Source organism: Delphinus delphis, chromosome 7, assembly GCF_949987515.2.
Source record: "Delphinus delphis chromosome 7, mDelDel1.2, whole genome shotgun sequence".
NCBI lineage: Eukaryota > Metazoa > Chordata > Mammalia > Artiodactyla > Delphinidae > Delphinus > Delphinus delphis.
The window spans coordinates 103,697,053-103,832,673 of NC_082689.1; the positions used below are offsets into that span (position 1 = coordinate 103,697,053).

A 135,621-nucleotide genomic window follows, 5' to 3' on the forward strand; every position below is an offset into this window, starting at 1 on the left:
GGGAGGTTTTAGCTCATGTTAGCGTGCAAGCAGAGGCTTTCAAGATGTTTGTGAAGTTGGGTCACTGCTGGTCCAAGAATGATGGGACACATGAGGAAAAGAGCTAAATTCAACCCTCAGCTTAGAGCCAAGTCCAGCCAGCCTACAGCTCCGGGTAGAGCTACAGCCAAGCTCAGCTAAGTCAGCCGAGCCTCCGCTGATTGCAGAACCATGGCCAGGAGAATAGATGCTTATTGTTGTAAGCCACTAAAATTTGTGTTTCTGTTGTTGGCTCGGATGAAACACAAGTTTATTTTTCTCAGAAAAGAAATCTAGGGATGGGCAGTCCAGGGTTAATAGGATGGTTTCATGATGCCATCAGGGCCCCAGGCACCTCTGTTTTGTCCTCAGCCCTTGGTTTATAATTCTAAGATCACTTGGTGGTCCTAAAAGGCTGCTAGAGGTACAGCCGACAAGCCTGCATCCCAGACAGAAGGAGGAAGAGAAAAAGATATGCCTCATTCCTGTTTAGGAAGACTTTACAGAAGTCCCACGTGACGCTTGAGCTTACATTTCATTGGCCAGAACTTACTCCTGTCTATATCTGCCTGCTAGGGAGATGGGGAAATGTGGTCTTTTAACTGGGCCTCAATGTCTTCATCTACAAAATGGGCACGAGAACACCCACGTTGATGCTTGTTGGGGTACTAGAGATCAGGAATGTTATACTCTAGTGATGACAGTGGCTTCATATTGAGAAAGCTAAGTCATTGTCCTATATTGTAACACTTAAGTCCTTCGACAACCCCATTTGAATTCCATTTCTTTTTCTATAAGAAAGCTGAAAAATTAAACAGTAAATAAGCAAGTTAGGATTTGAACTCAGCTGGTTTGATTCCAGTGCCCTGTTTCCCACCCATATTTCAATACTGCCTGCAAAAACTGGGAACCGATGATTGGCAGATAAAAAACAACTTGACGGTACACACCTATTAGAACGACTAAAGTTAAAAAGCAAAAACGAGACAAAACCAGGTGCTGGCAAAGATGCCGAGAAACTGGGACTCTTAAACGTTACTGGTGGGAATGCAAAGTGGTACAGCCACCATGGAAATCAGTTGGTCAGTTTCTTAAGTCAGATATACATTTGCCGTATGACCCAGTAGTCAGAATCCTGGGCTCCAGACCCTGCCCCCCAGGCTGCATCTGACCTGCCCACTCAGACCTGGTCCAGGAGATGGGCCGACCACCTCACCAGAGCCCCAGCTGTCCTCTGCGATTGGTGAGAAGGGAGTGCCCATCCGTGTGTCTGTCCTTGGCTGTCTGGACACTAGGACAGGCTTGTTCTGTGCCCTAAAAGCAGCATTCCTTAGCTCAAGGGAGGGGGCAGCTCCTTTAAATATTTTATTTAGCGGCAACAGGGGACCAACACAAGCAAAGCAAATTCCTCATTCCTCCACCCCAATGTCAGGCCCGGCCGGCAGAATGAAGGAACGAAAACAGAGGGAGCTCCAGGTCCGAAACTAAATACAGCAGTCATCTGAAACGTCACCAGCAAAAACAGTTTGGAGCTGCTATACCTGTAAACAAATGCTTTAAAGAGCAACAGAGCAAGCCCCAGGTGTGTCAGGGGGGAGGGTGGTGGCATAGGTTTGGGGACCGCAGGACTGATGGCTTCCCAGCACATCCCTCAGAGCTGGTCTGTGCGCGCGGCTCAGAGTGGGCCACGGGCACACGTGAGGTGTTCGGCCAAGATTCACCTATTAACAGGTATTTATTGAGAGCCCACTATGTCCCAGGTACTCGTCTAGGGGTGTGGATACGTTAGTGAACAAAACACACAGGGGTTACATTGTAACGGGGAGAATGAGTCCATGAAAAATCAGTCAAATAAATGTCAGATGGAGACAGATGCTCGGAGGGCAAGGGGAGGAACGGCTGGGAAGTGGTGTCTTAGACAGGTGGTCCGGGAAGGCTTTCCCTAGAGGATGACAGTAAAGCAGGGCCGTGGATACAGCGGTGAAGCCTAGCACATGACCCTCTGGGCAAGCACAGAGTTTGGGGTGTGCTTGGTGTGTTTGAGGGTCAGGAGACCGGACAGTGAAGCTGGAGCAGAGAAGTGGGAGAGGTGAGGTCAGAGGTGTTAATGGGCCTTATAGGTCATTCGTAGGTCATGGATTTGATGCCAAGAGAGCTGGGAAGACACTGAAGGGTTTTGAGCATAGGAGTGACCCTCTGGCAGCTGCACTAGACACTAACCAGGGTGTCTCAACCTCTGCTCTATGACATCTCGGGTAAGGGGAATTCCCTGGCGGTCCAGTGGTTAGGACTTGGCGCTTTCACTGTGGTGGCCTGAGTTTCATCCCGGAGAACTAAGATCCCACAAGCTGCATGGCATGGCCAAAAAAAACCCTAAATGACATCTCGGGCTTGATGAGTCTTTGTGCTAGGGTTCTAAATGGTGGGGGATACGGTGCAGTGCATTGTACAATATTTCAAAGCATCCCAGGCATCTACCCACTGGATGCCAGTAGCACCCCTTCCTCCTGACCAAAAATGTCTTCAGACCTTACCCTGTGTCCCCGGATGGGCAAAGTGCCTGGCTAAGAAGCACTGCCACAGAGGGCCACAGGGGAAGCAGGATTAGATGTGATGCTCCCAGCAGGAGATGGTCAGCTTGCACTAGGATGGGAGGGGGTTGGCGAGGGTGCAGGGGGAGGTCGGTTGGAGGTAAGAAGTGATAGACGTCTAGGGGTTTGATGCCAGACAGGAGGACCCAGGTCATCACTTTAACCAATCTCAATTGTATCTAAACACAGTTTAAGGGACGAGAATTGGGGGTATTCTGCAATTTTGCCAAAAAGGAGTTGTGTGCTTATATGTGCATAAAAAATTTTAAAAGGAAACACAAGAAACTGTTAACAAAGTTTGCATGTGGAGGGAGGACCTGAGGCCCGGGATGAGAAGGGAACTGAGTATGGCCTTCAGTTCTATTTAAATGTTTTACTTTCTATACACACACACACATATATATTTATGATAGGTAACACAAAAATCAAGAGGTATATACTGGGACTTCCCTGGCGGTCCAGCAGTTAAGACTCCGCGCTTCCACTGCAGGGGGTGCAGGTTCGATCCCCGGTTAGGGAGCTAAGATCCTGTATGCCGTGGGGTACGGCCAAAAAAAAAAAAAGTTATGTACTGTATGATTCTGTTTATATAAAATTTTCCAAATGGCAAGATTACGGTGAAGGAGAGCAGATTAGTCGTTGCCAGGGTTGCAGAGGGCGAGGCGGGGACACAGCTGGTGTGTGACTCTGGAGTGATGGACTGGTTCTGGAGCTTGACGGTTACATGAACCTGTATTTGTGGTTAAAATGTATAGATACACACAGTCACATGTGCGCATGCACACATGATATGTAAAAATGATGCAAACTGAATAGATCGGTAAAGTTGTACCTATGTCGATTTCCTGGTTTTGAGAACATGTTATGTAAGACGATGCCATTAGGGGAAGCTGGGTGAAGGGTACACAGATGTCTCTGCACTATTTTTGCAACTTCCTGTGAGTCTATGAGTATTTCAAAATGAAAAGTAGTTTTTAAAGGGCAGTGGGAAGTGTCTCTGAAGACAGAGGTCTTGTCTCATCGACCTGAGTGTGAGCTCCAGAGGACACAACCTCACAGTAAGGTCCGACTCCCCAAGCCTCGCCTAGCCCCGGCTACCCCACAGAAGCCGCTCAGTCCTTAGGAAGAGGGTGGCTGAGTCCGGGGCAGAGCAACACGCAGATGCCCTCAGCAAACGTAGGAATGGGACACAATGCTGGGGAGAGAGAAATAGGTGAGATGAAAAATACAGGTCCAAATACCTCTGAAACATGCGTATAATGCTGCGCGTGTTTCTGCTCCAACAGCCAAGGGCGTTTTTGGTGATAGGCACTCAGTTCTGGCCTGAAAAGCACTGGTGAATGAATGGGGTTGGGGTACAAAGCAGTGATAAAAGAAAATGACCAGCACGTCCTGCGGGGGCTAAGGGTCATGGGAGCAGCTGAAACTGCCAGACAGTGAACCAGAGGGGCCAGTGGAAGGCGGGGCCTCCTGTGTGGCCATCCATCGCTGGGCCCGGGACGCGCCCTCCACGCTTCCCCAAGCTCAGGAAGGAAAGTGCAATAGGCTTGTGGTGAGTCAGAGAGAGGAGGGGGCTGGGAGTCGGGGTGACCTTGGCTGGCCCCTCAGGGCTGGGCTAAGTGTACCCTCTCCCAAGGGGGCCAGCAAGGCAGGAAAGGAGGCACACTACACTGAGGGGAGGAGAGTGGAGTTGCAGGACCCTGCCACACTTTGGGGTGCAGAGGGGCCCCCAGCTCCTTTGCAAGGGAAAGAGCAGAGGGTATGGTCAGCCATGCAGTCGGGACGAGACTGAATGGGCAGTCGTCTACTCCAGACCACGGCCAAGACCTTAAGACGCCTCCTGACCCTGAAGGGAGGCTGGATTTTCAGTGAGCTCGAGGCAAGGAGGGAAGTGTGCCGGGCCGTGCAGAGAGGGCTGCGGTAACCACTGCCCCTGACAGCCTCACCCAAGGCTGCTCCCCTCCTGAGCCCATTACCCCCGAGACCAGCTCCATCTGGGCTCGGCCATCCTCCCTGTGTGCCCCTCAGGGTCGCCATGCAAGGCGGAGCATGGCCGCTGGGGAGCAGGGGCCCAGCGGCTCTGTGAGCTCCGTCTCCTCCCTGGCCTGTGGAAATACCGCTAGTATCCACCGCATTTACTGCACACGGACCCTGTGCCAGGCTGCTTCCGGGTCAGGGCACCAGGCTGTCATTGATTCTCACACCGTCCTTGTGAAGCAGGCACCGTTGTTTGCCCGAGGTACCCACGAGGATGCTACATGATCTTCCTGCGGCCCTAGGACATGGCCAGGATTCCAGCCAGGCCTGTCTGATTCCAGCATCCAGGCTTTAACTAGTCCTGCCCTCCTGCCCCCCGGGATTGCTCTGAGGGGGACTGTGATAAGACCAGCATTCCAAAAAATCAGAAGCTCATGCCTGCACCTCCAGACCATGGTCACACGGCACCTGTGCTGGGAATGGTTCCCGGGCTTTCACGCTCAAGCAGAAGGAAGCCCTTTCCATCCTTCCAGGTCAGGTTCAATCTCACCTCCTCCAGGAAGCCTTCCCCGACACTTTTAGTTCAGGGGACCTCACCCTTCTCTCAATGCCTCCAGAACGTCTGCTGGTCCGGTCCCTTCAGCTAATGCCTTATCCTCCCCCCACCCCCATCACCAAGGCGGGACAGGGTGGGGGTAAGGGCTATCCCCAGAGCCAGCCTACCTGCCTTCAAATAGGATAATGGCTGAGATGGCTAAGTACAGTGCCTGGCAGAGGGAGGGCTCAATAAACACCAGGCATTAGGCATCATAAGATAGATAGATAGATGGATAGATAGATGAAAGATAGATGATAGATAGAAGATTGATAGATGATAGATAGATAGATGAAAGACTGATGATAGATATAGATAGATAATAGATGATAGATAGATAGATAATAGATAGATGATAGATAATAGATAGATAGATGATAGATAATAGATGAGAGATAGATGATAGAAGGTGATTGATGGATAGATAATAGATGATAGATAATAGATAGAAGATATATAGATAGATATTAGATAGACAGATGAAAGATAGATAATAGATGATAGATTGATAGATTAATAGATAGATAAATGATAGACAGATAGATGATAGATAGATACAGATAGATAGATAGATGATAGATAGGTAGATATATGATAGATAGGTAATAGATAGACAGATGACAGATAATAGATAGATGATTGATAGCTAGATAGATAGATAGAGAGATAGATGATAGATAGAAGATAGATAGATGATAGATGAAAGACTGATAGATGATAGACAGATGATAGATAGATATAGATAGATAATAGATAGATGATAGATAACAGATAGACAGATTAAAGATAGATAATAGATAGATAATAGATCGATGATAGATAAATAGATATAGATATTTATACTGTATATTAACAAGAAAGCAGGCATTACCTTAGAAAATAACTTTATGTGGGATTATGTGTAATTTCTTCAAACTTCTCTGTATTTTCTATGTTATTAAACCAAAAAATATTACTTTGATGTTCTGGGGGAAATAATGAAGTAAAGAAGCGTTAAAAAATTAAAGCAGGGTCTTCCCTGGTGGCGCAGTGGTTGAGAGTCCGCCTGCCGATGCAGGGGACGTGGGTTCGTGTCCCGGTGTGGAAAGATCCCACATGCCACGGAGCGGCTGGGCCCGTGAGCCGTGGCCGCCAAGCCTGCGTGTCCGGAGCCTGTGCTCCGCAACGGGAGAGGCCACAACAGTGAGAGGCCCGCGTACCGCCCCAAAAAAAAAAAAAATTAAAGCAATGTAATCTTTGAAGCAAACAAGTGCTTCCATAAGAAATGCAGGTGATTTCATTGAGCACCTGCCATGTGCCCCTGGGAGGTGCCAGGGACCCAGAAATGAATAGGACTCAGCCTTTACCCAGGGAGCCCGGATGTGGGGCAGTGCCTTGCCTGAGGGATCTCAGAGTAACTATTCCCAGAGGTACCAGCAAGGTGTTCTCACAGCTCCAGTGGGTGTAAATGTTCATACAATGCAGCCCTTGCCCTGAACAAACACACAACTGAATCGTATCTTAACACGGCTATGCCAATCCTCAGACTAGCTCAGAAGCCCCACCGGGAAACAGACACTCATCAGCCCCTCTGTCTGCAGCTCCCCGGCCTCACAGCAGCCCTCGGCTCTCGCTACTTAAACCTTTATTAGGCACCTACAGTTAGCCAGATATGCCGTTAAGCCATTTATGCTCCCGCCTCCGACCTTCTAAAACAGCATTTTCTCCCTTTTACAGATGGCAACACAGGCTCATAGAGGTAGTGACGGCAGAGCTGGGACTACATGGCACGGGGCTGTCGCCTGGGCAGTCCAGCAGCCCCTTCAGCCAGAAAGATGTAGGCCGAGCCCCCTGACCAGGTGACCCCACCCCCGGCCCTCATGCTCCCCTAATAAAAGCCAAGTGGAACAGAGAGGCAGCCCCATCCTTTGTCCTCTCTCCTCTCCATAAACATGTTTTCTTTCCCTCTGGGAATGGAGCGCAGCTACCCGCTCGCTTTGCCGTTTCTTAATCTTTTTTTTACAAGGATTCTCAAGTTAATTAACAGCCCCAACTTGGCTATGCCAGGAAAGCAGCAGAAGGATTTTTTTTTAAAGACCAAAGAGACAAGGAACAAAGTGTAAGTGGTTTTAGAGTCCAAGGCAAGGTTCCAGAAAGCCTCTTTGGAACAAGGAAACCTGGACCACTTCTGTTCTCTTGGTCCACGAAAACAGGAGGCGGAAGGAGAGACCCAGGAGAAAACTGTGACGTGGCCACACCCTCTCCTATTGCTCAAGAACCAGACGTGGCTCCCAGTTACCTGGTTATGAAAGATAAGTCAGCCTGGCGTTTGTTTCTTCTACCCACTGCCCCCCCGTTCTACTGTCCATCTACCTGAGAGAGTCCCTTGGCGGGTGCAGAGACACACCAGGTGGCCTGTGTGTTATCACCACATGCCAGAAATCCCCAGCAAGGTCAGTGATAAAGCAGTCCTCCCTGCTTGGACAGACCAACCCACCGCCCTGCCCCCTTGCTCTTCGCCATTGCCTGAAGCCGTCCTTTATTTAAACACACGCCCCTGAAAAGCACTGCCTTGGGTCCTTCCCCGACCACTCAGTATTCTTTAGAGCTATTTCCCAAACTGTGGTCCATGGACCATCTGCAACAGAATCCATTAGGGGGGACCAAATGCAAATTCCTGGGCCCTAGCCTAGACCTGCTAAGTCAGGCTCTCTGAGGGCAAGCTAATGAATTAATGGATCGGGGCAATGATCGCCAAGAGTTGCCAACATGACAAAAAGAAAGCTACCCAGGTATCGTGTGCCTCCGAATAACCAGGAAGTAGGCTTGGCCAACATCCGAACCAAGCCTATTCTAGTCAAGCCGCTAGCTCTACCAATTTAAAGCAAGTAAAGGAGACAGAGGAAGATGTTAAACAATACCACAGGGATGAAATGGAAGGAGCGGGTTGTCGGAAATTATAGTACAAACTCTTCTGTTTCTTCAAAAAAATATTACAAGACAATAAAAGGTGAAGGAAAACACTTGTAAATCAAGAGACAATCCCGCTGTCATGGGGTTGGGTAGGTTGTCTTGGGGAGAGACACACTCTGTGAACCCAGCTTCATTACAGCCACATCCACAGAGCTGCTTTTTTTTTTGAAGCATCATTTTGCTTAATTCCTCAAGATTCACAGGATGGGCTCTCAGCTAGGAAAGTCTCAGGCAGAAGTCAATTAGATGATGAAATTCAAGTTTGAAAAAGAAAGCCCTTCTTCATCGTGTCCCCAGCCAGACCACTCTACAGAGCCCCATAAGTGGATTCTAGGGTCCCCGCTTTCAGATGGGGAAAGTGGGGCTCAGAGAGGGGCAGGGGCTTGTCGGGGCAACACACCAGGGAAAGAGCCACAAGAATGGTCCTGAGCCCACTTCTCCCGGACGTCAGATGCTTGAGTTTCATCACTGCTGACCAGCTGGGTAACCTCAGCAGGGATCCACAGCCCCCCATGTCGCCCTCCCGTGGCAAATGACAAGGTGGCATCGGCCCCTTCCCCACGTCCCTCAACTCCTAAAGCAAAAACAATCAGCACACACAGCCATCCTGGTGCAGAGGACACGTCTGTGCAGGGGTCTGATGGGTGCTGTGCTGCCGTGTAAGCCTGAGTGACCTCTCTGAGCTTCTGTTTCCTCAACCACTAGAAGGGGCAATGACACCAATTTTGTAGGACTGTTCTGGTGATTGGACACAATATTATACGTGAAATAGCTAGCACAGCGCATGACAGACAGTAAATTGTGACCTTAAGATTAACCATTATTATTATTTATGTATTTATTCTTATTATTGCAGGAGGCGTATGGGCAAGGTCAAAGACAGAAACTGAAAACTCTTACGAACATTTTCCCTCCAAATCCACTTTTAGCACCTCCCCCTCCCCAGAGTCCTTCCCCAGCTGGCTGGGTCCCCCCATCATTTTTTCCAAAGATAAGGTTTGAGAGCTAATTCTGAGACTCTCATTTGTGAATAAAGTAGCTGGTTTTCTCAAAGAAATATCGCCCTTGTGGACAGAAGGGAGGGGCAGGGAGCAGAGAAAGAAAATGTGAGAAAGAGAGGAAGTGACAAAGAAAAGGCTGCAGAGAGATAGAAAAGGTCTTTTCCCTCCAGAAAAAGACCTCCCAGAGGGAGGGGTGGGACGAGCCAGCGGACTGGTCCGTGGCCGGGACCAGTTTTGTCCAGCCAGGCCCCGAGGCATCGGAGCCGTTGATCTATGGCCAGGTGAGTTGAGGGCAAATGAGCCTTGAACACACTATTCTGGGTAGGAACAAACACCCTTTCCAGGCAGCCTGTTCTCTGACGGCGGCACGGGGAGGGGCGGGGCTCCAGGGGGGTCTCTGCCGACCCGGAATGGTCCCTGCGAGGAGGGCTGCGTCCCCAGCCAGGTCTAGAGCCCAGGGGTGACACTGTCATCAAAGCTGCAGAGGCTCAGGCCCAGGGTGAGGCCAGAAATGTGGCCTGGGCAATGGACCAGGCGGAGGGCGAGGCCACAACATTCCCAGCCCCAGTGCCCGACAGTGCGCCCCAGGGCCTTTAGCCCATTGCACTGACCCGAACGGGACCTTTTGCCTTCTTTCGCTTGAACGGTTGGGCCAGGGTCGTGTCTGTACAGAATCACCAAAACAAGCGAACAAACAAACAAAAAACCCTCACATTTTAGTCGAAAAGAAACATGGGCGCTTCTCTCCTGAGCAGCAACTGAAGACACTTTGACTAATAGCCTCATAACCCCCGTTCTCTGCTCTATGGCTTTCAAGGCGTCCCCCAAGGTTTCTGCGAATTTGTTGAAGGATTACCCCGAGCTCAGGCTCAGCCCACCACAAACCAGATGGGAGACCGCTCCCTCCCTCCCTCCTTCTCTCTTTCTCTCTCTCGCGCTCTCTCTCGCTCTCTCTCTCTCTCTCTCTCTCTCTCTCTTTCCCTCCCTCCCTTTCGGCTCCTTGTACTAAAGATTCTGTAAGTACAGAGGAGGGGTGAACACACAGAGCATCAGGCTTCATCCTGTTCTTAAGAGCCTCCCAGGGCTTCCCTGGTGGCGCAGTGGTTAGGAGTCCACCTGCCAATGCAGGGGAGACGGGTTCGAGCCCTGGTCCGGGAAGATCCCACATGCTGCAGAGCAACTAAGCCTGAGCGCCACAACTACTGAGCCTCTGCGCTAGAGCCCGTGAGCCACAACTACTGAGCCCACGTGCCACAACTACTGAAGCCTGCATGCCTAGAGCCCGTACTCTGCAGTAAGAGAGGCCACCGCAATGAGAAACCCGTGCACAGCAAGGAAGAGCAGCCCCCGCTCACCGCAAATAGGGAAAGCCTGCGTGCAGCAAGGAACACCCAACATAGCCAAAAATAAATAAATAAATAAATATAGTTAAAAAAAAAAAAAAGAGCCTCCCAGCCCCTTCTCCACATGGAGTAAGCCCCTGCCCCTTCATCCCAGGCCACCCGGCCCCTCTCATCCCAGCCTCTTTCCGCCCAGACTCTCCCATCTCCTGGAAATCCTAGTTTTTCTTTGTGTCTCAAGAGGAGTGTCAGCTCCCCTGAGTTTCTCTCTCAGCCCCCTTCCAGCCCCTGCTCTGGTCTCAGCCCAGCAAGAGATTTTCCTTAAACCCCACCCATCCCTCTTGGAAAGAAGCTGGGGTTTAAATTAGCAAAAATCCTCCTTTCACACAGAATCCCGAATAGGGCTGGTCTGCAGACCTGACTCCAAATTAGGGCCAGTAATACCTCCCTAAGAACCTGCGAAGGCCCCAGCATGCCCCCCACCTGGATCCCTCACCCGTTCTCCTGCCTGGTCCCCCCAGAATCTCCCCCCTTCATCCCAAATGTCTCAGGTGGTAACGTGCAGTGACCCCAAGCCTGGACCTGAAAGTCCTAGAGGGGCTCACAGAATCTTACAGGATCTTTATTTCATTTCTAAAAATCAAGAAGTTGGAACCACATATAGCACAGGGAACTCTACTCAACATTCTGTAAGAACCTATATGGGAAAAGAATCTGAAAAAGAATGGATATATGTATAACTGAACCACTTTGCTGTACACCTGAAATTAACACAACACTGTAAATCAACTATAATATAAAATAAAAATTAAATTAAAAAAAAAGAAGTTAGAACCACACGTTTTACATAATTCTTTTCTCCAGAGTTTTATTTTCTCTGTATTTTCTTTTATGTTTTGGGAGTCTGCATGGGGTTGGAAATGCAGATCTTGTAGGTTTTGTAGGTCTGAAAAAATCTATTTTTTCTTATTTCTAATCTATTTCACCTTAATTTAAAAAGACTTTTTCCACTTCTAAATTATTGTTGTTGTTGCTACTGTTTCTTCACAAAATTTTAAATATTTTGCTCTACCCTTTGCATGTTTTTCTGAAGAGAAATTTATTGCAACGTCTGATTCATTTTCATATGTAGCATAACTTCTTTCCCCGGCTGCTTTTTACATTTTCTCTTTATTAGTGGTTGTGATCAATTTGATTATAACCTGCCGTGGTGTGGTTTTATCCGTGTTTCTTGTGCTGGGGTTCATTGATATTCTTGGTTTTGTGAGTTTATAATCATACTCCAACTTGAAAAATCTCTGGCCATTGTTTCTTCAAATATAGCTTTCATTCTCTTTCTCTCCTTTGAAAATTGCAATTACACTAATGTTAGACTCCAGCTGGTCCCCAACTGACCATGGTTCAACTTACGGTCTTTTGACTTGAAAATAGTACAAAAGTGATATGCATTCAGTAGACACCATACTTGGAATTTTGAGTTTTGATCTTTTCCCAGGCTGGCAGTATGCAGTACGGTACTCTCTCATAACGCTGGGCAGTGGCAGTGAGCTGTCCGATGGGAGCTTCTCCAAGACCAGCAGGTGGGTCTGACCCAGGCTCCTTTCAAATTACTTGCTTCTGCCCAGGGTCCTGGAGCGTGAGATTTTGTGCGCGCCCTTTAGGAGTGGAGACTGTGTTTCCCGTAGCCCTCTGAGCGCTGGCCTTCAGAGCCAAACATTCTCGGGTCTCATCTTCCCAGTACAGGACCCCAAAGCTGGGGAACCTAGTGTGGAACTCAGACCCCTTGCTCCTTGGGGAGAACCTCTGGAATTGGAATTATTCTCCCGGTCGCCCGCCCCGGGGATATGGGTCTTGACTATGCTGTGTTTCTGCCCCTCCTACCCATCTTATCACGGTTTCTTCTTTATAGATTTTAGTTGTAGAAGATCTTTTCTGCTAGTCTTCAGGACTTTCTCATCAATATTGCTCTGTAAATAGTTGTAATTGTCGTGTGCCCGTGCAAGGAGGTGATCTCAGGATCTTTCTGCTCCGCCATCTTGGCCACACCCCTCTTGTTGATGGTCTTAATGGGCGTTTCCCCTACGTAACAAGATTGGAAACTCCAAGGCTCCAGACCTGAGAGGGGTTGTGCCCTGGGGTTTGCAGCCCAGTGTTCTTTAGTCATGTCTGCAGTGGGAGTGCTGGGAACTGAGACGGGGATTAGCCACTCCTAGCTTTACCCTCCACGGTGGGGTCAGAAGTAAGAGGCGGGTGAGAAAGAGGGAGAGCTGCCATCTCTCTCCTGAGGGTCAGGAAGACTCTGCCCAGCTGCTGCCTAGCGCCCCATCACCCCTGGATTGTTCAGCTGCTCCCCTAGCCCTGCCCATTCATGCATCGGGAAAACCACACACTTGAGCCCTTTCCACTTCCCGGTGGTTCGGGTGCCTTGGCTAAGGCCCTATTCTCCCCTTGCTTGGTTCCACCAGACTGTCACTGAACACCTGGGGAGCTGTCAGGGTGCATCACACTTGATACTTGGACACTTCCTGTGGAAATTCCCGACCCTTGGTCCAGGAGGTCAAGGGCCAAGGATGGACTGAACCCAGGCCCTGAAAACCATTCATAGAATGAAAATTCATAGATTGAAAACCCCTGCTGCCACACCCTTCCCAGACCTGGAGCCTCTGGGGCCATGGGACACACAGCAAGGCCACAGGGCGTGGTGGTGGGGATAGGGGTTTGGGGTCTGACACCATCCTCACTGTGTTGAGATGGATGGATCCCTTAACCTCTCTGAATCCCAATTCTCTTACCTGCAAAATGGATAAAATAAGATACCTACTTTAGAACACTATGGAGTTTCCTTAAAAAACTAAAACTAGAGCTACCATCTGATCCTGCAAGCCTACTCCTGAGCGTGCATCTGGAGAAAAACATGATTCAAAAAGTTACATGCACCCCAGTGTTCATAACAGCAGTAATCGCAATAGCCAGGACATGGAAGCTACCTAAATGTCCATTGACAGAAGAATGGATAAAGAAGATGTGGTACATATATACAATGGAATACTACTCAGCCATAAAAAAGAATGAAATTATGCCATTGCAGCAACATGGATGGACCTAGAGATGATCATACTAAGTGAAGTAAGTCAGAAAGAGAAAGACAAATACCATATGATATCACTTATGTGTAGAAGCTAAAATATGATACAAATGAACTTATTTACAAAACAGAAATAGAGTCACAGATACAGAAAACAGATTTATGGTTAACAAAGGGGAAAAGGGGGTGGGATAGATTAGGAGTTTGGGATTAACATATACACACCATTATATAAAAAATAGATACACAACAAGGACCTACTGCATAGCACAGGGAACTCTACTCAACACTGTCTAATGACCCATATGGGAATAGAATCTGAGAAAGAGCGGATATAGGTATGTGTATAACTGATTCACTTTGCTGTACACCTGAAACTAACACAACATTGTAAATCTACTCCAATAAAAATGCTTTTAAAAACAGAAAAAAATAAAATAAAAATGCAAAAGTTCCTGGGAAGGCTTACAGATGGAGCCTCTCAGCTTGAGTGCGAAAGCCTTCGTCATTATTTGTTTCGTCACCATAAGTGCAGTGAAAGTGGAGAGAAACAAGAGGACCCTCAGGGTGGGGTCAGGGAGGGAAAGACCCGGAGTGAGAGGGGGTGGGGTGCAGAAGCCCAGCTGGGCCCACCTCACAGGTGGCACGCAGGTGTGGGTTGAGGACCTGGGGTAGTGTCTCCCTGGGGGTGGTCCGGAAGGGTTTCACGGGGGAGGAGACCCCACCTCAGAGTCTGGAAGCAGATGGGGTGAAGCTCCGTGTAAACCGTGAGCTGCTCTCTCAGTTCCCTGCAGTCCTGTGACGGGGCAGCCGCAGGGTGGCCGCAGAGCACACACCTGCTCCCAGGAGGACAGAGACGGCTGGAGAGACGCTGATTAGATGGACCCCAGCGAACTCCCTCAGAGGATGGCTGGGCCCATGCCCTTCACACCAGCTTCCAGGGCCCTTCGGACCAGGGCACCTGTTCCCCCCTCAGAGCCTTCACATGGGCTCTTGTGTCCTCTGCTCACTAGATCCTTCTAGATCTTTCCTGGACTTCTCAGCTCAAATGGCACCCCCTCAGGGAGAACTTTCTGGCTCCTCCACAACTGAAACAAGCTCTCTCTCCACTCAGAGTGCCCTTTCCTCTCCTTCATGGCTCTGATATAATTTGCAGTTAGAGATTCATTTGCTTGTGGGGACGATTGTACTTATGGGAAATTCATCAAGGCCCAGTGAAGGGGAGGTCTCAGGGAGAGGGCCTGATGCCCTGCTTTGGGGCCAGAACTTGAAAAAGCACAAGCCCAAGGAAGGGGCTCTGAGCGAGCCCCAGGACAGCGGCTGGACCTGCCGGACAGTGGGCTGCACTCAGGGACCCTGCAGTATAAGTTGTCCATGAAGCTACACAAGCCTTTCAGTGCCCAGAGGCAACCGTAGAAAAAGAAAGGGAACCCTGAACTAACGGCGATCCACCAAGGATGTACTCTCCCAATGAAATGAAGTTTCAAAATAGAAATGAATAGGAATTAAAGGAATTAAAGGAATTAAAGAAAACTAACGAATTGAGAGAATGAAATTCACGCCTGTCTCCTCTCCCGACTTGGCAGTGGTCTGGATCCTGCACTTGGCCACGAGTCCCATCATGGTGGATGATGGAACCTTCGTAACCACTGTATTTTCAGAGCAAACACTGCACCTGCCACATAGTCTGCCCCCAGTACATATTTTGTGGGGTGCCTGCGTGGGATGGGTGCGAGGCACAGGGCACCTCTTCCCCCACAAGCCCACCACCCCAGAGTAAGTCTCCTTGTTCTTGGGACCAATGTCCTGCCCCTCAGAACATGGGCCATCGTGTGTGAAGCCCCCTGCAGACCGCTTTTCTGGGGACCTGCCTCGGGGGCTTGGCCCAGACATGGTGCCTGGGGCTTCTGAGAGGCAGGTGACAGACCGGGCTGAGCTGGGAACGAAGGGACCGAGTTACCACTGAGAAGTTGGGCCTGCCAGGACAGGGGCTCAGGCCAAGTCAGGGAATGTGTCACCAGAGATCAGGGGCATGGGGGGGAGCACAGAGCGCGCTCCAGGGCTCCTAAGACCCGAGCTCCAAGGCCACATGTCAGGCTGTGCTTCCCATGGAGGCCAGGGCTCTGGCCAAGGGCAGAGAAGTACCAGAAGAGGCTAGGTCGGCCCCTGGGCTGTAGGAAATGAACAAAGTGGCCATAAAGCAGCCAGTGGTGCAGAAGCCTAGGTGATAGCGTGGAGTGGGAGCGGTTCACCAGCCCTGAGCCCTGAAGCACGTTTCTGAGCCTCCGGTTGCTGCCACCCTTCTCTCCTGTGCCTTGTGATGCTGAGGCTGTGATGCTGAAACCACATTTCTGCATCGCCAGCGGGCGCTATTTTAGGCTCAGCCCATAAGGGGCGCTGGAGGGAGGATGCAGGGCCGGCGGAGGAGGACAGGACTTGCTCCTTGCCTGTCTGCTTTCCATCACTCCAGCCACACTGCTTCACCCCAGGGCAGGAGTTCCTTCCCATAGCAGCAGCGGGATCCAGTCTGCAGTTTCCCAGGCTTCGTAGAACCTAGCCCCTTGGTGCTGCATCTCAGAGACTCAGCCCCAGACCAGCAGCATCTCCCACACTCCAGAGATCTGAGCGTCAGCTCCACAGGCCCTCTCCTCCAATTACAATTTAATTAATTAGGTAAAATTATTAAGTTTCAATAATTCTAATCTCTTCCATCCCTTCGCCAGCCCCAGGGTACTAGCTGCTTCCAGCAGTTACTACCTTGGCAATAACTTAGTTTCCTTCTTACTTTTTCAGTTACCTAATTAACAACTTTATACCTGGTTAACCCTTTTTTTTTGGTTGCATTGGATTCTTAACCACTGCAGCACCAGGGAAGTCCCCCTGGTTAACACTTTTTAAATGAATTTCTCGTTGTATAAATATGGTTTCTATCTCCTGACGGGGTCCTGACTGATCCTTTAGGGTACTGAAACATGCTTCTTATTGTTTGTTTGTTTGGTTGTTTGTTTTTGATTTTGAGGATGAAGTTAGACAGCTTTTACACGGTGACCGGCATGTAAAAAGTCATCAATTCACGTTAGTCCTGTCCTTCCTTCTGGAACATTCTTAGAGTCATATGGTGCCAAATTGTTTTCAAAAATCTTAATTTTTTCCTTACTGAAATGTCTAAAAGTACAGGTTTGGAAACAAATAGATTTGTGCTTTGCTGCTTTCTCTGTTACTTTGGACAACTTTCTTCATGTCTTGAAGCCTCATCTATCAAGTGGAAGTGACAGGAATAGCACTTATATAGTTGCCGTAAAGATTATATCAGTAATGTTTGTTGACTGTGCCTGGCACAGAGCAGCAGTCGGAAAATTATACCAGTTATGGTCGTTCCCTCAACAATTACTTTTGTAGCCTACTTTCAAACTGCCTCTCCTTCCTAAACACACTTTCCAGATGAGTGTCTGTTAAAACTCTGGTGCACAGAGCAGAATGCAATACTGCACCCAAGGGGCTGACCAGAGTGGAGGGGGCAGGTCATCACTTCTTATGGTCGAAATGTTCTGCTCTCTTTAATGGGAACTGAAATCACAGCCTGTGACCACTTTATTTGGAAGCGATGTCCCCACTTCTTTTGCATCTCCCGTATGGTAATACTTTTGTATCAGTCTTGGTTCTTATTTGGGATCAACAGAAAAGATTAAGAGCTGAACCGTGCAAACCAAAAAAAAAGTCAACACACACCGGAATTCTTAGAAGACGGTGGTGGTATTTTTAAATCTTCCCAAATTGTCTCACAGAGCAACGAAGATAGCAAAACTGAAGACCCACGGACAACATCTGCAACAAAACTAGGTGGTAAGATCTCCCCAGTATTCTCCTGATACGAGGAGGTGGGAACAACCCACTGGTAGCTAAGCTACAAGGACTGCATGGTGCATAGGGCGACATCTGGGCTCCTAAGACAGAAGAAGCCCCAAGTCACTAGGATGAACTAACTGGAAAGTGCTGTGGGCCATTCTGAGAACTAGGTTTTGAAGGATCCAACCAGGAGGCAAGTGCAATGGGTCCATATGACAGAGCTGATAGCACTGGAGCACTATGGGCCCTTGAACTCATGAAATGTAACAAATCAGGGACTTCCCTGGCAGTCCGGTGGTTAAGACTTCGCCTTCCAATGCAGGGGACGTGGGTTCAATCCCTGGCCGGGGAGCTAAGATCCCACATGCCTCGGGGCCAAAAAACCAAAAGTCATAAACCAGAAGCAATATTGTAACAAATTCAATCAAGACTTTAAAAATGGTCCACATCAAAAAAAAAATCTTTAAAACAAACAAACAAATCAAAGCTCTTTTCCAAAGCAGAGATCCAAACTGAGAAGAAACAGATAGAAGCAGAATCCAAATTGAGCAGGATAAGGAGAGTAGAAGCAAAGGAAAGAAAGGTCCAGATAAAAGCAGAGGGGGGGGTTTCCCTGGTGGCACAGTGGTTAAGAATCTGCCTGCCAATGCAAGGGATAGGGGTTCGAGACCTGGTCCAGGAAGATCCCACATGCAGCAGAGCAACTAAGCCCGTGCGCCACAGCTACTGAGCCTGCACTCTAGAGCCCGTGAGCCACAACTACTGAGCCTGTGTGCCACAACTACTGAAGCCCGCACACCTAGAGTCCGTGCTCCGCAACAAGAGAAGCCACCACAATGAGAAGCCTGCGCACCACAAACAAGAGTAAACCCCGCTTGCTGCAACTAGAGAAAGCCCGCGCACAGCAATGAAGACCCAACACAGCCAAAAATAAATAAATAAAATTTTTTTTATTTTAAAAATTAAAAAAAAAAATGCAGAAGAGGGGAAGAGAGTAGTCAGATCTCCAAGAGTGTGAGGCCATGCTTTTAATCATTTTGTGAAAACAACATAAGAGGAAGCTATAGGGAGAAGAGTCCAGAGGCCCATCTTGGGATCTGACAAGATGGCCGGGCTACCCCATGGGATTTTCAAGGAAACCCAGCATTTGCTGGTTGGACCAGTTCCCAGCATCAAAGCAGAACCAGATGAGAGCAACACGCATTATTTTCATGTGGTCCTTGCTGGACCCCAGGGTTCCCCCTTTGAGGTGGGGACTTTTTTTTAATTAATTTATTTATTTATGGCTGTGTTGGGTCTTCATTTCTGTGCGAGGGCTTTCTCCAGTTGAGGCGAGCGGGGGCCACTCTTCATCGCGGTGCGCAGGCCTCTCACTGTCGCGGCCTCTCTTGTTGCGGAGCACAGGCTCCAGATGTGCAGGCTCAGTAGTTGTGGCTCACGGGCCCAGTTGCTCCACGGCATGTGGGATCCTCCCAGACCAGGGCTCGAACCCGTGTCCCCTGCATTGGCAGGCGGATTCTCAACCACTGTGCCACCAGGGAAGCCCGAGGTGGGGACTTTTAAACTTGAACTCTTCCTTCCAGATGAATACCCAGTGGCAGCCCCTGAAGTATGTTTCATGACCAGAATTTGTCATCCTAATGTAGACAAGTTGGGAAGAATATGTTTAGATATTTTGAGTGGTCCCCAGCGCTGCAGATCCGCACAGTTCTGCTATCGATCAAGCCTTTGTTAAGTGCTTCCAATCCAGCTGATCCATTAGCAAATGATGTGTCGGAGCCGTGGAAGAGCAACAAAGCCCAAGCCATAGAAACAGCTAGAGCGTGGACTAGGCTATATGCCAGGAATAATGTTTAAGTCCATCTGATCATCAGGTGTGCCTCACTTCTCCTGTTCTGCCAAGACTTCTTCCTTTTTGTTTCCATTTAATGGACATAGTCTTAGAAACACGGCACAATAAAAGCCATTAGCATTTATTACATTAGCAGATCTAGGTCTGGTCCTGATCCACTGCTGTAAAACACGAGCAGAGGCTAGACGTATCACCTGGATTGCTGCGAAACATCTAGAAACAGTGGCGCCTCTCTGCTTTTATTCGTTTCCCCCAACAAGGGTTAAGTATAAAGCACTGTGAATGAAGAGAGTTGTCAGGGTTAGCTGCAAGGATGTGGGTGTTTTTTTTTATTATTTTTTTGGGGGTGGAGGTAGTTTTATGTTTATTTTATGGGCTCCTTTCCCTCCTTTTATGATGATCTAATTGTACTGGTTAAAAGCAGCTAACCAGTTCTTTAGAATATGCTAGTTATTCAGATGCTGTAGATGGACAAGCTTCATTGTTTGAACCAACACGGGAACATTAAACAAACATCACAGCCCTCACTAATAACATTGTGACTTTGCTGTCAAGTGTAGAATCCTCCCTTCAAGTAAAAGCTTATGACCATTTTGTATGGCTTGTCTGGAAACTTCTGTAAATCTTATGTTTCAGTAAAATATTTTTTGTTCTAAAATAAACAACCAGGGAACTCTACAGGGATGAAGCCAAAAAAGGTATTCTGACACACATTTACATGCTAAAAGCAAGAAAAATGCATTGCAGATAAAAAGTGAGCAACAGAAAAAAAAAATCAAATCCCATAAGAAGATAATTCTGAGGAAACAGGAGAATGGGGAGTATTATATGTATATATAATAATATAGAAGAACCAGAGAATAAATATCCCCCCCAGACAATAAAACACACCAGAAAGACATGTATACAAGAGATAGAAGTTATAATCCAATATTAAAAAGCAAGCTAAAATGTATTATGAAAATGATAAAAATTATTAAAGAAAAGTATAAATTAAAATTAGAAAATCTTACAAATGAGGTGACTAGAGAATAGGAAGCTTTGAAAAGAGAAGTGACAGAACTTGGGACATAACTAGAAAAAAGAAAAAAATCTTTTAAAAATGAAGACTAAAGTAGAAGGAACACAAGAAAGAACAAACACAATAATGCCTTAAGATAAAGACAAGATGGAAAGGAAGACATATTTTTTAAACTATTTTAAAAGAGATAATAAGGACTGAAAGAAAAATGATAGATGTAAAAGATAAAGCAAAGAAGATACAACATACGTATAATAATGGACTTTTCAAGAAAGTCCATGAAAGCAAAGCAAAAGAACAAAGACTAAAATATATAATTTGAGAGAACATTCCTGAAATAAAAGAATTTGTGACTACATAGTGCAAGAGCGTATCACAATCCTAGAGAAAGTAACCTATATGGCCAATTTCAAGATATAGTCCGGTAAAATTATTGGACTTTATGAAAAAATTATTTTAGGCATCCTGGCAAAAAGACCAAGTTACTTAAAAGGGAAATATAACCACATCATCATCAGACTTTTTGATAGCAATTCTTCATGCCAGAAGACAATGGAATAACATATCCAACACATTCAAACAATATGTCACAGATTTTACATCAACCTAATAAACCTCTATGTAAAAAGACCATAGAAAAATGTTATGAACATGATAACATGGGGAATACTGTCCTACAAGCCCTTTCTGAGGGGCCATCTAAGGAATAAGCTTTCCCAAAACACTGGAAGGGCATGATGGACTAATAGGGACCAAATTTACCCTTCCACCTTGAACACCCAAAATACAAAACAAAATGTGTGAAACTGGTTTTCAGACATTTAAACCATCAACCAGCCCTGTGACCAGGGACAAGTACTAACCTCTCTAAGTTCCCAGTTTCCTCTTCTATGAAAGGAAAGACTTGGCTGTCCTAACTTCATATGGTTGTTGTGAGACAAAAATCAGATTATACATGTCGTGTGCTTACCATAGGCCCTGGCAGGGTTCTGGGTACCTAGTAGATATTAGTTTTATCCTTACTCTGCAGACTGAGGAGATAGGAGGGTCACAGATACTAAGTAAGTCGCCAAGGACATACAGCTAGAAAGTGGCAACACCCATGCTCCTGACATGGTCTCTCTCTGTCTGGTCCACAAGGAGACCGCACACAATTTTACCACATGCCCTAGTGAGGTTCAGATAGGCTTTGTCTTTTGCATTCCTTGCTCACCAATATTTAAAGCCTGGCCTGAGAAAGACAAGCTGGCACAGGAAATTAAGAAAAAGTGTCAGAGAATTTCCCGTCTTGACTATTCATCTTTTCATCTAGGCTGCCCTGGACGTCAGAGAGGAGAATGACCAGAACCAAGTAGGGTCATAAATAAGGAGCAAATTAGTAGAACAAATAAACTGATAAATGAATGAACAGACAATTAGCCCAGACACTGCAACATTATCCAGGGTCCAGATCCAAAGTGATGTTGGCTCTGGCCCGGCATAGTGACAACTTCCATTGCCATGGCGATCCTGGGGAATTTTTCTCTGCTCCTCAAAGAAGTTTGACCCCTCCATGATACGTGGGGACATTTCCAATGTCAGAAATTATAACCAACTGTAAAACCTGTATTAAATCCAGGCAACAACCATCTCTGTTGTATAAACATGTCAGGAAGGAAAGCGAATGCCCAGAGATGCTGGCTGTAAAATCCAAGGCCAAACCCAGCTCTACCCTGTTCTGCCGCCTGTCCCAGCTCCTGGGAGGTGCCTCTGGCTTTTTCATGCACTAAGACTTTATGGGAATGACTCAGATTCCCGCCCCTTCCCTAGAACCATCAGTACTGAAAGACTCACGTAGTCACCCTTGAACCCAACTGCGCCAAACTGATAATAATTATTTACCTACGTGCTGCTGGGGAAATCAAAAACCAGCAAGTTCTTTCATCTGCCACGTGCAGATGTTTTCTTTTTGCCCCAAACCAAGGGCTGGAAATCCAAAGAGAGGGGAAAACCATCTTCTTTCTTAAGTAACTCAGCTCCAGAAGGGTGTCCAGCCCTCCAGGCACACCCTTCCCCACTTTGGTTTTCTTATTATTCATGAGTTCAAGGGAGCAGCCCTTTCACTTCAAGATTTTTTCCTTTGTATCCGCAACGTGGCTAACTGTGGCACAAGGCCCCTGGCTTCCGGCCTGTCTCGGCTTTCGACATGCCTTCCTCACTAAGCTTCCTTTCTAGTGTTTTATTTGACTCCCCCTTTCACTTCGAGGCCACTGTAAGGTTACTAATTGGCCTAATTTCAATATTGTTGTGTGTCAGGGAACAGGTAGGACCAAGAAGACGGAGAGATTGGGGAACAGCCAGTGGGTGGAGCAGTCAGAACACACACGTTTATAGATTACGTTTGCCATCTTCTATGGGCATGGTTCACGGTGCCCCAACCAATTACACTAGTAACATCAAAGACCACTGATCACAGATCACCATAACAAATATAATAGTGATGAAAAAGTTTGAAATATTGCAAAGATTACCGAAATGTGACACGGAGGCATGAACTGAGCAAATACTGTTGGAAAAACGGCAGCACCAATAGTCTCGTTTGACACGGGGTTGCCACAAACATTCAATTTATTTTTTAAAAAGCACACGAGGGCTTCCCTGGTGGCACAGTGCTTGAGGGTCCGCCTGCCGATGCAGGGGACGCGGGTTTGTGCCGCAGTCCGGGAGGATCCCACATGCCGTGGAGCGGCTGGGCCCGTGAGCCATGGCCACTGAGCCTGCGCGTCCGGAGCCTGTGCTCCACAACGGGAGAGGCCACAACAGTGAAAGGCCTGCGTACCGCCCAAAAAAAAGCACACGGAAACAAAGCGCAGTAAAACAAGGTACGCCTGTACTGTGCACTGGATGCTGTGAGGGATAAAAAGGTGAAAAATACAAAGTCTTATTCTTCAAGGAACTCATGCTTTTTTCTGGGAGAGGAAATATAAACCTTTGGAAATTTCAACCAAGAAACAAGATTAAAAAAAATTTTTTTTTCTTCCAGGTTAATTGCAATATCATTGACATACAGCACTGTACACGTTTAAGGTGTACAGCATAACGATTTGACTTACATATGTCATGAAATGATTATCAAGGTCAGTTCCGTGAACATCCACCATCTCATACACATATAAAATTAAAGAAATAGAAAAAAATATTTTTCCTTGTGATGAGAACTCTTAGGATTTACCCTCTTAACAACTTTCATACATAACACACAGCAGTGTTCATTAAATTAACCATGGTGTACATGCCCCCGGGGAGGCATTCGGTGGGCGATACATCAGGGTGGAGGGCAGCATTCCTGGCCCCGGGGTGGGGGGGGGTGTAATCCGTTTAAGGGAAAGAGTGTTTGCTCGCCTGAAACAGTTGGTATCATGCAAGGCAAATATGTGTGTTGAGTGAACAACAGAGACCTGACCCAACTCTGGCTGCCAGGGAGCTCAGAATTGGCAGGAAGGTGAGAGAACAAAGCTCAGGAAGTGGGCAGGCGCCAAAGGAGGCCAGGAGCAAAAAGCAGAGCCAAGTCACAGCCCCAGGTGCTCTGGGCAAGGTCCACCCCACCACGGCTGGCCTGCAGGACTACTGCTCACAGACGCAGCCATGGGGAACAGAGTCCAACTCTCCCTTTGAATGATGTCACTGCTTAAGATTCTGAGCCCTGGCTGGGAGTGTCCTTTTGGCCAAGCCTGGTCAATATGCCCAGGAACTAGGTGAGGGTACACCTGCCCCCTTTCACAGCGGGCGGCTTATTTCCTGCCAGTATCACATTAAAGGGGTTTTCCTCTCAAATAGGGCGAGGGGCAAGTCTGCTGGACAGTCCACTTCCCACCCCAATAACAGTATCCCCTGCAGTGCTTAAGAGCTAAAGAGAATGGCCTAGAGGCCATGGGATCTAGTTATCTAGAGGAGGGGCCCAGGCCAGCGCTGGAAGGACTCAAGAGGGCTTCATGGAAGAGGTGTGTCTTGACGTTGGCCTCCCAGAGAGGATGTGGCCCCTGTTCTGTCCGTGATGCTTGGCCTGACCTAGAGAGTCACCTTGCAGGGTCTCTGTGTCATGGTCACAAGTCCCCCAGTCCCCGGCACTGGGCTGAGAGCCAGGCCTGCCCAGCCTCCAGCTTCACTGGCTCCATTTCACAGATGAGGAAACTGAAGCTTAGAAAGTCGCGTGCGTTGGATAGAGGAGGCTGACGTGGGAACCCAGGCCTGTGCGACCAGGACCCCCCCACCCTTTGCCCGAAGCCTGATGCCTCCCAGCACACTGAGAATAGCAGGGACACTGCACTTCACTCCGGCTCCACATTTTTCTCAGGAGTTCCTGCATCCTTCACGCCAACCCTATGAGACCGCGAGGGCCACGTGATTACCCTGTTGAGTAGCTGAGGAGCCCAAGGCCAAGGTCAGCCAGCTTTCACACCTGGTGAAGGCTCTCCACCCTGATCCAGCCCGAGAGCTACCTTCCTCCCCGTGACCCTGTCGCTGGAGGCTGTGGGGAGAGCGGCTTGGGGAACAGATCCCACGAAGCTGTGCCTGTCCGCGTGGTGTGAGCCACACCTAGCCCGCCCCCGGAACTCGTGGTTGAAAGTGCGGAGGGGCCCCGTCTAGGGGAACAATGCGTATTGATGATCCTGGCAGCGGCAGCTGGCAGGCGCCCGAGGCAGTTTGGTCTGGGGTTTGGGGTAGGTTTTACTTGGATGCCGAAGCCCAGTTACTCATCATTCTCGCTCTAGGCCCCTGGGCTACCCGAGATCCAGTGGGAACAGCTCCACAGCCCAGGACGTGGGCTGTCCGCGCCCCAGCCCCCGGCCCCTCTCCTCCCGGGACTGACTCATGTCACGGCACTGGCTGGGCCTGGGCTGGCCTGACACCCCTCCAAAGGCTGGGACGGGGGCCTGGACACTGGGCTCCGACCTCCTACAGCCCTGGAGCAGGGTGGGGGGCATCCTTCTTTATATGGGGTGCACACACCTGAGAACTTTCCAGAGAGGGCTGTCTTCATGCTCCACTCCTGGCCACCTATCTGTCGCTCCAAAAATTCTCTCTATGTATAACACACACACACACACACACACACACACACACACACACACAGACGCTACACTTACACCCAGAGCCAGGCAACCTTCTTTCTGCCTGCCACCGGCCGGGGACCGTGGTCACCTCAGTGGTCTGAGTGTCACGTGATCTCACGCCAGTCCCCAGCCACCAAGGCATGGCCTTTCACGTCCCCTCCCAATGTCCCCAGTTGTATGATAAGGAGACCGGACACATCAGCCACTTTGTCTGCACAGCTATCTGGACCTCACCTGCCTCTTGATCCAGCCACCTGGGCACCTCTGCGGGGACCAGCTCTGAGTGCTCGTCCACTGAGCACACCTTGCCGGGCAGACACGCACTGACAACAGGAAAGGGTGGGATACAGGGACCTGAGGGTAAATCTCCCTCCTCCCTCCCCCAGGCAGAGTGTGTGCGGCTCTCGGAGCCAGGACCCAGCGGTCTGCCATCAATCCCATGCGAGCATCCGTTCTCCATCCCAGCCCGTTCACTCTCCTGTCCATCGCTCCATCTCCCAGGGGGTCACACTCCCCCAAAAAGGTCTCACACAGAGGCCAGGAGCCTCAGTCTCTGCTTGGGTGAACCCAGGTCAAGATAGTGGGGGCCTCTATTCTGTCACACAGGAAGGGTGTTCTTTAAAATAAAACAATGTCAAGGCCGGGGTTTTACTCATGCTGCACCTGCTGTGCGTCCTCGCCTCCTTGATTCACTGGGTAACTGATTCTCGCTGACCCTTCTTTCCTTCCTTCCTCTGCGTAATGAGGCTGAACCCTTGCAGAACTGCTCCCAGGATGAAATGAAACAATGCATCCAATGCACTGTGAGCAATGCCCGGTGTCCAGTAGGTGCTCAAGAGGGACCTTTCCAGCTGTCCCTCGGGAGGTGCTGCCTCGCTGGCTGCCCTGATGGCAGAGGGACCCACGTCCACCCAGGTCCCACACGCCTCCCTCCTCCGCCAGCCCCCAGATCTGGCGTTCTCAGGCTGCATGGTGCGTGCCCAGAACCGGGGCCGAGACTCCGGCAGGCGCTCAAGATCAACAAGCATCAGGTTTCCTGGTTGAGGACACGCACGTACACCATGTTCCCTCTCTCCAGAAGGACGTGGCAGCCCCAGAGCCAGCCTTGTGCTCCTCTGTCACCCTGACCCTCTCCCACGCCCTTGCCCTCGGTTTCCCCCCAGCTGCCTGGGCCCGTTCACCTGAGCAAACCCAGAGCAGCTCCGAGGTGTTTCTCGGTGCAGCAGCCCCATCCCAGAGGGACGAGCGCCAGAGATAACTGTCTGCTCGCCCTGAGCCAGCCTCTAATCCTGGGCTCACAAGGCTCCGGGGACTTGGCTCTGCTGGGATCTCTGACAGCATCACCATTCATCTCTGGAGGTCAAGGCCGGGTGGGGACGGTGGGAGGCTGGCAGGGAAGGAACTCCAGGATGGCGGGAGGCGAGTGCCCCTGGCCAGGTTGTCAGATACGAGCACTGCTCCCCCAGCCATCTGGACAAAGCTGCAGGTTGCCCAGTAAGTGGAAGGCCAGGGCCCTGGGAAGGCCTTGGCCTTGGGAAGTTGGTGTCATCACCAAACAGCCTGGGAGAAAACTCACAAGAGGCCGTCAGCCCTTTACTGGCAGGTGCGGTGGGAGCCGAGGCGGGGAAGCAGCGGGTCCCGGGGGTCCCAGAGGGTCAAGTCCTATAAACTCTGACTCCAATTTCCACATCCCACAAGATGGGCAAATGCGTGAAGTAAAACTGACCCTCTGGCCTGGCTCTAAGATTAATCTGGATCTAAACCTTACCCTTATCCAGGAGGCCAAGTCTGGTCCTGACCCAGACCTGGACTTGAACCCTAATGGGATCCAGTCTGCAGGCAGATCTCGATCTTTACCCACATGGAGGGCTCAAGAAACCCTTGTGTGATGAGTAACCAAATCGAACTCAGAAACCCTCTAGAGAAAGACTCTGGAAAAAGTAAAGCAGATTCAAAGAGCGGCTCCTCTGTAGGAAACCCACCTGTAGCCCCAGACCACAGCCGAAGACAGTGGCAGGGACTCAGGTGTCTGGGAGAGACACGTCCCTTCAGTGCTTCCGGAAATGGGCTGAGGGTCCCCAGGGAACCTGGGGTCAGTTAGGGTGTCGGGAGCAGTGGATGAGAGCAACTGGGCTTCTGTCCTCTGGGGGGCTCCTCCTCTCCCTGGAGGTCTCACTGCCCACCCTGACCAGCCATTGATCATCCGCACCCCTGTGGGAACCCCTGCCAGGGCCGGGACCCATTCTGGGCACTCAGGGACGAAACACATGCAGATCTTGCCCTCAGGAACCCAGCTGCAGTGGGGGAGGGAAAATTTATCCCCTTGTTCACTCAACAGGCATTGCACATCTTTTGTAGTTCTCAAGCTCACGGGCAAGAGTCCCACAGCGCGAGACTTTGGAAATCTGATTTAGGTAGGGGACACCCCACTCACAGCTCCATCTCTCGGGATGGGCTCATATGTGTAAACCTTCAGGCCTATGCATTTGTCTATGATGAGCAGTCCTGGGACATGATGGAAACCACTCTTGGCCTGTGACAGTGCCTTCTCCCCCAGAGCAGACCTTCGTCAGAAAACCAACAACCATTCGTGAGTTGGAGCATGAATGTGGCACAGAGAGAGCTGGATAAGCCGATGCGTCCAGAATTCTGAAAGGGCATTGACTAAGAAGCCTCCTTCTCATGGGCATTGCTGGGGTGGGCACTGCCAGTGTTTGCTTCCGTGACACTCCCCTTCTGAATGGCTGTGACAGTAACATTCCTTCTTTAGATGTTGTACAAGATAAGAATACATTTGGCTTCAAATTCTCTGAGAGGCTTTTCCTTTATGCTTATTGCCTCATGGTGACAAAATGGCTGCTGCCCCTCCAAGCCTCACAGCAACATTCCAGCATCCCCTCCACAAACCCTGACAGAGGGAAGCAGGAAGGCTAGAGGGAAAGGCACCAGCTTTGGAGCTGGCCAGCCCTGAAGCCAAGTCCCAACCCTCTGCTCTGGCAGCTTCACCCCTCTCGGAGCCTCCATTTCTTCAAACCCGCAGGCTTTGAGGGAGGTTAGCACGTCATGGGGTTAAGTGGAAGGCTTCCTGGAGGAGGGGATGACTGAGCTGAGTGGTGAGGGAAGTGGCGGGTAGGAGTCAGCCTGCATGGGTGGGTGGAGGAGCTCAGGGAAGCACAGCAGCTCCTGGGGCTGCCGTGGAAGGAAGGGAGAGGTCAAATGTGAGGGTGGATGGTGGGCAGGGCTGGATCACAGAGGGCTGGAGGGTCAGGCGAGGGAAGGCTGGCCTCTTCCCGCCCCTAGGAAGGATCTGTGCTGTCCCTGAATTCTCGAGGTGATGGCTCATGTTTGCACAGCACCCACGAGTTGGGGCTGCTCGGAACTGTTTACTTGCATTAACTCATTTACCTGGTACAGCCCTGCTCTGAGGTGAGGACTCTTCTCACCTCTATATTACCGATGAGAGAATTGAGCAGGAAGGGCAAGGCAGTTGTCCAAGGCCACACAGCGAGTCAGCGGCACCCAGGCTGTCTGGTTCCAGAGCACAGGCTCCTAGCCTCTACCCCGCTCAACACAGAAACACCTTTGGGTGGCTGCGGCCTGGGATGGGAGCAGCCCGGCGCTGCGACCTCTGATCACCTTGATTCTGCTTGAACTTCAAAGAGGCACCTCTCCACTGCCAGCCAGGTGAGGATGCCGCTGACCCAGCCCTTCAAACCAAAGTCGTAAAAGGCAGCTTGTCTCCCAGGGGCAATGCACTGGCGCCAAGCCCCGAGGGGTGGGCTATGGGCCAGGGACTTGGTTTGGCTCCAGAACATCATAGAGCGATTTGCAACACCTTCAAATCTCCCGGAGCAGCCAAGAGGCAGGTGAGGCGCAGGCCTGCGGGCGGAGGGCCAGGTGTCGGTCTACCTGGGGATGGGGTTGGGGGGAAGGGCCCTGGCAGCCCACCCCTCCCATCAGCACGCCCACATTCTCCCCCATGCAGCGCAGTGCCTGGGGCCCCCATGGCCGGGTACCAGCCTCTGCAGTTCTGCCTACGACCTCCGTCAGCACCCCAACTTGGTCCCCTGGCTGGAGCTCCCCGCTTTCCCCTCCTCAGTAATTCCATGTGCAGGCGTCTCTGTAGGATGGTAGCACACACGTAGGCGGGGAGTGTGGCCGTGACCTGCCCGCCAGGAGTGCCCATTACCTTCAGCACAGTGGGCTCAGACTGGGTTACCCGCCTAGAAGCAGATGCAGGGGGTCGTAACTGTGGATGGTTTAAAGGCCTCAGATAAGACAACTGATACTTCCCCAGGGTCTGCTACAGGCCAGGCGCTATAGTATGGGTTTACCTCCCTCAGACACCTACCGAGTACCTACTAAGTGCCAGGCACCCTGGCAGGAGCGTCCAGGTGAGCCAGACCCAGGCACCGACCATCCCACCTAACTCCCACCACGAACTACAAGGGATAGACTGCCATTCAGGCTTTAGAGGGGTGACACTGAGGCTTAGAGACGCCAAGCAAGTTGCTCAAGCTCACACAGCAGCCATGGTAGGATTTGAACCCCATTCTGAACACCTCCAAGTTCTCGTGCTCAGCCCCAGGGCACAGGGCAGGGAGGACAGTGCCAGGCAGCTGCAGCAGGAAGGCTGTGTGTAGATACGGTAGGAGTGGGCCCTCTGCGCAGAACGGTGACTCACCCACTGGGAGACGTCAACGCAGGTTACACAACAGGCCCGGCCTGTGCCAGACCCTTATTCTCACTCACTTTCTTCTGTTCCTTCCCTGCCCTTCCACTCCCTGTTCCTTGGGCTCCTTGAGTACATTCTGTTCTTGCTGAACTGAGCAGGGTGACCGGGTTAGCCCCGAGGACCGAGGACCCTCAACCACCGGGATGATCGCCGTGGCCTCCCGAGGGACCCGGGAGACAGGGGCTAAGGTGAGCACCAGAGCCCAAGCTGCCCAGGCCGCACGTCTGCACGGCTCCCCCTGCTTTTCAGGTGAAGTTCAACACTCAGCTTAGCTCCAGGCCTGTTCGATTGCTGGGGCTGCCTGCTCTGCAGTCTGGCCTCCCCCTCCCCTCCCGGGCCCTCAGCACAGAAGTGCTTCTCAGACACACGAGCCATCTCCGCATCCCTGGGCCGCCCACCCTGCTGCCTGCAATTTCCTAATGTGGATCATTGTACTGTGGTTATGTCAAAGAACGTCCTTGCATTTAGGAAGCACTCACTGAACTATTTAGAGGTAAAGCTCATCATATCTGCAACTTACTTTGAGACACTTTAGAAAAAATAAATTTCGAGAGATATAGATAAATGATGCAGAAGAGGATAGATGGTGGATAGACAGGTGAGACAGGGTGGCGGGGACACTTGGAAAGGCCCAGGCTTGCCAGCCTTTCACTCGGGATGTGCTCTACACTGGGCACCTACCTGTCTGCGCTCTGCTCCAGGTACGGGTGACCCAGCAATGAATGAAGCAAAGCCCGCCTCCCAGGGACCGGCTGTCCTGCTGCAGGATACTGGCAGCCCCGCACAGCACGGGGGTCTACAGCACGCCCTAGTGGTGGAGAGAAAATGAATCTGATTAGCGGACTCTGGGGAGAAGTGGAAGGCGCTGGTCCAGCTCCTAGAGGCTGAGCAGATGGCGGAATCAAGGCCTCCAGCTGGGACGCTGGGCCAGACCCTATTCTCAAGTTGCCACCAGGGAGGTGGTGCTGGGGGACCCTCCCCTGCCTCCTTTGAAAGGTACCCATGCCCTTGTCTGGAGGTGTTAGGGAACCATTGACTGAAACTGCCCGCCTTGGCCAGGCATGGTGATGGCCATGTGCATGAGTTGTCTCACAACAAAAGGTCCCCATAAGGAACATGGCTCTGCTGCCAAAAACTAACTGGAAGAATTCGGGAGGGGCCCAAAGGAGGGAGGAGACGCCAGCCCATAATATGTCCTGCCAGCCTCCCAGACTTCTCCTCGCTGGAACCCGTCTTGCCTGAGCGATGCACGCGCCACCAGGAAGGATCCTGAGTCAGACCAAACACGGGCCAAGCAAGGTGATTGGCCAGAGACAACCCGGAAACTAACCCCATCACCATAAAACCAGAGGCTGCGAGCCACGTGGCAGAGCAGCTCTCCTGGGTTCCCTTACCCTGCTGCTCTCTGCCCGGGTGGGCGCCACTTCCCAATAAAGTCTCTTTCTTCGTCAGCATGTGTGTCTCTTCAGACGATTCATTTCTGAGTGTTAGACAAGAGCCCACTCTCGGGCCCGGGAAGGGGTTCCCCTTCCTGCAACAGAGGGAAGTCACGTGGGCCTTCCACCCCCTGTCCGAATGGCCTTGGGTAAAGGCAAAGGGGGATCTCAGCTGCGGCCCCTCTTACCATCCCCTGCCCTACCAGCACTGTCTTCCTCCACACACAGCACAAGACCTCTGGTCTTCCCCAAGGTCATAGCCAAGGTCAGCCACAGGTGAGGTGCTTTCCTCAATGGACTTGAGGACTCCCACCCTGCCACCCTTGGAATAGTCACTTCAGAGCATCATCATGCGGGGATTAGGGTCCAAAGCGGGGAAGAAAAGTGAGTCGGGGAGACCTGTGCTCCTCTGCTGAGCCTCAGAACTCAGTCACCTTTTCGGCAAGTGTCCAGCGTCTGTTGAGTGGATGCCCTTACAGGCCTGTGTGTCCACCACCTCAGGCATGTAAGTTGACGCTTGCACGGGGCAGCTTCCCTGAGAGCTGACGTCTGCCCATTCGACTCTGATTCTCTCGGGGAACCAGACTGTAATGCGGCCTTTCCTTGGCCGGGGGTCTGGCCTTGCCCCGCCCTGGACCCCATGCTGGGTCTTGGACCCCGGTGGTCGGCCTCATAGGGCCTCACCCCAGGCTTGGCCTCTAGTTTCACCAGCAGTGCACTTGAGGGCTGGCTGGTGCCTGGCCCGGTGAGGGTTGAGGATGCCCACTGTCTAGGACAAGCCTACACAGGCAAGGTGGGACACGGGATGGAGAGGACGCAGGTGCTCAGCAGGGAGCCCGGCAGCAGGAGGTTGGGGAGTGAAGCTCTGACACGCTCCTGACCACTGACCTTCGTTCTCCTCTGTTTTCTCAACTGGAAAATGGTGTAATAACACCCATCTGGCAAAGCCATTGTGAGGATTTTCCGAGAGAATGCAGCACAGAGTCTAGCTCATAGTAGACCCTCAAGAAACAGCGTTCCCTGATTTTTCCTTATAAAAGTTTCACGTGGGCTTCCCTGGTGGCGCAGTGGTTGAGAGTCCGCCTGCCGATGCAGGGGACACGGGTTCGTGCCCCGGTCCGGGAAGATCCCACATGCCGTGGAGCAGCTGGGCCCGTGAGCCATGGCCGCTGAGCCTGTGCGTCCAGAGCCTGTGCTCCGCAACGGGAGAGGCCACAACAGTGAGAGGCCCGCGTACCGCAAAAAAAAAAAAAAAAAAGAGTTTCACGTGATGGCGGGGGCAGTGGGGTGGATACTAATGAGCCCCCACATTCCCCTTCAGGGATGAAGGGATTTCTCTCCAGGCTGCAGGGTGGGGTGCCCACAACCAGCCCCCCACCGTCTCTGCAAGGATCCCCGCCCTCAAGCCACACCCCTCTCGCCTTCAAACCACGCCCCTCCCGGGTGACTAGCATCCGTGGACCAACTATCAGGGCGGGTAAAAGTGTGGCTCTCTCACCACGTTGGGGGGCCACTCTGAAATGTGGTCCAGCCTCGAGCTCCCCGTGGGGCCCACGGAGCGTCCCCCCAGACTGCCTGGCAGCCCAGCTTCTCCAAGCCCTTGCCTGCTTCATCCCCTCCCCTCCTTTGCAGTGCAGACCTCAAGAGCATTCCCTATTAAGGAGCACCTTCCCTAAAGAGCATTCTCTGCACGCTAATCGCTGTCCCAGGGAACCCAGGCCCCCAAAGTCCAAGTTCTGAATTTATATAAGAAAAAAAATTAGATGGGCTTCGTTGCTCTACCAAAGAATCCTTTACTCTCCCAAAGAACGAACTCATCACAGGCTTTCCCTAAAAGATGAGCCCCTCTGGTGCGTTTAAACTAGCACCTGAGTTTGGGGGCGCTCAGAGGGCTCCCTGCAGCAGGTGAGGGGTCCGAGGGACGGTGGGCTGGACGTCAGTGGAGAGGTCTGTGCCTGCAGGCAGGGAAGGCCATCCTGGGCATGGAAGCCACGTGGTCGGGCCCTCTCCACATAAGCACCCGTGCCTTTTCCGTGTCATTGCATTGAAACCAGGCACCTGCTCTTGGGAGGAAGTACGGTTGTCTTTATTCTCCCAGCTCAGAGAAGTGGTCAGGGCAGATCTGCCTGAGCCCTGTCGTGTGCCAGCTGGCCAGGAGTGGGCTGAAATGCCTCATGGTGGGCAGCTGAGCTCTGGCTCCTGGGGGCTGGGCCAGTACATGGCCAGGGGATGCAGAGGACCGCGTCTGCTCCCACCCATTGTGAGGCCTCCTCTTTCTCCAGGGCTGTCAGCCAGAGCCATTTCGATAGGCAAGAACTATGGACAACCGCTCTGGCCTTTGCCTGGCATGTCTGTGGGGTTGGGGGAAGATGGGCTGGCCTCCCAGGAGGGCTCCCCGCGGACAGAGCACAAAGCAAGCACGAAGAACGTGGACCCGAAACCAAGCGCGGCCAACACCATTTTGTGGAAGAGACTGGAAGCAAAGCAGGTGCGTCCAGAGGAGAGGACAGCAGACGATCCTTCCGGTCCGAGGGAACTGCCCGCTCCAGCTAGGAACCCTCTGGGAGCGGGTCCTTCTTTTGCAGAATGACATGTTTCACGAACTGAGCATTTCTTTTTCTTTCTTTTTCAAACCTATTTTATTGTGAAACTTAACGTGGATACAAAAAAGGGCACAAAACAGACGCACAGCTCAGTGATTTATCACAAAGCCAACATTCATTAAGTCAGCGCTGGGGCAGGAAATGGACCACCGCAGTTCCCCAGCACCCCCGCAAACCTCGAATCCTCCCCCACTGCCCTGCCCCTCCCCCCCAAGTTAACCACTAGCCTGACATTCACAGCCATCACTTCCTCGCCTTTCTGTTGAACTTGACCTCCTAAGCATCCCTAAATGCTCGCAGCTGTGCCTTCTTTACTGAGCTAGGAAGTTGGGCAACACGACTTCTTCCTGGCTTTTCACTCACTGTCACGTTCTGATATGGTGACGTGCCGCTTACTGAGAGGTCTTTACTGAGCATCTCTGAAGCCAGGCTGGCTGGTCCCAACTGCAGGGCACCTCGTGGGCTCCGAGCCTCCCTACACCTGGGCATCCTGTCCAAACCTGAGGATGTCCCGAAAGTGCCGCCCAGCTGAAGAGCTCCAGAACTCAGTATGAATCCAGGCTACACCACTAATTTTTTTTTTTTTTTTTTTTTTTGGCCGCACTGCGAGGCATGTGGGATCTTACTTCTCTGACCAGGGATCGAACCCGCGTCCCCTGGGTTGGAAGCGTGGATTCTTAACCACTGGACCGCCAGGGAAGTCCCTTCACCACTTTCTGATTGTGTCGTTTTGAACAAGGTACTTGTTTTCTCTGAGACCCCATTTTCTCCTCTGTAAAATGGTGATAATAGTATCTCCTTGCAGGATGGTTTTAAGAATTACGGATGTTTGGGTAAATGCAGGCCCATGGTACACATCTTGTCCTCTAAGCGATAATGTCCCTGTCCTGATATGATGTATATACCATATAAAGCAACCACTTGTGAGACAGACCTTTTTTCTACTTTATATTTGAAAGCATGATGGTATCTACGCAATGCTGCCACAGTCCTGGCTGAAAGGACACCCTCTACAAAAGAGCTCTCTGGGAACTTCCCTGGTGGTGCAGTGGTTAAGAATCTGCCTGCCAAAGCAGGGGACACTGGTCCAGGAAGATCCCACATGCCGCGGAGCAACTAAGTCCGTGCGCCACAACTACTGAGCCTGCGCTCTAGAGTCCGCGAGCCACAACTACTGAGCCCGCATGCCACAGCTACTTAAGCCCATGCGCCTAGAACCCGTGCTCTGTAACACATGAAGCCAGCTCAATGAGAAGCCCGTGCACCACAATGAAGAGTAGCCCCCGCTCGCCGCAACTAGAGAAAGCCCACGCACAGCAACAAAGACCCAATGCAGCCTAAATAAATGAATAAATAATAAAATAATTTTTTTTTAAAAAGTGCTCTCTGCCCTCAACGCATTCCCGGCTTAAAGGGAGTAGGAGGAAAGGCCTGCTGCCCTGGGGGAGCCCGGGACCCAAGCAGCTTGTCCCAAGTCCTGTCCCAGCAGGAGCCTCCCAGGGCCTTCAGATTCCTCTGGCTTCCACCACCTCAGAGCATGGGGTGTCCATGAAAATGTTCCAAAACCCTTTGTACTCTGCCAGTTTGGGCATTTCAAACCCACCCCAGCAGGAGAAGAGAAGGCACTTGTCAATAAGCAAAGCCACCAGTGTTAGAAAGGCAGATGGAGGTGACCTCTCTGGCACAGGACTGGCACACCAGGAGCTGTGGGCTGCAGGTGTGGGGCAGGACCCTAAAGTCAGGCTTCCCCCAGTCACATTCCCTCCCCAACTGGGCACCCAGCCAAGCCCAAGGCACCCCCTGACGTGGATGCCAGGCCTCGCTGGGGACGGCTGTGTCCCTGCTCCCTGGCCTAACCCCAACTCCTGAGTCTGTCCTGGCCACGATACCCCTTTGAAGTTAAAGTGTCAAGAATCCTGGCCAGATGGAGATCAATTTTAAAATACAGAAGACAGTAGCGAAAATAAAGAAGTGAATGAATGAAACTTAACACCCTCATTCACCCGTGGATGTTCCGTAATCTGTTTGCAATTTTACCCATGGAGGCAGATGTCCCACTGAGTTAGAGAAATGGAATTACAGTCAGGTCCCCAGATGTCACTCTGGTCCCTCTTGGTCCTTTGTCCCTGCTGGACCTCAAAGGGGACAGGATAGAGAGGTTGGGCTTGGGTCGCTTTCCTTAAACTGGGCCCCACCCCAAGAGGCAGCATCTTATACCCACATTGCTGGTCACCATGCAGGTATCAGGCCACCAGTCTTGAGCGTAGGTGGTGTCCTCCATGGGAAGGATGATGTGAAGAGGTGGGAGGGAGCTCTGTGCAGCCAGAACCCCCGTTCAGGGTGTCAGCCCACACCTTCTGGCCAAGCCTTTACCACATGCAAGTCAGCGCTTTTAAGCCTGAGGTTTTTCCTCGGAGAACAAGGGCAGTAGTCCTGTCTCACAGGGAACTATATCCAATCTCCTGGGATAAACCATAATGGAAAAGAATATAAAAGAAGAAAGTATATCCAAAATATAGCAGAGGGAGGAACACTCCCAAACTCATTCTAAGAGGCCACCATCACCCTGATACCAAAACCAGACAAAGGTGTCACAAAGAAAGAAAACTACAGGCCAGTATCACATAGATGCAGAAATCCTCAACAAAATAGTAGCAAACAGAATCCAACAGCACAGTAAAAGGATCATACACCATGATCAAGTGGGGTTTATTCCAGGAATGCAAGGATTCTTCAATATATGCAAATCAATCAACGTGATACACCATACTAACAAATTGAGGGAGAAAAACCATATGATCATCTCAATAGATGCAGGGAAAGCTTTCGACAAAATTCAACACCGATTTATGATAAAAACCCTCCAGAAAGTAGGCATAGAGGGAACTTTCCTCAACATAATAAAGGCCATATATGACAAACCCACAGCCAACATCATCCTCAATGGTGAAAAACTGAAACCATTTCCACTAAGATCAGGAACAAGACAAGGTTGCCCACTCTCACCACTACTATTCAACATAGTTTTGGAAGTTTAGCCACAGCAATCAGAGAAGAAAAAGAAATAAAAGGAATCCAAATCGGAAAAGAAGAAGTAAAGCTGTCACTGTTTGCAGATGACATAATACTATACATAGAGAATCCTAAAGATGCCACCAGAAAACTAGTAGAGCTAATCAATGAATTTGGTAAAGTAGCAGGATACAAAATTAACGCACAGAAATCTCTGGCATTCCTATACACTAAGGATGAAAAATCTGAAAGTGAAATCAAGAAAACACTCCCATTTACCATTGCAACAAAAAGAATAAAATATCTAGGAATAAACCTACCTAAGGAGACAAAAGACCTGTATGCAGAAAATTATAAGACACTGATGAAAGAAATTAAAGATGATACAAATAGATGGAAAGATATACCATGTTCTTGGATTGGAAGAATCAATATTGTGAAAATGACTCTACTACCCAAAGCAATCTACAGATTCAATGCAATCCCTATCAAACTACCACTGGTATTTTTCACAGAACTAGAACAAAAAATTTCACAATTTGTCTGGAAACAACAAAGACCCTGAATAGCCAAAGCAATCTTAAGAACAAAAAATGGAGCTGGAGGAATCAGGCTCCCTGACTTCTGACTATACTACAAAGCTACAGTAATCAAGACAGTATGGTACTGGCACAAAAACAGAAATATAGATCAATGGAACAGACTAGAAAGCCCAGAGATAAACCCACGCACATATGGTCACCTTGTCTTTGATAAAGGAGGCAAGAATATACAGTGGAGAAAAAACAGCCTCTTCAATAAGTGGTGCTGGGAAAACTGGACAGGTACATGTGAAAGTATGAGATTAGAACACTACCTAACACCATACACAAAAATAAGCTCAAAATGGATTAAAGACCTAAATATAAGGCAAGAAACTATCAAATTCTTAGAGGAAAACATAGGCAGAACACTCTATGACATAAATCACAGCAAGATCCTTTTTGACCCACCTCCTAGAGAAATGGAAATAAAAACAAAAATAAACAAATGGGACCTAATGAAACTTCAAAGCTTTTGCACAGCAAAGGAAACCGTAAACAAGACCAAAAGACAACCCTCAGAATGGGAGAAAATATTTGCAAATGAAGCAACTGACAAAGCATTAATCTCCAAAATTTATAAGCAGCTCATGCAGCTCAATAACAAAAAACCAAACCACCCAATCCACAAATGGGCAGAAGACCTAAATAGACATTTCTCCAAAGAACATATACAGATTGTCAACAAACACATGAAAGAATACTTAACATCATTAATGATTAGAGAAATGCAAATCAAAACTACAATGAGATATCATCTCACACCAGTCAGAATGGCCATCATCAAGAAATCTAGAAACAATAAATGCTGGAGAGGGTGTGGAGAAAAGGGAACACTCTTGCACTGCTGGTGGGAATGTAAATTGATACAGCCACTATGGAGAACAGTATGGAGTTTCCTTAAAAAACTACAAATAGAACTACCATACGACCCAGCAATCCCACTACTGGGCATATACCCTGAGAAAACCATAATTCAAAAAGAGTCATGTACCAAAATGTTCATTGCAGCTCTGTTTACAATAGCCAGGAGATGGAATCAACCTAAGTGTCCATCATTGGATGAATGGATAAAGAAGATGTGGCACATATATACAATGGAATATTACTCAGCCATAAAAAGAAACGAAATTGAGCTATTTGTAATGAGGTGGATAGACCTAGAGTTTGTCATACAGAGTGAAGTAAGTCAGAAAGAGAAAAACAAATACTGTATGCTAACACATATATATGGAATCTAAGAAAAAAAAAAAGGTCATGAAGAACCTATGGGTAAGACGGGAATAAAGACACAGACCTACTAGAGAATGGACTTGAGGACACGGGGAGGGGGAAGGGTAAGCTGGGACAAAGTGAGAGAGTGGCATGGACATATATACACTACCAAACGTAAAATAGATAGCTAGTGGGAAGCAGCTGCATAGCACAGGGAGATCAGCTCGGTGCTTTGTGACCACCTAGAGGGGTGGGATAGGGAGGGTGGGAGGGAGGGAGACGCAAGAGGGAAGAGATATGGGAACATATGTATATGTATAACTGATTCACTTTGTTATAAAGCAGAAACTAACACACCATTATAAAGCAATTATACTCCAATAAAGATGTTTAAAAAAAAGAAAAAACGATTTTGAGGAGAGCATTAATGAAAGTTTAAAGTGCCTCAAACTCACTGTTCATAGGGTTTTGGATTTTGAGGAGGCTGCATCCGACATCATCTATGGTCCTTGGAGATGTAACTATGTTGACTCTTGTGTCTGTGGACTTTCACTAACAGTGGCTTATCATCTCGTGTATTTATTGGTTAGGTCATTGCTGAGCTAGCTCCCAGTGTCCTCTACACTGCTACAGAATCTTTCTAAACCACTTATCTCTTCATGTCATTCCACTGCCTAACTTTCTGCAGTTATTCCCGTTGCCTGTAGGATGATTTCTTGGTGTGGCACACAAAATCGTTCATGATCTGACCCCAGATGATTCATTTAGATGTACTCTCTATCACTTCCACTTGTAGTGTATTCAACAGTAATTGAACCCTAAGTCCAACCAGCTTTCTTATACTTTTGTTCCTTGGCACAAACTGTTCTTTTTGTCTGAAAGCCTTCCCTACCACCTGTCTATCTGGGGAACTCCTCACAATACTTCACAGAGATGCTCTATACCGCCTCTTAAAACATTCCACAATTTACTACACAGATTTCAGCCCCTCATCCAAAATCTCATTGAAATTGTAATATCCTTTTATTATAGCAATTAACATAGTATATTGCATTTATGTGTCTGTACGTTTATTTCTCCGTTAGATTATAAGCAATTTGAGCTCAGGGTTTGGCATAGGTGGTTACTTAGAAAGTGTTTGTTGGAACTTCCCTGGTGGGCCAGTGGGTAAGACTCCGTGCTCCCAGTGCAGGGGGCCCAGGTTTGATCCCTGGTCGGGAAACTAGATCCCACATGCATACCGCAACTAAGAGTCCGCATGCTGCAACTAAGACCCGGCACAACCTAAATAAATTAATTAATAAATATTTTTTTAAAATAGTGTTTGTTGAACGAATGAATGAACGGTGCTTTAACCCCTCAGTCTTTGAGCTCTGGGATTATATTTTTCCAGCTTTATTGAAGTATAATTGACAAATAAAAATTGTGTATATTTTTTTTAAAAAAAGAAGAAAGTATATATGTGTATAACTGAGTCACTTTGCTGTACAGCAGAAATTAACACAACATTGTAAATCAACTGTACTCCAATAAAAAAAAAAAATGTGGCATTTAACTGGGTCTACTGTGCACTTGGCCTGAAGCGTGGTGTACACATCCCGTAAGTGGTGGTAACGGGAGTCTGGAACAAAGACCCTCCCAACCCCAATACTCCTGTGACCCCTCCCTCGGAGGCAGGGACTCAGCTGCCCCTGGCCGAGGCCCCTCCAAGCCAGACAGCCAGCCTCCACTTGTCTCGGGCGCTACCCTCTGGGCAGGTGCCTTGGCCACCAGGGCCTCCCCTTGACGTTCGGCTGCCCGCATCCACCATCCTCACCCGCTCCAGCTTCTCCCTGCATCCCTGCCTCCTGAAGGCTTCTCGGTGCTCTCTGGGTCCAGCCCAGCCCAGCACCCTCAGTGGCCACGCTGTCCCAGGAGCCACCCACTCCCGGGCACGTTCCTGACATCTCTGATGTGGGAAGGGCCTGAGTTGGAGGACAGAGCCGGAGGACCTGGGCACCTGGGCTCCTTCTCAGCCTGGATGGGCTCCCCAGACGCCAGGGGACCTGGGCATGCTGTTTCCTTTCTGTGGGCCTCAGTTTCCCCCGAAGCAGCAACAGAAGAGTTTATGTAACCAAGGGTGGGATCCAGCTGCTCGCCGCTCAAAAGCCAATAAAGAGGCCAGGTTGGTGGAAAGGAGAGTGTGCTTTTTTCTGGATGCCGGCAACTGGGGCGAGGCAGGTGGGTGGACGCCTGTCCAAAGGCCGACTCCCCCCCACACCCTGACAATCAGGGGACAAGAGCTTGGAGGGGGCTACATGCAGGAACAGCACAGTCGGCTCTGACCGTCACCTTGAAATTGGTCATCGTTGGTCTGACCACCATCATCTTGATTGTTTTCAGAATAGTCAGTCTTCAGTTCCAGGGTCGGTTTGTTCTCATTTCTTTGAGGCCAGTTCTTGGAATTGTGGCAGCTTAGGTCATGGCGACAGGCTGGTCATCACGTAGTTAACTTCTTCCACCTGTTGGCGGTTCCAGTATCTATAAGACAGCTCAATGGATATGGCTCAGAATATTATCTACAGCCCTTGATAAAGGTCCTTGAGTCTGTTTAATGACTAAACGATTATTATTTGGTCTCCTTTGACTCTTTTCCTTTGTTTCTGCATTTCCTCGCTTCTCTGATTAAACTTATTCTTTGGCTAAAGTTTTTCCACAGACAAAAGGCGGGCGGAGGACATGGGAACAAGGACCAAAGGGTCCTGCTCTGTTTCATTTAAACAAGCTCAGAGTTGTTCGCAGCCTGGCCCTCCGCACCCTGGGCATCCTCAGAGCCCCTCTCATAAATCCGTGCCCTCACCCCGTCCCAGTCTGGCCCCTCAGAGCAGAGTTTGGGGTGCACAGACACACGTTGCGGAAGGAAGGTTTCGGGGGGACGGCTTTGAAGACCCCTGGACTGGGCGATGTCGAGGGTTCCCGGCCGCGCTGACCGTCGAGGACCGGGTGACACGGGTCTGGCTGGCGTTGCTGCAGCCGGGTCACGCGGAAGAAGTGGACACGTCTCCTCTGTCACCTCTGTGCCAGAGACGGTCAGGACCAGCCCGGGAGCCTCAGCCCGCCTCACAGTGGGTCCTGTGTGCCTCCGCCCAGCCCAGCCCTGCACCCCCAGGCCCAGCCTCTGTTTTGTACACAAACACGCAGGACGGGGCGTTGGAAACCTGCGGGCTGGTTTTGTCTTTCCAAAAACAATGCCCTTTTTTTTCTTAAAGGCACCTTTGCACACTCAGGTTGGGAAGGTAAGTAGAGGCCCTCAGAGAGGGCTGGAGGAGATGGGAGACCACAGCCCTGCATCCCTCCGCTACCTGCACGGGCCGGAGGGTCCCCCTGCATCACCCTGTCCAGCAAGGTGCCGCCTGCCACACAGCACAGCGGGCTCAGAGTGACTGTTGGCTAAGAAAAAAATAATGAATGAATCTTGACGCAGAGCCCCTAGACATCACCCTACCTTTGGCTTTTTTTTTTTTTTTTAACTTTTTTGAGATTGTGTCTCTGTCAGGGCAGAGTCAAGGAGTGATTTAGGGCACAGGCTTGAGCCAAAACACTGGGGTTCAGATTCTCTCTTGGACAAGGTAATGAGCCTCTCCCGCTCCAGTTCTCTCCTTCCTGAAACGGGGCTGTGGATGGCGTCTGAGCAGGGCCGTTGGGAGCGCATTGGTGTCTAGACCCTGAACAGAGCCGGGCACAGGGGTGACACCCGATGTGTCAGCAAGTCCTTTCTTCATCGTGGGTTTATTTATTATTAAACGCCATGGAGGCAGTGAATGCTGGACTTACAGCTGGCGTGCATTTCTCAGCCGCCCAAGAATGGGGCCTGTGGGGTCGTGCAACCGTGTTCTGCCCAAGGTCATATGAGGGGAAGTTGCTGGGGGCTGCTTTCAGGCTGCTCTCTAAAGTCTCTCCTCCCAGCCTGCAGGGTCTCAGCCCATCCTCTCTCTGGAGCGAAGGGTCAAACAGAGGGCTCTGGGGCCCTAGAAAACAGCGGGACCCCCAGAGGGAGGGAACCTCGGTGCCTGAATGACCACACGGAACACAGCCCAGCAGCCCAGATCAGCCTGGGACACAGAGAAGAAATAAATCTTTATTGTGTTGGCTGAGGTCTAGGGAGTGTTTTATGGCGTCTAGCATTACTTATCTAATACGGCCATAATGTGAGACTGTAGTAATCAGTTCTTCTCAGGGCATCGCCAACTTAATCTTTTTTTCTAATAATTGTTATCTTGGTGGGACTGTGTTATATTCTTGGTAGCCTTCTTTTCAACGTTATCTTGTGGCTGCTTCACAGACAGTTGAGTTGGTCTACCACCCATTCTTCTCTTAAGTCGCTAACAACCTAAAAATAAATGACACCCAAAGCACTAAGTAGAACACGTGGTTCCATCCACCCCTTTATGTGGCCCAAGGGCAGAGTTGGGACATGGCTGAGATGGGGACCATGGTACATGACCTCACCAAGGGTGTGAAGAGTTGAGAGGTACCCGGAGAAAGCTCTAATTTGAAAGGATACATGCGCCCCTATGTTCATAGCAGCGCTATTCACAATAGCCAAGACATGGAAGCAACCTAAATGTCCATGGACAGAGGGGTGGATAAAGAAGATGTGGTACATATATACAGTGGAATACTACTCAGCCATGAAAAAGAATTATTTCATGCCATCTGCAGCAACATGGATGGACCTAGAGATTATCACACTAAGTGAAGTAAGTCAGAAAGAGAAAGACAAATACCATATGATATCACTTATATGTGGCATCTAAAAAGTGCTACCAATAAACTTATTTACAAAATAGAAACAGATTCACAGACACAGAAAACAAACTTACGGTTACCAAAGGGGAAACGGGGAGAGGGATAAATTGGGAGTTTGGGATTAGCAGATACACACTACTATATATAAAACAGATAACCAACAAGGCCCTACTGTACAGCACAGGGAACTATAGTCAAGATCCTGTAATAAACCATAATGGAAAAGAATCTGAAAAAGAGTATATATGTATAACTGAATCACTTTGCTGTACAGCAAAAATTAACACAACCTTGTAAATCAACTATACTTTAACTTCGAAAAAGAAAAAGAATTGGGAGGAAGGGCATCCCACAACCTACCTAGACGTCCTGGATCCTCCTTCCTGGCTCAGAGCAGCACCTCAACAAGCAGGTGCTTCCTCCCTACCTCTGGCTCCATCACCCCCTCCCCAGAGCCACCTGGCACAGCCCTGGAGTCCCTGGCAGTCCTTGGAGCCAACAGATGCAGGTCAGAAGCCTAGCTCTGCTCTGGACCAGCTGTGTGTCCTTGAGTAGACGACCCAGCCTCTCTGAGCCTCAGCCTCCTTGTGGGCAAGACGGAGACGTTAACACCCACCTCAAAAGGTGCGGTGAGCACTGAGCGAGCTCACAAAATGTCAGGGAGGGAAAATCTCTCCCTCTCCCCTCTGATGTTCAGTGACTGGGGGGCCAGAGAATTAAATGAACAGAAGGCAGATTAGCAAGAGAAAAGACAGAACTTTAACCTCGTGTACACAGCAGTTCACAGAACAATGTGACTCAAGGAGACAGATAGAATTTGGGACTTTTATACCATCTTCATAGGGGAAGGGGTGGGGGAGAAGGGCGCTAAGGGGAAAACAAGTCATTTGCTTTCCAGAATGACAAGTGGGACCTTAGGAGAACAGAGGGAGGGATGATCATTTTGTGACAATGTTTGTTAGGTGATGTCTTATCCAAGGGAAGACGTCTTGACTTTTTCTCTCTGGTGATAGGAGTCAACCTTCCCTGGTTATAAAACCCCCGGGGAAGGGATTTGGCAGATGAATTCTTTCAGAAAGCTCTGCTTTTAGGCAGATAAGGAGAGTTTTTAAGAAAAACAAAACAAAAAAAACGCTCCCTGGTGGTGTACTCTAGCTCATTCAAAAGTCTGTAAGACCCTCGGCCCATGGTGGGTACCTGACTCAGGGCTCTTTCCATGCCGACCCACCCAGTGTTCCTCTGCCCCGTGCTTGGTCCTTTTCCCAACTCCCTACTCTCCCATCCAAACTGTCCTGTTCCCCAACCCCTACGACCATAGCCCCATTCCCTGTGCTGTGAGCGAATACACTCACGTGAAGTCCTGCCAAGGCACGCCAGCTGGTCCCCTGCCCCATCCAGGCACTCGTTCCCTGGGGCCTCAAGCTCCCACTCTTTCACTCGCCCACCACCATATTGCTCTCATTTAGTCATTCAACAAACGTTCCCGGAGAGGCTTCTCCCTGCCAGTCCCTGGGCTGGACCCCAGAGTGGCAGTGATCAGGCAGACCACCCTCTGTCCTCTAGGAGCTCTTCCCAGTGAGGGAGGCATTCAGACACACAGACAGTTCAGCCTATGCCCAGGAGCCCATGGGAGCTCAGAGGAAGAGTGGGGCTGGCAAGCTCAGTATCTTGTTGGTACCAGGAGATCTGGGTCCACAGAGGGATGGGAAGGAGGGAGGGAGGGAAGGAGGGAGGAAGGATGTCCCTCCATCCACCTTTCTCCCCTCTGGACGTGTTCGGGGTCCAGCCCCTCCCCCCTGCCCCCACCCCCCCCAACCCCCGTTCCATGTCAGCCTCTCAGATGATCAGATATTCCAATAGCCACTCCTGCCCGAAAAACTCTCTCCAGATAACCCCTTTCCCTTGTAATTGAGTTTAAATATTGATCCGCCCAATCAAGGCAGGTTAATATGCAACCCAGCTGAGCTCCCAGCCGCCAGGCTCCCTTCCCCAGAGAGCCCTGGGCAGCCATGGGGCACGGTCTTCTCTGGAAAGCATGTTCATCTGGGGGCTTGGGCTGGGGCCTGTCCAGGCCTGGCTCTGCCCCTGAGGGGCTGGTTCCCCGTGACGGAGCCAAGAACCCTCTCCGAGCTAAGCCTTGGTGCCTCTGCCTACAGCACAGAAACTCCAGCACCTGCCCTTCCCAGCTCACGGACCAGGTGAGGGCAGAACACATGGACGGTTTGGGCCCTGTCCACTGCTCTGGCCAGGGCAGGATGCAGAGGGAGAAGCACTTCTGCTGGTTCCTGCACTCAGCTGGGAGAACAGCTCTCCTTTAGGGGCTCTGCTTTGCTGGCATGGAGCGGATTCTCTCAGGCTCCTGGGGGTTTGGTCCCTGTGAGTCAGCCCCTGAGGGCCCATCCTCTCCGACACCCTCCTGGTGGACTCTCCAGCCCACAGGGCAGAGGCCCAGAGAGTGTGCCCCCGTCCCCAACTGGTGACTTTCTCTGGTCTTCCATGGGGACAACCACAGTCAGTGACGTGGGAGCTGCTGCAGCCCAGGACTCAGGAGAAGGGCTCAGTGTGGCTGCCACGCCTGGTCCAGAGTAAACAGGGGAGTGGAGAGCCAGCAGCCTCCACACTTGTAGCCAGGAGGCCTCCTGCCTCCCCGGGGGTGGGGGGTTGGGGGCAGAAACCGGTTTCACAACCCAAATCAGCTTCCCCCAGACTGAGGATGGATGATCCCAGGGCTGTGACCGCACTCCTCAGGTTCTGGTGACCTTTGTGTCCGCTGACCTAACATTCTCCAGTCACGCCCACCCCTCCGCCGCCACCCCCCTCTTAGCTCCCACCCAGGTCTGCATCCTGGGTGACTTGGATGCTTCTTCAAGAGGGTGCAGTCCTCCAGGGCAGTGGTTTTCAAAGGGTGGTCCCCCCCCCAGCAAACAGCACCCACCGGGAACCAGGGAGAAATGCAAATCCTCAGACGTCCCCCGCCACCTCTGCCTCGCTGAATGGGAGACAGCGAGTGGGACCCAGCCCTGTGCCTTACGAGCCCTCCCCCTTCCCAGGGAATCTCAAGCTTAGGACGCTGGTTCTCAGCAGGGGCTACAAAGTTACCACTCCCTGTCAGGGCCATTCCAAACTCTTTACATAACTTAAACCCATTTAATCCCTAGAAAAATCCTAGGAAACAGGCATCATTAGTCCCCTTTTATGGATGAGGAAAGCAAGGCACAGAAAAGTTGTCACATCGCCCAGGTGACAAAGCTAAAAGCTGACTTGGAACCACGGCAGTTACCCACTGCTTCAGGGGTTCTCAAAGTGTGGTCCCCGGACCAGCAGCGTTGCCTGGGAACCTTCTAGTTATTTATTTATCTTTTGGCCTCACTGTGCGGCATGCGGGATCTCAGTTCCCTGAACGGGGATCGAACCCACGCTTCCTGCAGTGGAAGCATAGAGTCTTAACCACTGGATGGCCAGGGAAGTTCCACCTGGGAAATTTTTAGAAATACAAAATCTTAGGCTCTAGCTCAGATCTACAGAGTCAGAAACCCTGGGCGTGAGGAGTCCGTTGAACAAGATCTCCAGGTGACTCTGATGCAATTGGAGGACCATAGTACCCTATCCAATTTGAGGACCACGGCACCCCATCCTGCTGCCTGAAAATGGGGCATCCCGTGCAAGTCATCCCCGAAGCCTCACGCTCACATCGTGGCTAAGGGAACGTTTGCTGGAAATGGAGCATCTTGCGGTGTGGCCCCGCTCCTGCCCAGCTGGGACGTGCCTGGTGGGGCTCGCCTGCCTGGGCGTGGCTGGCTCTCTTGCAGATCGATGGGCGGGGGCAGCTACTTGCTGAGCCCGGGCGGCTCTAGGTTCCAGCCACTGGAGTGCCTGCACCACCGGTCTTGTTGTGCCCTGCTGCTCATGTCTGAGTTCCCTGCTGGGACAGAGGCCACACAGTCATCTGGACAGCCAGCAGCCAAAGCCAGAAAGAAAGATAGGGTGACGCGGGGTGACCCCCAGGCTCCAGCCTCTAACGGCTCTGAGGCCTTGCCGAGCTCCCGAGTTCTTCGTGGCGGTGCGCGGGCTTCTCATTGCGGGGGCTTCTCTTGTTGCGGAGCACGGGCTCTAGGCGCGCGGGCTTCGGTAGTTGTGGTGTGTGGGCTCAGTAGTTGTGGCGCACTGGCTTAGTTGCTCCACGGCATGTGGGATCTTCCCAGACCAGGGAACCCGTGTCCCCTGCATTGGCAGGCAGACTCCTAACCATTGCGCCAGCAGGAAAGTCCCCAACTCTGAGTTTTTGAACCCAATCCCATCCATCCCTTCTTAGTCTAAGGACCTCCATGGTTGTGTCCCACTGTGCTTAGAAAACAAACCAGAACCCCCCTCCCCGCCCACTGAGACCCTGTGTGAGCCTTGTCGAAATGCAAGGCACAGCCCACCCCTGGGCTGGGAAGTCAACTTGGCAGGTCAGGACCCGCATTTCTAACGAAAAGGTGAAATGCAATCGTTCGAGTACTGTTTTGTGAGACTCCTGTTCATAGGTAGGTGAGCGTGTACTGGGTAAGATCGTAAACCCAGAGAAGCACAGCTTTATCTGACCTGATCCCTGATCTCCATCTGTTTACCGCAAGCCCCCCATGGCGTCACTCTCCTTTGGATCTTGGAAAACATCAAGCTGTCCCCCGCCCCGGGACCCTCACCCCAGCTGCTCCCTCCTGTCCCTGGGAGCCCGGTCCTGCCAGGCCTTGTGCCAGGCTGTGCAAGGTCACATGTTGGCCTTGGGCTAGGCAGTGACAAGGGTGGTGGCCACTGCAGATGTGCCCCCAGCAGGGCTCAAAACAGCCCACCCACTGATCAAGCTTCAAAGACCCCAGGCCTCCTATGAGGATGGTACTAGCCAAAAAAGAAAAGAAAGAAAGAAGGAAAAAGAGAGAAAGTGAGTGTTGGTAAGGATGTGGAGAAATTCGAGCCCTTGTGCACCACCGGTGGGAATGGACCCTAAGATCCAGCAACTCCACCTCCGGGTGGGTGTGTATCCAGAAGTGAAGGCAGAGACCCCGACAGATATTTGCACACCCATGGTCACGGCTGCGTTATGCACAATAGCCCAGAGGTGGAAGCAACCCAAGTGTCCACGGATAGAGGGATGCACACACAGCATGTAGGGTGTACAGACAGAGGAATACTATGCAGCCTTAAAAAAGGAAATTCTTGGCAATTCCCTTGCGGTCCAGGAGTTAGGACTCGGCGCTTTCACCGCTGAGGGCGCGGGTTCAATCCCTGGTTGGGGATCCCACAAGCCTCGTGGCACGGCGGGTAAAAAAAGGAAGGAAATTCTGACACAGGGTACAACGTGGATGAACCTTGAGGACATGATGCTGATTGAAATCAGCCAGTCACGAGAGGACACAGACTGCAAGATCCCACTTACATGAGGTCCCCAGAGGAGTCACCTTCGTAGAGACAGAAAGCAGAAGGGTAGGTGCCAGGGCTGGGGGGAGGGGGAGGGGGCGGAGCTGCTGTTTAATGGGACAGGGTTTCAGTTGGGGAAGACGGAAAGTTTCTGGAGATGGACGGTAGTGATGGTTGCACAACAGTGTGAATGTACTTGTCGCTGGATCCTACACTTGAAAATGCTGAAGATGGTAAATTTCCTGTTATGTGCATTTTATCAATACAAATGAAAAAAAAATTAAAAGGCCAGAGGCCTGAGTCACAGAGGTTTCTTACAAATGAGTTTTATTTGCTTTCTGACCCAAGCACAGAACCCCAAACAGATCTCTCGTCTGCACAATGGTACAGTAACAAGTGCAAAATATGCTTTATTTCGGGTACAAAACGTGGCAGTGTGACAACTTCTGCTTCAATGCCCACTCCCCCCACCCACGCCATGACCCATCCCGCTGCCGTCACACCCACCTGACCCATCCCAGGGCCACACCACCCCAATCAAGACACCCGCCACCTTTAGAGAAGAGTCACCCAATCTGGAGAAAGGTGAGGAAGTGGCATTTTAAGAAAGAAATCACTTTCAATACAGGAACATTGGCGAACACAGTAAGCAAGATTTTGCCCAGCAAGGGGAGGGCTGGCGGGAGGCACACAAAACAATGCCCTTCTCTGCTGTCCCCACCCAGGGCGTGGAGCCCAGGGATCACGTCGGCACAAAAGTGAGTGCTAAGGACGAAAGGGCTCCCTCCACCTGCGTGTCTGGGGCGAGAGCGTGCGTGTCTGGATGTGGGATCCAGACCCCGCTCAGCCCACCAGTAGTCGAAGGACCCTGGGCCCCTGTCTGATTTCTCAGTCTTGATTTCCTCACCTGGAAACCAGGCTTCGGGGGCCTCAGAGCCGTGGGGAGGCTCCAATGAGACAACGGCAAAGCACAGAGCACAATGTGTGACCCAGGTGAGGCCAGCCAGCATCAGTGGCTGGTATTAACAGAGGATCGGCCGCAGGCTCCGGCCATCTGCACAGGGAGCGAAGGAGCCGGGGGGCCCAGAAAGGATGGCCAAGCCACAGGGAGGTGGTCACATCCCGGCTGGACCTCAGCATGAGGGATTCACCACGTGAGGCTGCCTGGGGGCTGGCTCCTCCGGGGGCAGAGCTGGGAATCAGGCCCGGCGAGCACCAGCAAGCTGAGGCTGCCACAGGTGGGGCCCTCAACAGAGGAAGAGCAGCAGACACGTGCGGAGGGATCTGCGGGACCCCAAGGAGCTGCGAGGTCCTCAAGGCACCATGGAGGGGAAGGTCAGGCTGCACCTCCCAGGACAGGAAAGTCCCAGTGACGTAAGTCAGCAGGCCGCCACCCACCGTGGCTCGGGGCCAGTAGAGGTCCCTCCCCGCACCTGGCCCTCGGGACACCAACCCCCAGCACCCTGCCCTGGGGATCCACGGGTCCAGCAGGTCTCCAGGAACTGGACAGCAGGAGGGAAGGGGCAAGAGCAAAGGGCTCTGGTTCCTGAGCGGCTGGGGCAGAGCCGGCGGGGGGGAGGGGGCCGCATGCCCAACAGGCAGCAGGGGTTCAAAGACTGCTCAGCTGAATGGCTCTCCTGCTTCAAAGCTCCGAACAAAATACTTTTTTTTTTTACTATTTTTAAAAGTCCTTATTTTCTAGGATGTTCTTCAACATAATCCAGGGGGAAGAGTAACAGAGGTCTAACTCAGCAGTGGGCAGTTTTTCTGCAAAGGGCTGGATGGGACCTATTTTGGGCTTTAAAGGCTAAGAGGAGGTAAATCGGTATTATATCAGTATAAGAGAAAACAAGTTTCCATAACGTTTTTGATGATGAAATTCAAAATATAATCTTTGAGTACATTTTTTGGTAATACAGGTATACTAATGGGAATGGAACAGGGGAGGGGTACAGGATGCCTTTCACTTCATTGGGTTCAGTGTTCACTGTCATCAAAGAGACCGTGAAACCCAGCAGGGAGCTGCATTCAGCTCCTGACGAGGGGGTGTAGGGTGACCACTGCAGAGGCTGGGTGACGGGTACCAGGGTTAACTATATTCTTCTGCCTTTGAGAAAGGATTGCGAACCTTCCATGATAAAAGGCTTCCCTGGTCCCTGCTAGCTCCCTGGAGACCACCCTCAGGGCTCCCCAGGATGAAGGGCACAGGACAGGCTGACACACTCCCTCTTCGGAGGGCGCTGGTTTGGCGGCCGGGAGGGCAGAGCGGCTGAGCCGCAGACTAAGCAGTGCCCGCCGTTCCCCACCTCACCCCACCAGCTGCCCCGCATAGAACAGCAAAGCCACCTCTCAGAGCTACTTCTTGGGGACACTGCCGCTAGAAGGGCCCCTACATGACAAGGGGGGGGCACCCCTCAGAACTCAGCTGTTCCCCAAGGGAGCAGAAGGACGGAGAAAGCCCAGGAGAAGCCTTTGCAGGGAGCTCTGGAGAGCTGGGCGGAGGCTGCAAGCGGCTCTCAGGATGCCGCTGGGAAGGAGGCCGGGGGACAGGAGGGCGCGGCTGCCCAGTGCCTCACTGCCCTGTCCCCACAGGACAGAGGGGAGAGGGCTGGGAGGTGACCAGACAGAGTGTACAAACATTTCCTATTGGCCAGCCTGACTGATGATGTCACGCACAGGATACACAGCCCTGGCGGACAGAGGGTACCTGAGGCAGCTTCAAGGAAGACCAACTCCACGGACTCCTTTGGGGTCCTGGTCAGATGACAGCTGCCAGCACTGCTCCCCTCCCCAGATGAGCGGGACTTAGGGCAGGCGTTTCCCCTCGATGAGGGCAACTGTGCCCTAACCATCTTCGTCAACGGAGTCTAAACCAGGAGGATCACATAAGATCTAAAGAGAGCAGCTGTAATCACCGCATCTAGGTAAGCGGAGGATGCTCAGGGCTGTGCTCATGGCAGATACAGGGGCAGGGAAAGGGGTCCACGTGCACCCATAAACACACACATGCACACATGCACGCATGCACGCACACATGCACGCACGCACGCACGCACGCACACATGCATCTATAATGTAGGCACAGAGCCAGCCAATGGAATCCAGCCTCAGGCTGCAGGGAACAGCTGGCGGCCACTCTTAAGAGCGCTGATGGAGTCAAGTCAACCCGGTTGTGAGCTAGGCTGGATTCTTAAAGACACAGCTAAGATGCCTTGCCTCACGCCGAAACGTGTGCAAACCTTGAGGCGCGTGCATCAGCCCAAGCGGGAGCATCTGAGGTGCCAAGTACCACCAGGAAATACACACACGCACGCCACCTGCCCACAGTAAGACTCTGATGGTGGGAAAGACGGAAAGCCTTGCTGCCCCTCAGACTCACGGAGGACTGAGTCAGCCACGACCCCAGAGGCCTCCCAGAGAGGAGGCAATACCAGAGAGGCAGAAGCCAAGTGAGGGTCTGGGGACCCAGGACCCCTGGCTCTTGGTCACCTGCTTTTCCATCTTCTCTGAGAGCCTGGGGGCTGCCTTCTTTTGCCCCATGACAGCAGCAAAAGAGGCTTTTTTTCCATTCTCCTCGTCAACTCGTTAATGATTTTCAGACCTTAACTTACTCAGCCCGCCCCTGACGCCACTCTGGACTTGGAAACTGGTGACACACTGTTCAGGCAGCTCCACTGTGCTCCCAGGAAAGGCCCCTCTAGGCTCACAGCTCTTCCCAAGAGTTCCTCGGGCAGAAGGTCACCAGGGCAACATCTGACCTTCGCTTAGGACCCCAAACCAAGATTTCGACCTCCCTCCCCCATCCTGCTCTCTCCAAAGGCCCATCGGCCCTTCCCCCATTCAAAAGCCCGTGTCTTTATTATAAAGGTGCAACTTGGTAACCAGGAGAAGGTTCATCACAGCCTTGCAAACAGACACCTGCCCAGCAAAGAAATGTGATGGCCTGAGAATAAAGCACTCAGCTTCAGGTGACCCGAGACAGCGGCCCAAGCACACGGTTCATCTTTTGTCCCTCTGCGGATCCCTTTTAAAACGTGTTGCTGCCGAGGAGCTACAGCCTAGAATACGTGGGGGCAGAGGGAACAGTTCTGGGAGGGGCCGCCTGTCCAGCAGGCCCAGGCTCTGGACTTGGAGCTCACAAGAAAGACAGTGGACAGGGGTGGGAAGTGCTACAACTTTTCTGTACTTTAATAAAATGTACAAAACAGAAACAAAACCCGAAAACCTACAGCTAGCTCAGCTGACCCGTGTGGAAGGGACGAGCTGCTGATTTGGGCGGTGAAAACATTTTGGTACCAAATGACTACGTGTGTTCTTTTTTTGTATTTATTATTTTCTGCTTCTCTGTAAGTGCATTCCAGAGAACAGAAGACTCTACCTACAGCAAACTTAAGGTACCAGATCTTGATTAGACCCTCATCTGGAATGAAGAAAGAAAAAGAGTAGCCGACCACATTTTTAGAATTAAGATTTCAGCCTGCCATCACTTGGGTCTGGGTAGTGGCATCTCTTGGGTCTAGTGAACGGCAGACACCTTGAAAGGCCGGCAGTCACAAGATCAACAGTCTAGTCCTGGATCTGGGGGACCCTGAGCAAGTTATTCCACTTCTGTGTGACTCTGTCTCCTCAAAAAAGGAAATGACTGGTCTTGATGCCCTAGAACTGACGTGTAGAGCTACACACCCAGAAAGGTTGCAGAACATCAGAGAGTGACGTGACCCAGTACTGTTGAGACAGGGAAAGGGGGGAGACAGCAAGAAGAGAATAGAAAGCCAGGTGTAAAAATGGGGGAGCCAAACGTGGGCTGAGTTTAAAAACAAAAAAAAGGTGAGCTTCCTAATGACAGCCCCATGTCGCAGAAAAAAAGATCCAGTAAGAATCAGGTGCCGTTAGCAATGGTATGAAGGCAATTCTATGGGGATTCCAATAGTCTTTTGAACAACTGGTGCTGGGACAGCTGGGTATCTACATGCAAAAGAATGAAGTTGGACCCCTGCCTCACACCATATATAAAAATTAACTCAAAATTAATCAAAGACTATTGGAGAGCTAAAACTATCAAAATTCTTAGAAGAAAACATAAGCATAAATCTTCTTGACCCTGGGTTAGGTGATAGTTTCTTATATAGGACACTGAAAGTATAAGCAACAAGAGAAAAAATAGGTGTCTTAGACGTCATCAAAATTAAAAACTTTTGCCCTTAAGAGGTAAAAGTTAAGAAAGTTCACTTTCTTATAATGAAAGTGAAGGCAACCCACGGAAGTGGAGAACATTCTGACACCTCATATATCTGATGAAGGACCTGCATCTAGAATATACAAAGAACTCATACAGCGCAATAATAAAAAGACAAATAAGCCAACTGAAAATAGGCGAAGGAGGTGAATAGACATTTCTCCAAAGAAGACGTATGAATGGCCAGTAAGCACATGATGAAACGCTCAACATCATTAGCCATCAGGGAAATGCAAATCGAAGCCACGATGAGACACCACGTCACACCCACTGGGATGCTATAATCAAAATGACAGAGAGTAGCAAGTGTTGATCAGTATGTAGAGAAACTGGAAGCCTCATACACTGCTGATGGGAATGTAAAATGACGCAGCTGCTTTGGAAAAACAGTCTGGCAGTTCCTCAAAAAGTTATTCAACACAGACTTACGCTACGACCCAGCAATTCTACTCACATGTATATTCCTAAAAGAAAACCTAAGTGTACACCAAACCGTGTACAAATATGTTCATAGCAGCATGATTCATAATAGCTCCAAGGTAGAAACAACTCAAATAGCCATCAAATGATGGATGGATAAACAAATGTGGTATAGCCAGAGAATGAAATATTATTAAGCTATAAAAAGGACGGCAGTACTGATGTATGTTCAATACGGATGACCCTAGAAAACACTACGTTAAGTGAAAAAACAGCTAGTCACAAAAGACCACATATTGTATGATTCCACATACGTGAAATGTCCAGAAAGGTCAACCCATATAGAAAGAAGATTTGTGGTTGCCTAGGAGTAGAGGAATTGTAAGGAAAATAGGAGAGGACTTGCCAAGGGTACAGGGTTTCTTTCAGGGATGATGAAAATGTTCTCAAATTGATGTGGTGGTTCTGTGAACTGACTAAAGAATCATAGAATTGTACACTATCAACGGGTAAATTGTACAGTATGTGAATCATACCTCAGTAAAGCTGTTATGTGCTCCTCTCCCCCAACCCCCAAAAAGGAGAGGGAACCAGAAGCTTGTCCTTACACCGTAGGACACCACACCCGTTGTCCCCACGCGGTTACTGCTAGAGCCCCTTTCCCTCTCAGAAGTGTCCTGGTTTAGATGACAGATTTATGTCATTACCCTATCACTATGTGATATCAGGCAGGTGGCTTCGCCCCTCTGGGCTTTGGTTTCTCCATCTATAAAGCGAGGTCTACCCGTTCTGATCATCTCTATATGCCCCCAAAGCTCCACTTTAAAAGCTGTCAAGTCCTACTCAGTTGGTCACAGCGCTCACCGTGCTTTGTAAGTTGAACTTACATGAGCAAAGAGTTGAAGCCTGGGGCCAGTACAGATCAGTGGGTCCCAGGAAACAGAGATAAAGACTAATTGCTGAGTCTACTGGTTACTGATATTCATATTTCCCCCAAGTTAGGCCACTAAGAAAGGTGATCCAACCATTCCAGTGCAGGTGAAATGCCCCAAACACACCCTCTACAAATGAAAAAAGAGAAACATTTAAAGGGGAGCCCTCCCAGAGGATACCATGTCTCTAGGAAGCCTGGCAAGTTTGGAGGTCTTCTCTAAATGGGATTTGCTGAGTCCATTCAAGAGGGCCTGGTGTCGGGATAGTCAAGGTCATGTGATCCTACAATGGAATGTTCATTTCCTAGTCCTCCTTTACCCATGGTTGCTTAGGAAATAAAATTATACCGAAGGAGCTCAAGAGGAATCATTTGGTTCTCTTCCCTTTTATATTCATGAGAATGTGCCTAAAATTAGTCTTTCTAGCCTCCCCCTGTCCCTCCCAAGGGCCTTAGAACTAGGTCTGTGTGGCCCCGTGGCGTGTCTAGCCCGGCAGTGAAGAGATGCGAGCCCACCTCTGGGCTCCGAGCAGCAGCAGACCCTTAGAATCAAGGTAAACGTGAAAGAAGCAGGAGGCACAGAATAAACCCAACTCCCATCGATCCACCCAGTAACAGGACAGACGGATGCTCAGCAGGGTCACGGAGACGGGAAACCGACACGAAGACAGGAGAACCGTCGCAAACCCCCATTTCGTCAGCAGCCCCATCACTGAGCCAGTTACCAGAGAAGAGGGTGAAGGCAGGGACCAGTACAGGTGGCACCCAGGTACCCGGTGAGCTAGCCTCCAACTAGGGGAGCATCAGAGGAGATGCCCCACCGTCGGCCTCTTCAGAATGGCAGGGCTGGGAAGAAAAACAAGGAACCGCGCCCAAGCTGGGGGTAGGGTGAGGGGCAGGCTTTCTGCCCGCCAGAGACATGGCCTCCGAGGGTCTCGGCTAGGGGTTGGTCTGTGGCTTTCACAGGCTGGGCCAGGTCCCTCCTCGCCGCAGCTTCCCGGGGTGCGATTTCTACATCCAAGGGGGTCCGTGGGGCTGAGGGTAGGAGGTGGCTGCCTGCTCGTCTCTGTTCAGAGGCCACATTTCAGGATGACGTGGTAGCCGTCATTGCTCTCGGCTGCAAGAGATAAACGTGGCGTTTTACAGGAAGAGAGGCAGGCCGCTGTGGCACCTGGGGGCCATGGGATTAGGGTACCAGCAGACACCCTGCCGTGGACACTGGCAGAGGCCACCCAAATGAGACTGGGCAGAAAAAAGCAAGCTGAAATCTCAACGTACACCTTCACGGCTGCCTTGTTGAGTTTCTTTTTGACAGCGGGCTTTTCCACCACAGCCTGAGGCCCTAGGCCTGAAGGGCCTATGTGCGAGGAGGCTTTGGGCGTGGCGGCCCCCAGGCCTCTGAAGGCAGTCGGCAGCTAGATCCAGAGAACAGGGGGGAGGGTCCAGGGCCACGGTCCAGGGTCTATGGCCCGGTCAGGGGGCTTTCATTCCCACCTAACCCCACACACTCACCTGCCCCAGCCCTACAGGGGGTCACAGCTGGTCTCCCACCTTTCCTGGCATGTGAGTTCCTTCTCAGACCCCTTCCTCAGGTGGGTCTGCCGTGTCCCCCTGGTACCACCCAGCCCCGGGTCCCCGATCCACACGGCCTGCAGACTCAGCTGCTGTATTCCATGCCCACTCCTCCCAGAGACCCACACTTTAGAAACATTCAAACGGGTCTTACTGTAAGTCCCCTACACACGAACGAGTTCCATTCCGAGAGCACGTTCGTAAGTCCAATTTGTTCGTACGTCCAAGAAAGTTAGCCTAGGTGCCCAACTAACACAATCAGCTATATAGTACTGTTTCTACACTTGCTTCCGGACATCCTGGGCTCAAAATAAAGATACTGTACTACTGTGTTCTATACGACACTGTACAGTAAAGTACACAAAAGCACAACCACTTGTAGAGGATGCGTGCACGTGACAATGTACGCCAGACACGTGAACTAACTTACGTGACTGGACACGTGAACACACGTTCGCATCTTTGGAAGTTTGCAACTTGAAGGTTCGTATGTAGAGGACTTACGGTACTTCTCGTTGGCACCGGGTTCGTGAAGCACATACTGCCTGGCCAGGATTTCCCTTTCAAAGTGACCTTGGCGCCAGCCGCACCACTTCTCACGTTTCCGAGGCTAGGCTTCCCGGGAAGTGTGTGTTTCTTTTTCCCAGAGGATGTTCCCAGGTAACACTCTCTCGAGGGCCCACCCCATGCAGGCCCCACTCACCAGCCTGCCCTCCCCGATACTCCGTTAACCCGGGGGGAGTGCAGCCAACATCCTTTAATTAAACAAGAAAAGGCGGGGAGGCGGGGGCTTTACCTTTTAAGGTACTGAGGATGAAACAGGATTCATCTTGGAAATTCTGCACCATCTGAAAGGCAAAAGAGAGACCATGTCCCTTCAACAACGAGTTCAGAGACTGAAAAGCCTCAGTGACACGGAGCCCAGCTGCTCGCAGCATCAGAAATGACAGGCGCCGCGTTTACGCAAGTGCAGGAACACGCTTACGCTTAGCCCTCATGGAGAGAACGTGACACAGAGTAGATGGACAAAGCAATTACAGTTTCGAGTAACAAAAACTGAATGTAAAGGACGGAAAGAAGCCTGGAAGGGAATGAAGATGTAAACGTTTAATACAAGACTAAACTGTTCCTGATTTGCTTTCGTTTTGCTTTTTTCCTAGTGACTGGGTTTTCCAATCCCTATAAGGACACGTTACGGGAGCGGGTGTGTGTAAAACAGCACCAGATAAAAAAACTAAAGTGCTCTACACGGGGAACTATATTCAGTATCTTGTAACAACCTATGAGGGAAACGAATCTAAAAAAAGAATACATATATGTATATACACATATACTGAATCACTTTGCTGTACACCTGAAACTAACACGACATTGTAACTAAACCATCTTTCAGTTAAGAAAACAATGCTTTAACTAAACCCTGTGATTAGTAGGCTCTGCATATCAGAGTCCTTTGAGGACCAACTATAAACAGAAGTCCACTCCCTGCGTCTACAAATGCGGGGCAGGAAGCTTATGATTACTCACCAGCCCCCTCTCTGGAGCTCTCGTTTTGATTAACAGCCCGGTGACCTTAGATAAGGCAACTTCCTGTCTCCAGGCGCTGTCTGTAAAATGAGGCTGTTTCGATGATAAAAATATATATATAACCAGGATGCAGAGCAATGGGAATGGGCATCCTCTTCTGGGGCGGGGGGGTCATTCATCCAAATGACTGCTTTCTACAACTGTTCACAGGACGCAGCACAGACGACCACACACATCTCTCCTGCAGGCAGGTGCCCTAGGTAAGCTCCTGCATGTACACACACAAAACACACCTAAGGATGCTGAGAGCAGCGCTGTCTCTACGAGTGAAAACTAGAAACAGCCCTCACGTCACCCAGCAGTAGAAGCAGCGGGAACAAACTAGGACCTGATCACACCCGGCTGCTCGACAGGGCCGGTGACCTCCAGTGCCCCTCAACATGCATGAATCACAAACCGTAAGTCCCTGAGGAAGGCACTCCTATCCCCCTTCTATAAAGTTTAAAAATAGGTGAAATTAAAGAATGCATTGAAGAAGAACCAGGGAATGATCACTATAAAATTCAAACCAGCACTGGAGGGGAACGTGAAATTAGCCCACAAAGGGGGTTCTAACAAACACCGCACTAACCTGAGTGCAGGCATGGAGGACTTTAGTTATTCTTTAAACTCTACAAATGAGCTTCCTCTATTCTAAATATGTACGCTGCATTTCACAGGACACCTTTAAACAATATGAAAAATGTACACATCTACCTAAACATACCCACAACACACATACTGGCCAATGGGACAGCAAAACCCCTTTCCAGATGAAAAGCACAACCCACATTTTACTGCCCCCTCCCCCCCCACGACTGCCCCAGATCCTGCAAATCCGCCCACCTGTCGACCCCTGCCCCTCCCCCAGGCCCTAATGATGCATGAAGTACATTGACGCTATGCTGCCGGCCTGCTCCCTCGGGGACTCTTGGCAACCCCACTGCTGGGGCATGCCAAACCTGAAGCAGGGCCCACACGGGCTTAATCAGTAACCGCCTTGTTTAATGAAGTGCCCTTGCACCCCAGGGGCCGGCTGCACGGCTGGCCAGGCCACCTCCAGTGCTCCGGGCAGTTAAGAACCAAAGGTTTCCAACTGATTCGGGGTTAAGAGGCAAGGAGACTTCAGGGGAATAAGAATCACCTACTTAGCGGAGGTGGCGTTTGAGTTCTGTTCTCTGCTTCACTGGCTTAACTGCCTGCTCTGGGGGGGGCACAGGGCAAGCTGGGGGAAGGAACCCCTCCAGGGACCTGTGAAATTGCAAGGGTTCTGAGCATTCTTGGCTTTTGTTTTCACGGCAGAAATGCATTTGTGAGATGCAAACTGACGAGTTTTCCATGTCGTCACTACTGCCTGATGCTCAGGGCGTTTCACGCGTCCCGGCTATTCTACAGGACCTGCTCAGGCCAGCAACTCTGGGCTACATGTGCTTTATCTGTGAAACGGGGGCCAAAAAGCAGCCACCGTACACTCGATTGTAACGATGTGGAAGGAATTCTGAACTGGTGACAACAATAGCAAGTTGCAGATCAATGGCCCTTTGTTCAAATGGATCCTGGCTGTGTGTTTTTAAAAACCCACACCTACGCACACTCAGGCATGCAATGGGCACACGCACAAAAAGTTAGCTGGCAGAATTACATCCAACCTAAGGTAACTCCGCTAGGAAAAGAGAGTGGGGAAGATAAGGGCCTTTCACACTTGCCTTCTGCTTATATTGCCTGACTTCTACGAATTGTGAATTACTTTTTAATTAAAAAGGACAGAAGGGACTTCCCTGGTGGTCCAGTGGTAAGGAATCCACCTTCCAGTGCAGGGGACGCAGGTTCGATCCCTGGTCAGGGAACTCAGATCCCACACGCCTCAGGGCAACTCACCCCGCACGCCACAGCTGGAGAGAGCAAACCCGCATGCCACAACTAGAGAAGCCCACGCGCCGCAAGGAAAGATCCCGCACGCGTCAGCGATCCCGAGTGCCACAACTAACACACGGCGCGGCCAAAAAATAAAATAAATAAATAAATATTTTTTTAAAAAGGAAGGAAAACACCACCTTGCCCACCCCCAGGATGAAACTCCTATGAAACGGAGGACTCCCACGTAGGGGGGGCTTGGGCAATTATGATGACAAGTGACAACAGGATTGCTCCTGATGATGATGATTTATGAAATATACAGACCATTAAAAGCCTTACATGTTATACGCTGTCAAATTTAAGGATCTCTCCATCACTTGTTTCCCAAAACAAGTGCCTGGCTAACTTAGCATCTGCCGGTACCTGACACTGTTTTCTATTTTATCCTTACTACAGCCTGCTTGATGGATAGAATTATCCCCATTTTGCAGACATGGAAACTGAGGCTCAAAGTCATTAAGTAGATTTGCCCAAGGTCACCCGGCTACGAGGAGCCAGTCCAGGTGGGGACATGGGTCCAATTCCAAAGCCCACAACTTCCCTGCTTTCCCAGCCCCCCTTCCTGTACCGTCCCCTCCATCATCTTTCTGCTGAGGCTTGCAGAGTTCCCAGGGTGGGTGGAGGGTCTGCTGGGGGCTGGGCTGGGGGCTCAGGGTTCCACCTCTGCTCCTATCAGGACAGTTCTGTGTAAACGCCTCATTTCAGGGGTGGTTGGAGAGTCTGTGGGCTCGACGCTCAGGCTCTGCTGCCGGGCCACCAGCCTTCCCACCACAGCCCAACCTCTTATGAGCTGTGCACCCTGGGCCCATTACGCAGCCTCTCTGTGCCTGTTTCCTATCTGTGAAATGGGCTCATGACAGCACCTGCCTCACAGGGAGGCTGCCAGGATTAAATGAGTCACTTAGAACAGTCGCTGGGACACAGTAAGCGCTGATGGAACGCTAGTGCTCATTACTGTTATTATTACTGTTATTAAGAGAAGGGGTCCAGGATAAGACAAGCGTAAAAGCTTTTGTTCTACAACAGGCAGGAACGCCTGAAACATGTCATCAAGCCCGTTTGATAACTCCCTCAGGAGCCAGCAGTGGGATCTGATCACTCGAGGGCACGGTCGCCTGGGGGCCGTGTTCTGTATCTGTGTCCTCTGTCAGGGGCCGCTTATGCCCTGCAGAGGCCTGTGTGGCCAGAGACAGACCCTGGAAGGCTGTGACACCTTCACCATTCAGCAGAGGACGCCTCTGTTCCCCGAGAGCCCCGGCCTCTCCATCATCAACCCAGCCCATGTCACCTCTCCTGGGCCTGCCCCCTCCCAGCCCCCGCCCCTGCCCTGGGTGAGCACCTGCGTCTGAGCCCTCACAGCCCTGACTGTAAGCGCCCCAAGGCAGGGATGCGAGCAGGGCACCTGGCCGAGGGCGGGGTTCCAGATGGGGAGGCGACAGCTATTCAGAGCCTGTGGTCGTGGCCTCAGACCCCCTCTCTCCCAGCTCCCCGGGCAGCCCCTGCAGCTGAGAGCAGGCCATAGGCAGATGAACCCGGTTTGCCATCTTCAGCCTAAAGTCACCCCCAAGCCCCGCAGGGCGCATTTCGGATGTGGGTCCGCGGCTCCCGCCCGTAGCCCTGGGCCCAGCGCCTCGGGCCGGCGGGGCTGCAGTGCTCACCTCGTTGCTGACCACCACGTGGATGCCGGTGGGGCCCTGCCGGTACACCCGATGGATGTGCTGCGGGGAGATGCTGTACAGGTTGGCGATCTTCTCGATCAGCTCCAAGGTGGTCAGCTCCTCCAGGAAGATGGCGTGGTACACTGCAGGGCGGTGGACAGGGCCTTCTATAGGACAAGTGGCTGCCTTCAAAGGAGCCCACCTACCCTCCCCGACCCCCCAAACCAGTAACGTGCTTGTAAGAATGTCCACCCCCAGACGGACTCGCGGTTTCTGGCTGTACTGGGGACGCATCTGGAAGCCGCAAGGCTCCCTCTCGGCCCAGCGCCAGCTGACAAGATTCCAGGCTCCGTTCTGTATTCCAGTTTCATTCTCTCTTGGGGGACTTGTGTAAAATGGAGAAACCCTGCATCCACCCTGGACCAAGGACGCCCATCTAGGGGTGGAGGCTGGAGGGGGAACAGCTGGACGAAATCTGCATTTAAAAAAATTTGGGGGGGGGGTGGCCGCGCCCCACAGCTTACGGGATCTTAGTTCCCTGACCGGGGATTGAACCCGGGGCCATGGCAGTGAAAGCCCCCGAGTGTCCTAACCCCTGGACTGCCGGGGAATTGCCGAAATCTGCATTTCTTAGAAGCTTCTGGTGATTCTGAGGTGTGGCCTGCTATGGAGGAGAAAATCCTGTGTCTGCATTCCTTCCCTTCCACTGGTTAAAGGGGTTACTGGACGGCTCCTTGTGGCCAAGAGTGAGACGTAAGATAATTGCTACCTGACGGCAGAAGAGAAAGGGTCTGTCCTTACCCTTCTCCATGGCACAAACAATAGTCAGCTGGAGCGCTGTGACCCCAAAGGGCGGGGTGGGGGGGGGCACCAGGAATATCACCAGACAGTTGAGACAACAGGGACCCTGAGGCTGGAAGCAAAAACCCAAACCAGTCGGGGAGGAGCAAACCCCGTGGGTGAACTGCGGGGGATGAAGCAATGCCCAGGAACTTCAAGTCCCTTAAAAAGTAAAACACAGCTGGATGAAACAAGAGGTGCTGAAACTCCTTGCTCAACTAAGGAAGGAACCCTTGGTTCAACAAATCCGATCGGCGGCCTGGTATGCTAAAAGCACGTGCGCGCACACACACACACACACACACACACGCACGCACACGCACGCGCACACGGCGGCTCCCTTTGAAGGGGTGGCAGAGGCCATGGGGTTCCAGCCACACAAGAGACTCGCCTTCCCCAGATTTCAAATAGGAGGACCCGCACCCAGACCCTGTTCAGAGAACGCGGTCGCTGTGTAACCTTCCTTCCCAAACTAACGCCGGGAAAGAATCCCAGGCCTCTGTCGTAAGATTCCTTTTTATAACAGAATTCTCATTGAACTTTTCCCCCCAACTTTTCAGAGCCAGTTCCACTTTTTCTTATTTTACTCTTGGACTGCTGGCAGAAAAGAGCCAGAAGGATTGCAGTGCGGCCCTCTGGCTGTAACCTTTTGTCTCTGGCCTTTCCTGTCCCTGGAGGGATGTGGGGGGGACCAGTACTGCTCAGAGCCAGCGGACGGTCAGTCACCCACTGCTCAGAACTCCTCTCATCGGGGGCCGCGTGGGGAAACGAGAGGCCCTCGAGCGGGCCAGCCTAGGTTCAAATCCCAACGCTGCCACTGCTAGAAGCCAGACCTCAGCGCTCTCCACACCTCTGAGGCTGGGGGTGTGGGCTGGGCGCCTGCCCTCGCCACATGTGCAGGAAACCACGAGACTCGAGCTCTGTCCTTCACAGACTGACCGCGGCGGAAGGACCCGGACATTCGCAGAAATGTCCTGAGGCCCGGACGCCAACGGCCAGTGCCCGGAGATTTGGATCCTGGCTCTGCCACTCACAGCACTGGCATCTCGGGGCAGCCGCTGTGCCTCAGTTTCCCCCACAGCAAACCATGAGCAGTTCCTGCTAGGGGAAGAAAATGGAACGCCCTTAGCCCAGGGTCTCGGGCATCCTTGCTGATCTGGAGGGGCCCGCAGAGAGGTACAGGGGGCTCTCTCTGCAGACGACGCAGAGTCCAGACCCCGCAGGTGGGGCCGGGCAGCTCATCAGACTCGGCACTCACAACGCTCAGAAGCAAGACGCTGAAAACTGCCAACCCCAAAGAGCCATGTACCCCAGAGGCGCTCCGAGAACCCCCTGTGCAGCGACCGAACCAAATGGGAAAGTCTCATTCAGCTGGGGGAACACACAGGAGGACACGCTCCTGGGAATACAGCTGTCACTCGTCACCAGCCGAGGAGCCAGAAAGCCCAACTTCCAGTTCTACCACGAGTAGCTGAGTGGCATTAAGGGGACGCAGCTCCTCGCCAGCCCTGTTTCCCCAGGTGGAACATCGGTCACCTGGACCAGCCATGCTGGGAGATGATGCCCGCCCTAAACATTTCACCCCCAGGATGAAGTACAACAAGAACTCCTCCTGCATGAAAGGTGGATCAGAGAGGCGTCCTCAGCCGTGGACTCGTGTTGCCTCTCCTTCTTGTGTCTCTTCCCGTTACTCTGCCGCCCTCTATCCGGCCAGGGGTGTGGGGCGCACCCCACAACCCACCACACAGATTGGGGTCCCCGCCGCCGTCCCGCTTCTGCTGCAGGGGCACGCGGCTCTGCTCCAGCTCCTGGCAGACGTAAATGGTCATCTTTGGCCTCACGTTCCTGGCAGGAGGAAAGGAAATAAACAGCAGGTATGAGGGACCAAGCTCTGTTGTTCCAGAACCCAGGGTGGAAAGAGCAGTAGGAGGGACTTAGGGGGAAAGAAAGAAGGCTACGGGGGTACAGAGTGCCTTTCATCAAGGAGCTGTTGGGGACAGAACCCCATCTGGAAGGACCTTAACAGCTTCGCACAGGCTTGCTGGGGACAGGGGGTGGACGATCCCCCCACCCCCGACCCCGGTCCTGCAACCTGCCCAGAGCGGGGCTCCGCCCGGGGCACCAGTCTCAACATAGGAGGTTTTCCGGGGTGACAGTCAGAGCAAGCGCTCTCTCTGGCTCATTCTGAGCTCATTTCATCCTCACACACCTATGAGGAAGCCAGGACCACCCTCCCCTTCTACAGATGAGGAAACTGAGGCTCACGGGGGTTAAGGGTTCGGGCCAGTTGCCAAGTTCCTAAGAGGCAGATGTGGGATTCAAACCCGGAGGGAAAACTGCGCTGTCCACATTGTGCCCATTTAGACCTCACCATCCACGCCTGCCCCGCCCCCAGCAGAAGCAACAGGAAGCAGCTCGAAGCCCAGGACCATGCGAGCATCTAAGAACCAGAGGAAGCGGCCAAGGGGCTGAGACTCAGAGGCCAAGGCCCCCGTCAAACAGAGAAGAGGGAGGGAGGGGAGGAGGGGGCTTTCCAGGCAGGGTGGGCTGCCAGCCACGGCATCTCACTTGCCCGCGGGGGCCGCCACCCCACTCCTGGCGCCTCCCAGCCACACCCTGTGCCCCCAGCGGGCACCAACACCCACCTGCCTTTGATGGCGTTAAAAAGCCGGATCCCATCTGCAGGGCCGCAGATCTGGACCAGGTCATCGCGGGACATCTTCAGCAGGTCAGCACCTGGGCGGGTACATGGAGCCGCCTGTGACCCGGGATGCGGGGGAAGGGCTGCACCTGCAGACCCCGGGGGAGGGTCGAGCCAGCCTCACCCTCAGGGGGTACAGGCATCCCACAGGGAGAAACAGCAAGAGGAGATCACAGCCCCAGAGATGTCAGAAGCTCAACCACTGGCTTCACAAAGGCAGAGGAACCGCCGGGCATTTTCAGAAGTTCAGAAGCCCTCACTGCCTGTGGCTGCCTGGCCCTCCCTCTGGACCTTTTATTGGCATCACTGTCAGTGACGTTTGTCCGGAGACGAAAGCTCACGGCTCCCCGACGCTGCCGTTCTGAACGCGCCCGGGCACCCGTGCACCCAGCACCCGGGTCAAGAGGCAGGACATTCCCACCATCCCACAGGCCACCACCTCGCCCACCCTCACCTCTGGGGAGCTGCTCTCCCCACTTGCCACATGCAGAGGAGTTTCGCTCGGCTTTTAGCACCTGTGTGAATGGAACTGAACACTAAGCACTTTTCTAGGCCTGGCTCTCCCTCCAAGCTCCGTCTAAGGGCTCATTCGTGCTGCATGTAGTTGTGGACCATTCGTGCCCACTCTTAGGTAGGATTCACTGCACGAATAAAGCACAGTTCCTGTACGCCCTCTCTGCCGCTGGGCTTTGGGGGTGCTCCCAGTTTGAGGCGATCATGAGTAACTGTCTATGAGCATCCTGGTACGTGGATGAAGGCGAGTCCCTTCCTCGAGGCCCGAGGAGTCCCCTAGAGCCCTGTGCCCAGGTGGACTCTGCAAGGCACGAGGATGCCTTCAGCCTTCTGCGGAAAACTTCACAACAGCCACGTGGCCTAGAGCCACAGCATTCGCCCCCGTTTCCTGCCACAGTTAAGATACAGTTTTAGGTACAATACTGCAGGTACACTGGCTCCCCTTCCATGGGGAATAAAGCCAAACTCCTTGCACTCTCCAAGAGGGCCCCTGGGCGCCTCTCTGACCTCACCGGCCACCCGGCCCGCTCGGCCCCGTCACCGGGGCCCTCTGCTCCGTAGCCACACCTGGCAGGCCCCACCTTGCGCCTGCCCTCCGCTTGGAAAGCTCACCCTCCCACACCCGCCTGGCTCGTGCCCTTGCCTTTCCAGGTTTTGCTCAAGGCCGCCTCCTCGGCACGGCCCACACCACCCCCTGCTTAAGGGGGACCTCCCCTCCACCCTCCTCCCGCCCAGGCTGGCCCAGGTCCCTCCACCAAGCCTGCCCATCCCAGAAGGGACACGGAGTGTTGAGATGGGCGGTTTACACCTCCGCGCTGACTCAGAGCTGCCCGAGGACAGGGTCCCTGCCTGACTGCCCTGGTACTGTCTACCCGCAGCACAAAGAACATGCTCAGAAAAGCTGAGCTCAGGGACTTCCCTGGCGGTCCAGGGTTAGGGGGCCCCGGGTTCAATCCCTGGTTGGGGAACTAAGATTCCGCAAGGCGTGCGGCACAGCCAGAAAAAAAAAAAAAAAAGAAAAGCTGAGCTCAAAGACCACGGATGGGGTGCTGGTTCCCTTCCACTGCCACAGATGTCCTTGAGGGCCAGTCTTCTGGTTTCGGCCAACACTTGACTCTCTGTCACTCTGGGCCGACTGCCGGGGAGCAAGGTTCATGGCTGTTACCCTGTCCCCCAATGCCCCCGGCTCAGGGCTGCTGTCTGATGGGACCACCAGCAAGGGCTTGAAAAACCTTTAGAGAAGGAAGAGCTGCTTTCCCTTCTCGCCCGTGGCTGTACCACCATCTCCCGGGTCACGGCGCTGGAGACAGCACGACGAGCAGCGTTTGCAAAGAAAAGGCTGGGAGGCTTGCCGAGTGTGCACTGGCCTGTCGGCTAAGGGCCTCTTCTGGGCGAAGCAGAGCCCACACTGCGGGGGAGGGGCACCTTGAAAAGGCTCCCAGACGGTCCTCCCGCAAAGCCACGCTCGGCTGGACACCTCAGGGGCAGGACCGCCCACGAGCCCACAGCCCAGGGCCAATACACACAAGTGACCACAAGTGACCGCGCTGGGTCACCAGGACAGACCGCGGCCCCTGGGGAGCCAAGCGCACATGCTGAGCGTTCCGAGATGCTCGCGGGGTCTGAGCACCATTCAGAGACGCTCACCTGAGAAGCTGGCGAACAGCCGGCAAAACTGGGAGAATCTGTTGCGGTGGAGCCACTGCTGGGCGTCCTGCGTGGAGGCCGAGGGAAGCAGGTGCTGCGGGCAGAGAGGACGGGCCTTGACGGGGTGCCCGGTGCGCACGGGACAGGCAGCCGGCGCCCAGCCGCGGACACTTACGTCACTGCCCACGGGCAGGGCCTCCACCGGGTGGGTTGGGGAGCTGTTGCTGAAAGGAAGAAGAGAGGTGGTGAGCGGCGAGGATGCTCCTTCCTGGCTGAGAGGCTCCTCGCCGGCCTGCCCTTCACTTCCCTCTGCTCTGGGGCTCATGAAATGAAATGGGCCCTCGAGAAAAATACAGACCTGCTCCATCCCTGGAAAGCCCTAACAAAGCCCCTGGTGTGGATGGGGGCTCTGATTAACTACACACCCTCATCCCTCAGCTACGGCTCCAGGGCTTGTTTTGGCCAGATGCTGTGGTCCCCACCCCGAGCCCCAGCACGAGGGAAGGGCAGGTTGACCAAGCAGACCGGGACACACGCCTCACGGGGACTCAGTGCTGGGACAGCGAAGGGCCAGCCACACCCAGGGGAGGGCAGAGGAGTCCCTCGGGGAATTATTCTGCAGTGAACAAGCACCCACAGTTTGGCATCCGCCACGAGAAAACCATTCTCACGTTTTTCCCCAAAGGGAGGCAGAGACCTGAACACCTGGGTTTTTATGTCAAGAGAAAGACACATGGAGAGACGACCCTTCCAGATGGACAGTAGTGATGGTACCACTTGAACGGACTTAATATTACTGACGTAGCCACTTAAAAACGGTAAAATGGTAAATTTCACGTTTTGTGTATTTTATCACAATGAGGAAAAAACAGACCCCTGAGGGGAGTCATCGGTGACTACATATGCACGTCATCAGGGTCTAGGGGGTGCCAGGGACTTTATACATGTTCCCCTGAGCCTGCGTGGAATTCATGCTCCCCCGGTCGTGAGGAAACCGGAGCTGCAGGAGGTTAAGGAACTTGCCCCCAGAAAGGTGCCGATTTAAGACTAGGTCTGCTGAATCTAAACGTGACAGCCCTTCCTCGTGCCCCCTCTCAAGGAGGACCGTCCTCGCCTTGTAAACCAAGTTCATGTCTCGCTTACCCATCAGTAGTTACCTCTCTAGCACGCGTGGGCTCCATTCGGCATGTTCTACCCTCACCCGTTAAACCTACCTGGCATCCTCCCTGCCTCACCCCGGCCCCACGAACAGGATGGGCAGAGCCATCACAGGGATGCCATGGCCCTGGGACAGGTGCCACAGCTGCCCGCTGGTCCCTGCAGCCCCGTCACCTCGGAGTCAGCACCGCCTGTGCCTCGGCAGGGCTGGGCCACCAGCAGTGAGGCCGCTTCTGTGCTGCAGGCCTGTGACCCCAGGGGCAGGGCGGGTCCTGAGCTGAGTTCCCCTGCCTAGTGACCATGCACGCGGGGGCAGAAAGATCTAAGAAGCCCCCCCAGGGACCTCCCTGGTGCTCCAGGGCTCAGGACTTGGCGCTTCCACTAGGGGGTGGGGGTGGGGGGGCGGCGCGGGTTTGATCCCTGGTCGGGAACTAAAATCCTGCAGGCCGCTTGGCGCGGCCAAAAAAATGAAGACCCTCCGGCCGCTGCAGGGTCCAGAGGTCTGCCTCCTGAGGCCCCCGACGTCCAGGAGGTGGGCTTTCCCCTGGGAGGCACCAGGCAGGCTACCTCAGGGGGCTGGCCCAGGACCCCCGCAGCCCAGCCCACTCTAACCGGGGGAGGGAATGGATGCCTGGTGCTCGGCTGCCCTAGCAGACAGCCTTCCTAGAGGTGTGTTCAAGCACAAGAACCTGGACGCGTGATGCTAAAAATGGTTGTGAATGTTAATACCAGTCAGCCGCCCTGAAACCCAGATCGATGCCAGGCTACAAAAGGAGCAGAGACCCAGGGAGGAAAGTGAGGAAAGGAGCCCACACCCGTGGTCACTCCAGGGACCGCAAAGGGAGAGAAGGTGCACGTACCCTTCGCCAAGGCCGAAGCTGTTCGGAGAGCCGTTGTAGCTTGGGGACGAGGCACTGTTCACCTGGTAAACCACGTCGGGCCACGGGGAGCACTGCAGGGAGAGAGCGCAGGGCAGCGGTGGTGCCGGCCAGGCCACTCGGCTCGGAACCACGATCCTTCCACACCCAGCCCACGCTGACCCGGCGCTTGGGGACGGGCACGCTGCTCGGGCCACACTGAAGAAACCAGCTAGGGCAGAGAAGAGGCAGTCCCCAGAGCAAGCAAAGCATGACACGTGTCTGTCTGAGCTTCCGAGGAGTCAAAGCAAAGAGGGAAACCTCATCGGTCCCTTGATTCCTGGGTCCACAAGAAAAGAGACTAAAACGCAAGACAGGCCAGTGGCCCACAGGCGGGTCTTGGGAGCAAATGCACGAAACGGGGAGCACGGGGCCACAGACCACTGCCAACGGGAAAGCACCAGAGAAGCTCTGAATCTCCCGACGGGCCTCTGCTGAGGGGACAGACGAGGCGTCTCCACGCTGACTGGGAGCAGCCCCCTTCCAACCCAAGTCTTCGCACATTTACTGCATTTCAGGAGCTCCCCCGCTTGCAGACCAGGGAGACGCAGCAACGCGAAAGCTGTGACCCCTGAACTCCAGGAACTTCTCGTGCGGAAGCTCAAACGGACACGCGAGAATCCCCCAAGGAAAGCAGAGACGTCGGGTGCTGCCCGGTTGGGGGCGGCAAGGGGTAGCCCGCGCACCAAGCATTCCCTGCTTCCCTTCCCTGTGACGACTGACACCGCTTTGGACACGGCCAGTCGGAAGCATTCCTGAGATTTACTATCACCCACCCGACCACAGGGTGGGTCAATATTTAACTCTGTTACGAGTGAGGCCTGGAATGTGTTGGTGCCGAATCCTGCAGCCCCGGGGGGAGGAGGGAGGGGGGAGGGGAACAGGAAGGTTGATGAGCAGACAAGAGGGGATCCGGCAGCTCCCAAGGTCACAGGCCAGGTGCGGATTTCAACACCTGGCCTGGGACAGGGGCTGGGACGTTGCCTGGAGCACGCCAGGGGACCTGTCCTCCAGCAGGGAAGTCGGGGGAGAGGCAGAGGCCGGGAGGAGAAGGGTCACCGGGGTGCATCACGAGCACACACCAGGCCTGGGAAGGGCTAAGGGTCCAGGCACGGCCCCACACACTGCAGAGCTGGCTCTGCCCTGCTGCAAGGGGGCAGGACTCCCTGGGCCAGGGCTCTCCGGCCACCGTCAGCCTCGACCCTAGGAAAAGCCAGCATGCGTCTGTCCACGCCACAGAATTAGCATCCCTGCTGCCCTGCTGCACATACTCTTCTGTGTATGGCTTTTCACACACACACACACACACACGCAAACACACCCTCACACACCCACAGGCCTCTTAGCCCCCTGTCCCTGGGCCTCACCCTTAACCCAGACTTAACCCCACCATGGTCAGCACTGGACCTGAGGCATCCACGGAGGGCCTCCTCAGTAAGTCAGATTACTCAGTGGACGAGCCCAACACCTATTAACTGGCCCGATGGCAGGACACAGCGGCGAAGAGTTGTTCAAATCAAAAACAGAGCCCAGTAAAAGAGGCAGCAGCAGCAGTGACCCGTGACGGGAGGAAAAGGGACCTGCGGTACGAAGCATCTCAGAGGTAGCCTGGACGGAAGAACGGCTGGAGCAGGCTGGCGTCGGCGGCAGGGCTGAGAGGAAACGCACCCCAGTATCCACCCAAACAGCAAAGAACGAGAGCTATTTACAGTCTCTGACCCAGCAATCCCCCTCCGAGAACAGATGCTGCAGACATTCTTTCCACGTGCAGAACTACACTCGCACAAGGTGTTCACGGTACCCTGTGTGAAATGGCAAGAGCCTGGAAATAACCCAGCGTCCAGCAAAGGGCCATCCAGACAACGAAAGCTACACAGGTGGATAAAGAACTAGAAAGCTCTTTATGAACAGACAGGAAACAGACTCCAAGAGAGGCCATGAATTAAAGACAGTCAACCACAGAACAGTGTGTGTGCATACTGTCGGGGGAAAAAAGAGCGCATGGGGCAAACGTGTATGAACTGGCTTCATCTGCAGAGAACGTTGGGCCAGATACACAAGGAGCCGGGGGTCGCCTGCTGCCCCGGGGAGAGAAACCGAGGCCAGACAGTGCTGGGAAGGATATTTTCCGATGGAGATGCTCTTATACCTTTTGAATTTGGACCACATGAATATATGATCTATTCCAAAAATCTGAAATAAAAATAACCTAATCTTGAAATGCGCAAAGGGCAGCAGAGAGCTAGAAGGTACTTGTGAAACACCTCTTAACTGAAAGCGCTCCAGACAAAGGAACACACCACGATTTAACGGGCGCTCTCGGTAGAAGCGTTCACCCCAAATGCGCACTTTTCCAAGGATCTAAACCCACCCTCGCCGCCCCTGGCAGAAGGCTCCGGCCGGCTCACCTCTGAGAGGATGGTGGTTTCATAGGATGGCTGGTACTTCTCCTTCTCTTGGGCCGTTCTTTTTTCCATCTTCTCTCGGTCAGTCTTCTGCTTCCGGTCAGCTCCCTTTGGCTGTAAGTGCAGAGCACAGGGGTCCAATGAGTTCAAAGCAGGCAGAGGCAGCTGTCGGGGGGAGATCCAGGGCTGAGCAGTGGGCCCCCCCACCCAAGGCCAGCACACTCCCCACCTCACCCAGAAGCCCAAGCAGGATCTCACGGACAAGAAAGCATCTCTCTCACCTCCCAGGCATCCGACACACAGGTCCACCCGCCCGGAGCCCCTTCCCACCCCGAGGGACTCAGAGCCTGCTACAGGGTCCTACGGGGACGCTCCAGGGTCCACTCAGCGGACCATGCAGAAATGCTTGGAGCAGAGCTTTACCAGTGGCCACTTGCTAATGGAGAGGACCCCTCGAGGGCCTTCCGTGGGTTCCCCGTGGACCGTGACAGGAAGTGGATGAGCTGGGAGCTGCTGGCCGGGGCTCGGTCTACAATCGCACGCCATCTTGGCCATCTTGGGGGCCTCCTTGCCCCCAAGTCCTAGGACTACGACCACGCTCCCGGCTTCCACCCCAGCAGGCCCAGCTGATGGGGACCATTCTGACCACTGGGACTATCCCCTCCTGAGTTCAGGGCCTGGTGGTCGGGGCCAGATATCAAGAGTTCGCAGGACCCAGAACTGAGCGCGTTACTCTGTTGGCAGTGGACCACACGCAGTGGGCAGTCGGGGGGAAAGTTCATCCTCAAGCTCGATGGCGCCTTTGGGATCATCCTGGCTGCAGTTTTTGACTCCCAGCTCAGGAGATTTGAGGAAATAGTCCTCAGGGGGATGCCCAGGCTGGAGGGAGGGAGGTTTGCTGGGGGTCCTATGGGGACGTGAGTGACAGACCCGGTGTCCAGTGGGAGAGCCAGGCATGCGGCAGCCGGGCTCCCATCATCGGGTTTCCCTGCTCCACCTCCGTCCTCCCGTCCTCCTGTCCCAGAAAGGAGGCCCTTCTTCCCGGCCCAGAAGCATTACTGGTAAAGCGTGGCTGAGCCTGCCTGTAGGGGGCAGCCTGTGGGGAGCCGGTGGGGCAGGGAGCGGCCCAGACACCCCCATGGAGCCCCAGGGCTGGGCTCCGAGAAGCCAGGGTTTCCTAGTAACCAGGGTGATCTGAGACGGGAGAGTGATGGGCGGTTCGGCTGGGCTGTGCCTGGCGCCAGTGCACACCCATCTGAGCTGCTGCTGGTGCGGGTTGGGGGGCTGGCCAGGTCACCTCAGGCATTCTGGGGAGCCCGTTTCGGGTATCAGAGGCTCCTACCCCCTGCAGGAGATGGTAAGGCAGCTTCCGGCCCCAGTCCCCCAATAACGCCTGGTGTGCGGCTGAGAAGTTGAGCAGAGCCCTCACTCCTGAGCTTCCCCCTCGAGCTGTAGGAGGGGAAGCTCACGGGAGCCATGGGGAGGGCTAGGCATCCCTGGCGCAGACTGCCCCTCCCTTCTACCGTCTGGCCGGCGCCCATTCCCAGGGCACACGCTCGGAAAGCGTGGAATCACACTGGACGCACCCACCACCTGAGGGCAGAAGACAGCTGGTGGAACCCTGGACCTGGTCTGTGCGTGACAGGGAGGGGGTGGACTGCAGGACAGGCAGAGACCACCCGCTGCACAGCCTCGGAGCTGTCCAGGGGGAGCCAGAATCACCCTGGACCCCGGAGCACACACAAGACCAGAGGCACCGGTGGACAGGGTCGGCAGGCTAATGCTCCCCAAAGATGGCCACGTCCTAATACCCAGAGCCTGGGAGGACGTTACCTTCCAGGGCAGAAGGGGGCCAGGTTGCAGATGGAATTAAGATGGCCAACAATGTGAGATTAAAATAGGAAGATGAGCCTGGATCATCCCGTGGGCCCAGTGTAATCACAGGGGCTTAGAAGTGGAGCGGGGGCGAGCAGGGGAGTCAGGGTGATGCGTGTGAGAGGGGCTCTACCTGCTCCAGCTTTGAGGATGGAGGAGGGGCCACAGGCCAAGGAATGCGGAGGCCTCCAGGAGGCCTCCAGAAGCCGGAAAGGGCAAGGGAAGAGAGATTCTCCCCTGGGGCCTCCAGAAAGGAATTCAGCCCTCCTGACGCCCGACTCTAGCCCAGTGAGACCCGGTTCAGACTTCTGACCTCCAGCATTAAAAGACAGTATGCAGTACTGAGCCACTCAACTTTGGGTCATTCTTTTACAGCAGGAAGAGGAAACAAATATGGGGCAGAAATGTAACTTCCTTCGGAGGCCGGTTTCAAGGCTTCATAATGATGCAGCAGGTTTCTGGAGGGTGCTACCGCCCTGGCAGAGAAGACAAACTCACGCTCCCCCCACCATCCCTTCCTCCCCACCCAGGGTGGCAGCGCTAACTGACCAAGGTGTCCCAGTGCACAGAGCCCGGCCAGGGCCTCAGGACCCTTTCCCACAGCCCTCGGGCGGCCAGACGCTATCAGTGGGGATGAAGCCAGCCGCCCGGCTGTGTGGCCTGAGTGCAGACACGGGCAGCTTCAGGGCCTTCCAGTCCAGTTGGGAAACAGGGCAGATCACCACTCCACCGCCAAGTTGATGGTTCTACCTGTGGGCACTTATTTCCACATCCATCCCAAGCTCAGGAAGATCAACACTGACCCAGCTTCCTCTGGGACGAGGCCCTATTTCTACAGCCGATCACTCTGGCATGTCCAGCCCCAGCAGACGGAACTTTGTCGGCAAGTCCCCAGGTCCCCTGATTGTGAAAGACGGGAAGGACGGGGAAGGCACTGGGGCCGGTCCGCGCCCCGTCCTGGGGCACCTGCTGGGATCTCCTGGCTGGCGGGCAGGTCCAGCCTGCTGGCGACGGGGCCTGTGGTCCGGCTCGGCACCGGTCCGCCCACCCTGAGGATGATGCGGGGTCCGCGGCCACCCTCCCTCCCCGCGGGGCCACGCTGAGCTACACCACTGTGGACCGTCTTTAGGAAATACTCTGTCCAGACAGATGAGGTGAGAAGCAACGGCAGGAGACTGCAGGGGGTGAGACGAGAAAGGAAAAGAAGGGAGGTACCAGGAGGCCACTGCGCAGGGGCAAGGGAAGAACATCCGCTGGGATTAACACACACACGCTACCATACGTAAAACAGATAACCAACGAGGAGCTGCTGTGCGGCACAGGGAAATACTCTGTAATAACCTCAATGGGAAAAGTATTTGAAAAAGGATAGGTACGTGTCTATGTGTAACTGAATCACTGTGCTGCACACTGGAAACTCACACGACATTGTAAACCAACCATACTTCAATAAAAACAAATAAATAAATCACGTCCATGGTCAGGACCCACACGGGAGGTCTCCTAACTTGACTTCTAAGGGGAACCTAATGGGCAACCACAGAAGGTGCGGCCAAAGTGCTTGGGAGGAAAAACAAACATCTACAAGCGTGCCAATCCCACCACTCCGGTCAAGGAGAGCCGAGCCCGGCCGTCTGTGGGGAAGAAAGCAGGCAGGCTGGCTCATCAGAGCCCAGGCAGGAGCCCCGGGCTACTCATGGGGACGCCGCACTCCCTGCTGGGCCTCCGCGTTTTGGCATCGCCGTCCCAGGCAGGGCGAGGGGCCGGGTGACGGCGGATGGAGCTGGCGGGGCCGTCCTACCTTGAACACCTTGATCTGGCAGCTGGCCGAGTGCAAGTGTTCCGTGTACTCCCCATTCTCACTCTGCTTGAAGGTATCGATCTGCACCCGAAAGGGCACGCCCTTCTCGCCCCCGTGCTTCCTCGGGGTGAACTCTGTGCTGATGCAGTGCACCTGCAGGGGACGCGGGGGGCAGGTAGCCAGAAGCAGGCGAGGGTGGGCTCTGGACCGCCCCCCGCCCATGGGCTCCTCTCCAAATGGAGGTTTCCATTCCGCACGGTCAGACCCACCTCCACCTCTCCGCTCTCCCCCAGTGCTGTCCACTCTGTCGGGCCGCTGGCCGCCCCATCCCCTAACCACAGAGGGCCTGCCCTCTCACCTTTGTCCCTTGACCTTGGAGGCCCCGCCTGACCACCTAAGTCCTTGCCGTTGCTCCAGGCCCACTGACCCCAGCAGACCCGCTCACTCCCGCCCCTGAGAACTCTCCCTTGGCAAATCCCACAGACCACAGAACAGGGACCACAGCTTAGTCCCTAAAGGCCTGGTGGCCAGGTTACTCAGGCCAGGCCAGAAGCTGGGACTACTTCTTTATTTCTCGTTAGTGCCTGTTACACAGAAGGCACTTGACGTACATTTCTTGCTATAACACTGTGATCACGTCATAATACAATTCATCTTATTGTAACAGTAAACGGTAACATTATTATAATTCTTTTAAAATGCAGTTCAAGTATTGAAACTATGCAAGGCAAAAAGATCGCTCACTTTTACTGAGCGATTACTATGAACCAGGCCTTGTGGTCATGGCTCTGTTTTCACTCTCTAATTTATAAGACAGGTGGGAAAGCCAAGAGGCTCAAAACGGGACACACAGTAAGAGAGCCAGGGGCAAGCCCGGAAGCACAGGGCCCCGACTGGGCCCTTGGCCACCTCTATCTGCCATGGTGTTTAACACAAGGCCAGGTTCACAACCAGGTGCTTGAGAATTAAATAATTAATTTAATAACAGAAACAATTACGAAAAAAATTTTCACTTCAAATTATTTATGCTAGGCCATACTTCTTTTGTAAAAAGCTTACATACTGATAAGCAAAACCCACACAGGATGCTACAACGTCCCGAGTCCTGTGACTCTGAGACACACCCATCCACCTTTCAGCCTCCTTTCCTGCAGCAGAGGGCAGGAGCCCATCAGGGCCCCCCGGAAGGATGGTTTCGAGAAACGGCCCAAAGGACCCCAGAGCTCCGGCTTCCCCACCGAGGGCAAGCTCCCTCCCGCTCACCTGAATGAAAGCAGATGCTCTCTTCGAAGGGTCCCACAAAAACTCAACTGCATTCAGCTGGGTCGGGCTGGCCCTGGGGTCCAAGATACCAACAGACAGTGGAATATCTGTGCACATACACACACAAAAGTGCAATCGTCAGCCACTCCCAAATATTTCGGGAAGGATTCTCATTACAGGTCCAAATTCCTTACACAATTCGACATGCCAGAAGTTCTGAAAACCAGGTTTTGCGTAACTCACTGGGCAGAAGCCTGACTTGACGCCTTTACCCCATTGTGTGGAGTCATTCTGTTTTGCTGCAGGAACATTACTCTGCTTGACTGCCTGTTGGCGGTGTGACCCGAAGCTATGGGTCTACACGCCTTACTATCATTCCAACCTCTGAGTTCCAAAACCCATCCGGGCCCAAGGGTTGTGGATAAAAGACCGCGGGCCACCGCCTGAGCCCCCAGTTGCATTTCCACTGCCCCTCTCTGTGAGGCCCCCCCGGCCCTTCATCACTCATCATGACCCTTTAAGGCAGGATCTTTCTGTAAAGCTTTCCCTGCTTCTCACTCCCTGACGGCAGGTCCTTGAATCCCGCGTGCCACCCCATCCCAGGCCCCCGGAAAAGGTGAACCCCCGAGGGTAGGCCTGGTGGCACGGTCACCTCCACCAGCTCCTGTGGGGTTTCACACAAGGCAAAAGTGCGCCAAGATGCCCTGGACAGGCCTGGGTCCGGAAGGCACCCAGGAAGGACCCCCGTGTGCCTGGAGCTCCGTCGGCCTCTCCCTCCTGGCCCGGGAGACTCACCGATGTCCAGGATGCGGTCCCCGGGCCGGCTCCACCGCCAGCCCTCCAGCTGTTGGTGCTCCGTGTACTGTAGCCGCCGGTCGTGGAACACCACGCGGATGATGCTCTGGGCGGGGGGAGGGGCAGGGGTGGCAGTAAGGGACAGCTGAGGGTGGGTCCTGAGAGGGACCCACAAGGAACCTGCCCTCAACCATCCCCAAGACAGACACACCTCCTGCCCTCCAAGGCCTGGAGCTGCCTGGAGGCTTCCTCCCGGCACCCCTCCCAGAACCCCAACAATATGAATGCCGGCACGAACACAAGTGCTGCCCTTCTTTCCAGGGTTGCTAAGCGCTCTGCACACGTGGGTCCTCTACAAACCCTTCTGCACAGATGAGTAAACTGAAGCTCAGAAAAGGCTGGGAAGAGGCAAAGCCAGGCTGGAAGCCGAGCCTGTCCAACCCAGCGCCCAGTCCATCAGCCCACGTCCCTCTAGCTCCCAATGCTGCCGGCCCGCCCGAGGCCCCTTAGACAACACACTCCAGGGACCAGGAGCCCACCTCTGTCCCTGGAGCTTTCCCCAAACCTCCCAGGCACTCCCGCCACAAGCCCAGGTGCTGGGACCCCGACAGAGCACCCTCAGGAGCCCAGAAAGGGCACAGCTGGCAGCCTCACCTTCACATATTTTGTGTTCAGATCCTGAAAATCTCCCAGCTTCCGATTCTCCAGCAGTCGAATTTCATAAGACTGACCTGGAGGGGGGATAATAGAACATTTTCCATTTCTGTCTTCAAATTTGGGACTCCCCCAGCTAGAGGTCTTCTCAACACCCTCAGGGCCCACCCAGGCCTCACGGCCCCAGGGACCAAAGCAGAGAACAAAGGCCACGGACAGCTCAGATCATGCTCTGAGTTTGTCCATGCGGCCTGGAGAGGTGCCTGGGGCTCCCAAGGTAACGCGCGTGACCCCTGGAGAGAGAGAGCACCTCTACGATGTTCAAAGACATAGAATCGAAAACAACACACTTAGCGTTCAATTTACAGAACACAACTTCGTATTTCTTTTTTCTGTTTTCTTTCGGCCTCACCACGGCTTGCAGAACTTCCCTGACCAGGGATCGAACCCATGCCCTCTGCAGTGGAAGCGCGGAGTCTTAACCACTGGACCACCAGGGAAGTCCACGACTTCATATTTCTTTATGAAGAACACCCCCTATACACTCGGATGGAGAACACAGATACTTAAATCTCCATTAAATAACTGACCGGACCCTTCCTGAGAGCAGGTTTAAAGGAACGAATAAAAGCCTGTTAAACATTGTCTCTAATTGCAGAATGAAATGCATTTTCTCAAGTTAAAAGAATTTCATGTATTTGAAAGGGTGTGGGGATTCTATTTGGGGACATGTAACCAGCACGAGCCGGTGAAAGAATGTAAATGGAGGAAACATCCGTCCATAAGAACAACCCCAAACTTTAAAGGACCTGCAAATAACCTGAAGAAAACGACACATATTTTATTGGAAAATAAAATATAGCTTGAAAAAATAGGATATGCCACATTCCCAGAGGGGAAGATCACCTAGCAAATGGTATCAACTTTTTCCAAACTAAGTAAATTCAACCACAACTCTACAACAGCTTAGCATACATCAGAGCTTCATAAAGGATGCTTTACAAATAAGAGAGAACAAATGATCTCATAATTGTTCTTGGTAAATCTAATCAAAATTTGTAAATCTTGTTCTTGGTAAATCTAATCAAAAATTTAAAAATTTTTTAAAATAATGATACACTCACAAGAAGTTACAAAAATAGTACAGAAAGGTCCTGAGTATCAACCCCAGCTTCCCCCAGTGATGGCATCTGAGGTCACTACGGTACATTATCGAAACTGACCATGGCACAGTACAATTAACTGAACTCCAGACCTCACGCAGATTTCCCTGGGTTTTGCAGGTTTAATCCAAGTTACCACTGGATTAAAAAACTAATTTCCTGGAATAAAGACACAGACCTACTGGAGAATGGACTTGAGGATATGGGGAGGGGGAAGGGTGAGCTGTGACAGGGCGAGAGAGAGTGGCATGGACATATACACACTAACAAACGTAAGGTAGATAGCTAGTGGGAAGCAGCCGCATGGCACAGGGATATCTGCTCTGTGCTTTGTGACCGCCTGGAGGGGTGGGATAGGGAGGGTGGGAGGGAGGGAGACGCAAGAGGGAAGAGATATGGGAACATATGTATATGTATAACTGATTCACTCTGTTATAAAGCAGAAATTAACACACCATTGTAAAGCAATTATACCCCAATAAAGATGTTAAAAAAAAAAAAAACTAATTTCCTAAGGTTTTGTTTTAATGTGAATGACGACTCAATAGGGAAGGACTTTCTGAACCCAAAATCAATGAGGGAAAGAGAAATCTGATAAAGATACAGATGCAGATGTCGATATACATACATCTATATCGTAAATGCAAACAGCAAACTAGGAGCAGCACAAATCCAGTGGTTAACAGCTTTAATATGTCTAGAAAAGCAATGATTAGAAAAATATTAAAACAAACAAACAAGAAAGACAAAACAAAAAAAAAAGAAAAATATTAAGACTCCCTGGAGTGGGTTAAATTGTAGTCCCCCAAAAGATATGTCCATACCCTAATCTCCAGAACCTGTGAATGTTACCTTCTATTTGGAAAGAGTCTTTGCAGATGAAATTTAAGTTAAGGATCTTGAGACGAGGAATGATCCTGGTTTGTCCTGGAGGTCCCTCCATCCAATGACAAGTGTCCTTATAAGAGGACACACAGGGAAAAGAGGAGGCAAGGTGACCACAGGAGCAGAGATGGAATTGATGCAGCCACAAGCCAAGGAATGCCTGGAGCCACCCAAAGCCGGAAGATGCAAAGAACGGATTCTCCGCTAAAGAGTCCCCACGGGGACCACAGCCCTGGGGGATTTCTGACTTCTGGTCTCCAGAACTGTGAGAGAATAAATTTCTGCTGTGTGTCAAGCCCACGTGTTTGCGGTCCTTTTGTTAAAGCAACCCCAGGAAACTAATACACTTAGTCGCGCAGTGAATAACAGAGCAGGCAGAGACTACGAAGTTCAGTCATTCATTCCAAGTATTTGCCGAGCACAGAACCACACGCCAAACGCCGTGCAATCCTGGGGACACGGCGCCGTGGGCGTGGACACGACGCTGGCTGGCTCAGAGGTGCCCACTCGGTGAAGCCCCCTGCTCAGGAAGGTGGGACCCGTCCATCCGGCTTTCGCCAGCCCGGCTGCCAGGACGAGTGAAAACCAGAAAGACACACCAGGCCCCGGCACCGCTCAGGTCGCGCTGCTGGGCACGTCCCATCAGAAGGAAAAGGCATGGACCCCAAACTCTTGGCCTGCTCACGTGCCAGTTCCTAAGGGTCTCACTGACCTGAATCGACACTTGTACCTTTCTGAAAAACCCAGATTTTTCACACGTTTCCGGGCTCCGGAGCCAACACTCCCTTGATAGCGACAGGCAATGGAGCCTCACACACCCTAAACTGGTTTTTCCAGTGTCCTCCACCTTCCCCCGGGAAGAATGCAGCCAGCTCTGGCATGAGGCCCAAGGCCCAGATGGTCATTACCATGGGTTTACGGGCGCCCCAGGGCCCCATGAACACTGACCCCAGGCTCTGCAGGGCAAGCTCAGCTCAGGCCCGGCAGGCGACACCTCCCGTTCCGCGCAGAGCAGTCCCCGGACGTGAGCATCACAGGTGGCCACTCAGGGAACAGAGCTACTAATGTGGCTGTAGGCCCGGGGTCCCGGCCTCCTCCACCAGCAGCACAGACCTGCCCCCCTGCTTCCCCACCGCATCTCCCTTCCTCACGGAACCCCCCAGCCACTCTGCACCCGCCCTGCTCAGGCCTCAGACAGACGCCCGGCCTCCCTCCCCATTCGGCCTGCCAAGGCGCCAACACACCTCCCCAGCCCCCTCCCACCCAGCGCAGCAGCAGCATCTCCAGTGACACTCGGGCTGATGAGCAAGGTCAGGACGGCTGAATTGACCCGGGGGACATGGACATCTCTCTCCTTGGCCGGCATCACCTCAGGGCATAGGTGGGAGCTGAGGAAAGCGGGCTCTGTCAAGGCCCAGGGCTGTGTCTGTTTTGCTCACCACTGTACTGTTTGACGCCGGAGGGACTCGATGTTCTGTGCTAAAACTACAGGGTTGGCAAAAGCAAGACAGCCTCCCGCCCTCAAAGGGTTGGCAATCTTCTGGGGTGTCTCAAACAGAACCGGCATAAGGCGAACCCTAGAGATGATCACACTGAGTGAAGCAAGTCAGACAGAGAAACACAAATACCATATGATATCACTCATATGTGGAATCTATGAAAAGGATACAAATAAACTTATTTACAAGACAGAAATAGACCCACAGACATAGAAAACAAACGTATGGTTACCAAAGGGGAAAGGTGGGGAGGGATAAATTAGGGGTTTGGGATTAACGTATACACGCTATACATAAAACAGATAACCAATGAGGACATACTGTATGGCACAGGGACCCCTACTCAATATTCTGTGACAACCTGTAAGGGAAAAGAATCTGAAAAAGAACGGATATGCGTATAGGTATAACTGAATCACTTTGCTGTACACCTGAAACTAACACATTGTAAATCAACTGTACGCCAATATAAAAGAAAAATTAAATTTAAAAATTTTTAGAAAAGAAAACAAATAAGAAACAACAGAGATCCAGAGGGGGAGGTGGGGAGGAAGGGTCTGAATAAGAAAATAACACTTGGCGATAAACTCTGAAGAGTGGGCAGGATTTCTACAGTTGAGGGAAGAATGAATGAGAAAAGTAACCCCAAGCAAAACTGTAGTCGGGAGGTGGCCCTGAGAGACGTGCCTTTAGGGAACACCTAACAGCTTCCATTCACTGGGTGCTTACCCAGCAGCAAAGTGTGCCCAGGTATTAACTCACCTGAATCAACAGTGCAGTTTAGATTATGAGCCCCACCTGACAGAAGGAAGCAGAGGCTCAGAGAGGTTGCCTGACTTGAGCAATCTCACACAGCTAATCAGTGATAGAGCCAGGAGCAGAAACTTGGCCCCAGCTAACCTGGTGGGTGTTGTCTGCTGGGCAGAAGGCTCTCTCTCAACGTCGCCTTTCTGGAAGGCATCTGGTTCCATTCTGGTTAAAGTTTGCCCCCAGCATCTGGTGGCATATAAAGCGCCCCATGAGTTCCATCCCCAGTCGAGATGGTATTTTTTTCCTCCTTCCTTCTCCCCTTTAGGACTAGAAATAAAGGGGATTCTTAGGATGACCAATTCGACTTGTTCCCTGACCCCGGATAAAGCACGTTGACTCCATTTCCTTGTCTGTAAAATCCTCTGTCTCCTACACCCTAAACAATAAGCCGGAAGGATAGCAAGAGGGAGGAGAGATGGGGATATATGTCTATGTATAGCTGATGCACTTTGTTATACAGCAGAAACAAACACACCATTGTAAAGCAACTGTACTCCAATAAAGATGTTTAAAAAACAAACAAACATGACTTTAAAAATCTGAAATAAAATGAAAAGATTTTGAACTTCTGGAAAAAAAAATAATAATCCAGAAGGATAAATAAATCACTACAGAAAATGAGAGTAAAGCCTGTTGTAATTTCAGAATTGTGAAATGTGGGACAAGGAAAACATGTTGGTCTTAGAATCAAGGGAACAGGATAATAAATAAGTAAACAATCACTTAGTTGTCATCTAGCTCTGTGTCGGGACATTGCTAAGCCCTCGTGAGCATTATTTCATTCAGCCCTCTCAACAATCTTATGAGGAAAACCCATTATTGCTCTTGTTTTATAGATGAGGACATTAAGATCCAGAGAGGTTAAGTATCTTGTGGAAGATCAAACCCAGCTCTGCCGGGCTCCAAAGACTGGTCACTTAGCCAAGCTACTCCGCACGGTGTCTGGTGGCTTCAAAAGTTCCCTTCTGGTTCTAATATTCAGGGAATCCGTCTGTTATATTTCTCCTGAATTTCTTGATATTTGTCTTATTTCGTGACCCTGTTCCATCCGCCTAAACCCTCCCCTTTCTTTTAAGGCTCAAATTCTTAAGGCCCAGGACCTCAGTTCTCTGAACCAAGATGGGCCTTAGAAATCTGATGTATATGTGACCATTCTGTAGCATATCATTTCCTCATGATAAACGAGTCTCCCTGAAACACATGTTCCTATTCCCTTTAAAATACTCTGTATAGGGACTTCCCTGGAGGTCCAGTCGTTAGGACTCGACGCTTCCACTTCAGGGGACACAGGTTCGATCCTGGTGGGGGAACCATGATCCCACCTTCTGCGAGACGTGGCCAAAACACAGAAAAATAAAATAAAATAAAAAAGAGAACAAGGGGATATATGTCTATGTATAGCTGATTCAGTTTGTTATAAAGCAGGAACTAACACACCATTGTAAAGCAATTATACTCCAATGAAGATGTTAAAAAATAAAATAAAATACTTTGCATAGCACAGGGAACTATATTTAATATCCTGTGATAAACCATTATGAAAAAGAATGTATATATATACATATGTGCATAACTGAATCACTTTGCTGTACAGCAGAAATTAACACAACAAATTAACACAATCAAGTAGACTTCAATAAACTAATTTTTAAAGTAATAGTATAAAATACCCTGAACATATTATAAGGTGACAATAGCTAAAACCATGACATTTTTGGTATGAGGACAAATAGAACAATGAAAAAGAGCCCAGAAATAAACCTTTAGATTCCAGGAAACTTGATCTATGTAGCAGTGCTTTTAAGAAAAAGACAGACTTTTCAAGAGTGTGAGATAACCGGTTATCCGTATGGAAAAATAAATCCATACCTCACATCACACATAATAAATTAATTCTAGGTGGATGAAAACCATAAAATAAAAGCAAAATCTTAACATTTCTAAAGAAAATAGGAGACTACTTTATGACCATGGGGTAGGAAAGGATTTCTTAAACAAGAAACAAATACACAAAAGAAAAATTATGTCCTTTATAAAACATAAGAAAATCTGTGTTAAAATTTATATTGAGAAACTTCTGAAAATACCAGGGGTGCTGTTAATATTTACGCAGTCCCTATCAGTGGAAAATGACCTAGCAAACTGGGGCATATGTTCACCCTATGGAAACAGAAGAAGGTCAACAAACACATGGAAAGATGTGCCGGACGGTACAAGAAAACAGGATACGGTAAAGTAAAATAAGATACTATCTAACATCTGTCCGAGGGACAAAAATTTCGGCTCGACAGTAGCAAGTGTGGATGAGCCTGTGGAGAATGGGCTCTACGGCACTGCTGATGGAAGTGTTACACTGATATAACCATTGGGACCATAGTTTGCCTCCCCTCCCCCCCCAAAAAAAGAGTTAGGCTAAAGACACACAAGCCCCCCGTCAAGCACACCAATTCTACAGGCACATCCTAAGGAAGTACTTGATATGCACTGGGAGACTTAGATAAAAATCGCCCACTGTGGCATTGCTCATTGCAGTGAGAAATTGTCACCAACCTATATCCAGCCACAGGAGAAAGACACATTAATTCTATTATGGGACTTAGAACGGAAGAGCACACAGCACTTAAAATGAGCCCTCCAGAGGCATGGGTCAACATGGAGAAATCTCAGAAACATACTATTAAACAAAAAAAGGGACACAGTGATGTCTATGAGACCACTTATATAAAGTTTGGAGACAGGGAAAATACTGGTCGCTTTTATGGTGAAGTATGCATAAAGGAGTAAAAATTTAAGCGTGCGCTGAGGGACCACCAACTTCACAACGATGGTTTTGCTTCTGGGAGGAAAGGCAACAGGATTAGAAACAGGTAAAATCAGAAGCAAATTTGGCAAGGCTGCAAAGACCGCATTGGGCACATGAATATTTGTTCTCTTATTCTCTAGAGCATTCAGTCGATCTGAAATTAAAATACAGTTGACCCAGGCTTCCCTGGTGGTGCAGTGGTTAAGAATCCTCCTGCCAATGCAGGGAACACGGGTTCGAGCCCTGGTCCAGGAAGATCCCACATGCCGCAGAGCAACTAAGCCCATGCACCACCACTACTGAGCCTGTGCTCTAGAGCCCACAGCCCGCGAGCCACAACTACTGAGCCCGAGCGCCACAACTACTGAAGCCCGTGCCCCTAGAGCCTGTGCTCTGCTACAAGAGAAGCCACCGCAATGAGAAGTCCCTGCACCGCAACGAAGATCCAACACAGCCAAAAATAAATAAATTTTTAAAAAAAATAGTTGACCCTAGAACAACGTGGGGGTCAGGGGCGCAGACCCTCAGGGCAGATCTGCCGTTCCTCTGCGTCCCTGGGCTCCACCAACCTCGGACTGTGTAGTACTGTAGTATTTGCTATTGAAAAGAATTCAATCTCGTGTATAAGTGGACCCGCACAGTCCAAATCCATGTTGTTCAAGGGTCAACTAGTATTTCTCTCGCATGAAAAAGAATTCAATGGAGGAAGCACTCTTGGAGCTGGCTGTCATTCTGCACTGCATTCTGGTTGTGGGTTCCAACTCCCCAGCCCTGCCTTACAGGGAGGATCTCCTGGGCTCCATTGCTGAGCAACCATTGCACACCAGCCCCCTCCCCCCTCCCCTGTGCCAGTGACACGCTGGGTGCAGGACAGCCCGAGACACTAGCAGGGGTTGCATTCGCCATACGCATTCACACACCGTCCCCACCATTTTGCCACTGAAATTCAAAACCACCCGCAGTGTAACGAGCCTATTTTTTTTTATTTTATTGAAATAAATGTTGTGTTAGTTTCTGCTGTACAGCAAAGTGATGCAGTTATACATATATATATATATATATTCTTTTTCATATTCTTTTCCATTATGCTTTATCTGTCTCTGACTTACTTCACTTTGCATGATCATCTCTAGGTCCAACCATGTTGCTGCCAACGTGAGCCTATTTTATTTAATCCACTCACTTCAAATTAATTTTTTCAAGTGCGCGTCACGTCTGCATACTGAAAATCATAATCATATACCATAATTAAATAAAGTCATGGTCAACACTGTACAGCTATGCAGCTGCCAGCGTTCTACAGACCCGTACGATTACCATGGGGATCTCGTTAGCACCCAGGTTTGGAGCCCAGACTCCCCTCTGGGCCCACGACTTTGTAATGGGTAAATGACTCCAAAAATGTGGACAGTATTGGTGGTTAACGCAGCGGGCTGATGTAAGTCTGAAGACACACCCAGCACACAGTGGCGCACAGGAGGTCCCCTGCTCAGAGGCTCCCCTGCGACGAGGCCATCAACAGCACAGCAGGGGAGCCCTACTGCTGGTGTGGACTTCCCACAGCCTTGACAGAGCCCTTACGGCCCTGGATTTCCTCCAGTGATCCTGTCCGGCACCCCACTAGCCCTGGAGCTGCAGAGGCCAGCAGAGCTCGGTGACCCCCTCCCACTTTAGGGCTCCAGCTTTAGCCTGTGGGGAGGGGTGTGGGCCCCTCAGCTGGGCTGAGGCTCGGTGGGGAGCCCGGGTCACCACCGGGAAGAGTGGCTTAGACTTTGTCCAAAGGGCCCTGACGCCACTCAAAGGGGGATGGAAGCTTCCCTCTTGCGCAACCTCCCACTGCCCGCCCCCCCGTTGACCTTCCTGCTTCCACCCCACGCAGGGAGGGGCAGAATGGGGGAAGAGGGCAAGGAGCACATGGGAAAGGAAGAGAAGACTCTTTCAGGGAGGTTTTAAATAAAATGCACAAGTGCAGCTCTCTATGTGGTACCCGGCACAGGCAGGGGCTCAGCAAACCGAGCTTCACCCCCTCTTCCCTCGTGTAACCCACAATAACCAATGTCTTCCAGCCCAGGCATCAGCAAACTTTCTCCAAGAAGGGCCGGGCAGTAACTATTTTCAGCCATGTGGGCCATAAGACCTGTCACAACTCCCCAGCTTAGTCACTGTAATGAGGAAGCAGCCACAGACAGCATATGAATGAACGGGGACAGCTGGGTTCCAGTCAAACTTTTTATGGACACTGAAAGTTGAATTTTCACATAATTTTCACTCTGCCTGTTCACCTCTTCCTCCCAACTTCTCTTAGCACTTTGCAACTTTGCCTCTCAGCTTTCTTGCCTGATGGCTAAGTCAGAGCTCTCAGAAGCCAGCTACCAGTTTACCTGAACTAGATTTGCACGCACGCACACACACACACCCATAGCCCCTTGGACAGTACTAACAAGTTTTAGGTTTTTAACTGATGGCTGCAGAATCTGACATTGAATTCTCTAAAGCAAATAACAGAGCTGGAACTAGTCAGCCAAACCAAGAAGAACATGCAAAGATGTTTAACCTCTTTAGTGGTCAAAGACAGGCCAAATGAAAATAATGCGGACTTCCCTGGTGGTGCAGTGGCTAAGAATCTGACTGCCAATGCAGGGGACACAGGTTCGAGCCCCGGTCCAGGAAGATCCCACATGCCGCAGAGCAACTAAGCCTGTGCACCACGACTACCGAGCCCACGTGCCACAACTACTGAGCCTGCGCTCTAGAGTCCGTGCTCCGCAACAAGAGAAGCCACCGCAATGAGAAGCCCACACACTGCAACAAAGAGGAGCCCCCGCTCGCCGCAACTAGAGAAAGCCCGCGCGCAACAACAAAGACCCAACGCAGCCAAAAATAAATAAATTTATTTTAAAAAAAAAAGAAAAGAATGCAATGGCAGTTTCGTTTATCAGACTGGCCAACGTTTAACAGATTGCTAACATCCCTCAAGGACAAAATGTGGGGAAATGGGTTTTCACACGTCAGAGGTGGGAGAGGGGATGTCACAGCCTTTAGACAATATCCATCAATACTACAAACACATACAGCCTCTGACCCAACCATGCCATCTCCTGCACTCTAGTCCACAGAAGAGGGTGTGGAGAGAAGGGAACCCTCCTACACTGTTGGTGGGAATGTAAATTGGTATAGCCACTATGGAAAACAGTATGGAGGTTCCTTAAAAAACCAAAAATGGAACTACCATATGATATATCAATCCCACTCCTGGGCATGTATCCAGAGAAAACCATAATTCAAAAAGACACATGCGGGCTTCCCTGGTGGCACAGTGGTTGAGAGTCCGCCTGCCAATGCAGGGGACACGGGTTCATGCCCCGGTCCGGGAAGATCCCACATGCTGCGGAGTGGCTGGGCCCATGAGCCATGGTCACTGAGCCTGCGCGTCCGGAGCCTGTGCTCCACAACGGGAGAGGCCACAACAGTGAGAGGCTCACGTACCGCAAAAAAAAAAAAAAAAAAAAAAAAAAAAAGACACATGCACCCCAATGTTCATAGCAGCACTATTTACAATAGCCAGGACATGAAAGCAACCTAAATGTCCATCAACAGAGGGGTGGATACAGAAGATGTGGCACATATATACAATGGAATATTACTCAGCCATAAAAAGGAACGAAACTGTGCCATTTGCAGAGACGTGGATGGACCTAGAGACTGTCATACAGAGTGAAGTCAGAAAGAGAAAAACAAATATCACCTAGTAACGCTTATAGGTGGAATCTAGAAAAACGATACAGGTGAACTTGCAAAGCAAAAATAGAGACACACACGTAAAGAACAAACGTATGAATACCTACCAAGGGAGGAAGAGGGGAGGGTGGGATGAACTGGGAGACTGGGATTGACATTTATACACTACTATGTATCAAATAGATAACTAATGAGAACATACTGTTTAGCACAGGGAGCTCTACTCAATGCTCTGTGGTGACCTAAATGGGAAGGAAATCTAAAAGGAGGGGATGTATGTATATGTATCCATATATGTGTACATATACAGCAGAAACTAACACAACATTGTAAAGCAACTAATTATTAATTTTAAAAAACTATTTCTCTGAGGCTATTCAATGCAGCAGTACTGTTATGGCTAAAAACAAAACGAACTAAATGGTCAAAAAAAAAGAACAAAACAAAAAATACCACACAAACAAAAAAGTGAACTATATGGTCAACAACTACGTTGAGACCAAGCTGTGGAAGAGCACGCGGCTGTTACAGAGATTGAGGCCTGTCCCTTAACCAGATGACAGCATCGTGTGCCCCCGGAGATGCTGTAGCCAGGACACAAGGTCACGAACTATCCCTGCCTGAAGTACACAGCCTGAATCTAGTCATGAGGAAACATCAGGCAAACCCACATCTGGCCTGGATACTCTTCGAAATGTCAACGTCGTGAAAGACAGGGTGAGGATCCTCCAGACGAAAGGACAACTAAGCACAGTGCATCGTTCTGGACTGGACCTGGAATCGGGGCAAAAAACTGCGGAAAAGGACGGTGTCAGAACCATTGGCCCAATTTAATAGGGCTGTGTGGTAGGTGAAGGTATTGTATTAAATTTCCTGAATTTGATCATGGAAATATGGTTATAGAAGAGAATGGCCTTGTTTTGAGGAAATACCTGCTAAAGTAGTTAGGATAAAGGAGTATGATGTCTACAACTAACTCTCAAATGATTCAGGGAGGAAACATATATATAAAATACAGAGATAAAGGAAATGTGACAAAACATTAAATACTGATGAATCTAGTGAAGGGTGCAGAGAAGTTCATTATACTAACCTTTCGATTCTTCCACAGTTTGAAATTTAAAATCACTTTGAGGGGCTTCCCTGGTGGTGCAGTGGCTAAGAATCCGCCTGCCAATGCAGGGGACCTGGGTTCGAGCCCTGGTCCAGGAAGATCCCACATGCCGTGGAGCAACTAAGCCCGTGTGCCACAACTACTGAGCCTGCGCCCTAGAGCCTGTGCTCCGCAACAAGAGAAGCCACCGCAATGAGAAGCCTGTGCACCGCAACGATGAGTAGCCCCTGCTCGCTGCAACTAGAGAAAGCCCTCGCGCAGCAATGAAGACCCAACGCAGCCAAAAATAAATAAAATAAATTAAAAAAAAAAATCACTTTGAAAAAGTTAAGAGTTAAAAAATAATTTAAAAATTAAGATTATATATGTAAAGGACCTACTGTAGAGCACAGGGAATGATGCTCACTATTTTGTAATAATCTATAAGGGAAAAGAATCTGAAGAAGAATATATACATATATATATATATATATACACACACACACACACACACACACACACGCACACGCACACACACACACAAGAATGTATATATATGTATTACTGAATCTCTGTCCTGTACACCTGAAACTAATATGATATTGTAAATCAACTATACTTCAATAAAAAAGATTATATATGTATAAAGTAAGCTACAAGGATATATTGTACACCGCAGGGAATATAGCCAATATTTTATAATAACTGTAGATGGAGTATAGCCTTTAAAAACTGTGAATCACTATACTGTACACCTGTAACTTATATACTACTGTACATCAACTATACTTAAAAAAAAGACAGTGGAAACCAAAAAAAAAAAAATAAGCAGATCTAGATCCACAATAGACAGAAAAAATCCAACACACACACACACACACACACACACACACACACACACGAGTGGGAAAAAAACAAGTCACTGAATAATATGTACACAATGATTATACTTTTATTTTAAAATGTTACAGTACGTATATCCCTATATTTGCGAGCCAAATACATGGAACTAATAATGCATAGAGAAGGACCCTTCCCTCTTAAATTGTATACATCTTCAGCAGTAACTAGGAATATATTCCACGTGACTTTGAAAAAACGACACAAAGAAAAGAGGGAGTAGTGCCTCATACTGTCCCAAGCACATAACAGATGACCACGGTGACGATGGTTGGCATTTTTTAGTTCTAGCAGCAGGCTGGTACTCAAAAGCCAATCAGACAGGGGGGCATTTGGGGAAAGCAGTTCTTTGTCCCATAAACAGACCACCAGACACAGGCAGACGAGGTCAGACCCGCAGGTCTCTCTGGGCGGCCACCGGAGAACCTGCCTTCCAGGATCCCTGTGTCCGTTTTGGGGGTAAGGACACCCTGGCCCAGGGAGTTGCTGATGTGCCCGAGGTGACACCGAAGTTAGTGGCGAAGACTCGGCGGCCTGTGGCCTGGCCCAGGACGGGCGGCGGGGAGGAGAGCGGGGTCAGGGCAGACACACTGGGGTAGAGTCAGACCCTCCCAAGTCCTGGGCAAGTTCTCGAACCTCTTTGTACATCACTCTCTAGATGTGCAAAATGTTCTTGCGGTTTGTGGGGAGGAAATGAGATCATGCACCTGCAGCCTGGCAGGGAGGAAGGGCTCAACAAGTGCCCATCGCAACTACCACCTCCCACCAACAAGCGCAGCGCCTCCCCTGGGGCCCAGCCACTGTCCTGGGTGCCGCATGCCCTCCCCACTGCTCCAGCACTGAGCAGCCTGGCTGCCCAAGGCCATTCAAGGTCACCCAGTCCCAGGAAGCCCAGCTGGAACAAGCCCCCAGGCTACCTGACTCTCTTCCGGACTGTCTGGGGGAGGGGGTGCCCAGGGCAGACAGACACACCCCCGCCCTGCCAGCCACCTGCCCCGGGGCCGTGCCCACCGGGTGCCCCTGCAGCGTAGCTCTGGCCAGCCAGTGGAACCAGCGCAGGGCCTCCTGCCCGGATCACCGCGTTCCCAAGAACAGGAGGCAACTGCCCGGGCCGGCCAAGATTTACAGGTTGTTTACTTTCCAACAGTTACTGCTTTGGGTAATTAATGTCACATAAAACATAATGGAAGCCACCGTTACCTCTCAGGGAACGGACGGCTGGACGCCAGCAGTCCCAAGATAATAGCAGACGGGGAAAACGCAAGGCCACAGTGTCTTCAGCAAGGGTAGTCTGTCTTGTCACTCGCGTACGTGGGGTCTCGGGCAAGTGTGTAACACAGAGCGCTCACACACAAGGCTTTGGTCCAAAGTCACACACCCAAGTCCTGATCCAGACGGCCCATCACCTGTGTGACCTTGAGCCTTAACCTCCTCGCGGCCACCTACAAAGGCCAGGGACTAGGCTCCGTGCCTGGTATACAGCGAGTCCCCAATAAACACTTAGAAGACAGTAAATATGTGTGTGCCTGTACCACAGCAGAAGAGGACATCGTATCCTGGAGACCCCTTCGAGAAGGGGTTGTTTCCGGGGCGGGGGCCCGGAGAACATAAGATGCTCAGCTTGTGGTAAGCGTCTTGCAGTGCCATAAGTGGGGAAACGCTCAAAAAAAGGATGGAGGTGTGTCACAGCGTCGTAAGAGCCAATCTGAAGGATCTCCCAACAGCCACAACTGGAACAATTTCAGAAACAAAATAGATAACAATAGTGTTGAATTTCAACACAGAGAATAAAATAAATTTCCACTAGTCTATACTGAGATAATAAATAGGTGAATAAATAAATTAGTGGTAGAGGAGAGAAAGCTCTTTCTTACAGTAGCATTTCAATTACTAGACGTAGAAAGAGTTATCTCCTCCTCCCCAGAATGTTTATTAGTTACAAAGGGGAACGTTGTAACTGTGCAGCAGAGAAGCCTGGCAGACACTCCTCAATCATTAAGGTTAATGCCATCAGCAGTAAGACATATCGGTGTCACGATCCCCCAGTATGGGCATCATATCACTTCAACCCCAAAAGGCAATAATCTCAACATCATCATCTAAAAACATCAGACAAACCCAGATTGAGGGGCACGCTACAAAATAATCGGTAACCACTTCTTAAGCCTGAAGGTCATGGAAGAAGAAGAAAGTCTGGGAAATTATCACAGATTGGAGGAGATATAACAACAAAATGCCATGTGGGATCCTGGATTGGAACCCAGAACAGAAACAGGACAATCGTGGAGGAACAGATAAAATTCAAATGAAGACACAGAAGAGGTAACAGAATCATGCCCATGCAATTGCCTGGTTTCAATCACCGTACCGTGTTTATACAAGATGTTCACGTTATGAAAAGATGGGTAAAAGGTAAGCAGGAACTAGCAGTAGTACTAGTTCTAATTTAGACTAAGTCTCAATTAGTCTCTCCTTGTTCCCCAAAATGCAAAAATGCTCCTATCCTCCAGCCCCACCCAGAACTGGGGAATGGTAGACCTAACTGGGATCCACGCTCGTACGCACTGCTGGCTGATTCCGAATCCGGGGTGTCTAGACCCCTAGACACTTGATTAGCATCTTCTAAAATTGTTTGATTTGCTCTCAGTACTAGGAATGGTTCTCTCTTTTCCCTGTTTCATTCTACGCTTGGTTGTTGCTGGTTCACAGGAAATTCACTACTTTCTACACGATGAACTTTTATCCAGCCACCTTGCTAAACTGAATCCTTAATCTATGAAAATGAATAACGTGAAACTGCAGATCGGCAACCCGTTACGACTTACACTTTGTTATAAAGCAGAAACTAACACACCATTGTAAAGCAATTATACCCCAATAAAGATGTTTAAAGAAATAAATAAATAAATAATAAAATGCAGCAATTACTTATGAAAAAAAACAAAACAAAATGGTAACTGCATTCGGTTCAACCTAATACCATGGTCCTTGCAGCTCCATACGCAAAAGAGCAGGAGAAAAATGGGCGATGGACATAAACTGCTGGTTTTTTAAAAAGTAAAAGGAATGCAAAGGGCTTGTCTCAGTTTCACTCATTTTCTCATGATGGAAAAGAAGGAAATGCAAATCAGAATCAGGAGCTTATTTTCTGTGCCTCTTAGAAAAGATTCAAAAGGCTGATAATATAGAGTCCAGGTAAGGATGTGGAGAAACAGGTACCCTCCTACACAGGTGGGAGGGGTGTACACAGGTAAGTTAGTAGCACAAAGGACAGCACAGGGTAGAAAAGCAAATCTCTAAGATAAGGTCAGAACTGTGACTCACTCGGGCATCTCCCTCCATGCTCAGCCCAGCAGGAACCATGTGCCGTGGCTAGGGCTGTTCACAGGCTCGCAGGCCCTTGATCTTGAAAGTGGGAGCCAGACCCTCCCGGTCGATCATATTCCAACCACCACTGTCTGGCCCCGGGCAGCCCCGTTTTCAGTCTCGGCCTCTGGTACGTGGAGGACACCCTGGGGCAGTCACTGTGGGGCAGACTGGGCTTGTCAGGGCAGCCCCAAGGCAGCCGAAGCCTCCCCCCAGGCCACCCAGGAGAGTGGGCACCTGGGGACCATCTCAGGGAAGTGCTCCATCGTCAGGTTCTGTTTAGAGCGGACAAAGGGCAAGGGCGGGGGGCGGGGGGGGGCAGCCACACTGATGCAGCTCTCGGGTGAGCATCTGATCTACCCTCCTGGAACCAGGGGATGGGCGCAGCAGCCCCTCTGGGGGGGTGGGCTGAGGACCTGTGATCCAGGGGCGTCTGGCGGCTTCACCGTCTGCCTTCTGGCCATGGACACAGGGAAGCTGGTGGGCACAGAGAGCATAAGGCAGACAGACCCTCAGAGCATCCTCACAGCGCTGGAGCCTCTCTGGCTTCAGTTTGCTCCTGGGACCCAGCAGCAATCCTGCCTTGAGGTCACCTGCTCTGTTGAGGCCGGCAAATGGCTGAAGAGGCCTCCATCACCCCACCCTTTATTCCATCAAAACGATGGGCGATAAAAAGCGCTAGATGTGGAGAAACTGGAACCCTCCTCTACTGCTGGTACAATGTAAACTCGTGCAGCTGCCTTGGAAAATAGCCCGGCAGGCCCTCATAAAGCTAAACGCACGGTAGCCATAGGACCCAGAAATGCCTCTCCTAAGTGCATACACGTGAGAAATAAAAACACAGGTCCACACAAAAACTTGCACCTGAAGATTCATAGCAGTACATTCATCATAGCCCAAAAGTGGAAACCACCCAAATGTCTATCCACTAAAGAGTAAATAAAATGAGGTACGTTCACACAATGGAATATTATTCAGCAGCAGAAAGGAAGGAAGTTCTGATACATGCTACGTTGTGGATAGCCCTTGAAATCATTATCCTAAGTAAAAGAAGTCAGTCCCACAAGACCACCCTTTGCATGAGACCGATTAAATTAAATGCGAGAATAGGCAAATTCATAGATGGAAAGCAGGTTAGTGGTTGCCTAGGGCTTGGAGAGTGGGGGGACGGCAGGTGGAGAGGAAGAAAATGAAGACTGACTGCCACTAGGTGCAGAGTTGCTTTTAGGGGGACAAAAATGCTCTAAAATTAGTTGTGGTGACGGTTTAACAAATTTAACTGACTAAACTAAAAAACAATGAATTGTACACTTAAACAGGTATGTGAATGTATATGGTATGTGCATTGCATTCTAAGACAACTTTAAAAAGAGAGAGAGACCAGGGCTTCCCTGGTGGCGCAGTGGTTGAGAGTCCGCCTGCCGATGCAGGGTACATGGGTTCGTGCCCCGGTCCGGGAAGATCCCACATGCCGCGGAGCGGCTGGGCCCGTGAGCCATGGCCGCTGAGCCTGCGCGTCCGGAGCCTGTGCTCCGCAACAGGAGAGGCCACAGCAGTGAGAGGCCCGCGTACTGCAAAAGAAACAAAAAAGAGAGAGACCAGATGGAAATCCCACTCTGTCACCTGAGGCAAGTCACACAGCCTCTCCAGGCCTCCATTTACCACCTATATGATACAGGGGGGTGGGATGCGGGGTGGACAGGCTAGATCAGAGCTTCTCAAAATGTTCATAAATCACCTGGTCACTTGCAGGAAAATGCAGGATCTGATTTAGGTGTCCTGCAGCAGACCCCAGATTCTGCATTTCTAACCAGCTTTCAGGAGACACTGGTCCATGGACATTTTCAGTAGCAGGACAGCAGAGATGGCATCTTAGGCCCCCTCCAGCCCTAATACTTAGGAATCTCCGGTCCACCTCTGTGAATTCCCAGAGCATGTATGGTCTCTCCTTCCCACTCAAGACAAATAGGGTCCCCTAACCATCCAATGGAAGTGACTGGGAACTGGTCACTGGATGGAGACCACGTGTTCTCCACATAAGGAAGGTCAAGAACCTCCCAAGTCTGCCTGAGCACAGAGCAACTGGCTGGGCACAAGGGAGTCCCCGACCTGCAGAGCACAGAGCCATGAGTGGGGCAGGGCCCACCCTGTCCTCGCAAGGTCCGGGTCTCTCTTTCTGGAAGAGGTGGAGAACAGCAGTATACTCAAGGCAGTGGCTCTCAAACCCAAGAATACCTAAGCATCGATCACAGGTGTGCCTGGCGAAAACGGATCCCTGCCCCTCCCAGCTCTAACACGGAAGGAAGCACACACTCCAGGAGACTCTGATGCTGGCGGTCTGAGGCCCAAACACTGCCCCAGAGCAACCCTGGAGAGAAGATAGGATTGCTCTCTAAGAGACCGTCAGAAATGCACTCCACACGCTGAAAAGTCAGGTCCACCCTCCAGACCTCTCTTTCCCCATCAGGAAAGGGGCAAAGTAGAAGGGGGGAAGGGAGGCCAGCTGTCCACCTCTGGCCTCCAACCAAGTCAACACCAATCCACCCAAACGATAGGTTTCCTTGCTGGAGGTCCTTGCAAGGAAGAGTATCCCATGGGGAACTGTGAGAGGGACACAGAGTCTGGAGAAGAATGAGGTAGGGACACCAGCTCTTAACTGACACAAAGAAGCATTTCCCCCTCTCCCTGTGGCCTCGACAGACTCCAGATCTGTCCGGCCCGGGGCTCACGCCTGCCCTGGGAACATTCCACCTTTCCTCTGGGCTTCTTCCTCTTCTTGGGAAAGGAAGGGGTTGGACAGATCACGGTACCTACTCGTGTACAGCAGTTCCTTTAAAACAAGACACAAAACCCCTTCCTCATTCAGAGCAGAGGATCTGTACACGTTTTTTTTAATTGAAGTATAGTTGATTTACAGTATTTTGTGAGTTTCTGCAGTACAGCAAAGTGATTCAGTTATACATATATCTATTCTTTTTTTTTTCTCTTTTTTTTTTTGCTGTATGCAGGCCTCTCACTGTTGTGGCCTCTCCCGTTGCGGAGCACAGGCTCCGGACGCGCAGGCTCAGCGGCCATGGCTCATGGCCCCGTCGCTCTGCGGCACGTCGGATCCTCCCGGACCGGGGCACGAACCCGCGTCCCCGCATCAGCAGGCGGACTCTCAACCACTGCGCCACCAGGGAAGCCCTTATATATCTATTCTTTTTCAGATTCTTTTCCATTATGGTTTATTACAAAATACTGAATATAGTTCCCTGTGCTAGACAGTAGGTCCCTAGTGTTTACGTATTTTATATATAGTAGTTTGTATCTGCTAATCTCAAACTGCTAATTTATCCCTCTCCTCCCCTCCTTTCCGCTTTGGTACCCATATGTTTGGTTTAGACACATTCTTCTAAGTAGTGATTCTAACCATAGTTCAGTGGTCCCTGAAACCTAACTCAGGAGCTGATTTACACAGAGCAAAGTGGGCCCATCTACTCCTGACCTTCCTTCCTGCCCCCTTCCCTCCAGTCAGCCAAATTTGGTGGCAGAAGGGAAATAACATTTTTTGAGACCCACTTATAGACCTGGCACTTAAATTATCTTCCCAATGGATAAACAACAAGGTCCTCCTGTATAACACAGAGAACTATATTCAATAGCCTATGATAAACCATAATGGAAAAGAATATTTTAAAAAAGAATGTATATATTAATATAACTGAATCACTTTGTTGTACAGCAGTAATTAACACCAACATTGTAAATCAACTGCATTTCAATAAAAAAGTTTTTTTAATTATCTTCCCACAATGCCATACAAAGTATAACCCTTCCTACCTGTGCAGTGACCAGAGTGAAGTCAATTAAACCTGATACCACCTCCCCCAAACTGATGGTCTGTCCTGGTGGCCAGGCCCATGTTTGATTTAGGAGTACGACACTCAAGGCTCCAGGCAGGCAGCTGTAGCCCCCAAGCCACTGACCAGGGGCAGAGCTGCTCTGATCAGAAGTGTTCCTATGAAGTTGTCCAAATTATGGGCACCAAGCGCAAGTGCATTTGATTTTCCCCTGGAAATTTTGGTGGGTGCTGCTTTGACTATTTTTACAGTAAAAAGCCAAGGTACTTTGGTGGGGGGTGGGGGGTGACAGGAATCAAACTAGCCAAAAGCGCTTTTGAAGAGTGTGTCGTCAGTTAGCAGATTACACTCGTTCCAGAAGCCCTCAAGTCCACTGCAGCAGGGGAAAGTCCTTGGACGTTACAAACTGTTTCTGAATGCTTGGAAGCACTTAATAAAGATGCAACTAGGTCCACCTTTGCACCTTGACTGAGAATAGAAAGCAGGTCCCCCAAAATTTCATTCCATGGAGTGATGATGGCTCGTCTGGAAGGCCAGACAGTCACTGGCAGAGGCATCAAAATCCTTCCAGTCCCAGGACTTCCCTTAAAAGTGGTTAAGACTCCATGCTCCCAATGCAGGGGGCCCGGTTTCGATCCCTGGTCAGGGAACTAGATCTCACATGCATGCCGCAACTAAGAGTTCACATGCTGCAACTAAGGAGCATGCCTGCTGCAACTAAGACCCAGTGCAACCAAATAAATATTAAAAAAAAGTCCTTCCAGTCCCAAGTGACTGGGGCCCAAAACATCACAAAGATGTCTCAGAAGAATGCAGAACGTATTCTAAAGGGACGGAAAGGATGGGAGAGAGGAAAAAACACAGAAAGAGCTGGAAAACTTCAGAGAAAGGGAACGGGAGGGCAATGATACAGCAAGTCAGCTAAAACCTCTGAAGATGATAATCTCACCCGCTCTCTTGAGCGATTACATGAATGATGGAAACTTGGCATCAGCCAAAAGAGTGAGTCAGAAAACGCAGACCGGGCTTCCCTGGTGGCGCAGTGGTTGAGAGTCCGCCTGCCGATGCAGGGGACACAGGTTTGTGCCCCGGTCCGGGAAGATCCCACATGCCGCGGAGCGGCTGGGCCCGTGAGCCGTGGCCGCTGAGGCTGTGCATCCAGAGCCTGTGCTCCGTGACAGAAGGGGCCACAGCAATGAGAGGCCCGCGTACCGCAAAAAAAAAAAAAAAAAAAAAAAAAAGTCTAAAAGAAATATAATAAAATAAATAAAGAAAACGCAGACCAAGGTCATCGGTCACAGGTCATTCTGAAGAGACTCAGTGATGCTATTAACTTAAATATTTCCTTAAAAAATCTTGAGAGGGGTTTCCCTGGTGGCGCAGTGGTTGAGAATCCACCTGCCAATGCAGGGGACACAGGTTCGATCCCTGGTCCGGGAAGATCCCACATGCCGCGGAGCAACTAAGCCCATGGGCCACAACTACTGAGCCTGCGCCCTAGGGCCCGTGAGTCACAACTACTGAGCCCGCGTGGAGCAACTACTGAAGCCTGCATGCCTGGAACCCATGCTCCACAACAAGAGAAGCCACCACAATGAGAAGCCCGCGCACCACAACGAAGAGTAGCCCCCGCTCACTGCAACCAGAGAGAAAGCCCGTGAACAGCAACGAAGACCCAACGAAGCCAAAAATTAATTAATTAATTAATTTTAAAAAAGAATATATGTATATATATGTACAGTTGAATCAACTTTGCTGTACAGCAAAATTTAACACAACATTGTAAATCAACTATACTTCAATTAGGGGAAAACAAAGGAAAGAGAGTTTGTTGATGGTTGTAGAGCCTGAGAGAAAGCTCAATCGGAAGGGGGGAAAACACTCACAAGTAAAAATGGCTGACTTAGAATGAGGAATCCAGGGAATTCCCTGGCGGTCCAGGGTTAGGACTCCGCGCTCTCACTGCCAAGGGCGCGGGTTCAACCCCTGGTCGGGGAACTAAGATCCCACAAGCTGCGGGACAAGGCCAAAAGAAGTTTTTAAAACAGAATAGGAAATCCAGCTTTTCCCAAGTGGCCCCTTTGTGCCTGTCACTCAACCTGCAGCCCAAGGCAGGGCCCAAGAAGGTCCGGTAGTTTTAAATGAACCATGGGTTTCTGATGCCTTGACATCTGGAGCCCTGTGAACCCTGGGTAGGGTGCCCCTCCCAGGGCTGGCCAATTCTTAGGGATAGTCAATGACTAGCCTAGGGTATGCTTTTCATATGCAAACTAACCTAGAGTCCATACTCCAGTCCATCCCCTGCTCTATCAGGTTTTCACAGAACGTCACACTCCACCAGTCCCCTGCCCTAATCACTCCAGAGCTGGGTGGGTACCAGACACCTAGGGACAGCCTTTCTGCCCCAGAGCCAATTCTAAACCTGCTTTCTCTGCCTCACCCATTCCTTCCCCTAGAGACCACCAGAAAGGGTCTCGCCCAGATTCTCCCCTCATTCCCTCTGCCTCCTGACTGACCCTGGTGCCTCTCCCTAAGGCCCTCCACGTGGGAACCATGAGTAACAAACTGTCTTTCTCATGGTAATGTCGCCTTATCTTTTGGCCTCACAATGCCTGAAAAATAATAAAACCTCCATTGAAAACAGATTGGGACATCCCTGCGTCATCAGGTCCCCAGGGGAGCAAAAGGAAAAGCACAACGATTCAGGGTAATGTGGAGGCTGGATTCAGATTTACAGCAGCCAACCTCTGAACACATACCAGCATGGCAGGACAGCTGATGTGTCTTCTCTTTAAATTAATCCTGATGGAGGTCAACTCTATTTAATGTGTTGCTTCACTGATGCTGCATTTGTTCTCATATTATAATTTCTAATATAGTGTTTCTGGAGGTCTATGAAGAAATGTTGCCTGCCATCAGTAAACAAAGGATGTTGCAGCCTCAGCCGCTGCAGTCACCCCCCAATAATGCACCCCGAGGAGACTCAGGGTGAGAAAGTATAGGATACTGACCCTAGGTAGCTAAGGTGCATACCAAAGGAATGATTTCAATCAGCCCAGACTCTTGCACCTTCCCATACATAGAAAAGCGTTAAATTCCTTACCTTGAGCTGTCTGGTTTTCTTTAATTTTTAACATAATTCTTTTTTTTTTTTTTTTCTGCACCACACAGCTTGCAGGTTCTCCGTTCCCTGACCAGGGATGGAACCTGGGGCCCTGGCAGTGAGAGCACTGAGTCCTAACCATTGGACCACCAGGGAATCCCCTTACATAATTCTTAAGAATATGTCATTCCTAGTTCATTGGACCCCGTGGAATTAGATTGTCTAAGTATTCTATCTTAATTTAATTAAATAGTCCACCATTGCTTAAAGCATAACTGACATGTGACACGACCAGGAGACCTTTGAAACATTAAAAATCATTTCTCTATGCTGAGCTGTGATAAGAAATCTGTACAAGGAAGCTCCTATTTATTTCAATAAATGTCGGTCTTAAAAACAAAGAAATAGGGACTTCCCTGGTGGCACAGTGGTTAAGAATCCGCCTGCTAATGCAGGGGACACGGGTTCGAGCCTTGGTCCGGGAAGATCCCATATGCCGTGGAGCAACTAAGCCCCTGTGCCACAACTACTGAGCCTGCGCTCTAGAGCCCATGAGCCACAACTACTGAGCCCTCGTGCCACAACTACTGAAGCCCGTGCGCCTAGAGCCCCTGCTCCGCAACAAGAGAAGCCACCACAATGAGAAGCCCACGCACTGCAATGAAGAGTAACCCCCATGCGCCGCAACTAGAGAAAGCCCGTGAGCAGCAACGAAGACCCAACGCAGCCAAAAATAAAATTAATTAATTAATTTAAAAATATATATGTTAAAAAAAATTATTTAAAAAAAAAACAAAGAAATAATAAAACCAAATCAATAACCAAAACCCCAGCTCACTTCTTAGTATTTTTATTAGCTGATGAATTCATAAATGAATTATGAGGAGTTGACATCTGGGAAAACATTTGTTCCTTAATTTCTGGGTTTTTTATTTAAGCTTTGTTGTGTGGTTTATAAAATCCTTTGCTGAGGAAACATTTCCAAATTTTATGGAGCCAAAATAAAGTATCCTGGCACAGCAAAAACAAACAACAATAACCAATACCTCAGTTAATTCTCAAGACAACACCTGAAGTTGTTCTGTATTTTACAGAAAACACCGTTGACAGGTTCGGTAACTTGGGAAAGAACAGAGAGCCAGGAATTGAAACATGGGTGTATCCAGCTCCAAAATTCCTGGCTTTCAATCTGCCACCAAGTTTCTAAGAACGGATAATTAACAGCATTATCCTAATTGGTGTTACCAACAAAGAGAAAGTTTGTTTTGTTTTGTTTTGTTAATTTAATAGCACATGCTGGATATCCTTCATGGCTTTACGTAAGGATCTACTTCATGCTTTTCATGGCTGCATATTCTACCAAATGAAAGTTCCCTGTTCAGTAAGTTATTTGGGGGCAATATGATGGTTGGATTCCCACCTCATTCCTTCCATACCACAATAAGTGCCAAAGTATGAAAGACCCAGGTTTGGGGGTGGGGGAGGAGGACATTTCTAAAAAACAAGTGAATAAAAAAAAAATTTTTTAATTTTTTAAAAAAAGGAATTCCAGTAGTTAGGACTCGGTGCTCTCACTGCTGGGACTGGGGTTCAATCCCTGGTCAGGGAACTAAGATCCTGCAAGCCACACAGTGTGGCCAAAAATTTTTTTAAATTAAAAAAAAATTTTTTTTTAATTTAAAAATTAAAAAAAAACCACAGGTGAATACTATTAAGATCTTAAAGTGCAGAAGGCCTTTCCCAAATGGGATGTGAAACATTAAAATCCAATAAGCCTGATCACATAAAAATTTATTAAAACTTTTATTATGTAAAATAAAGAACAAGCAAACAAATGAAAGAAAAATGAATAAAATAGATGAAAGCGTGGGAAAATATTTCTAACACATTATCCCACATATGCAAAGAGCCCTTACAAATAAATTAAAAAGGATGAAAACTCCCACTTGAAAAATGGGTAAATCAGATGAAAGGCAAAAAAGCACAGAAACAATCAAATCAAATATGAAAAAATATTCAGCATCATTGAGGAAGTGAGGAAAGTATTGAGGAATACCTTATATTTTCCCCACTAATTACCAAAGGTTAAAAAGTGTTGGCAAAAGGATAGAAAAATGGACATTCTCCATTCATTCAAAGAAGCTCTGTGAGCCAGGCACTGTATTAGGACTGGCAGTGAACAAGACACCCAGGTCTCTGCCCTCTGGGAGTTTATGTTCCAGGTGTGTAGGGATGGAAGAGCAATGGTGAATAAGGAGGAAATAAACAATTATTCAGATAGTTATTGTTCGTAAAACGACAAATTGGTGCAACTCCATTGACGCTATTGCATGGCAATACGGCAGATGCTATCAAAATGCTGTGCCGGCCATTCTATTTCTAGATATTTATGCTACAGATATTCTCACTCCTGTTTAAGCACAAAGATATGTGTACATGGATGATCACTGGAGTGCTGGGTGTAATTATGAAAAAAAGGGAAACAAGCCTAATGTTCCTCAAGAGAACAAATTACACAACACCCATACAATGGATCACAATGTAACCAGTAAAGATCAGCTTTTTTGTTTGTTTTTAATGTACCCACATGGAAAGACTTTGAGGATACACTGTTTGGGGGGGGGGGACAAAGTTGCTAAAACAGTACACATAATATTATCTCATTTCTCTTACAGAGACACACATTCCTATAAGTGCGTATGTGTGTGCACCTATATAATTAGACATACATTTAATGTATGACGAAGAAAACTTTGGGAAGTGGGATTATGGGAAGCTTTTTAGAGTACAAATTTCTGTACTGTTTGGCTGTTCTGTTTAACAAGAAGTATGGGCTACTTTTGCACTCAAACAATAAGGGAGAAAGCATTAAAAAAAAAAAAAAGTAATGTATGTAAGGGTCATTTGGTTTCCTCAGTTTATATTCCCAAACTTCAGGCTAAAAATTAATCTGGAAAGAAAACTTCAGCTAAGCAGGAAGGATAACAAACAAAGTAACTAATCTTTTGCCTCATTCCTTAAATTCAGAGTCACTGATATAATTGGGGAGAGGGGAAACTATGCGGCGTACCATTTGCCAGACATTTGTTCTTCACTTAATTTTCGAGGCAACGCACAAAATGCTACCCGGCTCAATTCCACAGGTGAGGAGCCCGAGGATTTGAGAGGTTAAGCGATCCCCCTAGAGCAGAAGCTGCCTCAGTTCTAGGATCTGGGAAAACAAGACTTCCCGCTGGGAGTTCTTATCTCCTGACCATTCCCTCAGGTCACGGTGGGCGGAGGCATGGGGAGCGGGGGTGAAGTAGGAGAAACTGTAGGGTTTTGGGTGTTGTTCAAGGAAGCATTTTCTCCCGGCTCCATTTCGGCTCCTTCCTGGCCTTCTTCCCTGCAAGGCTCCTACGGCCCCTCAGAGCTGCACCAGGCGTTCCAGGCGGCAGGCATGGCCCCTGCAAGTGCTAGCCTAGAATCCTGCCTGTAGGGAGCCCTAGGAAAAGCGGGTGCCTGCCCCTCCCAGAATTCCCTTTACGGTCACATCAATGCTCAACCACTCCCCCCAAGCGTGCCAGATTTCACCCCTCTCGGCCTGTAAAATGAGAATAATACATTTTAGGGGAATTACTCAAAAGAGAATACCAGGGACTTCCCTGGTGGTCCAGTGGTTAAGACTCTGTGCTCCCAATGCATGGGGGCCGGTTTCGATCCCTGGTCAGGGAGCTAGATCCCGTGTGCCGCAACTAGAGATCCCTCACACTGCAACTAAGACCCTGTGCAGCCTAAAGAAAGAAAGAAAGAAAGAAAGAATACTATAAAGTGCTTTGGGAATTCTAAAGGCTAGGGTCCTCACCTTGCAATTAGAGTAACCCCTAACACAACAACTCACATCTTGTAGGGGTCCAGCACTTTCTGTGATCACAATTTTTTTTTTTTTTTGCAGCACGCGGGCCTCTCACTGTTGTGGCGTCTCCTGCCGCAGAGCACAGGTTCCGGACGCGCAGGCTCAGCGGCCATGGCCCACGGGCCCAGCTGCTCCGCAGCATGTGGGATCTTCCTGGACCGGGGCACGAACCCGTGTCCCCTGCATCGGCAGGCGGACTCTCAACCACTGCGCCACCAGGGAAGCCCCTGTGATCACAATTTTAAAGACAGTATTTTAACGTCCTGCCTAGGAATGTCTCCTGCAAGTTACGTCTATTATCTGGTTGTACAGTGAATGAAGAACTAACAGAAAAGGTCAGCAGGCCTTCCTACCTTTAACCTATTCCAAAGCTACCACCTTTCAGTTCTAAGAGGTACAATTCTTAGTTCTAGAACCAACCCTGTGTTAATCTTTCAATTAGGAAAAGAAAGGATTAAAGTAGCAAAAAATAAAATAAAATAAAATACATCAAGGTCCCAATTTCATGGCCATGTTAACTTCCTAATAGGACTAGGGGAAACGTGTATCCACTTTACTATTAATAATAGCTAATATGTGAGTTCATATAAAGTGCCACACACTGTTTTCAGTGCTCTTCCTGCATTAACTTATTTTAGCTACATAGTAGCACGTACTTCGTAGGGATTCTATTTCCTTCCTCTTACACATGAGGAGTTGGAAGCACTGGGAGGTTGTTTAAAGGACGTACCCAGGGAGGGCTGCCCAATAGCTCAGCCTCAGCAAGGCAGCGGGAGATCTTGGCTATCTGGTCTACCTCTCCAGCCATCTACATTCCTACTCCTCCTCATGTTCCAAACCCTAGTCATACTGAATTGCTCAGGATCCTTCATAAACAGTGTGCTTTAACTGCACCCACACCCTACCCGTTCCTGCCTTTACACGTGGCTTTTCTCTCTCTCCCTGAACCATCCTCTCTTTCCAAAGGACAGGAAGTTTTATTCCATGAATGAATGAACATAAGACTGTTGGAAAAATCCATCACTATATTTAAGATCGAAGAGTTGCTTTGGTAGGAAATTCCGAAGTTTTCTCCATAACAAGCCATTCTTGCAAAGCTGTTCTTATCTCAAAGCCAGAATTGCCTACACAGATTGCCTGGGGTCCTCTTTCTTCTGATCTCCCTGACTCTCCCACCACCTTACCTACTTCATCCCTTGCCTCCGGCTCCAGCCTTCAGGAAACATGTCTCCACAGTGACCTTCGGCCACTGACAAAGAGGTTGGCCTGGGAGTTCGAAGACCTCCATTCAACAGCTGTCTACCCCTTCACCTTAGGACTCCATTTCAGGGGAAGAGCACGTACTTTGGTTCTCAAACCATTTTCACTGTATCCAAAACTAGCCGTTGGGCTTGGTGATAAGACACCCACAAGGAACACACCTTATCCAAGCCATGATGTGAGGGCACTGGTCTGACACTGCACTGAAAAATGAGCATCCAATGGTTTAAATGACTTTTTCATTTACAGATCCAGCATCCCTTCCATGTCTTTGGAGAACCTTAAACACATCATTACAAGAAAGAAGACATGGGATGGCCTCAGAGAAATAGTGCCCTAAACGTCATAGAGCCAACGCAATAAGCATTAAACACTTAATAGCAAACTTTTTAATTAAACAGAAAGGTTTTGACTGTTGACTGATATGTCAAAGCTCCTTTTCTTTTAAACTGATGCTTATTTGTCATATGACACAGGCATAGAAGCTACTTTAAATAAGGTACATTGAAAAAGATATCAAGTACAGCATTACTGATAATAGCAACAAAAAAAAAAGAGAGAGGGGAAGAGAGAGAAAAGTGAAATGGAAATAAAGTAAATCATGCTTATTTTTAAATTTTCTGAATATTTACAGAGCATCTACTATCAAGGCACCAAGCTTAACACTTGGGATATAATGTTAAAAACATAGACATGGCTCTGCCCTCACAGAGCTTCCATTCTATTATGGGAGACAGACACTCAAGCAATTACATTGTATATTTCATCCCAGCAGTTAAGACAATAATCAGTCCTAAGTAATAAAAGAAAACAGTGAAATATTACGTAGACATTTTAAATGATGTCTAAGAGGTTTTATAATAGAAAATATTACAAGAATAGTTTAATAAAAGAAACAACTTTATAAAGTATATGATCTCATAAATATTTTTTTAAAAAGTATAGAAGGAAGATTCAATGGTTGTAAAATCCATCTGTAAGAATAGGTGACTGAGAAAGGTTAAGAAGAATGATAAAAGGAACTTCTACTCCCAAAAAGGGAAACATACTTCCAAGCTACAATTAGTTCAGCTAGAAATGGGGCAACAATCAGGTGTACAGGACAAACATCTACACATCTGTTTCTGGACCCATAGTTTAGAATATGGCTTTTTAAATGTTTCGAAAGTGGCATTTAAACCAGTGAGAATAAGAGGTAAACTAGGCATTAACTAGTAGGTCAACTATTTAGAAAAATAAGTAAACTTAGACGTTTACATCACAAACTCCAAATGTAACGTATGAAAGTATAAATCCCACTGGTAAAGCTGGGAGAAAAAAAGAAATACATATATTTTATATAGTAATAATCCAAAATCATCATTAAATGACTAATTATCGTTTCCAAAAGAATCCCAAGCACATTGCAATGTTAAAATTTAGAAACCATTACATGAACTTTAGGAAACCACTAAGCTGATTTTGGGGTGGGCAGGCATTCTAAACATAAAAGGAAAATCATTTTAGAAAACTGAAAGACTTGACAATAGATGTTGAAAGTCAATTTCTATCCATGACATACATCTCACACCATAAATATAGTTATCACAAAATAAATATGGTTAAATGGTCAGGGAAAAAATTGTTTCCAATATACGGCAGCTAAAAGGTTAATATTCTTCATTTAGGGTATGCTCTTACAATCTGTGAGACGGAACCATCCCAATAAGAAATGTGCAAAGAACATGAATTTAACTGATGGAGAAGTTTAAAAGACCAATAAATATATTTTAAATATTCAACCACATTAGTAATGAGGTTACATTTAAATGCTAGTTTAAGATTAAGCCCTGTGGGGACTTCCCTGGTGGCGCAGTGGTTAAGAATCCGCCTGCCAATGCAGGGAACACAGGTTCAATCCCTGGTCTGGGAAGATCCCAGATGCTGCAGAGCAACTAAGCCCGTGCGCCACAACCACTGAGCCTGTGCTCTAGAGCTTACGAGCCACAACTACTGAGCCCACGCGCCTAGAGCCCGTGCATTGCAACAAGAGAAGCCACCGCAGTGAGACACCCGCGCACCGCAACGAAGAGTAGCCCCCTCTCGCCGCAGCCCGCGTGCAGCAATGAAGACCCACCGTAGCCAAAAATAAAATTAAATAAAATAAATAAATTTATTTTAGGAACATATTTAAAAAAAAAAGGAAGACCTAAAGCAAATACACTAAAGCAAATGCACTAAAAAGACCTAAAGCAAATACACTAAATTAACACAGGGGCAACTCTTTCTGCCTCTTTTATCTTCTCTATATTAGCAAAGGATAACCCTTTTAAAAAGACCTAGTGTGTTGACTGCCAAACGTTGTTGAAAGTTGACTGAAAGAACGGAGGGATGGGGTGGAGAGAAGGTAGGTGGGGCAGTCAAAGGCCTTAGAGATGGGGGAGGGGGGAGGCGGGCGAGCTGGGCCAGCAGCTGGGCCTCTGACCCCAGGACGGGCCAGGAACAAGAACCACCCCTGACCTCAGCTCTCTGTAAACCTCACCCAGTTTCTTCATGCTGCACTTAGGCAAGAGAGCAGAGGCCCAGAGGGGAAAACCACTGCTCCAAGATATACAGGTTGGTAGCGTTTGACCTTCTGTGAAAGAGAAAGGAAAATGGCCAAAGCCATTCCGCAAACAAGCACAGACACACAGAGGCATTCTTCCACACGGCCAGCTCACCTGCCGTCAGCGGTCACCAGCCTCGGCAAAGGGAACACAGATCTCAGGGCCTGAGCCAGGCACCCGAGAGCCGACTGAGCTCGGCTTGGCGACCCGCTGAGGCCCCAGAGCCCCCCACAGGGATAAGCATGCCCTTGCCCTGGCCACGTCCACAGGCCAACGCCGAGCCACCTGCTGATTCTGAGCTGGTCCCTGGCCCAGAAGCTGGCCAGCTGAGCTGTCAGAGGTAAGCCTGATGGTCAGGCTGGACTTCCGCCCCCGGCTGGCTCCCCAGGTCGGGAAGCCAGAGTTCTGCAGAAAGGAGGCCGCCCGTGGAAGATAAACTGCAACCGCACTGTCATCCCCTGCCCTTCCAGAAAGTACTGCATCCCCTGCCCCTCGGCTCTGCCCACTTTAAACACAGGGGCAACTAATCCGCTGCACGCCAGGGCGTCTGAGGTGACCCAGACGGGAAGGGCAATAAACACAGGCACACAGCATATAGAAACCACAAAAACACCATCGGTTAGGCCACTGGTCCACGGGTCCTGATAAAGGACATCAGAAATGGAACAGGCACTTCACACGCCTTCATCCTCTCAAACCTCACAAAATGACGGTTCTCGTTTCACACGTGAACACACTGAGGCTCAGAGGAAAAGTCAAAGAGCTGGGAAGCGCTGGGGCTGGAAAGCAAAGTCAAACGCCCGTGCCATCTCTCCCAGGACGCGCTTGTCCCCATCGCCACAAAGGGCTCCTGCCTGGCACGTGTGGAATCCGGCCCCTGGGCTGCGTTAGGATGGGCCTTCCCATCACTGCCGGGTGCAGCTCCAGAAAGGGCAGCTGACCTTGTATACCAAAGGTGCTCAATCTACGTCCGGGAAAGGACACCGGGTGTGGTCCCAGCAAGTAGTAATTATAAGTATGGTTGCCAATCACTGAGCATCATCTGCTCCCTGGAGGGCCCGTACGAGGAATGTGAACCTTCACTCATTTGGCCTGAGTGAAACACAGCTGATGTGTCCATTTCTCAGATGAAAACACTGAGGCTCAGAAGTCTCGCAGCTAGGACACCAGTGCTCCTTTCCCAAACCCCAACTCTCCCACCACCCTGACAAGGTAACAGGCCCAAATGGGTCATTCAGGTCAACTCCCCACTCCTGGGCGGTCTCCCCAGCCCCAGGCTCCACCCCGGCCCGGTGCTCCAGGACTACCTTGGTTGAGGTAGGTCAAAGTCTCTTCGTGCAGCTTCACAGCTGGGGACGTGGCGGCACACAGCACATACTGCAGGGGTGGCAGGCGGGCCTCGTTCTCAGGGGACAGCTGGGGCTCCTCCTGCTTGAAGATGGGCAGGGCGAGGACGTCGCTGCAACACAGGAGGGAGGGGTCAGGAGCAGGGTCCCCGGAGCCCATTCGCAAAGACAGGGCCATGTGGCCAGCCCTGGTGTCAAGGGCAACGCAGCCCAGCATGGTGCAGCAGGCGGGTTCAGCCTACCGCACCGCATGTCACAGATACTCTAAGATGCTTTCCAACGAGGGAGACCAATCCTGGATGATTCTACTTTCACGCCAAGACCTTCGAGAGATTGATTCAGATGCCGCCTGGTTGCCATCCACAAGAGTCTGGCTTTTAGAATAAGAGCCCGAACAAAATTTTTAATCTTTTTGAATAAACTGTCCCAGTTATTGGCCACTTCTCAGACCAAGACAATTTCCTGTCCTCCGGACTCTGGAAACCATGCAAATGGAGAAACTGCTTCACCCACCCAAACTGAGACAACCCTCCACCTTTCTAAAAAAAAAAGGACAGCTGGCCCATAAGCCCTATTTTAAGGGTCATACTAATATCTCCTAAACGCAAAACAAGAAGGACCTTGGTTTCTGTTCAGTTTTCTTACCCAAATGGAAAATACTGAGATGCTCAAAGATTCTTTTCCTCCACCTCTAAACAAAAATCCCCATCAGATCCAAAAAATCAGCCTAGGACTGGATAACTTGTTTCTGGATGTATTTCTTAAGTGCCTTCCCAAGGAAAAGAGAAATCCTTGAGAACATGAAGGACCTGAAAGCAGGAGAGACTTGGTTACGCTCTCTGGATTACAAACAGATTATGGCACGGACACCCATGCCAAAAAAGTGCCCGTGCCCTTATCTTAATAACCCTCTACCCTCGGAGCATCCTGGGTTCTGAATCAGATTCACTGACCCCACTTCACTATATAAACAGCAGAGTCACTGGTATAATCTGCTCCTCAGACAGCACCACAAACGAGTAGCTCTAAAACACAGACCCGGCACACACCCCAACATGTCGCAACAACTCTCAGAAGGAAAAGTCTGGCTTGGGGCTCACGTGGAAAACCTCCCCTGTGGGGGGCCAGCCCTGCCACCATCCATGGCCCTGGCTCTCCCACCCCACACCTTCCTTTGCCCAGACCGGGGCACACTCCCAGCCCAAGAGGTTATCTAGGAACAGGGGAGAAGCAGGCAGGCGTGCTCCCCGGGCGATTGCATAATTTTGTGTTTGCCCAGACCACGTTAAGTTAATAATCCATGGGCTGGTGCCTTTAAATTTAAAAAAAGGGAGGGATGCAGGGGAGGAGGGTGGGTAAGAGCCATCACTCAACAGTAACTTGTTTCAAGCCTGGCATCCTTATTTGCTGAGCAATAAAGTCACCAGGACATGAAACAGAAGGAGGGAAGAAGGGAGTACAGGCCGCTACCTGGGAAGGTGAGACAACTTGCAGAGGTGCCGCTCAGTGAGGAGAGGACCAAAAAGAAAATGCACAAACTAAACAAAAGGACAAGACCTTCGCTCTAGAGCCAGGGGGACCAGAGGCATATTCACTGACCCTCACCTTGGCGTTCACCGAGGTCAACCTCTCCAAGGGTGAACACCCCAGCTTCCAAGAAGTGAAATTAAAACAGAGTGTGGGGACCTCCCTGGCTGTCCAGTGGTTAGGACTCCACGCTTCCACTGCAGGGGGCGCGGGTTCAATCCCTGGTCGGGGAACTAAGATCCCGCATAATGCTAGGCATGGGCAAAAAAAAAAAAAAGAGTGTGGACCAACATGCTTTTTAATCCATGCTCCCCAAACGACCTTTCACCCCAACTCGCATCCCACCTCACCCCGCTGAATGCAATACCAAACTCCTAAAAGGTACTCCCCAAAATCCCATCTCCGGAGCAGGGGCACCTCCCGCCCAAGAGGAGAATTATTCCCTAAAAGGATGACATTTTCGGTATCCAGGAAGTTTTAAATACACTCACGTCTCCACTCAGGGTCACCTCCAGACTTAGTTCTAATCTATGGCAACATACCGAATGGCCACAAACTATAAAATTCAGGCAAAATCACACCTAAAACTGCATGGTGCGGTACAATAAATGTATCCCATTGTAGCATTTCAAGTAAGCGAACAGACACAGCCTTCTGCCAGGGATTAACATCTGCCCAGTAGGGGACTTGCCTGGCGGTCCAGTGGTTAGGACTCCACGCTTCCACTGCAGGGGGCACGGGGAAGTAAGATCCCCGCGAGCCGCAAGGCATGGCCAAAAAAAAAAAAATCTTCCCGGTGGGCTTAACATCCCCCAGAGCAGTCTCCCTCTGGTGACATCACCATGGTCTGCAGAGAAGCCATCAGTCCTTAATTAAGACCCTAGACTTCTGCCATCCCCTACCACTCTGGCCCATGATAAAACACAGCAGACACATTACATAAACCCAATCACTCCTTTGCCTTCTGAAATGGGGATGCCTTCGGGGACGACTACTGGACAAATATCTATCAAAAGCCAGGATTTCCAAATCACCTGTACTGCTAAATCTGACTTGAAACTTCTAGGGACCAAAAATAAAAATGAAATGAAGCATGCAGGACGGGCTCTCACTGTGGGGCAGCCTGTACCAGCGACTTCCCACCTAGGTCCCACAATTCACTTTCTCTGAGCTCACACCAAATGCCCTTTGGGTTAAATTAGGCACATTTCATAAACTGTGACTAGGATGGAAATAAAGACAGGCTACAGCTGGTTCAGGCGAGTTCAGAAAGTGAAATGACCGCCCATTAGTACCCGGCCAGCTGCACAACAGGGAAAAACAATCCTCCAGGAACTGAAGCTAACGGAGGTGCCACTTCCTTCAAGGGGACAGGGGAGAAAACTTTGCAAGACAGGCAGGACTTACTTTTCCCTTTGAAGAGCACTAGTCAAATCCCTGCAGAAGAAGAAAGATTTCCATCAAGGGCAATCAATGTGCGGGCCTCGGGCCTACACACGCAAGACCACCTGGTGGGAGGGGGGACCCTGTCCCTCCCAAGCCCCCGCCCGCCCCCGCCGGCCCGCGAGGCCCAGCGCAGGGCCGCGCTCGCCGCTCTCTCGCCCCTCGGCCGGAGCAAGGACACTGGAGAGGACGCGAGGCTCGGAGAGGGACCGGGCGGAGAGGGGCAAAGAGCAGGGAACTAGACTCCCCGGGATAGGCTCCAGACCGACGGCAGGAAGTTTCCTCTTCTCCGACGCGAGCGGGGAGAGGAGAGACAGGGAGGCGGACGGCCCCGGAGAGGCTGCGGCCAGAGATGCGCGCTCTGCGCCCGCCGGGGTCGTCGGGGAAGCAGCCCCCGCGGGCACCAGACTCCGCAAACCCGCCTCCCGGGGGGATCCCCAACTCTGAGCGTCGGCTCCCGCTGGGGTCGGTCCGTCGGTCCCAGGCGGGACTCTGGGCGGGTCTCCCTCAGTCCCCCAAGGGCAGACAGAGGGGAGGCGGGGGCGCAGCGGGGGCGCTCCGGACCCCTGGCCCAGCCGCCCCGCTCCCGGCCCGCAGACCCCGGCCCAAGCCCCTTACCGCAGGTAGCTGCCGGAGTTGTGCTGGTTGTAGTGCTCGGGCTGCGTGTGCCAGAACAGCATGGCTGGGGCTCCGAGCCCGGCCCGACCCAGGCGCGCGGCGGACGGGACGCGGGGCGCGCCGACCTCTCTCGGTCACCTGCCAGCAGCACTCCCGACCGCTGGGTCCGCCCGCCCCCGCGCATTTATGGACAGCCCTGGGGGCGGGGCCTCAACCGGACCCGCCCCCAGGCCGCGCGGCCGGGAGATGGCTCCAGCGGCCGCCTCACCTGGTGACCCGCACGGGCGCGTCCTCCCCGGGAGCGAGCGCGCCTCCAGGGCGGCGACCGCGAGCGGGCGGCGCGGCCGCGGGCGGGGGCTGAGGCCCGGGCTCCATCCCGGCCCCCGGGGCGGGGCCCAGGTAACCATCACCGCAGCCCCGGTGTCACCGACGCGCCTCCTCCGCGCGCCCATTCGCGCGGCCCCAGGGCGGGTGCCCAGGGCGGGTCCCCAGAGCGGTACCGCGGTTGGGGAGAGGCCGCTGTGAGCTTGGATGTCAGGGACCCCTACCTTGCTCTGCCTGACCCCTTCCCTTGCTCTTGCTTTTTCATAGCACTGTGACACTCTCAGAAATCGTATTTTGTTTTGTTGTTTAATGTACGCTTGTGTATGGACTGTCTGTCTCCAAGAGGGCAAGGCTGTGGACTCTCTAATTCACTGTTCTATCCCCACCGCCTAGAAAAGTGCTTGGGACATAGTGAGTGCTCAATAAATATTAGCTGAATAAATATTTTTAAAAAGAAATGCATCAAGTGAGTAATCAGAGAAGGCTTCCTGGAGGACGCGACCTTGAGCTGAGGCCTTATAGATTCAGAGGAAATGCCTCTGTGAATATCCGGAGGGAAAGTGGTTCCAGGCAGGGCAACAGTAAGCAAGGCCCTGCGGCTGACCTACTTTGGTGTGGCCTGGGGCTGGGTGACCCAGGGGAGAGCTTAGGAGGTGAGGTGGGCACGGTGAGTGGGGCAGATCAAAGAGGGCCTGGCAGGCCCTGGCAAAGAAGCAGCTGGGCTTTTATTCTAAGTGTGTTTTCAGCAGAGGAGTTGCATGTATGAGCTGCCTTTTGGAAGGATCAGTCTGGAAGGAGTGTGGGCAGTGGGTCACGGGGGTGGGGCAGTTAGGACGGAGTGGAGGTCAAAGAGCCATGACCCACACCCGAGTGACCTTCACACCCCACCCCGTCCCCACGTTGGTCCAGTGCCTGGCACAGAAGAGCTGCACATTCTATCCCAGACTGGTATTCAGAGCAAATAACGTCCCCCGGAGACCGTGGCCCAGAGCTCCCAGCTCCCCCAAGCATGGGGGTGAGTCAAAGCCTCCCTCACCCTGCTCTCTAGGTCCCCCCTGCCCCACTGCAGCCACTGGTCACAACTGGCAACCACTTCCTCTGGGCAGCTCTGAGGGCCCACCACCTCCCCACTGCTCTCCTGCCACTCAGATCCCCCTTCACGGATGGATTTGTTGCACCAGCTACAGGCAGGACTATAAGCAGACAGCCCGCAGCCTTCCGCCCCAGGGGCTCTGTTGCGGAGAGCCTCCTTGCCCAAGGTAACCCCCTGTTGGGGTGACCCCAATGACTACCCACACAAAATATCAAAGTCTGGCCATCTCTGCTGATGGGCTGTTGTAGGCTTAGGATCCCCCGTGGGGCCAGTCAGAGCTGTCACGGGACCTTCTTCATACACTCCTGTTTCCTTCCCATCCCTTGCATAGGTGTTAATTTCAAGGGCACCTCCAAATAAACATCCTGAACGCTAAGCTCCGTCTGAGGGTCCATGACAAGTCTGGTGTTCACGTGGGAGGGGCTCTGAGGTGGTGTAGAAACAGCGTGCCCTTTTCTGGATTCCCTCACTGGGCAGATACCCCCAGAGCACCTGCCGCGTGCCAGGCATGGCCCTGGGTGCAAGATGCAAGCTTGCATTCTGACTGGAGAGGCCGGTGGGTGAGCAGCAATGACAATGCAGTGTGATCAAGGATGTAGAGGCTGCCCTGTGAATTCAAGGGAGGACTTTGGAGCTCAGAAAAGTCTCCCAGGTAGTGTGATGTCTCCTGATGGATGGGCGGAAGTTTGGCCAATCTGTGAAATCAAGGCTGGACGAGGGTCTCCAGCTGAGCACGCAACCTGTGCAAAAGCCTGGAGAAAGGGCATGGGGAGCATGGGAAGGAGACGACCCTGATTCAAGTCCAGCTTTCCCACCTGGCTTTGTCAGGATGTGTGGGCCTGGATTGGGGTAAATGGACCGCATGCGGCCTCTCACGTCAGCATGGTCCTGGGACTTGCTTTGACTGTAGAACTCAGGTGTTCCAGTTCCAGTCAGCCCTAGGAAGCCAGGCAGCTTCTGCCTGCACTCTCCTGGAGCTCTGGACACCGAGGGGAGAGTCCAACCACCCCACTGGAGAGCAAGGCCCACCAGGCCCCACCCGTTCGGGCCACCAGCAAGGGCCGTCTTGGCTGGGCCAGTGGATCTGCTCCAGCAGACACCGCATGGAGCAGAAATGAGCCACCCACCAAGCCCTGCCCAGAACGCAGCCCTGAGAGCAAACACACAGATGCGGCTTTAAGCCACGAACAGGGGACATGGTTTGTCTCACACCACCGGAGAGATGATTACTGGACCCTTTGAACCTCAGTCTTGCCTTTGGTGAAGGGGAGTGATCAGGCTTCGTTTCAAGGGGGTGATGACACTTAGGGTCAGTGAGCGTAGCCTCTCAGGAATGACCAGCCTTCTCTGTCCCTTGAGGTGACTTCAGACCTTCACTCCATTCCTAGATTTTGACTCTTTTGTTTCTGTTGATGCTGCACGGCTTGAGGGATCTTAGTTCCCTGCCCAGGGATTGAACCCAGGCCCTCGTCAGTGAAAGGGCCAAGTCCTAACCACTGGACCACCAGGGAACTCCCAGATTTGGACTCTCCTGAGTGTAGGATTGGCAATGCCCTTGGAGACTGCCTCTGAGTCATGCCGTGTGAACAAGGATGCGTACCCCTGCCTGTGACTTGTCATCGTTGCACAGTTAGGACCAGCCTGGGCCCCAGGGGCTCCCAGTCCTGTCAGGAGAAGACAGACGTGCAGGCGATAGCCTATCAGTCTCTCTTTTCATTTTGTAAATGTCCACAGTTCACTTATGGTGGACTTTTTTTTTTTTTTTTTTTTTTGGCTGCGTTTGGTCTTCATTGCTGCGTGCGGGCTTTCTCTAGTTGCAGCGAGCGGGGGCTACTCTTCCTTGCGGTGCGCGGGCTTCTCATTGCAGTGGCTTCTCTTGTTGGGGAGCACGGGCTCTAGGCGCACGGGCTTCAGTAGTTGTGGCATGCAGGCTCAGTAGTTGTGGCTCACGGACTTAGTTGCTCCTTGGCATGTGGGAGCTTCCCGGACCTGGGATCGAACCCGTGTCCCCTGCATTGGCAGGCGGGTTCTTAACCACTGCACCACCAGGGAGGACTATTGACTTTTACTCTGTGCCAGGCCTGGCGCCATCCCCTGGAGTTTGCCAATGCTGAGAAGTAGGCTTATCACCCCATCTCACAGATGAGGAAACTGAGGCTCAGGAATCTGAATGCCACAGCTGGGTTTCGAGACCAGAGCTGAGAGTTCAGGGCCTGTGCTCTTTGGTTACCATCAATTCCTGTCCCGAGGCCTTGCGTTTCTTTGTTCACACGAGGCTGGGCAAACGTGCTGGGATCAGAGGTGTGTCTGCTCCTAAGGAGCGGCCTGGGGCCCCACAGAGCTGGTGGGCAGGGGTGTTCTCCTGGGGCGAGCCTCTCCCTTGGGCCCTATTATGCCCACAGGCTTGGGGACAGTGAGTTGCAAATACAGAGCGGGCAGCATCCTCCAGCTGGAAGCCAGGCCCGCCCCCGCTGCTGTGCACTCCGCCCAGGCAGGGGAATGGGATGGGCCTGGCGCTGGCAGGCGGGAGCCCTCCTGCACTTGGTGTCTGGCCTGTGGGGCCCTCTTGACTGTACCTCGGGCCCTGACTCCCGCTGAGGGGCAAAGCCCCAGGCAGGGAACACACCAGAAGCTCCCATCTGCTGAGCCCTGGCTCTACACAGGCATCAATTTCACGAATGCACTCTCTCCTCTACAGCCCTGCAAGGTTCGCTGCGATTACCCCAGGAGGCTCCAAACACTGGAACGACCTGCCCAAGGCGAGGGGACTGAGATCCCAGATTTGAACCCAAGCCTCCTGACCTTAGGCCTCTGGACCCGGTGCCCTGTGCCGGTGCCGCCTCTCGGCCCCCAGCCTAGGCCAGGGCATGGGTGGGGCAGCTGGCCCACCTCACCCCATGTGCACCCAACAGCTGGGGGAGGCGGGGGTCTCCAAGGCCCTCAGGAGCTGACAGCCCTCCTGAGGAAGCAGCAATCTTCTGTGAGTGTGGGCCCCCAGCAGGCTCTGGAATCTCCTAGGCAGGGCCCACGTCCTCCTTGGAAATGCGTCCCCTGCACGTGGCGTGGGGTCCTCACACAAAGGCTACTTAGGAGCTGCTCTTCTAATGTGAATGACTTGAACTGACATGAAACACCATGGGAGGGAATTCCCTGGTGGCCCAGTGGTTGGGACTCAGTGCTCACATGGTTGGGGCCGTGGTTCCATTCCTGGTCTAGGAACTAAGATCCCACAATGGGAGACGCTTCCGATAGGAAAATCACTAGTACTGTCGATTATGCAATTAACTAATGTTCTAGGAATAACATAGAATTACGTACAACATTCAAAAAGTTCAGCCCCCCCGACTTCCACCCCATCCCGCTCATCAGTGTGCCTCCTGGGGACTCTTCCCGAGCTGTGTGGCGCCCATGAGCACGCATGTGTCCGAAGGAGGCTGCAGGGGCCACACTAGGGCTGCCGGGGCTGCCCAGAGATCTTAGAGCTGGATAATCCTGGCAGGCTTCCTTGGGGAAGGAGAGGCCGGTAATCTGAGCTGGGTTCCAAGGGAGGTAAGATTTCTGTAGATGAAAGAAAACAGCAGGAGGTTCTCCAGGCATGAGGAACAGCATGTGCAAAGGTGCCGAGGGAGGAAAAAGTGTGGTTCTCTAGTGGGACAACAAAGTGGGAGCCACAGGGAGTAAGAAGGGGCCAGGTGACCTCTGACTTCTGGGGAGTGGACTGGCTGTGTTGCGTTGGGCAAGTCACTTAACCTCTCTGTTGCAGAGTTGCAATGGACATTTACTGAGGAGTGCTCTTGGGATCAGCAGCTGTGGGCAGTGGGGGTGAAGGAAGGAAGATGTGGGCAGACGGGCGAGTTAAGCTATGAGATCTCCATGGATCCTAAAGGGACCCGGGGACTGGAATGGCCCTCCGAGTTTTCTAGAAATGGGACAAGGAAGTCAGGTCTTTGTATACTCACACTGACCAGTAGCATCAGGCACGGGTTGCCCCTGGGGAAGGGAGGGACCTTGGCAAAGTGACTCAGCTGGTGGCCAGTCCTAGAGAGGGACCCAGCCAGTGCTATGCTCTGAGTGCCTCGGCCTGGGAGGGCACACCTGGGCTCGACGTGACCATGCTCTCCGAGCCGAGCCTTTGTTTACGGAATGAAGACGCCGCCTGCGTCTTGGAGCCGTTGGGAGGACTAAGCAAGAGAGTGTTCAGGATGCTCCCAGCTTCCCTAAACACTGTCAGCTTTTCTGCTGCACATCACCAATCTGAGTGTTCACTCCTTCTCGAATGTTCCAAAGTGTGCAGTGGGTAAAAAACCCCAAGTCCAAGTTAGGATTACATTCTGATGCAAGTAACAGCAACCTCGACATAAAGACAGCTCAGATGAGATAGAGGTTTATTTCTCCCTCAAGTTCTAAAAGTCTAGAGTGTTGACACTGTCCGATACGGTGCCAATGAACCACATGCGGCCAGTGAGCAATTGAACCATGGCTAGTCTTACAAATGAACCTGTCTACGAGACAGAAACAAAATCACGGACATTGAGAACAGACTGGTGGTTGTCAAGGTGGAGGGCACTGGGGGAGGCGTGGAGTGGGAGTTTGGGGTTAGCAGATGCACACTACTATATAGAGAATAGATAGACAACAAGGTCCTACTGTAGAGCACAGGGAACTATATTCAATATCCTGAGATAAACCACAATGGAAAAGCATATATAAAAAAAATGTATATATACGTATAACTGAATCACTTTGCTGTACAGCAGAAATTAACACAACGTTGTAAATCAACTAGACTTCAATATAAAAATTGATAAACAACAAAAAAGAAATATGGCTAGTCTTAACTGAGATGTATTAAAAGTGCAAAGGGGCTTCCCTGGTGGCACAGTGGTTAAGCATCCGGCTGCCAACGCAGGGGACGTGGGTTTGATCCCATGTCCGGGAAGATCCCACATATCTTGGAGCAACTAAGCCTGTGCGCCACAACTACTGAGCCCATATGCCACAACTACTGAAACCTGTGCACCTAGAGCCTGTGCTCCGCAACAAGAGAAGCCACCGCAATGAGAAACCCGCGCACCACAACAAAGAGTAGCCCCCGCTCGCTGCAACTAGAGAAAGCCCGTGCACAGAAACGAAGACTCAAAGCAGCCAAAAATAAATAAATAAATTTATTTAAAAAAAGAAGTACAAAGTACAGGAATTCCCTGATGGTCCAGCAGTTAGGACTCCGCACTTTCACTGCCAAGGGCTCAGGTTCAATCCCTGGTCAGGGAACTAAGATCCCACAAGCCACAAGGTGCAGCCACAGATAAATAAATAAACAAAAGTGCAAAGTACACAGCAGTTTCAAAGATTTTATATGAAAAACAGAATGTAATGTAGCCCATCAATAATTTTTACACTGATCATATGATAAATGATAATATTTTGAATATACAGCTGGCCCTCGATGTCCGCAGATGCGGAACCCTGGGATGGGGGGCAGGGGCAGCCGTAAAGGGCTCGAGCCTCCTTGGATTTTGGTATCTGCGGAGCTCCTGGAACCAAACCCCTGCAGATAGCAAGGGACAACTGTGTTGAGTTAAATACACAATATTTTTAAAATTAATTTCACCCATTTATTTTTACTTTTTTTAAATGTGACTACTACTAGAAATTTTAAATTTAAATCTATAGCTTGCATTATATTCCTATTGGACAGACTCGTCCGGAGCAGTGGCTCTCAACCCAAGATGGCTTTGCCCCCCAGAGGACACATGGCAATCTCTAGAGACATTTCTGGTTGTCCCAACGCAGGGTGTGGGGTGCATCTTGTGGGTAGAGGCCAGGGATGCTGCTAAACACCCTACAGTGCACAGGACAGGCCCCACAGCAAAGAATTCTCTGGTACAAAATGTCAATAGGGCTCAGGTTGTGAAACTGTCCTAGAGGTAATGAGTGCCTGGAATTCTGCAGTGTCAGGAACCCAGCCTTCTGATACCTTGTTTCTTTGCCATGTGTACCTTCCACTTGCAAGGTCACAGCATAGTCTAAAATGGCTACAGTAATCAAGACAGTATGGTACTGGCACAAAAACAGAAATATAGATCAATGGAACAGACTAGAAAGCCCAGAGATAAACCCATGCACATATGGGCCCCTAATTTATGACAAAGGAGGCAAGAATATACAATGGAGAAAAGACAGTCTCTTCAATAAGTGGTGCTGGGAAAACTGGACAGCTACATGTAAAAGAATGAAATTAGAACACTCCCTAACACCATACACAAAAATAAACTCCAAATGGATTAAAGACCTAAATGTAGGCCAGACACTATAAAACTCTTAGAGGAAAACATAGACAAAACACTCTATGACATAAATCACAGCAAGATCCTTTTTGACCCACCTCCTAGAGAAATGGAAATAAAAACAAAAATAAACAAATGGGACTTAATTAAACAAAAGCTTTTGCACAGCAAGGGAACCATAAACAAGACAAAAAGACAACCCTCAGAATGGGAGAAAATATTTGCAAACGAAGCAACTGACAAAGGATTAATCTCCAAAGTTTATAAGCAGCTCATGCAGCTCAATAACAAAAAAACCAAATAACCCAATCCAGAAATGGGCGGAAGACCTAAATAGACATTTCACCAAGGAAGACATACAGATGGCCAAGAGGCACATGAAAAGATGCTCAACATCACTAATTATTAGAGAAATGAAAATCAAAACTACAGTGAGGTATCACTTCATGCCGGTCAGAATGGCCATTATCAGAAAATCTAGAAACAATAAATGCTGGAGAGGGTGTGGAGAAAAGGGAACCCTCCTGCACTGTTGGTGGGAATGTAAATTGATACAGCCACTATGGGGAACAGTATGGAGGTTCTTTAAAAAACTAAAAATAGAATTACCATATGATCCAGCAATCCTGCTACTGTGCATATACCCTGAGAAAACCATAATTCAAAAAGAGTCATGTACCACAATGTTCATTGCAGCTCTATTTACAATAGCCAGGACATGGAAGCAACCTAAGTGTCCATCAACACATGAATGGGTAAAGAAGATGTGGCACATATATACAATGGAATATGAGCCATAAAAAGAAATGAAATTGAGTTATTTGTAGTGAGGTGGATGGACGTAGAGTCTGTCATACAGAGTGAAGTAAGTCAGAAAGAGAAAAACAAATACTGTATGCTAACACATATATATGGAATCTAAAAAGAACCAAAAAAGGTTCTGAAGAACCTAGGGGCAGGACAGGAAGAGGTAGACACAGACAATGGACTTGAGGACATGGGGTGGGAAGGCGATGCTGGGCCAAAGTGAGAGTAGCATCGACATATATACACTACCAGATGTAAAATAGTTGGCTGGTGGGAAGCAGCAGCATAGCACAGGGAGATCAGCTTGGTGTTTTGCGATGAGCTAAAGGGGTGGGATAGGCTCAAGAAGAAGGGGATATGGGGACACGTATATGCATATGGTTGATTCGCTTTGTTATGCAACATCAACTAACACAGTATTGTGAAGCAATTATACTCCAATAAAGATCTATTAAAAAATAAAAATAAAATGGCTGCTGGAGCTCCAGCCATTCTGTTCTGACAGCACTCCCATCGGCCACAAAGAGGAGCAGAATAAGGGCACATCTTCTCTCTCTCTCTTTTTTTTTTTTTTTTTTGGCTGCACCTCGCAACATGTGGGATCTTAGTTCCCCGACCAAGGATTGAACCCCTGTCCCCTGCAGTGGAAGTACAGAGTCTTAACCACTGGACCGCCAGGGAAGTCCCACATCTTCTCTCTTCACGGAAGATGTACACGCCATTTCCTCTTACTTACAATGATTGTAAACCTAGTCACCTGGCCTCACCTTGCTGTATGGGAAACTGGGAAATATAGTTCTTAAGGTATGGCATATGCCCAGCTAAAATCAGGGGTTTCTTACCAAGGAAGATGGGAGAATGGATCTGAGGAGGAGACTAGTATCTGCCAGGGGCACCAGGCAAGACATATTATTCCCATTTTACAGAGGAATAAACGGAGGTACGTGGGTGAGGGGACTTGCCAAGACACAGAGTAAGGGCATTTTCCAGCACAAGCTGAGGTCTCCCGACTTCCCGTGCCTCTTCCTCACACCTGCTACCCTGCAAACTTGGCTAAATCACATTTTTGTCCTTGGAATCCCACCGGCCAATTACCCATATCGTCATCTCCATCACCACGGTGCCAGTTCCTCTGGCGAGAACTTCACTCGCTCTCAAAAATGCTCCTTCACGTTCAGGTCAAGTCTGGAGTTTACTAGCAGCACATCTACCTTCCTGAAACCAGCCACAATGGAAGTGCAGGCTTCTTTTTTTAAGTGCACACACACACACACCCTTCCAGAGTAACTTCTTCTCCTGTCTTGAGATGACAACACCTGTGGGTGTAGGGGATGCCGCAGTGTGCTGTCCAGGCATCCCCTTTAGGTCCAAACACCTGTCCCACCCTTGCCCAGCCCTGGGAATGCTGGCTGCTGACACTTTACAGCTGGGCACCTCTCTGGAACTTTCCCCCCTCTGTCATGTCCCCTTCACTGGGGCCGCCTACACCCAAGGGCTGGTCGACATGACATATAAAGGTCTGGTTCCCACGTCCCAGCTTGGGACAATGCTGCCAGGCCATCCCAGTGTCAGAGCTGCCATGGGATTGGCTGACGCCTTCCTTGCATCTGCCTGGCAGTTCAACTCTCCCCTCCGTGCACTTCATTTACACACACCCTTACATCCATGCCAACAGCACTCCCCCAGAAACTTCCTGCACCCGATCTCCATCTCAGAGTCTGCTCTCGGGGGGTCTCTCCTAGGATGGCAGGTGGGAGATGCACAGGGATGAGGGGAGGGGCAAAGCCCTCGGCTCTACCATTCGCCAGACCTGGGGGTCCTCTGAGTCTCACTGTCCTAGTCCCGTCCCTGTCATCTGTTATCTTATTCATTCATTCATTTAACAAGTATTTTTTGAGCTCTATTACTGGTCCGGCAACCACACAGATGGTACCCATCCTCACAGAGCTGAGGCTTTGATACCGGGAGACAAATGTGCAAGCAAACACACGGTCCCACGGTGGGGTGTGGAATTGGGAGGAAGCAAAGGCACAATGGGCGTGGAAGGGCTCCACAGCCTGCCAAGCCCTAGGAAGGAGCAGAATTCTGCACCCAGGGGTCGATACTCCCACCTGCAGAACCCGATTCTGCAGGAGCCTGGGGTCGCCAGGGAGCCACGCTTCCCTCCTGGGCCTTGGGTACATTCAGGAGGCAGTTCTGTCCATTGGGCAGCTCCCTGCTCTTCCCAGGGTGGCCTGAGGAGTCCTGAGAGCTGTCCCCTTGGAATCAGGCACACTACCCATACGTCCAGGACCCCACGTTCACCAGCAATTCCCCCGCTCCTACCATGCCACCTCCGGTGGTCAGGAGCCGGGAAACATTTCCTCACTGTCCTGTCCACCAGTGCAGACTTTGCCCTGGTTGCCTAGAATCTTTTGACCCCTTCCCCATGCTTGACTGACTATTTCATTGAATCTAAGATGCTACCAATGGTAAGATGTCCTATTATTTTATGGACCGATAAGAGAAAACACTGGGAATTAAACTCTGACACAATGTTTTCTTACCACTTAGAATCTGCATTTTGCTCTTCTTGAAAGATCTCATTTTCTTTACTGAGACATCTGTCTCTTGTGAACACACAAAGAAGGAAAGCATAAGCAAAGGAGATCATTTAACTTATTTCTAGAAGTTCTCTATATTTTCAGGTACAACTCTTCTGGGTCCCCTTTTAACTCATAGGAGTCTGTTATAGGTTCTGCATTTGGGGATGGAGCATTGATGGTGCAGCGTTTATGAGCACTGTTTGTTCCAGAATTTTCTTCCAAGCTGCAGATACCTCAACTGCACCCTTTTTTATTTTTGGTTTTTTTTTTTTTTTTTTTTTTGGCTGCATTGTGTGGCATGTGGAATTTCCCCCGCCAGGGATCAAACCCACACCCCCTGCAGTGGAAGCACGGACTCTTAACCAGTGGACCACCAGGAAAATCCTGCACCCTTTTTTTGTGTGTGTGGTACGCGGGCCTCGCACTGTCGTGGCCTCTCCCGTTTCAGAGCACAGGCTCCGGACGCGCAGGCTCAGCGGCCACGGCTCACGGGCCCAGCCGCTCCATGGCACGTGGGATCTTCCCAGACCGGGGCACGAACCCGTGTCCCCTGCATCGGCAGGCGGACTCTCAACCACTGTGCCACCAGGGAAGCCCCTGCACCCTTTTGATGGAGGTGTTTCACAACCTTATAAAGAAGTTTCATGTATGTACGGGCAATGCCAACTCCATGACAAAACTGGCAAATGGCCAAGAGCCATCACCAATGGTCAGAAGCATCCTGATTTGAGAGACATGAAAATGTGGAGGAAAGAAAATAAAAAATTTTAAAAATCATGTCTTAGAATCAGTGAAATATGCTGGTTTATCACAATTGTGAATCCCACCTTCTTAAGGTCAAATTTTTAAACTACATTTCCCAGCCTCCCTTGCAGATCTGTGACCTAGTTTCTACCAATAAGATGCACTCATCAAAGGCTCTGATTTGGAAGTGACATGAAGAAGCAGGCTGTGCAGAGGTCATCCGTTTTGCTGGCATGGGTGGCAGCAGAAAAAGTGTTTCTGAGGCTAATCAGACCAATTAAGCAGGACCGTTTCTGGGAGCATTGCTTAGACTTGCTTCTTCAGCCCTTCTAACAATTCTGCAGGAATGAAATTCCTTTCTGCCCCCAGCCAGGTAGAATTGCCCATCTAAGATCTCTTCTTTCCTTCTTCTTTGTTAAAATAAACAAACAAACAACAAGAAAAACCTCTGATCTTGCTGGGGCTTAGCAATTTGTGGCCAACTGAAAACTACATTTCCCAGGCTCCCTTGGAGAGCCAACCACATGACTAAATTCTGACCAATGAGATGTGAGTAGAAGTTGGTGGGTGGACCTTTGGGGGAAGTTCCTTAAAGGTGGGCTGACTTCAGTGTATCCCACAAAGTAATGATCCTCAGATGGGGTGGTGTGGGTCAGCTCCCCAAAACTAAAATTTCATCTTATTATTGTTCATTGTAACCATAGGTCACATATTCAAGGGAAGTATCTTCAAAAACAAAATCACACCCTGAAATGCATATTTGCAATTATGGTAAAGCAAGAAAGATATAAAACCTTAGTTCTCTCCACTGTCTGTTGATAACCCCCTGCCCATGGAGAATGCTTTTGGCTCTGCACACACGTTCATACTTAGTGTCTGGACCCCAGTCAGCTACAGAAGAAATTGCTGGGTACAAATTGGCAAAGTGCTTCTGTACATAATGTTAATGTAGGAAATAGTTGACAGGCTAGACTCTGAGTTTATTGCCTTGCCCTTTTTGCAGGTAAATTTTGAATTCCCTGACCACTGATTTGGGTTTTATTTTGTATTTACAAGATGTGTCATTGAATAGAAATGAATGTCCCTAACTAGGGGAGGTGATGGATGTGTTAATTAGCTTGATCTTGGTAATCATTCCACAGTGTATATGCATACCAAATCATCACGTTGTGCATGTTAAATATATTCAATAACGTGTCAGTTATTCCTCAATAATTTCAAAGTTAGGGGAACGAAATTCATGTCCACCTTATGGAAAACCTATATTTATAACTCAGTAAATACTGTTTTTCCATCTAGTTTGCCCTACATCCCTTTTCATATTCTCAGAAGTTGATTTTGTTTCCTGGTGGTCCTATCTCTTACTGTTTTAAATGGGAATAAGTCCTGCTGATGAAGCTTTAAATTATTATTATAAGTCTCTTTGCAGATTAAGTATCCCTTGTTTAACCTTTGTTTCAATGTGCCATTACCTACTCCACACGGTAGCATTCTTCAACATTATATTCTGTTGAACCTAGTAGAGAAATCTGAGTATCATCTTTCCCACCTAAATAAGTACCTAAATGCTTATGTAAATATAGTTTATGGCAAAGAAAACTGGAAGGGAGAGCTGAATCGGTTGATCAATAATATCCTTTTGCCCTTGCCTTCTCATGCTCCCTGCTGCCTTGAAAGCAGCTGTGAAGGCTGGAGCTCAGGCAGCCATCTTGTGAAGGCTAAATGCCCATTCTAACATTGTCTGAGCAGAAAGACAAAAGCAATCGAATCCCTGAAGACATCATAGAGACACTATTTCAGCCCTGAATTGCCCATCTGATCATTTTTTATTTTAATATTTATTTTTTATATATTTGTTTATTTTTATTTAGTTGCACCGAGTCTTAGTTGCGGCATGCATGTGGGATCTAGTTCTCTGACCAGAGATCGAACCCGGGCCCCCTACATTGGAAGCACAGAGTCTTAACCACTGTACCACCAGGGAAGTCCTACCCATCAGATCTTAAATGATATTAATTGATCCTAATTTGGTACTGGGGGCTGCAAGTTACAGAATCTAAAGTTTTAAAATTGGGTGAATGGAGAGGGTTGGGTTTGAGGCTATAAAGGTAAAGATGTGACAGGCTGGAAAGTTGTTGCCTTTAGTCATATAGTAGTGAAGCATTTGGTCAGATTGTTGCCTGTGGTCCTTTGGAAGCTGGATTCTGTGCCACCCAAGTCTGTAGGTTAGCACAGATGGTGGAAAGGGGGCAGAACATTGGCATGTGTTGACTCAGCTCATTCTGGCTGCTCTGAGCCAAGTTCTACAAGGAAAAGAAAACCGAGTCGAGAGCCACCTGGTTGGAGAAGGAAGGAAATACCACTCTGCCTACAACCTGAATTCTAAATTCGTTGAGGGTCCTGGTTTGGAGCCTTAAAGAGTTGAATTCCGCTGCTCCACAACTCCCCCACCCCCCACGCCTGCCACCCCATATCCCCCATGCTGTGCAATGAATGTGAAGAAACAGTCTTAGCTGGGGACAAAAAAATGGTCTCGCATCCTTTTCAGTCTCACTCTAGTGAGAGTTTTCTGCCAGATGCAGGGGGCAAACCCACCAGGAAGATTGGATTAAGGGTGTGATTAAGGGTGTTGCCTTCCCACCTGAACCTATTGTTTCAAATGACCTCAAGGCAGGGGCAGAAGGGGATGGGTCAAGGGGGATGGGCAAAGAGGGTGGGCCAAGGGAAAAGAGGATAGAGATGTACAGTTACAGAGCTCAGTATTTTCAGACTAAAAAAGTCATTGCAGTATATATAATTGTCATGGGCTTAGTGTCCAGGATACATTAAGAAGTTCCATAAGTTAGTGAGAACAAGACAACACATTCAGTTGAATAAGGGGAAAAATAATTGAAGAGGAATTGCCCAGAGAGAAAACACAAATGGCCCATAAGCATATAAAACACTGTTCAACCTAATTAGTAGTCAGGAAAATACAAATTTAGGCCATGAGATAAAATTTCACAGCCTGGCAAAAACTTTAAGGTCTGAAATACCAAGTGTCGGACATTTGTGCAACAGTGCTGAGGATGGTGTAAATTGGCAAACCACTGTAGAAAATGTTAAATGTGGACATTCCAAGCCCTAGCAATTCTACCCCTAAGTATATTCTCTGGAGAATTCTTGAACTTGTGCACCAGGGGTCAGAGCAGAAGTGTTCATAAAAAAGAGGAGCAGTAGCCATCTTCAACTGTAGAATAGATTAACAATTTTGGTATGAACAAATTCAACACAGAAATACATACAGCAGTGAAAATGAAATAAAAACAGTCACATGCATCAATGCAGTTAAATCTCAGAAACATAATCTTGAAAGGAAAATCTGAAGTTGCAAAAGAATTTTTTCTATTTATAAAAAGTGTAAAAACAGGCAAACTAAACAATACCTTGTAAAGGGATACATAACTATGTAGAAAAATACGGATTTTAAGTGCCAATGGGGGGAAATGGGGAGTTGCTTTAGTTTTTAAATGCCCATATATGTATATGCACTCTTTTATGTAGGATACACATATAAAAACAAAACAAAAAATTCACAATAAAAACAAAACAAAAAGCTGTTGGGGAGGCAAGTTATTGGGCTATGATTACTCACACATAGATCTGACCAGGAGAAATGGCTCTAACATAACAGTCAGAGACTCCAAAGTCCCGCTTTCAATAATGAATAGAGCAACCAGACAGCAGATAAATAAGGAAATAAAGGACCTGAATATCACTTTAGACTAACTGTACCTAATAGGCTTATACAGAACATACACCCAACAACAGCACAGTATACAGTTTTCTCAAGTGCACACAGAATATTCTCCAGGATGGACAATATGTTAGGTCACAAAACAAGTCTTAATAAATTTAAAAAATTGAAATCATACAAAGCAATGTTTCTGATCACAACGGAATGAAACTAGAAAGCAGCAGCAGAAGGAAAATCAGAAAATTCACAAATGTGTGAAATTAAACAACCCACTCTTTAACAACCAACAGGTGAAGAAAAAAATCAAAATGAAAATTAGAAAATACCTTGAGACCAATAAAAATGAAAACACAACATACCAAAACTTATAGGATGCAACAAAGCAGTGCTAAGAGAGAATCTATGGCTGTACGTGCTTACATTTAAAAAAAGAAAGATCTCAAATCAACAACCTAACTTTATACCTTAAGGAACCAGAAAAGGAAGAACCTAAAGCTGGCAGAAGGAGGGAAATACTAAAGATTAGAGGTAAAATAGAGAATAGGAAAACAATAGAGAAAATTAATGAAACCAAGAGTTTCATTCTTCAAAAAGATCAACAAAATTGACAAACCTTTAGCTAGACTGACAAGAAAAAAAGAGAAAAGGGTCAAATAACTAAAATCAGAAATGAAAGAGGAGACATTCTACCAATTTTACAAAAAAGGTTTACAAGAGAGTACTATGAACAACTGTATACCCCCCCTAACTGAATGACCTAGATAAAATAGACAAATTCCTAGAAATACACAACCTACCAAGACTGGATCATGAAGAAAATAGAAAATATGAACAGACCTATAACTTGTAAGGAGACTGAATCAACAATAAAACACTTCCCAACAAAGACAAGCCTAGGACCAGATGACTTCACTGGTGAATACCACCCAAACACTTAGAAAAGAACTAACATCAATCGTTCTCATACTCTTCCAAAAAACTAAAGAGGAAGGAACAATTCCTAGCTCATTCTATGAGGCCAGCATTACCATGATACCAAAGCCAGGCAAAGACATTATACGAAAAAACAGACCAATATCCCTTATGAACATTAATGCAAAAATCCTCAACAAAATACTGGCAAACCAAACTCAACAGCTTATTAAAGGGATTATTCACCATGACCAAGTGAGATTTATTCCTGGAATGCAAGGATAGTTCAACATATGAAACTCGGTCACTCTTACACACCCCATTAACAGAATGAAGGACAAAAACTGCACACATTTATCTCAATTGACACAGAATTGCATTTGACAAAATTCAACACCCTTTCATGATCAAAACACTCAACAAACTAGAAATAGAAGGAAACTACCTCAACATATGGAAAACTCACAGCTAACTTCATACTCAATGCTGAAAGATTGAAAACTTTTTCCCTAAGATCTGGAACAAGTGAAGGATGACTGCTTTCATCACTTCTGCTCCACATAGTACTGGAAGTCCTAGCCACAGCAGTTAGGCAACAGAGAGAAGTAAAAGGCATCTAAATTGGAGGTGAATAAGTAAAAGTACCTCTGTTCACAGATGACATGATCTAATATGTAGAAAATCCTAAAGATTCTACAAAAGAACTGCTAGAACTAACAAACAAATTCAGCGAAGATATAGAAGCAACATGCAAAAATCAGTTTGCTTCTCAAGTAACTTTGTTCTGAGGATTTTGTAAGCTAGAAACTTTTTTTTGGAGATTTAAAATAACTTAAGGATGTAGTAAAACACTGCAAGAAAAAAGATATCTTTAAAAATTAAAGATGAGTTGGTAGAAAATCCATGCAAGAAAGGAAATATAAAGTATACTAATTCACTCTGCAGAAAGTGTATTTATATAAACATTTAATACATAGTCAAGAAATATATGAGTTTAAAATAAAAATAAAACCAATAAACAGTTTCCTATCTCAGCCACCAACATTTTCTAGACTTTTCCTGAAGTGATTCAAAATGGAATGCCTTTTAACTAATAAACCTGTTTTGTTACTGTTATTTTTTTATTGTTCTAACGCAGACTTGGAAAACTGACAGGCAATCATGTACATGAGTAGGATTTGACTGGCAAATGTTGCTGTAGGTAACACTGTAAAGAGCTAACTATTGTGCTGTCTTTCCCCAAAAATACCAAAAGAAAGGAGAGCTAGAGTCTGGGACAACAACACTCTATACATTTCTCCTGATAATTCATTCATTTTGGGGGGAGAAAAATCTCAGTTGTGCATTTTGGTTTTGTTTGTTTAATTGGTTTGGAGAAGTGTCAAGTTACATGTGATTTTAAAAATAGGTGTGTGGGGCTTCCCTGGTGGCGCAGTGGTTGAGAGTCCGCCTGCCGATACAGGGGATACGAGTTCGTGCCCCGGTCCGGGAAGATCCCACATGCCGCGGAGCGGCTGGGCGCGTGAGCCATGGCCGCTGAGCCTGCACGTCCGGAGCCTTTGCTCCGCAACAAGAGAGGCCACAACAGTGAGAGGCCCGCATACCGCATAAAAAAAAAAAAAAAAAAAAATTAGGTGTTTGTGTGTGTACTGTTTTTATTGTGTTGGTGTATGTGTGTTTCCTGAACTTAAGAAACTTACTGTTTTTCTGCACACAGAGATGAAGAAAGTTGAAGATGGGAAAACTTTCTCTGTAGACCAGTTTTCAAGTATTACTCTCGTTTTCATCCAATTTCTCATTGCTACCATTACCAGAAATTCATACCATTACTGCCAAAATCTCTCTTGGAGGTGTTTTAGGTAAATCAGTTCCAAAGAGTCTTGCAGTTTCTATGAAGGGCATGTTCTGAGCAAGATTTCTTATACTTCCTTTCTTTCATGAACACCATCCTGTCTTATTTCTTCCTTCCTAGAGTTTCTTGGTACCTTTCATCTACTGCTAACCACTTTCCTTTCCTACTTTTCTCAACTGTACTTCACTATTACGTGCCTCCTTGCAATGTAGTACTTTTTTTTTTTTTTTTTTTTTTTTGCGGTACGCGGGCCTCTCCCTGCTGTGGCCTCTCCCGTTGCGGAGCACAGGCTCCGGACGCGCAGGCTCAGCGGCCATGGCTCACGAGCCCAGCCGCTCCGCGGCATGTGGGATCTTCCCGGACCGGGGCACGAACCCGCGTCCCCTGCATCGGCAGGTGGACTCTCAACCACTGCGCCACCAGGGAAGCCCCAATGTGGTACATTTTAATACCAGGAAGAAGAAAACCTTCTCCTTTATTTTAACTTTTAATCACATTTTTATTTCCATTTTTTGACAGGGACTATTTTGAATAAATAATTTTTAAAGGTAACTTGAATAAACCCATTTAAAATTTTTAGAAAATCAGTTCATTTCCATACACTAACAATGAACAATCCAAAAAGGAAATTAAAAAAAAAAAAGTTCCATTTACAATAGCATCAGAGAGAATAAAATACTTAGGAATTAACTTAGCCAAGGAGACAAATGAGTTGTACACTGAAAGCTACAAAACATTGCTGAAATTAGAGAAGACACAAATAAGTGGAAAGACATCACATGTTAATGGATTATAAGACTTAATGTTGTTAAGTTGTCAATACTACCCAAGTGATCCATAGATTCAATGCAATCCTTATCAAAATCCCAATGTTTTCTTGCAGAAATAGAAAAAAATCCTCCCTAAAATTCACAGACTCTCAAGGGACTCTGAATAGCCAAAACAATCTTAAAAAAGAACAAAGTTGGAAGAGTCACTCTTCCTAATTTCAAAACTTACTTAACAAAACTAATACTGGCATAAAGATAGACATACGGAACCACGGAATTGAATAGATAGACCACAAATAAATCCTTGTGTATATAGTTAAATAATTTTTGGCAAGGATACCAAGACCATTCAATAAGACAAAAACCATTTTTTCAACGAATAGTGTTGGGAGAAGTGGATATCCACATGCAAAAGAATAAACTCGAATTCTTACCTTACATCACATACAAAAATTAACTCAAAATTTATCAAAGACCTAAATGTAAGAATTAAAGCTATAAAACTCTTCTAAGAAAACACAGGAGAAAAGCATCACGCATAGGATTTGGCAATGATTTCTTGAATATGACACAAAAACACAGGCCACAAAAGCAAATATCAACAAACGGGACTACATCAAACTTTAAAACTTCAGCAAAGAAATAAAAACTATAAAAAAAAGAACCCAATTGAAAATTCTAAACTAAAAAATGTAACATCTGAAATTAAAAATTTACTGGCTTTATTTAATAGCAGTTTGTAAATGTCAGCAGCATCAGTGAACTTGAAGAGAGATTAGCAGAACGGATCCAATCTGAAGAACAGAGAGGAAACACTGGAAATAAAATGAACACAATCTTGGGGAACTGTAAACAATATTCAAATCCCTTACACACTTGTATTTAGGGTCCTAGAAAGAAAAGAGAAATAATCAACAAGGACCTACTGTATAGCACAGTGAACCATACTCAACATTTTGTAATAACCTATAAGGAAAAGAATCTGGAAAAGAATATATATATAAAACTGAATCACTGTGCTGTACACCTGAAACTAACACATTGTAAATCAATGATACTTCAACTTAAAAAAAAAGAAAAGAGAGATAACATGGGGTAGTAAAAATATTTGAAGAAATAATGGCCAACATTTTCTCAAAGTTGGTGAAGGACACACATTCACAGATTCCAGAAGGTAAGCAAACCCCACAAAGAATAAATACCAAAATATGGCAACTAGGCATGTAATTGTCAAATGGGTGAAAACCAAAGATAAAGCAAAAACTTTTTAAAAAATCAGAGAAAAATAATGCATTACATTCAGAAAATCAATGATAAAAACTGTGGCTACCCTCCCATCAGGAAAAATGGGAGCCAAAGACCATGGAATGACATCTTTAAAATGCTGAAAAACATCCAGAATGCTTTATTCATTGAAAATATTATTAAACAATGATGGAAAAACAAAGAGATTTTCATATAAATGAAAACTAAGACAATTGCTAGCAGATGTGCACTATGAGGTAGCAAAGACCATCTTCAGGCTGATTACATAGAATATTCAGGAAGGAACGAAGAGCAAGAGAAATAAAAAAAGAAATATGTGGGGACTTCCCTGGCGGTCCACTGGTTAAGACTCCGCACTTCCA

General features: G+C 50.0%; 1 protein-coding gene and 1 pseudogene across 4 annotated transcripts; one reads left to right on the forward strand and one right to left on the reverse strand.

Annotated features, from left to right (window-relative positions):
- Nucleotides 1-18,510: 18,510 nt before the first annotated feature.
- Nucleotides 18,511-19,262, forward strand: LOC132428210 (ubiquitin-conjugating enzyme E2 N-like; annotated as a pseudogene).
- A 30,195-nt stretch (nucleotides 19,263-49,457) lies between these two features.
- TFCP2L1 (transcription factor CP2 like 1) lies at nucleotides 49,458-115,030 on the reverse strand. Of its 4 annotated transcripts, XM_060016944.1 has the most exons (16): nucleotides 114,884-115,030; nucleotides 114,230-114,259; nucleotides 111,257-111,408; nucleotides 79,008-79,084; nucleotides 78,354-78,459; nucleotides 77,559-77,665; nucleotides 76,296-76,448; nucleotides 72,623-72,733; nucleotides 70,158-70,249; nucleotides 68,315-68,363; nucleotides 68,140-68,233; nucleotides 65,924-66,014; nucleotides 65,020-65,123; nucleotides 62,439-62,581; nucleotides 58,094-58,145; nucleotides 49,458-56,842 (listed from the first exon to the last, which is right to left on the reverse strand). In XM_060016944.1, the coding sequence occupies exons 1-16, from the start codon at nucleotides 114,943-114,945 to the stop codon at nucleotides 56,796-56,798; spliced, it is 1,470 nt and encodes a 489-aa protein (XP_059872927.1). In that variant the 5' UTR covers nucleotides 114,946-115,030; the 3' UTR covers nucleotides 49,458-56,795. The 4 variants fall into 4 exon arrangements, with proteins under 4 accessions (XP_059872927.1, XP_059872928.1, XP_059872925.1 ...); XM_060016945.1 differs by lacking the exon at nucleotides 114,230-114,259; XM_060016942.1 differs by having other exon boundaries at nucleotides 68,140-68,363.
- Nucleotides 115,031-135,621: the final 20,591 nt, after the last annotated feature.

What these genes read in the sequence shown, in the direction of transcription:
- TFCP2L1 (XM_060016942.1), bottom strand. Translation starts at nt 114,945, where the DNA reads ATGCTGTTCTGGCACACGCAGCCCGAGCACTACAACCAGCACAACTCC. An exon ending in GGACCGCATCCTGGACATCG is followed by an intron (nt 77,666 to 78,353) that starts GTGAGTCTCCCG and finishes GTATGTGCACAG; the next exon opens with ATATTCCACTGTCTGTTGGT. An exon ending in ACGTGGTGGTCAGCAACGAG is followed by an intron (nt 58,146 to 62,438) that starts GTGAGCACTGCA and finishes TTTGCCTTTCAG; the next exon opens with ATGGTGCAGAATTTCCAAGA.